The sequence below is a fragment of the Crassostrea angulata genome, chromosome 4 (assembly GCF_025612915.1).
Source record: "Crassostrea angulata isolate pt1a10 chromosome 4, ASM2561291v2, whole genome shotgun sequence".
Taxonomy (NCBI): Eukaryota; Metazoa; Mollusca; class Bivalvia; order Ostreida; family Ostreidae; genus Magallana; species Magallana angulata.
The window spans coordinates 40581120-40725298 of record NC_069114.1 but is presented as its reverse complement, the minus strand read 5'-3'; the positions used below and the strand labels follow the sequence as shown (position 1 = coordinate 40725298).

The window sequence follows — 144179 nt, the reverse complement described above, 5'->3', positions numbered from 1 at the left end:
CATTCAGTATTATTGAAGTACATCATGAAATAAATCAAAAAATTAATTTCAAAACTCGGTTAAAACTGTGACACATAATGCCATATATAAGTAAATATATGATGGAAACTTATTGAGTAAAACCTCTTACGGTCGTCCTTGCATTCCCTTATATAGTAAAGACAAGTGATAGACAACTTAACGACACTATGCATGTAAGTATCATAGTGGTCTTTGTCACGAGTTACAATTTAAACAATGCCATGAAAGCGTGAACTACACACAGCATAAATGAAACTCATGGAATACATCTTTTGAAATGTACAATTAAAGTTTCTTTTTTATTATTAGAATTCTTTTGATCGAAAATGCGTTGATACTTTGTACTTAACGTTACAGTCGGCGATTTTATTCTTTATTTAAAACACGAAAAACAAGTTTTTATAGCAGAAAAATGTGTTTTTCTATAAAGATTCAAAGCGCATGATGAGACAGGCTTCACGCATGACGAGGTGAAGTAAAATAATAATTTATATATAAATTATGAATGAAGAAAAAATAGATAAAAGCATTCTTGTCTTCATTTTATAAGAAGACGCCTTTTTAATTCATTTCACATTTGACGATCTAAAATTATCAACATTACCTATTTTACTTGAGAGCAAACGTTTTAAAAAGAAAACAATTATAACTATAAACTAGAGCAAAGCTCGTTGCAAAGCAACGAGTGGGTCTTCCGGTTATGTCGAAAGTAAAGCTAGAAGTTCCTGTAAGAAGCAGGGTTCTTAAACCAACAATCTTTATCGATTTCAAGAACGACTTAGCAAATACAAATTCGAATCTGTAAAAGTACGATTTAACAATTTTCGAATAATTTTAGGTACAAGTTATTTTAACTCTGAACATAAAACTATTTTCTTAACCAAGAATGTGGAATCAAAATTTCCGGAAAAATCAATTTTTAAACCCCTATATCTTTGTATTGCATCGTCCGATTTTAGAACGGATTTCAGTTTTGAATTATGAGTAATAAGCTCTTATTTTCTGTTTTATGATTAATTACTTATTATCACTTAAAGATAAGTTATTATGAAAAGACTTTGTAGCCCTTTTGGCCCCTTATTTTAGGGGCTGGCCCCTTTTTCTTGATACCAAATGATAGGTCTTGTAAATATAAACACATTTTGCTCAACAAGTGTTCAGAAACTGTTGACCGTTCTAAAGATATCTGAACAATTGTGTTTGAGGGACCGACCCTTAAAATCCTTACCAGGGCCACCAAAAAAATATTTTTAGATCCCATATCGTTAAGAACATTATTTTGAGCAACTTTTTCTTCTACAAGGCTTTTCAAAATATCTCCTTTTCTAGATATTAATGACCAAATTTTTAGACATCTGGCCCCTTGAAACCCCTAATTACGTATCATATGTCTTAGGTATGGTACCGTATAGATAAACAGATGTACAATGAACATTTTTGGTTCTAAAATTGATAACAAATAATTTTTCAGTAAAGAGTTATTATAAAAAGATTTTAGAGCCCTCTTGGCCCCTTATTTGAGGGGCCAGCCCTTATTCCTTGATATTAAATAAAAGGTCTTGTAAATATAAACACATTTTGCTCAACAAGTGTTCAGAAACTGTTGACCGTTCTAAAGATATCTGAACAATTGTGTTTTAGGGGCCGACCCTTAAAATCCTTACTTGGGCCACCAACAAAAATTATTAAGGTAGCATATTGTTAAGAACATTATTCTAAGCATTTTTTGTTCTATAATGCTTATCAAAATATTTCTCCTTTTCTAGATACTAAAAATCAAAGTTTTGAGCTTCTGGCCCCTTGAAACCCCTAATTACGTAACATATGACTTAGGCATGGTACAGTATAAATAAACAGATATACAATGAAAATTTTTGGTTCTATAATTGATAACAAATTATTTTTCAGTAAAGAGTTATTGCAAAAAGACTTAAGAGCCATTTTGGCCCCTTATTTGAGGGGCCAGCCCCTTTTTCTTGAAATCTAACGCATCTCCTAATTAATCTGAACAACTTTTGCATTACATGTCTTAACAAAATATTTACACATTAAAAGCTAGGGCCGAAAATGTGCGAAAATTTCGTGAAGAAAATCGGTGCCTATTTTTGAGCTCGGGCGAGCTTGGCCGCCTTTCGCATTTTTCAAAATATCAAATAAATAGGATCATCTACAGACATTCATCTACTATCCCTGAAAGTTTCACGCTTCTATCGCAATTATTTTATGAGAAGTTTCGTGGACAAAATGGTCCTTAAAAATTCACTAAATCCTCAAAATCTCAAACCGGAAGTGACGTCATCAGCCAGAAATTTTATTATATCAAGTATAGTTGATACTCAATGTGTCCTGTAAATTTAATGCAAATCGGTCATGTAGTTCACGAAAAATAGCGTTCGAAAAAAGTCAGAAAAAAAATAAATAAAACTAGAGCAAAGCTCGTTGCAAAGCAACGAGTGGGTCTTCCGTTAATGTCGGAAGTAAAGCTGGAAGTTCCTGTAAGAAGTAGAGCTCTTAAACCAATAACAAGAGTAATGATAATAAAAAGATGAAAAAAATCGAATTATTCCTGGTACTACTTAACAAAATCCAAATGATTTTAAGTACGAATTAACAAAAACCTTTCTGATTTCAAGAACGACTTAACAAAAAAATCCGAATGTGTTCAAGTACGACTTAACAATTATTTTTGGTACGAGTTAATTTTACTTTGAACATAACGCTCTTTTCTTAACCAAGAACGTGGAATCAAAATTTCCGGAAAACTCAATTTTTAAATCCCAATATTTATGTAATGCATCGTCCGATTTTAAAACGGATTTCAGTTTAAAATTAAGCATAAAAAAAGCTTCTTTGTTGCTTTATGATTAATATCAAATTATTGGTGAGAAAAAAGTTATTATAAAAAGTCTTAATAGCCCTTCTGGCCCCTTATTTGAGGGGTCAGCCCCTTTTTCTTGATATCAAATAAAAGGTCTCGCTAATTTAAACATATTTTGTTCTACAAGTGTACACAAATTGTAAAACATTATCGAGATATCTAAACAACTGTGTTTTAGGGGCTGACCCTTTAACCCCTTATCGGGGCCACTAACAACAACATTTTTGGTATCATTTTGTTAAGAACAATATTTTGAACAACTTTTGTTCTACATTGCTTTTCAAAATATTTCTCCTTTTTCTGATATTAATGATCAAAGTTTTCAACTTCTGGCCCCTTGAAACCCCTAATTACGTAACAAATGACTTAAGTATGATACTGTATAGATAAACAGCTGTACAATGAGCATTTTTGCTTCTATAATTAATAACAAAATATTGTTCAGTAAAGAGTTATTATAAAAAGACTTTAGAGCCCCCTTGGCCCCTAATATGAGGGGCCAGCCCCTTTTTCTTGATATCAAATTAAAGGTCTTGCAAATATAAACATATTTTGTTCAACAAGTGTTCACAAATTGTTAACCTTTCTCAAGATATCTGTATAAATGTGTTTTAGGGGCCGACCCTTAAACTCCTTACCGGGGCCACCAACAACAAAATTTTAGTTTTCGTATTGTTGAGAACATTATTTCAAACAACTTTTGTTCTACAGTGCTATTCAAAATATTTCTCCTTTTTCTGATATTAATGATCAAAGTTTTCAACTTCTGGCCCCTTGAAACCCCTAATTACGTAACATATGACTAAGGTATTGTACTGAATAGATAAACAGCTGTACAGTAAACATTTTTGCTTTTATAATTAATAACAAAATATTGTTCAGTAAAGAGTTATTGTAAGAAGACTTTAGAGCCATCTTGGCCCCTAATTTGAGGGGCCAGCCCCTTTTTCTTGATATCAAATTGAAGGTCTTGCAAAATTAAACAACTTTTGCTTTACATTTGTTTACAAAATATTTATACATCAAAAGATATTACAGAAAATGTGCGAAAATTTCGTGAACAAATTTGGTGCTAATTTTCAGGTTCAGGCGAGCTTCGAGGCCTTGAGCAATTTTCATAATTGGAAGCATGGGGGTACATCTACATACATTCATCTACAATCCCTGAAAATTTCAAGCTTCTATCTTGATTAGTTTTGGAGGAGATGCGTGGACAAAATGACCCTTAAAAATTTACAAAATCGTCAATATCTGAAACCGGAAGTGACGTCATCATTTGAAAATTTAATAATATGTAGCACCGATCATGCTTTATCAGTCCTGAAAATTTTGTGCATATCGGTTGTATAGTTTTTGAGAAATAGCGCTACAAAAAAGTCAGAAAAAGAAAGAAAAGAACTAGAGCAAAGTTCGTTGCAAAGCAACGAGTGGGTCTTCCGTTAATGTCGGAAGTAAAGCTGAAAGTTCCTGTAAGAAGCAGAGCTCTTAAACCAATAACAAAAATAACTAAAATAAAAAGATGAAAAAATCGAATTATTCCCGGTACGACTTAACAAAATCCGAATAATTTTAAGTACGACTTAACAAAAACCTTTCCGATTTCAAGAACGACTAAACAAAAAAAATCCGAATGTGTTCAAGTACGACTTAACAATTATTTTTGGTACGAGTTAACTTTACTTTAAACATTACGCTATTTTTTAAACCAAGGACGCGGAAAAAAAAATTCCGGAAAAATCAATTCTTAAACCCCGATATCTCTTTAATGCATTGTCTGATTTTAAAAGGGATTTCAGTGTTAGATTCAGCTTGATAAGCTCTATAAAACACATATTTATTTTTGATTTGATCAGAAAATTCATTTTTTCAAAAAATTTGTTTCACTTCCAGTTTCGACCGGAAGTGACGGATTTTTATTTCCAGCCTTATTGCACATGTAAATAGCCAAATTCATAACCACCGAAAATTTCAAGCCTCTATCTTAAAGCGTTTTTGAGAAACGTCGCGGACAAAATGACTTTTTTTAAAGTTTAAAAATGACGTAACGTCAAAACGGAAGGGACTTTGTTATAGAAACTTTAACATCTTTGAGGCCATATAATTGCACATAATCCCTGAAAGTTTCCTTTAAATTAGTTGAAAACTTTTTGAGTTATGAAGCCGAAAAGGAGTCAGAAAAAAAAGAAAAGAAAAAAAATAATAATAACTAGAGCAAAGCTCGTTGCAAAGCAACGAGTGGGTCTTCCGTTAATGTCAGAAGTAAAGCTGGAAGTTCCTGTCAGAAGCAGAGCTCTTAAACTAACAACAAGAGTAACGAAAATAAAAAGATGAAAAAATCGAATTATTCCTGGTACGACTTAACAAAATACGAATGATTTTAAGTACGACTTAACAAAAACATTTCCGATTTCAAGAACGACTTAACAAAAAAAATCCGAATGTGTTCAAGTACGACTTAACAATTTTTTTTGGTACGAGTTAATTTTACTTTGAATATTACGCTATTTTTTAAACCAAGGAAGCGGAATCAAAATTTCCGGAAAAATCAATTTTTAAACTCCAATATCTCTGTTATGCATCGCCCGATTTTGAAACGGCTTTCAGTGTTAGATTCAGCTTAATAAGCTCTACAAAACACATATTCGTTTTTGATTTGATCAGAAAATTCATTTTTTCGAAAAATTTGTTTCACTTCCGGTTTCGACCGGAAGTGACAAAATAATTTTTTCTGTACATTTGCCATAAGTCAATCCGCAGATTTACAATCACAGAAAATTTCAAGTCTTTATAAACAACCGTTTACGAGAAAAGTGCTGGACAAAATCACTTTTTGAAAATTTTTAAAATGACGTAACTAGAAACCGGAAGTGACTTAATGTCTTAAAGTTTGAAGGCTTCAAGGGACAAGAAATTAAAATAATCCCTGAAAATTTCTTGCAAATTGGTTGAATAGTTTTTGAGATATAAAGCAAAAAAGAAGTCAGAAGGAAAAACAAGAAGAATAATAATAATAAAACTAGACACGATCTCGTTGCGAGCAACGAGGAGGTCTTCCGTCCGATTTTTAGAATAAGGTACGATCTTGCTCTTGATCTTCGTCAACGAGACATATCTTGAAATGGAGATGGGATCTAAGAGTAATGTGTGAAAGACTATCTACCACTTTGGTGTCCATTATTTGGGGGATAAGCTCCTTTTTCTTCATATTAGGTAAAAGGTATTTTTGTGTACCGCTAATAAGTTTTTTTTAATTGGTTACCGTTCTTGAGATATTTGGGGAATATCGTTTTGATATCCACTCATTTTAGAGTCCTGATAAAAAGCAATATATGGTTGTACATTGTTAACTACATTATTTGAGCATCTTCTGCTTAATTTTGCTTTTCAGAATTTTCCATCATTTCGAGATATTGAGGATCAAATTTTGGACTTCTGGCCCCTTAAAACCCTAATTACATTATATAGAAGTAAATGATTGCCATGTATAGGTAAATAACCTTAGAATGAACTTAATTGCCTCTATAACGTATCACAAAATATTTGACAGTAAAAAGTTATCATTACAAGACTTTAGAACCCCCATCAGCCTCTTATTTGAAGGGCCAGTCCCTTTTTCTTGATGCCATAAGAATGTTCTTGTCAATTCAAACACATTATGTTCAACAAGTGTTTAGAAATTCCGTACCGTTTTCGAGATTTTTCAAGAGGGTCGTTTTAGGGGCCGATCCTATAACTCCTTTTAGGGACAGCATAACAAAAAAATTATAGTTGCAGATTGTTAAGCTCAATATTTTGAGCATCTTTTGTTCAATATTGCTTTTCAAAATTTTCCTCCATTTTGAGATATTGAGCATCAAAGTTTTGGACTTCTGGCCCCTTAAAACCCCTAATTACGTAACATAAGAGTAAATGATTGCCATGTATAGGTAAATAACGTTAGAATGAACATAATTGCTTCTATAACGTATCACAAAATATTTCACGGTAACAAGTTATCATTAAAAGACTTTAGAGCCCCCTCAGCCCCTTATTTGAAGGGCCAGTCCCTAGTTCTTGATTTCAAATGAAAGCTCTAATCAATTCAAACACATTTTGTTCAACAAGTGTTTACAAATTTTGTACCGTTCTCGAGATATCTTGAAAGGGTCATTTTAGGGGCCGACCCTGTAACTCCTTTTAGGGACAGCATAACAAAGAAATTATGGTTGCAGATTGTTAAGCTCAATATTTTGAGCATTTTCTGTTCAATATTGCTTTTCAAAATTATCCTCCATTTTGAGATATTGAGCATCAAAGTTTTGGACTTCTGGCCCTTTAAAATCCCTAATTACGTAACATAGGAGTAAATGATTGCCATGTATAGTTAAATAACGTTAGAATGAACATAATTTCTTCTATAACGTATCACAAAATATTTCACGGTAAAAAGTTATCATTTAAAGACTTTAGAGCCCCCTCAGCCCCTTATTTGAAGGGCCAGTCCCTAGATCTTGATTTCAAATGAAAGCTCTTATCAATTCAAACACATTTTGTTCAACAAGTGTTTACAAATTTTGTACCGTTCTCGAGATATCTTGAAAGGGTCGTTTTAGAGGCCAACCCTTTAACTCCTTTTAGGGACCGCATAACAAAGAAATTATGGTTGCAGATTGTTAAGCTCAATATTTTGAGCATTTTCTGTTCAATATTGCTTATCAACATTATCCTCCATTTTGAGATATTGAGCATCAAAGTTTTGGACTTCTTGCCCCTTCAAATCCCTAATTATGTAACATATGAGTAAATGATTGCCATGTGTAGGTAGATAACGTTAGAATGAACATAATTTCTTCTATAACGTATCACAAAATATTTCACAGTAAAAAGTTATCATTAAAAGACTTTAGAGCCCCATCAGCCCCTTATTTGAAGGGTCAGCCCCTTTTTCTTGATGTCATATGAAAGCTCTTGACTTTATAAAGATTTTTTGTTCTACATATTATAACAAAATACAATCGAGAAAAGAGATATTAAAAGAAAACCACGAAAAATCACGACGCTTTTTTAACTGTAATTTTCGAGCTCGGGCGAGCTTCGGTGCTTTTGGTCACAGGAAAATATAAATACCACATGTCAGATCTACAACCTTTTGTCTATAATCCCTGAAATTTTGAACTCAATATCTTAAATCGTTTCTGAGTTTACCCCTGGACAAGCCGACCCTCTGAAAATCGTTAAATTGTTAATAACTCAAAACCGGAAGTGACGTCATCATTAAAAAAAATTTCCAATAAGGTTCAGATCATTATCCATCAGACCTGAAAGTTTCATGTAAATCGGTGGAGTAGTTTTAGAGAAATCGCGTACACAAAATTGGTTGGAAAAAAAAAGAAAAAAAATAATAATAATAGGGAAAAAGAAACCGAACGAAAACAATAAGGTCTTCCGTTGGAAACGGAAGACCTTAAAAAAACAATAGAATAACAAGAGGGTCTTCCGTTGAAAACGGAAGACCCTAAAAAGAAACCGAAGAATAACAAGAGGGTCTTCCGTTGGAAACGGAAGACCCTAAAAATAATAATAAGGAAAAGAAACAATAGAATAACAAGAGGGTCTTCCGTCGGAAACGGAAGACCCTAAATATAACTAATTGAAAGCTTTAAAAGATTTAATGATTAACAGCAGCAATAAGGGACAGCTGAATATGACCGGATTTACATAGAACAGGCCTACCTTAAATTAAATATACATGTATAACTCACATTGTTTTTAATACAAATTAAAAAAAAAATCCAGAAAATCTATCATTAAATCTTTATTCTAATGCGTTTCACATAAAAATATAATCCATCCCAATCCATTAACATGTTTGTTATAAAATCTGCTTTACAAATTAATTATGAACACTCATGATCAGCATCCTTTTTTCCCAGATATGATTACTTAAAGCAATATGAGCTACAATTTCATGCTGAAATTTGAAAAAAGGAAAATGTTATTTTCTACTAAAATGACAAAAAATATCATGGTTTTAATATTTCTGTTAGCCATATAAATTTATGTGGGAAAAGCTGTTAAGAAGTCTTAATTGAAGCAAAATTGAATTATTGTCGTCCTGTACAAAAATTGATCTGCAATGTTTTCCTTGGAAGAGAAATCTTTCTTCTGACAAATATTAATGATTTTTCAAATCTTATTTATCATTAAAGTTTAGTTACATGCATACTTATCATACTACCAGGTTTTTGCAGCAAAATACAATTCTAAAAAGTACAGCTCATATTGCTTTATTCTATGTAACGACATCTTTAATTTTTAATATTTCCAATGGCCATGGAATCATTGAGTTTATGTCATAACTACATCGAATAAGATTTTTTAACAACAACAAAAATATACGTATACGTATCATTTATTCGCGTATGTGAACATTAATGAAAAATGTTTTGGATTTCTCTGTTGTTCCTATTTTATTCACCACACTTGTCTTATAACACTGCACATACTTCATCTTTATATGAAAAGAATCTAAAGTAATTAGGTTTATCATGTATATTTAACAAAAACAATATACGTATTCATTCATTTTTTGGGGGGGGGGGGTGCAGGGCAAGATCATAATAATTAGAAACGAATTTCATAATTACAAAATACATTGTTATTGATAGCTTCATAGTGAAGAAAATGCAAGAAGTTTTGGAGAAGATCGCGTGTTTCTGGAAAAGACATTAAGGAGTTTGGAAGTGTGTGTGTGGTTCCCATTTATTTTCACCTCCTCACAGAAGAGTTCTGTTAACGTGGAATAACTCTCAGCATGGCGCCGTATTGAGGGACGGACTGCATGCCAGGCTAAATGACATTTATATGAGATTAACAAATTCTGTATGAAAAAAGAAATTTACTTCAAACAGATCCCCTTTGCCAAATTGTGAATGAACTCAAACAAAATATTCTAATAAATTTATAATTGGAATAAATAGCAATTGCAGATTCAATTGCTTTGGATATCAACAGAATTGTATAAAATGTATACATAATTGAAAGGAAATATGATGAAATGAACGGCGAAGCATAGAATTTATAAAAAAGCACATCATCAATTGAATGAGAATGTAAAAGTGAACTTAACATGACATCAGAAAAATACCCCACTCTTTCATAAAGAATTGAGGTACGCACTTTGTAAAAGAATTATAGTTTTTGAGTATGCTGGTTTCAAATTTGATATCCAGTGACGTTACAAGATCGGGAATAATGACGAGCCAGATAGCATTTATTCCACTATTGTAGTGCTGAAAATAAAAAAAAACTAGACTCTTGTTGCTATAGCAACAAAAAGGTCTTCCGTTCCTCATGTATTAATATGCACAGGAAATCCAGTTATCTTGTTAACAGAAAAAGAATATAATATATATAAGTTTTGTGTCTTGATCTATCATAGTTTCTGAGATCTTATTATACCCGCACTTTCTAAAGAAAGTTCGGGTATATTGTTGTTACCCTGTTCCGTCCGTCCGTCCGTCTGTCCGTCCGTCCGTCCGTCCGTCCGTCCGTCCGTCTGTCACGTTTTACTTTCTCAAACTGCTCTTACATCTTATAAACCAGCAAACTGAACTCTTGGAGTTTGATTTGGGGTATCATGTTGTTTTGTAAAAAAGTTTCAAAAATTCTCTGTTAGTCCTGGGGGTCAAATAATTGGTAAAAAATGACGTTTTTTCACAAAAAACCTTCTTCCTCGAACTCCTCCTACATTTTCAAAAGTAGACAAATCATGTTTTGGAATATGTTTTAGGGTATCCTATAGATGCGCAATAAGGTTTCGGAATTTTCAATTTTGTCCTGGGGGTCATTTAATGGCTAAAAAATGACGTTTTTTTACAAAAAAACTGGTTTAAAAAACGTCATTTTTTTTAAGCAGTAGCCAAATGATCTTCTAGAATATGATTGGGGGTGTCATATTGAGGCATGATCAGGTTCCAGAATTTTTTTTTTAATTAAGGGGATCAGTGGGCAACAAAAAATGACGTTTTTTGGCAAAAAAAATATGGTTCCCAGAACTCCTCTTACAACTTTTGGAGTAGCTACATCATCTATTGGGATATAATTGGGGCTGTCCTATAGATGTGCAATAAGGTTTTAAAATTTTAAATTTCATCCTGGGAGTCAAATAGTAGCAGAAAATTGACGTTTATCACTAAAAAATCAAAAATTGATCCAAGAGCTCCTCTTATGATTTAATGGATAGACAATCATATCTTGGGATATGATAGGGACTGTTCTATAGATGTGCAGTAAGGTTTTCAAAATTTAAATTTCATCCAGGGAGTCAAAATGTAGCAGAAAATTGACGTTTATCACTTAAAAAAAAACATAGATCCTAGAACTCCTTTTATGATTTAATGGATAGACACATCATATCTTGGGATATGAAAGGAACTGTTCCATAGATGTGCATTACGGTTTTGAAAAATTAAATTTAACCCTGAGGCCCATTACCTACCGGTACATACCTTTTGATGCCCTTTAAGGATCAAGAATATATATGGTTAAGGGGTGGGGATCTCAACCGTTTTCGAGATATTCGTGCACTTCCTGTTCAAGGGGGGTCATGACAACCCCCGGGGCCCATGACCTACATACCGTTTGATGCCCCTTGACACAAGGTACAAGAATATATATGGTTTAAGGGTGGGGATCTCAACTGTTTTGAAGATATTAAGGGACTTGCTGTTTGAGGGCGTCAGGACCACCCACAGGGCCCATGACCTACATGACATTTGATGCCCCTTGACATCAGAAACATGAATATATATGGTTTAGGGGTCATGATTATAACAGTTTCTGAGATATATGGTAATTTCAAATTCCTGGGGGGTGGGGATGACCCCAGGGGTCAGATCTAATAAACCCTATATATTGCCAGTAACAGCCAATATATGATTATGAAAACCCTATATTATTATCTTTGTCCGTTTTCAAGTTACCATTTACAATAGAGTCTATGATTCTTTTTACAAGGTTCAATGTTAGACCCCACACCCTTTTGACACCCCCCTCCCCCCCCCCCCCCCCCCCCCGAAAAGTGGTTGTCTAACCCAAAATGAGAAAAATCAAACCAGGGTGCACAACTAGATTTGCAGGCCTATCATATTCTAGAGTTTTGTACAATTATGTTCAGCCACCTCTGAGAAACAAGTTCAGAGCGGGAAAGAAGAAAAAGAAGATGAAGAATATATACATGTATTAAGAACCGTACAAAAACAATAAGTCTCCAAACTTCATTCAGGAGACTTAATAATTAATAAAGATTAAATAGAGATAGGATCATCAAACATCAATAATTTAAAAATAATTGACAATTTCTGATTCTAAGGGGGTCAGGATGACCCCTTAGGGTCATGACTTACATGCCATAATGATCTGATGCGCCTGCATGACCTAAGGAGGAATAATATCTTTGGATTAAGGTGGGGATCTCAATGGTTTTTATGATATTTGATAATTTCAGGAAGAGCACTTGGGATCATGACCTACATACCATCTTAAATGCCTTGAACCAAGAAACAATAATATAATATGTACATGATATATGATTCAATTTAAGAACCCAGATATAGATCAATCATCTGTTTTGTAATACTTCCTATGTATATATACATGTACATGTATTAGTTTGTGTTTTGTTCTATACTATTCATGTTCATGACTGTAGTATGGCTTAGTCTTATTTAAATTACATTAAAAAATTGTCAAATATATGACTTGGAACCCCCACTCCCAAACAAACTCAAATATAAACTGTTCTCTCTCTCCCCCCCCCTTCCTTGTCAAATAATCTATTAAAATTAAAATATAATTTGGGTGTCTAAAAACTTTTATAAACTGGTAAAAAATGTTATTCTTAAAAAAAATTACATTACACCTTGCATAATTGACAAATGATCTATTGAGATACGATCAGAGGTCATATTTCTACCTTGGGATCAATAAGTAGTATTCATTGACAAGTTAAAATTAATTAATAACAATAAATGATTCAAATTATAAATGTTTATACTCCACATTCATCCCCCCCCCCCCCAATCTAACCTGCTTATAAAGATTCAGTCTTCTTAATACATTCTTACATGTGTACAGTAGCAAATTTTAAATCATTTCTTGATTGCTTTTTCTCTCGTGATTCACATTAACATTTTGGAAATTGCTTAATTCAATTTTTAAGATTTATAAACAAAATGTTATATGCATCACTGCCATGTGTATTCACCTATTTGGGGCAATTGTAAAGTCTCCTAAACAAAGCAGTGACATCATTAGGCTAGGAATTACCCACATGGATCAAACACTACTGTATAACATATGAATAAGATAAAATACATTATTATTTCTAGTTCTAAAATGTCAGGGTGTCTCCAAGGGGGCATAATCTTACAATACAATTTTACGCGCAATGACACAAAGAGCAAAAATAAATTAAACGGTTTAGGGATGAGGATCTCAGATCTCAGAAGTTAGCAAAATATACAGTGTATCATATCATTTCCTATTTCATAAAGGCGGGGGGGGGGGGGGGGGGGGGGGGTTAAAGACAACACCTGGGGGTCATTAATGTACTTTACACCAGTTGATGCATCATAATGACTTTAGAAGATATTTTGTATTTTCCTGTTTCGTGGGGTCAGAACAGTCCCATAAGGTCATGACCTACATTGTATTTGATGCATTATAATACATTAAGAAAGAAATACTCCTTCCTTCCTATTATTACTCATATAAAAAATATAAGTGTCTACACTTACTTACATATGAAATACACAAATTTAATAAGAAATTGTTTATACAGGGTCAATATGGGGTCAACTCAACAGTGCATGCAGTCTGACAAATGAAAAAAATAACTTTTGCAACTAAAATGACAGAAACTTTACAAATGCGATAGGATAGGTAACGATGATAAGCTTATTTAAATATTAAAAGATGATGATACAGTATGCTGTCAAAGGGAGATTACATTTAGAAAGTGAAAGTAGAACTTATATACATGTGTATGTATGCTGGCAGGAATCCCATGCTGGCATCTTATTATATTGTGCTACTGCTACTACATGTATTATGCTTACCTATATTGGTCAACATCATAATGATAATCCAATTAAAACACAATAATGAATTCCTTTAGCTGATCTTAACTACTGTAATCCTTTTCTGCATACGGAAAACACAGACATGTATGTATGGGTGTTGCTAAAACGCGGAACGGAAAACGGAACGGAATGGAAAATATCATCACGTTTATCCCTTAAAAAGGGTATAGACTGGCCAGAAACGATTTACTTTGTATCTTTTATTTATATCTAATGAATGATTATCAACATGTTGCTATCTTATTAATATTCATATGAATGTCTATCAATTATAGTAGCATTGTATTCATTCGGCTTTAGTTGAGTACGAAACGGAAAAATCAAATGTATACGAATTGTGAAACATTAACATGATTAAACGAGCAAATTAGCTATAACTTTTTACTTATTTCTCTTATATGGTATTGCTGGCATATTAGCGTAACGTACGCAGTTAGTGAAAGCGTTTTATGCGCGTTTTGAGTATTTTTATATTATTTTCAAATATGATGTACATGTATATACTTACATCAAAATTGAATTTTCGGTGTTCTAGACGATCTTTTATCATACAGACGATACAGTATCATTGAGATGGAAGAAAAAAACTGTAGGACTGACGACATTAAAAAATTAAAATACAGTAAACATTAAAATACCCGGTAATTTGTGAAACTAGTAATTTGTGAAACTAGTATTTTTAGCAATGCAATTTTGTTTACGTTTGCATTACAAAGCATGCAGTTGTTTATTCCAGCAGCTATATACATATGATCCGAATAGAGAGCTCTAGACGTTGCCTGGTTTGATTTTCCGATTATATATTGGGACTATAGTCTGTCGATCCCAAAATATTCATGCAGCACATTTGGACGATTTATAATGGAAAATGTTGACATCTTTTCTCCATTTGGAAGTCACTCAGAAGACCTTGCATAATTTTTCAACACCATCATCCGGGTCTCTTAAAATGCAAAACCCCGTAGACTTCTTTATTTTTAGCCGTGTATTTATACCAGCTGATAAGCTAGAGAGGACGTTTTAAAGAAAGAATAATGAGAATGTTTAATGCTTCTAAAAGAGAATCGCTTGAACCCTGAGGTATATAAAAATATACAGCAAAAAGTGAATCGAGGATATTTTGGGACAGAATATAGTGGTCAATGCATGTACTGTTAATTTTGAGGAAATAAATATTCTTGAATAAATAATCTAATATTGCTAGTCTTTCAAAAAAAATTAAAAAGGTACATAAAGTATATCGTTTTAGCATACTTAACAAATCTATGAGGTAAATAACATTAGATAAGATTTTCCGTTTTCCTTCTGTTCCGTTTTCCGTTCCGCGTTTTAGCAACACCCATGTATGTATACACGTGAACCCATCTAATCGAAGAGCTGGGTAAAACTAGTACCCGCTAATGAGACATGCAAACCTGTGTTGTGTACGTAACTTCAGACAAAGATCAGTCATTTGTAACATGCATGTATTTTTATGACCTATTCTTCAAATCCACTTGCACTATTTTATTAGGTAAATAACAGCTTTAAGGTGGTGCAGGACACCTGCATATTGTGATGTACATGTATACTTCCTATTGAGATAAACAATAAAGTATGTTGACTATTGATTAAATATTTACCCCCCAAATAATGTTACCTAACATTGAAGCGCAATGGGTTAGAGCGTTTACATGTCTGTAAGAGCATTGGGGTCCAAGGTGTATTTTTGGTAATTTACGAATTTTCATGGGGAGGGGGGTCTGGACCCCTCACTCCCACCCCTTCTCTAAATCTGTGCACACGATGATGTTCATGTAGGCACACAGAAGCAAATCTAAAACCGGCAACCGCCACGGGGAGGGGGCATAATTTAATTTTGTTTGTAATAATTATATAGACCATTATACTTCCTATGACATAAAATGTTAAGATTATTGATTAACTGAAAATTCACTGCAAACAGTTCTACCCCAAATTGCACATAAAGTGCTGCTCATGTCACGATGTGTATTATCATATGGGCAGGGATCTCATCCTTCAGTTATGAAAATTATAATTTTTAAATGTATTACCGGAGTTTGCATTTAGCCTTCATTTTTAATTAAACTGGTATAAAACAGTGTTATTTAGGGGCAAACACATGGTGCGGGTATTACTGTCTAATGACAGCATCTAGTTTATTCTTTGTTTTTAAAAAAGAAGGCTATCTGAGATATATGAGATGTCTCACCGGAAGTAGAACATTTTTTTACCATGTGTAGATGACTTTTTGTATTTCTATAGATAAAATGTTACTTATACGCTAAATAACCAAAATATTTTTTAAAATATCAAAATTGGGTGTACTTCCTGTGAAGACCGGAAGTTACGCCGGATGAAATAAAATAGTGTTAACACGTGTCCATACACAGGTCTATAATCCTACAAAGTTTGGTTGTTGAAGTCGTTACCGTTTTTGAGATCTCGTCAATATAAGGTTTTTTGTCTCGGGACAGGAAACGGACAAACGGAAGTGCTTAATGAAATTAAAATTTTTTATATCTTGTTACTTTCCTCTTTTACATTATTGTTCATCAAAGTAGCTAAAACTATCAAATTAAAACAGTTTAACGGATAAACAGTTTGATTTGTTTGAACTCTTCCGCTGTGGACCGGAAGTGACGGAAGACAAAATGAAACTGTTTAAACACATCTTCAATCAAATGTCTATGTTTAGTAAAAGTTTCGTGTCTTGATCACGTACAGTACCTGAGAACTTGCGGGTACAAAATATGTTTTAAAAAAGCTTCCTGAGATAATCGAGATATCTCACCGGAAGTAGAATTTTTTTGTTTATTCAACATTGTTTAGATGGCATATGTAAGGATCTATACTAATATCTTTATTCTATGGAAAATAAATTAAATACGTAAAAACAAAAAAAATTGAAGAGCTTCCGGTGACGACCGGAAGTTACGCCGAACAAAACAAAAATGTTTAAACACATCTACAACTATAGGTCTATCATCACTCAAAGTTTGGGTGTTCAAATCTTTATCGTTTCTGAGATCTCGATGTGACAAGCTTTTTGTCGCGGGACAGGAAACGGACGACAGGAAATGAATTTTCAAAAAATGAAAAAATCGCCTAGAGATATGATCATTTTCTATCAATCCTGAAAATTTCAAGTAAATCTATCCCGCCATCTCTGAGATATCTTGTGGACAAAAACTGGGAAAAAAATAATAATAATAATAATAATAAAAAACATTACAATCACTAGAAGGTCTTCCGTTGTAACGGAAGACCTTAAATATAACTCAAAATCTAAATAATTTACACGGATTGTAATACAACACTGTCGGAGTTTATAGAATGAATTGGCACAATGTCTGTGGTACAATGGGTGTTTATGTAGAAGACAAGGTCTACAAAAGAAACTATCGGAGACTGTTATCACTCCTGTTTCATTTACATATGTGTTGTTTATAAGGCGATCTGCTCATTGTTATTTTTCGTTTAATAGCATCTCCTTTTCTTCAAATATGGCTTTGAAATTTGATAAGGACGATCTGGTATCGCTCCGATCCGAAACTCCAGTCATGTTTGATAAACATACAAAAAACAACTTTCAAAGATATCTGCTCCACATCTAGAATTCGTTAAGGTATTATTAATAACTTGAGAATGATAATAGACACCCATATGTTTTCGGACAATAGCGCGATGGCGAGCACATGTTGAACTGTAACCTTTGTCGTTTTACAATTCTAACCTTTGACCCTCAGTTGTCATCATTCTTCTTTGTAGGTTAAGTCAAACGAGCAGTTGCAAACTAAGAGGAATGAATTTTTAATACGAGCCATACCATTGTCCAAAAGAATTATAAATATCACATGTCGGTTTTGTTCTCATTTCTTTGCCGGTATTCTGGTTTCTGATTTAAAAAAAAAGAGTTTCTGAACGATGTTATAATATACTAGGCGAATCAGCAAAAAGTCGGTCAATTTACGTTACATTTTCTGTTGACGGGTTTTTCTTACATTGATATGCATTGTCCAATAAGGAAATTGATCATACAAATAAGGCAAATAGTAATCTAGTTTATTTGAAAGCTGGATAATAATTCCTTTTCTCGGGATCGGGATTCTGTTACGCCCCGTCGGATTTTTATGTGTAATCTCATTTCAATTCTCGCCTTTCATGGGACTATTTCACACCCAGTTTTTAAATTCCAATAACACTAGAGACATGCTGATTTGGATATAAACACACAAAAGAAACACTGCTTCTCATATATCAATATCTTTTCCCCTCGCCGTTGAAGGAATCTTAAAATTCGTTCACCCAGAACAATTTAAAACACCTCCACTATTGAAGAGCTGTGGTTTGAATGCGTCCGATGTATTCGGATACAGCGGGGTGCCTCTCTCCTCACAGTAATGAGATACGCTGGTCCCATAGAACTGCGAATAAGGAGATTATCAAGCATTGTACACGGAAATAATGTAATTCAAAGGAAAGTCACTCAGCGCTTTACTTCTTTATTATTATGGGTCATTTGCTATTCAATGGCACCGCTCTTTTCCATTGTGCTTCTATTATTATTTCCTTTTTTCTCTTGAACATTCGCTTTTCATATAATTAATAGAGGGGACACTTTGGAACAAAACCGTCTGTAAAACAGTGATGACTTGTATGGAAGGAACACAATAGCATTAGCACAATTAAAGCAACATGGGGAATTGTGTTTGCAATAAAGTTCAACTTGTGGGCAATTGAAATTGGTTTTCCTTTTTTCGAGAAGATTTATCCTCGTCAGAGCCTATTTGGTACCCGCTATAAAAGGAACCTTTGTAGGGTTATTGTAACAAAAATATTGAGGGTAAAAATGAAGAGTCTTACAACGTATTGTTTTCCTATATTGACGTTCGATGCTATCACTTGACGGGGGATTTAAACGCTTGACAATCATTTGTGGGTAACAAAGCTAAATCAACCTGCCTTTGTGTCTCATACAATATGATTTGCGGTAAATTACAATGATGAAAGCTACTCTGAGCAATTTTGGTAATTTGTTTTTTGAAAAGTTGTGTGCATTATCGGCTAATTGTGTTTAAGGCTACCGTGGAGTGAAAACTGTGATTATTCATCAAGTACTGTTTACCCTGCGATGAACATATCTGTAGAATTCCACATCCTTTTTATACCGCTGTACGAATTCTCAATTCTGGTTCATCCATTCAATTGAAAATTTGACACAGGTCTCCTAGAAAAACCAAGCTCTTTTTGATAGAGTCTGTGTGTGTCATCTCTAGACATGTAAAGTAAGGTTTCGTGATTTTCAAAGGCATGAATATTCTTATGCCTGAAAATGCTATTTTTCCTTAGAATCTATTGGCTTTCGTGTCTTCCTTGAAGAAAGTATTCAAAAATATTTTTGAAAGTTTGCAAAAGAGATTTTTGTCTGCAGATTTTACTAAACCAGGCGTTATTTTTGCTGAAGTTACATAGTTCACACAAAAGTAAACATAAGAAATGCTATTACACACAAGGATTGACTTAAAAAGATGCGAGTCACATCCCATCTTTACATACCTTTGCCTTATACATGTACTTTTGTTTCTGGTAGATTTGTGTGCCTTACAATTTCTCCGTCTTTGGAAATGGACGACAATTTGTTTTACCCATTAAAGTCACTAATGATATGACTGAGAGAAAATTTGAGATTTAAAAACATACAATTTATCAAACAGGCAATAGGCATGAATAGACAACACAACAATTATTCTTTGCAATAAAATCGACATACAATTTGGTTTTAATGAATGTACAAATAAATTCGAAATAAAGATATCATATTAATTTAAACCTTTCATCTATGTAATATTCTAGTTCTGCTTTTTGAGCTCCATAAGTTTTCAAAAGTCATGTCCCCGAACGAAGTCCTTTTTGAAAGTAAATGTTCGTTATTCATCGTGATATCTCTATTAAAAAATGATGTATGATGCAGTCTGAGATTGCTATCAACACCAACAAGAATTACTAATCGAACCCGACCGAAGGTAAATAGCCTCGTAACCCGGACTCCAATAATAACTTGAATTCATTGCTGCACGAGTACATGTTTTGAATAGAACGACTATGGTATTAATTATTGTGCATTAGCATTAGGCTTTTGTCACCAAAACAATTCTGATTTACATGAACGGATTTCTCTCTAAAACGGATAATGTGTTTTTGTTATTTATACCGATGCATGCTTTAGCACAAGCAAAGCATTACATAATCGGATTTAATATAAAAGTTTGTTTTTATTGTTGTGTTGTATAGTACCCAGCGTCTAAAAGTTAAGTGTTCTTATGGATAGTAAATGCGAGCAATGGCTTTTTAGTCACAAAATATTGATTCTTATCAATATAATAGCGGATAAAAACTGATGAAAAGCTGGAGTCATTTTTAAATTATTCCTCTTTTATATGCGGATGCTTTTAGAGTCATTTGCGGAAGAATTTGGATAAATGCATCGCTTTTCCCATTCGCGTATGCCATTGTTTCCTTTGTTAAAAATCAAAAGCGATGAAAACCCATCTATTGTTTGCCTTACCAATCTGATATCCCAGGTATTTAGTGTAGCCCTCTACGATCCATCAGTACCCCTTTGAACCCCGTCTTATGATCTGGTTTTTTAGACATTTGCTATTAGATTTCTAATAAAATGCAAAAAGGAGAATAAAATTAATCCAAGAGCTTACTTTAAAGGAAAATTACAAATCATTTCTCTAGACAAGCTGTGTTGTTAAACACTCTTTTAGAAAAGCATGAACTGATATCATTCAAAATAAAAACGGATTTAGTTTTACAGATTTGAGACTCTTTAATAGGCAAAACAATCATATGAAGATTTATTTAAATAAAATTTTGCATACTTAATTAATCGGTAAGCATGCAGTTATGACTTTAGTGTTCAATGTATGTTGAAATCAAAGTACTGAAGTTCTGACGGGAGTTGATTTTATTTTGATTTTATTGATTATTATTTATTTCAAAACCAACGATATTACATCGTAATTTCGCATGGCAGTATTATCTTAGCTTTATTTGCATTTTTTCAAATATGAGTTTTCGGTCTTTTCCGACATGAATTCCGGTAAACCCCATATGAATCGTTTTGTGTAAGATTTTAAATAGAATTAGGATAGGATTTGCACCTTCCGTTTATATTTAATTTTTAGGAATCGTACCAAAGTTACATACCAATTTGTTAACTTCTAAATTCTTTTCTCTTATAAAATTCAAATGATTTTGCCGGACCAGTATTATAAATACAAAAGGTTAAAGTTCATGATTTCATACATTCATTTTGATGAAATGTAAATAACTTCGTGTAAATATGTACATTTTATATGTGACTAATATGGGGTTATTCATGCTTAACATGTTTGAATATTATAACATTATTTATCATGATTCATTTCTTCTAATTGTTAATGAAATAAGTAAAAGTATAATAAAATGCAACTTAAGTCAAAATTTTGGACTTCTTTAAACGAAAACAACTTAATATTCAAAACTTTGCCAAGTCCACCGATTTAAGGGTAGTTAATGTAATTATAAGGTTTGTGTGATAGTCTGTGAGTTATATGTAACCGAGAACCCACCTTAACGTCATCAAACTCTGCCATGTAAAATGCAACAGTAATCGAAATATGTCTGGAAAATTGTATCCAAGCAACTTTTTACAAACAAATTGTAATAAAGTCTATTATACGTCAGTACTGGTTCTATCTTTAGATTGGATAGTCTGCCCTTGATTCCAAACGCTACCGCTGTATAAGTGACCGGCGTAGGAATACATAAGACTAAAAACGTATCTAAATTGTTCGTACCATTGAAAATCCGATTTTTTTTCTCGAGGTATTCATAAATAACTTTCCTTGAAAAGCAAAGTTTCTGAATAGATTACATCGAATTCATCATTTATCTTTCTGTACTAAGTCTTGTCAGCGGTGATTGGTTTTCCATTCATGATTCGTGTCCAAACACTGTTTTACCTTCATTTTGCCAGGCTAACTACCTAGTTAATTAAAATCAACTGCCAAAAATGGAGCTTTTTTGTGTTGGAGAGTCAAGATTATGAAATGTTAAGTCTCGATATTATACGGGATAACGTTCTTATCATAAAAAGTTTGCTGGACTTTGGTGACGTTTTTGAGTCCCTGACTCTCGAAGTCGAATCAGAGTTAAAAACTAAAAAGGTGTTGGTGGCATGTCTTCTTGATAGCAATGGACATTTCAAAATGATAACAGAACGAAATACTGACCCGACTTAACCTGATATGAAATAAAGGTAGAAAATGCAGTGATTTATTAATACCTAATCGCCGTGTGAATGCTGTAACTCTTTCTTTGGGTCTGTTAAGCTCCTATACCTACCAAACAAGGTCGACACAAATCGTCTGCCGAAACAATTGGCGGGAAGAGCAGAACAAACCACTCAAGAGAGAAGCACTTGAATGAGAGGGGAAAACGATTTATAAACTGAAGATGGTGGATTCAAAATGGTCGACTTTCCCTCAATAATTCACACAAAAATACAAAAGTGACAAGATCCAAGTAGCCGAAGTAGAAAAATGGTCGGCTGCTTGAAAAGAGCAAACAATGGCGTCTCCATTGAGGGCAAGGGGTCGCTTAAGTACTTAAAAAAGAAAAATAGCCGACTGAAGTACCCTATGTTACGACATGGGATGCCATTGTCTTACATTATTTATCTCTTGGGTATTTTAGACCCGCTTTCGTCGTTCAATACGAGTCATAAATTAAATTCGGCGTCCTTTTTGTCACATAAGGTGAACGGTAAAATCGACTTCTATCAAACGTTGTACCTGCACCCATAACATAGTTATCTTTTGATAAAGTCGTATGTCCGTTTAGACAATATGTAGCAAGACAACAAAAGGAAAATATGTAAATTGTATCGACTTCATCCATTTAAGAGAACAGATGTTCCGCGCTGAACTGTTTCTATTTCCGGTTAAGATAGAAATAGACAATTACAATTACCGCTATCTCGAATCAAATATGGTGTAGTTTTAGCACGTTGATTGATAAAACTACTGTATCAGACATCATTAATAATTGTAAAATGGCACTAAGAAACTTCAAGCTTAGAATTAAGTTTTCTGACTCTTGTTTCATTGTCATTAGGAAAAATAAATCTGAAGTTGACAACGATTCCACATCTTTACTCATATTTTGTTAAAATATGCTTACTATAAAAACTTTTGTACAACGTTATGAATTGTTGATGTATTTTTTAATTATTTCTCGATTTGTTAATGATCTTCATGTACTTAAATACTGAACACGTACAATTGCAAGTCATTTATTTTCGTGTTGGCGGACCTTTTAAATAGTTCTAATGAAATGAATAAATAATATCATTACCTGGATGAGTTTCAATTTTTAAGGAATTCGACCTTGCAAATGAAAATATACACTTCCTCTACTAATAAAATAACAAATTGTATAAGTAAATAAGAATAAAAGGCAGGAAAATGTAGATTTTCTAAAGATTTGTAATTCTATAAAGTTCATATGCATCAACAAAGAATACAAAACATACAAAATATCAGGTGTTATAAAAAATGCAATGAAAATTAAAATGCAAAAAATTTGTACATGAAAAATAAAATCACTGGATAACAATTTATTGTATTACACTTCCTTAATATTCATATATCTTTTTAGAAAAAGCACTCTTCCATTATCATATTATCAAAAGAATCATATGTTTATGAAAAGGAAAAAAATAAAAGGATATTTTTTCTATACCTTTCCTCATTATCTTGATAGAAAAAACAAGCTTGAGACTTAAAACAAGTCTTGGAAGTCTGAAATGTTTCGATATAGAGGAAACTGTATTAAAATTGAACGAAGTACATGTTATCTTAAATGCCATTTAAGAACAATTCAAAGAAAAATATACAGGTAAAAAAGCTCTATTGCAAAGTACATACAGAACATCATAAATACTTTCATTAAAAAGAATATAAACAATTAAACGTTGTATTTAATAAAGCACCAACAAACAAACAAAAAAGTTACGTCTAAGGGAGAAAATTTTGTTATTAAGTCTTCATTCTAGCACTTCTTGATAAAAAAAGTTATCCGTTTCTAACGGTAAACAGAGATCATTTTCGCAAATTATAACGAAAACATAAAATACGAAATGAGAAATTCATAAGTTCTCACTAGCACATTTTGAACACGCTTACATACTTTACTTCTTCATACGAATAACAACAAATCACCTGTTGTACAATAGTATCTCAGATCATGGCGGGATGACGGCTATAATGGTCTTCAGGTTTCACAAATACATACGCCACTGGACGATTAATGTCATTTTGCGAGGGCATATAACTGGGTGGGCAATAAGGAAGGAGGTACTGTCCCGGATGTGAATGTGCCGCCGGGGGCATCCCGCTCAAGGCAGCGGCTGCTGATGAGGAGTGGGCGTTTAACGCAGATAGATAGGGGGAGTACAGTCTATCGTGGGCACTGAGACCGCTAGAAATACCACTGTCCAATTTACCACTTCCGTCCATGTGACTAAAAGGAGAGTGAGCAGACGAAGATGGTGGGAGAAACGCTCTCATTTTTTCGTTTAACGACATAGCTTCTGACGTCGGGACTAGAGAACCAAAGCCCGGGGGCAGGCCGCCCAGTGGGCTAATACCGGGAATCATTGGCATAGCCATCGGGAAAGGATACTTATCTTTCTTGAGCAGAGATTTAGGTTTCCTTCTGGGCCGGTATTTGTAGTCCGGATGTTCCTTCATATGTAGCGCTCGGAGTCTCTTTGCTTCATCAATAAATGGTCTCTTGTCCTCTTCCGATAGCAATTTCCACTCGGCACCAAGCCTCTTACTTATTTCCGAGTTGTGCATTTTTGGATTGTCCTGGGCCATTTTTCTTCGTTGTCCTCGGGACCACACCATAAAAGCGTTCATGGGTCTTTTGACATGCTCGCCGCCTCCGCCACCGAGTTTGGAGGTGTCGCCATAATCACAAGGGTCTCCCCTAGAAGATAAATCCTGTGGGCTCATTTCGTCACAACTTGACATAGCTTTTTCTATGTTGTTAAAAATTGTTTTTTTCTGTTCAGATAATATCCTTCGATGCTTTAATATCACAGTCACGTGCAAAGAGTACAAGTGCACGTTTTATACGAGTATGATTGTAACAACTTTTTTTCCTACTGTCTTGCTTCCTACGATAAAAAGTAATTGCACCCGAACTATTGGAGATGACAAATAATTCTGAAGAGTATGAAGAGATCAAAAGTCTTTTTAATTCCTATTCCATCGATCAGCTACCTCTAATTGTCCGCTACAATTTAAACAAATTCTCCTCGAACCAATCATTTTATGTGATAACAAGATATCACGTTTTCTTTACATATATTATTTACTGTTTCCTATGTCGCTCAAACTTTGACGCCATGCCCATTCAAGAAAGTGTGAATGGGTTGCCACGCCCCCTTCTACCTTCAAACCCAGCCTCCAGGCGCAGGGATTTGAGTGACAGGCATTGTCGATTTTTATATCAGTCAATCGACAAGTAAGGGTTTAAATAAGTCCCTGATTTCACCGAAATTTGATACGTCTTTTTTAAACGTTAGAATAGCTACTTGTGTGAAATAAAATGGAAGTACACTAAAGTATAAAAGTGGACTCTGCTTCATGTACAATGATGATCCAGATCAAAAAACATTTTTCTTGCTGACATTATTTAACCATATCAAATGAACTGATCACGGATATTTTGTTGTTATTGCGATTTCACGCAGATAAACCTTATTGTTCAATAATACATATATCATATTAAGGGGAAAGAGCGAACAAAAAATCAAACAAAGAAGAAGCGATTTGAAATAGTGGAGGTGAATTACAACTATAAAACCTCACAACAACTTGTGAAAACACCTTTTGAGAAGTCTTTAATACATAAGGAAATTTGTTTTTATAAAAAATATTTCTTAAATGTTTCTTTTCTGTTCACAGACTTCGCAATGTATATACAACAACTTGGATCAGTTTGTTATTCTTTTTTTATCCGGTCAATTTTATGTACACATAGACCATTTAGATTTAACATAAAAAAAATAATGATAATAAATAAATAAATAGATAAATAAATACGTAAATTAATAAATAAAATAAAAATTAATACTTTCTATTTTTTGATATACAAGATGCCATGACCATCCCTGACGTCACATGCAAAAATATACAAATACGAGCGTATTTAATCAGAAATTTACCTGTCTGTGTAAATGTGCTATAAGAGAGTGCATGTAACTAAATATGTCCTTTAAAATACTAAAGATTTAAACATAAAGTTAATCATTGAAAAATGCAATTCTGTGGGTATATTTATCCATGAATATAGCAAACAGTTTTACAGGACGTCATAATGTACTTTATATTTACTGCTATAATACCCTCTGAATAGTATTTTATGCAAATCAGTTCGATTGTCCGATTTTTTAAGACTTAACTATTTGCCACTTTTGATTAAAAAAGAAATCCTCAAACAAAAACGCAGCTAATATAGCATAAAAAACGGTAAAGAAATTGATTTCAAAAGAGTGAATTAATTCATATTTTTCTGACACACAAATTTGCGGTAATTTCATCCATTTGATAAAGAGTAATTTGGAATTGTGATAGAAATTAAAAAGGAGGCATCTCTCTCTCTCTCTCTCTCTCTCTCTCTCTCTCTCTCTCTCTCTCTCTCAATTTATGAGTGAAATTATTTACCTAAGCAAAGAGCTTTGTTTTGCATATTTTATTTGTAAAATCCATTCTTTTTACCAAATAATTGTATTCTATTGAAATTGAAAAAAAGAGAAATAATTGAAACAAGATAATGATTGTGAAATTTCCAAAAGAAGGTTTCAAAAAGACGTCAGTTTAGCCAGGGAATATTCATCAATATTTAAGACTGATTTTGCACATAAATGGAAAACATGTATCATAGAATCTGATTCTGATCTCAAGTGTGCCATTTCCGATGAATAGTGGATAAGATACGACAACTTACATATTCTGTAACACATAATAAGACAATCAGTTACACGTATACTACTTCAAAAAAGTCAAAAACGCAACCTCCCGATTCAGGGGCCGTTGTTCAATTTCATCTCCAACGAGGCTCCTTGTGCTCATATTTTATTTGCTTTTATGAAATATAAATGATTACGAATGTAACGACACATTAAGGAGTTTTATTCAAAACCAAAGAGGATACTTTTGAATGGGAATAACTTTTAATTATTCAGACGACACTTTGCATGGCACATGCTTATTTAAATTTGAAGTTAAATAATCATGATGTTAATTAACATTACACTGACATTAATTGTTGACTTTAATCAAATTTTCATTTGTTTGAAATCGGTATACATGTACTTCCATTTGGAAAAAAACCCGATTCGATATATTCTGAAGTGCCATACCCGATATAATAATGAAAAGATATAATTCTTGTATTCCTCGTGCATCCTCATATTGATATATGATTAAAATGTTCTACGCCAGAGCTCTCTCTCTCTCTCTCTCTCTCTCTCTCTCTCTCTCTCTCTCTCTCTCTCTCTCTCTCTCTCTCTCTCTCTCATTACTGTTTTTTTAGGTGTAACGTGCCTTAAAAATGGCAACCAAAGAGAGATAATCTTTAACCGCATCGTTACTGTTATATATATCTTGTTTATGGTGTTATGGGGCACGTCCATAATGTGACTTAATTCCGACGAAATAAACAATAAAATCTGGTATAATTTTATAAATCTTTTCTTTCAAGAAATTGTTACCTAACAGCGTTGCGTAATTTGCGCAGCATTGGTTTGAACGTTAACTACGAATTTGTAAGTCGAATCACGCTGGGACTTTCATATTTTTTTACCTTAACAACATTGTTTAAAACTTATTACATTGGTCAAATATTGTGGAATTTGACAATTCTAAAACGATGAATGTATTTTGATTATTGTTTTCTTTTATCCACAATAATATCGACAAACGTCCCATATCACATTAAAAGTCAAAAGAACACCTCAAAGTTTTTTTTAGCCAGACTCGAATTTTTATTTATGTTATATTGTAGGAGAGCTTTTCTATCTTGGTTTTCTTAGACAATGTTTCAAATTGGCCTTCTATCATAAAAATTGGAATCGATATTTCACTCAAATATACCATCGTTTGACTCGTAAAAGACAAAGAGCCACGCAAACACTACCACAAGAAAGCCGGGTCTATTTATGACGAACTGACGAGAGACGGAACTGGCTTTACCTAACATCGACACAAGCTTTAAGGTACATATCTTTCATTTTCGCTTTAACTCATCTGGTTAGCGAGCCCAAGCAATCTCTTTCTTGCATTCGTCTGCCGTCCGACCACCTCAACACTTTTTTATTCTTTTGCCGTCTCTCCATAACCACTTAACTGATTTCAACAAAACTTTGCACAAAGTATCCTTGGCTGGTGTTTTTAAAGTTGATTCAAACACTGGATCGGTCCCTTTTAAAGGGGAGATAATTAGTAAATATTGCAAATAGATATGGCCATTTTAAATATCATATACATGTAGATATCCTTAATGAAAAAGATAGCCAGCGATATCAAAAATTGAAAACAACTTTTAACAGATGTATGTGAATCTAAAAAACACAAAGGTTATAATTTGACAAACTACATGTTATATAGCATGTATTAAACAAAAGGTTTTGTTTTTGTAATAGCATGACCCTCTGTTATTATAACTAAGGTTCAATGAGGAACGGGCGTTGGTTGGTCGCAAAAGAATCACATAAATTCATAACTTGAGATTTATATAAAAAAAATTTTTTGAAGCAAATTGATCTAAGCTTTCAATCGATATATCGAAGTAGCATATCATACATATAGGTACCGGGTATGATTTCCTCTATTTCTTACGGAAACTTATAGTTTATTCATAGCTCTATAGAACAGTTGTAGAAAATGACTGGAGTGAAATATACACGCCATTTTTTTTTATTGTTTGAAACCTACAGCGACACCCCCCCCCCCAAAAAAAAAGCACGGACTGCACGAAATAATCATCATAATGTCAGACTCAAATTCTCATAGAAGATTATTTGGTTGTTCTTTTAGCTAAAGTACTAATGTACGTTTACAATAATTTAGTGAATTATACTTTAACTTTTACTTCGTTAAAAGAAAGATGCATATATAAACATCAAAAAAGCTTTACTTGATGATTCATGCGGGTTGTGAAGGTAGCATAACACGCTAACGCAGGTTATGTATTTTTTCTGCAATGCCGCCACCTTCATATCCCGCATGAATCACCAAAGAAAGCATTTTATTGTTTAAATAATTAAATTTTACCAGAAGCCCAAATGCATTTGCACATTATTGGAATTAGATCAGACAATATTATGTTCTTTGACAATGCTCCTTTTCTGCTTCCAATTTCAATCATCGAAGACGTGGTTGGATGTGGTGTTTGATTCAGGCTTGGAGAAATTCCCTCGTGTTGCAATCATTTAACGGTAGCTGAATCATTTACAGGTTATAAGCCGTGTTCTCTGAATCAATTGTGAATGGCTGTGACAAACATAGGCATCCTAATTTACAGACACCTATTGTTTTAGGTGTATTTCTGTAAATAATGTACCCACAAAGTACGTCTTACTTGCATTAAAATATCTTTTTTAAGGCCACTGGATAGAGAATAACGTCATGAAAGTTAAAAATCTTCAGATGTTAACTGTCTAGTCAATGAAGCGAGCACCATCAGTTTTAAGGTACGAGTTTTGTTAATTGATATTTTTAAACGGTATTGCGCAATAAATAAAATTACAAATTCTAAACTTTATGCAATGCGTTTAATTGGCTTGTAATATTAATGAGGTTTCATCAACAGTTGAATAGTGCATTTTATGTAAAAAGTGAGGATCAAAAACACGAAAACAAACATATTCTGTACACGTTCAACGCTCGAGAACCACTGATCTTTCACACTTGGAACATGTAAATTAATTATTGAGAAAAGACCCATTAAAATGATTGTTTAACACTACGACCTTTGGAGTAATTTGACATTAAAGAAATATCTTTTTTTTTTATTGATGTTCACATTTTATGATGGACACGACACAGAAATACATGTACATGCACACTGACCATTGGAGACCGTCTATCATTCATTCATCATTGAATAAAGGAATGAATGAATGAGAAATAAAAAAGAAGGATGGAACAGAAGGACTGTTGTTACTTTTAGATGATATTTGGGTTTTGTTTATCTGTTCTTAACAACTTTTCTCGTACGTACACTTGGACTTTCACGTTATTTGACTTATCTTGATTTTTCCTTCTTTGACAGACACAACCCAGCGCTTACACTTATTATCTACATATCAAGAAAAATTAAACGATTGGTAGTCGGTGCTTTGAAAAAAACAAACAAAATAAATTTTATGTTATAAGTTCACCGCATTCCCTTCAAAGTTTAAAAGATAGAAATTTATGATACAAAGGCCCGACACACCCATTATGTTTTTGTCGGTCGTATCTGATGAAGACAACGGTACGTTATGTGTTAAATAACTCAAGCTCTGAAACGCTCTCTGTACTTTTGATCGTTGGTAAGAAAGAATGGAAAATGGAAAAAAAAATATAATATCAGTCTCTTATGCTTTTAATTAAGCAATTTCTCACACCGTCAATCCGTAAATTATGACAAATATTAATGGTAGTAATTATGAAACAATGCCAAACAATAAATGATACATAGATTAGACAATTTCACATATCAATAATCAGCACACATTCAGCATTTTGCGAAACAGACTTCAAATAAAAACCAATGTTTAGATGCCTAGTTAGGTATAAGTTATGTTTTGGGAGAAGTAGGGTGTCACTGTTGTGTTTTTTAAAGACGGGCAATAGTTTCGAATTTTATTTCTATTATCTCTTAATTGAAATTACAATTATTTCTAAATCAATGCAGAGCTATCGTTTACCAGTCTTTTTTATTTAAGTATGTAGACAAAACGAAACTAGATAATCCTGTAATTGCTGTAAACTGAGTTTGCAATTGGTCAGACTTTGGTAATATACACATATGTGTGTTCCAGTAAGAAACAGTTTTCCCCTGTGCCAGTAGAATGTCTAATCAAAGTACTGAAGTACTGACGGGAGTTGATTTTATCGATTATCGTATATTTTAAAATCAACTTATCTTGCATGGCAATAAGTTTCTAGTCTGTATTTGATTTACGCGTTTTATCATATGAATTTTTAGACATTTCCGACAAGAATTTCGAAAAACCCCATATGAACCATGTTGTGTAATATTTAAAGATAGATTCCAAACTATGTATTAGTAATCGAAACAATTCTAAAAATCGTATGGATCCAAGCACTATTGATATCGAACTCTAGTCTCGTTCAACCAGACGCTCGGCTGTCTCCGTTAATCTCCGACAAGCAGGAGAGCCTCTCTGCTTGTTGGAGATTTACGGAGATAGCCGAGCGTCTGGTTGAACGAGACTTTATTTAACTCTGGCGTAGGAACACATGAGACTACAAAAATATCTGAATTGTTCGTATAACATAAAATGACTATTTTCAAAGTGTTTATAGATAAGTTTCCTTGAAAAACAATGCTTCAGCATACATTTTATCGAATTTTTGTATTATTTACAAGAGCTAAGTCTTGTCAGCGGTGATGATTTGTGCTTAGGTTCAAACACTTTTTTACTTTCGGTTTGCCAGAGTAACTGCATAGGGGAGTTGATTAAAATCAACTCCCAAAAACTATATGTTGCAAATGTTAAATAGCTTGTGATACCAAACGCTGGACTTGCAAAAAACAAAGCTTAGAATGACCTTTCGCTTTGGTGAATGCCATTGCTCATCCTGCTGCAAATCTTCCAGGCAGAAGAGTGAAAGGGAAGAGGATGAACACACCAATTTTACTGGTATCGAGTACTTCAACGAAATGCAAATAAAACCATACAATTCAAATTATTAAATAAAATGGTTATTAGAAATTTCTTAATTTATATTAACACAATTTAAACCTTGTTATAAAGGCAATATATGAAGATAAAAAAATCATTCCTATGAAAATGCATATATAAGACAATATAATGTCTTAAGTGAAGAAAGGTCAATTAACTTGCAATCATAATATAATTTTACCAACGTTTTAATCTAATAACGTTCATCTACTCTTGTTTCAGAAACACAAAAGGTTAACTAAAAGAAACAGCCAAATCGTCTCCTGTGAGACTTTAAGTCTGACATCATCATGATTATTTCGTGCTGTCATTGGTTTTTCTTAGGTCATTGTAGCTTTTGACCAATTGATAAAGGGGTCTCTCTCTCTCTCTCTCTCTCTCTCTCTCTCTCTCTCTCTCTCTCTCTCTCTCTCTCTCTCTCTCTCTCTCTCTGAAAGTATTGAAAAGACTTATCAAACGTTTGAAATATCAATATAAGGCTATCAGAACGTATAAGATAGCGTGAGCTGTTTAACAGCTATCACTGTATAATATTCATATAGATAAGACAATGTACATGAATAAATAATACAGTATCTAGTGGACATAGGTGACTGATTTATAGAAAAGCGTTCACCGACTTAGACGTAATAAAACTTGTTAAAACACCTGTACCTTAGGTGTATCTACAAAGTATACAACAAAAATTTGAACAATAGATTTGAATACTGTAACATAGTTCCTAACCAATCCAAAGATGACAGCAGTGTGATTATTTCTCGTTGATAAAACCTACATCTGCGATAAAATTATAGCTGTTGTTTCATTTAAGGTAAACCTATTTCACATATAGTGATTAGGAAAATAATGTTTTATTTTGTAAGACATACCTCATGCTTTTTCAGTTTTTTTTAATTTATCAAACTTGCCATGTTCGGATGATTTAAATATTTTTAACAGAATATAAAATATAAAGAGATATTCAATTTTGACCTTCCAAAATAATAAAATTCAGAGTGCCAATTTTCTTTTATTTTTTTTTAAGCTAATAACTTTAAATTAATGCCTGTAATTTTTCATAATACATGTAGATACTTAGAGTAATTTTTAGTTTATCCTTCACATTTTATCCCTTTCCAAGTAAATTTGACGGAAGAGCGGGAAATCTGATACATGTACCTTTTACCTCTTTTTTTAATCTTTCAAAAGTTTGTTCATTATTCATTGTGTAGTTTAATTTTGTCCTGGATATTCTGACTTGATGCGTGCAGACAACATGCAGCGACAGAAACATGAAATTACTTATAATATAAGCACTTTATGGATAATCTCTGATCGCATCTCACAAGTCTATTTAGAACCGGAAGTTCATAGTCAGCGTATAAAAGCAAAACCGGGTTTCAAAAACATGGATTTGTCTGAAATTATAAACATCGTAATTTTTTTCTTTAAAAAATGTAAATAAGTGTATTACATATATATGAACTTTTCTAATCATAAACATAATGCAAACATGAAAAGAAACACTTAACATATATACATTGGTTGCAAGGCTACAAGGCTGATGCGATTTGCAGAAACAAGTTGAGCAAAGAAATATGAATGCGTTACTCTCGTGTTAAAACCGCAATTAAAACAATGAGTACTAAATGGAGCCCCGAAGACATAAAGCAGGCGACAAATCGATGTCGTCTGCTTCTGTACTTACGTCACGCCTATTACCCTCTTTCGCGGGAAGTGAAGCGTGGCACTCGATGTTGATTTAGTCCTTTGTGTTGTGTATTGTAGAGCTATCATTTCGTCTAATGGCGTGGAATTCTTTTGTAGTGATGAAAAACAATTATCAACAAGATCAACAGTTCTACAGTTTATGACAAAATTATTGTTTCCGAAACAATGAGTAAATAATAGATGCTTTATACTCCGCCTTTGTAACATAATTATTTCTCTGTTCTCATCAACTGTTGAAGATTATTCCCTTTAGAGAAAAAGCAATTTATATTTTTTCCGAAGAATTGAATTTATCTAAAGTGGTTCATGGATGAAGGAGGTCTTTGTTGCTGTGTGTTAACTTGTCGATAACAAGCATTCAATACCTGTTCCCAAGAGATTATCTTTGGATTAACTACTATAAAATGAAAGCCACGATAACAGGTTCAAAGCAAGGTATAATCACGCAGAATCATTTCAGGGGGTTTCTCTCTGTTCTGTTATTTTGCCAACCACAATTAGGATGTAATTTCCGATGAAGAAGATTATGGAAGAAATGCTACAGTGTGTTTATCAACGAATGACCAATAAGTAGTTACTGAAGATAAGTACACCATCACAGAGAGAGAGAGAGAGAGAGAGAGAGAGAGAGAGAGAGAGAGAGAGAGAGAGAGATTTCTAATGTACTATCACAATTTAATTCTATGTTTTTTTAGCTGACAATTTCTGTCTTCTTGAGATACATGACTGGATTCCATACTTAGATGCAGATAATTTTTCCAGGGGGGGGGGGGGGGGGGGAGGGGGCGGTCCGAGGCCTGCTATAGGTAATTTTACTCCGAGAATCTAAACTTCACAACATGTTTTACTTATGGCGCAAAATAACGTGCGCAATTTATTTGCATGTATATATGTATACTGGATACGGAAGAGAGCAAGACATATTCGAGAAAAAGGATATTCAATCTTCTTTAATTTTTATATTTATGCAAAAAATATTTCCGATCGGTCATCATTCTCTTCCAACTCTTTCCAGTAATAAATATCATGTGTTTTTATAACTGTCACAATATTTTCCCGACAATGACCATTGAAAGTAGTTTGTCTCTACACTAATAACCTAGACTATTTACTGACCTTGACCTACAGTGTTTGACCTCGATACTAGTTCACCTCATTGTAAATGTCTTGGAATGAAAATTTTACCCCTCCCCTTTAAATTCATGAGCATATGTGGATATAAGTTCCTTTATCTGAATTTAAGAAAGAAACAAAACATTCCTTTTTCTCAGGCAGATTTTACCCTAGAGTTTTATGTTAAACTAGATGGTAGTCCAATTAGCTTCTACATCTATGGTCTGGCAAACTAAACAAATGCATCAATTATTAGTCTGATTGGATTGTATAACAAAATAAAAGAACTTACAGAAATCGCTTAGGACTCCTGTGCAAATAATTTGGTATAAGGACAGATTGAAATAGTTTTAAACTTTTCGTTTTGAAGTTTAATGCTACAATATTTCTATTTCTATGGGAGTCACAAACAAGTTACCTAACTGATAGTTGATTGATTTTTTTTGTTTGACGGTTTTGTTTACAATTTCACCTTTAGTGAGTCAGACGAGTTCGTTAAGTTTCTGTAAAAAAATCAAAAACCCACCAAACCCATAACTACGATTTTATAGCACAACCATCAAGTATTATATGGGAGATAAAAATCGGGAAAATATGCTAAAATAGATGATGTTGATAATTTGTTTCCCGATATATAACTCATCGCCTAAAAATCAAAATTTAAGAAAGCAAATTCTTTTCATCTTTATAGAATAGTAATGAGAAGCGAAGCATGTTATGGTTTTGTTTTGAGTACATTTAGATTAGAATCTAAGAATTTGGTTGTATAGTACACTTTCTCCATCAGAGGTTGGAGATATCATCATCCTGTTGTCTATGTCAAATTGATATGTCTCCATAAACAAACACATTCTTGGCTGAATAACATTTTTGTAAGCTATGATCGTTTAAAAGGGAAATACATAGTGAAAATAAAATAAGAATTGGACACAGATATAGATCGGTGAAATAAATGTATTACGAGTCGTTAGTTTTTGGTAATCAAGCTAACATTAAGCATAAAAAATGATTTCGCATCGGTGAAGACACATGTACCTGAGTGTGATGCTCTTGATACATATGTAGTTTATAAACCATTTATCATCATTTTTTTTGTCCTTTCTTGTGTGTTCTGTCTTTCATCTTGAAATATTTTATCATGTAATAATATGAGTTTATATAATTTGAATCGTAATGTACGAAAGCCCATTGAACTCATTTTCGTAGGATAAAACTAAATTAAATAAAGTTTATGTATTTCGCAGTACAAAGCCAATCCTGTACAAATAAACGCATAACTTTCGCGATATATTGAAAGACATTAGCAAATAAACCAGAAACGTTCGTTAATAAATGCGATATCTTGGAAATAACATGCAACTTTCGCGAATACACGCAGAAGTTGTTATATTTTTCAAGAGCAATGAATGAAAACGTTTCCTTTTTCAAAAACTCTTGATTATTCTTTTCTTAATCCTTTCTTGGGTTTTGCTTTGTTTTAGTTTTAAAGTGTTTTTTTTGGTTGGATGCTGTACAAAATGTACACATTTATTTGAAAATATCTCGCCTTATTCGCAAAAGTCCCGCGCTACACCACTGAAGTAACACATTATTTCCCGCGAAAATTGTGCGCTTTATTATAGAGTTTGGCAGTTCCCCCAGAAAGTTTTGCGTTTATTCACGAAAAGTTTGGTTATTTCTTAAGGAAGGAGTCTTTTCTGGTTTTCGACTTGTCAAACGTAAATTTGATTAATTGTTCATTAAATCAAGATGAAAGGAAATTAAAATAGTATATTTTTCTTTCTTTTTTACTATTATACAACTTGGCATAGAAAAATGTAATCAATGTTTAGAATGGAACAAGGACTATATTTTTAGCGTAATATTGGCGTAGGAAAATATCACATGTTGCGCAATTCAGAATTGCTGCAGATTATATATATATATATATAATGAGTCTGTTTTAGCATTTTAAAAACAATAACAATAATGTTGGATTTTGTTTTTACTCATGTGAACTAATGATATGATACTTGGGTTTCAGAATATGTTTTTAAATTATGATTTGCCTATCAAATAACATTTTTATAAGCTTTTTAAAGCACCCATTCTATACATTGATTTTTGTGAAAAAAATCACTAAAATCAGTTTTTCTCTCTTATGAAACGGTCAATATATTAGCTTTTCTGTCAATTTATATCTTTATATAAAGTCTTCATAATACATAAAAATTAGAAATATTTTATTATTGGAAGCATAAAAAAATAATCAAAATTTCTTCAAAATTTAAGACAATTAGAGGAAATGCGGGCTAAGCAATATCAATTTTAGTATAAATATTTATTCCAATTTAGTAGTATAAGCTGATAGACACTTTCATGGTCTATGATTTCATTGAAGATTTGAATCTTCAAATCTTAAACAAATGTCTACAGAACTATACAGAGCTACACTTATTTTTATCACTCTTAACGTTGAGGAAAAAGGTAGTGACCTTGACCTGGCCTTTATCCGAAAACAAAAAGGTCAAATTTAATTAAACTGATAGAATCATTAAGTAATATAATCCGTTTGACTGTGTCAAAATTTCATGCATTTCTTATTATAAGAAGTATGTTTGATAATAAAAAGACTCCTTCCTTAAAAGCGCTTCAAAAATGAGAATTCAATCGCAACCTCTCAGTCCATTATGTATAACATTAATGTATAATAGCTTTTTCTGTGTTAAACTCTTTAGTGATTTTACCCCATGTTGAAACTTGTGCAAAATCGAAATAAGATCTTCAATATTGATAAACATTGTAAAGTTTTATTCATAAAATATATACTTTATTGTATCCTGTTTATGTTGAAGTCTGTTTCCATGATGTAAAAAACACCATTCTTTCTTTTTTTATTAATGATACCATACTAGCACAATCTCTTTAAGTTTTTGTTAACGATATATCAATCTTTATAAATATTTGTGTCGATCTAGTGATTTAAATATGTTTCCGACCTTTTATGTGGTGATCGAAACCAGAACCCATATGCTCTCTCTCTCTCTCTCTCTCTCTCTCTCTCTCTCTCTCTCTCTCTCTCTCTCTCTCTCTCTCTATATATATATAGTTAAATGCTCAACACGTTTAATTTGGTATTTGCTGAGTGTTCAACTTCTCTGCGGTATTTATTATTTTTTTGTAGCTTACTGTAATCAATAATTGTGTTAATTCTCATTTTCGCATGCATTTGATATGACTGTCCTGATTTTAATCAGTAACAAAAATCAAGCTGTGTTTATCTGCAATATTCAGGAATATGAACAGCATTTGACACGAATGGGTTTTCGTAGATTCGTGTTGTGGAAATGGTTGAAAACTCGTTATCAACAACGTTTCTGGCCTTGGATTTAAAAAAAAAATTGTTCAATTCGATTTCTGATATGTCAATGTAATTGTCGTTACATTAATTTTTATAACATTTGTTGAAAAAAAAAACAGAGTCCCTGAACGGCAAATTTACATACAGATAACTATACAAAGAAATGAGATGCTTTATTTGAATAAAAATCTAGGATATAAATTTCTGAAATAGTTTAATTTTTATAACATGGTATGCCTTAACGTCGTTGCTTTTTTGTCTTTCGTTGTTTATTAATATCTATACCTGCATCGCCTTTACACCGACAAACTGTACAGGTCGTGATTATTTCGGCAAATCAGCAAAATATTTCTCTTCTGTTACAAAAAATAATATAAAGCGATTGGTTTCATTTTCTCGCAAATGTTTTGTTTCATCGTCAAATAAATGTATCGTGCAACTGTTGCTACATTGTCTTTCCAAAAAAATGTATCATTCAATGTTTAAAGAATGGTTCAAAGACGGTCTCACATTATGCATTATGGCATAAATCTTTTTCCCGGCGGCCATTTTAAAATGGCAGCCAAAGTACGGTTACAGTCTTTAGTGCACACCCAGTCGCTACCTGTTTCAAGAGACCCCCATAAATAGCCTTCAAAGGGACAGCCCCCAGTGTCAAATATTTTGCCTTTGCCGTGAATGTAACTTATTATTTCAATGAAGATAAGCGTTCCAATCAAGGCTTTGGTAAATAATGGCTCTTGTTTGCTTTAAATCATAAAGAAGCAATAAATTATGACACAAGATGTAACACAAGAGTGGAATGCATATATATTACCGTCAAATTAATCTGCCATAAATTATGTTCAAGAGTCAAAGCAATTCAACAATTCTGAAGTGTATTTAAAACGTTTTTATTTTGTGTTATCTGTATTTCATTTCAAAACTAGGTCCCTGTATGTAAGCAGGCATTCAACACAAACACTATTGGTTAAGATTGTCTATTTGCTAAAGTAAGTACGTATTAAGTTAATTTTAACAAAACGAGGGAGTTTATTTTTCTACAGCTAAATATTGTGTTAGTTCATTTTACTCTTTTTGAAAGAGAGTGAAATATTTTAAGTGCAATTATTCACTGGAAGTTTATAATGAAAAAGCAAACATGCATACAGCCAAAATAATTTAATGATACTACATTTAAATACAAACATTGTGTAAACTTAAACTCTGCCTTCGCTCGTACCACATGTATGATTTGGGACTTGATCTTCAACCCAAAACGTCTTTAATTCCCGGTCCCAATACTGGAAAGGGCAAATATTACGATGTATGCCTATAATTATTATAATCAATTTCAATTAATTAATGTTACTTCATCCGATAATGTAGATTTCATTTAAGAACAAACTGATGATCATAGGTTGTATTATGGGCTGTATTATTCCAATTTGACCGACACATGATAGCCACACATTCTAAAGAAAACTTCCTATTGATGATTGTAAATTTCAAAAGAAAAAAAAATCAATTCGAATTGTATCACCTTTCCAGAAGGCAGGTGATTTCATTGAAGAAGACAAAAGACCACCAGTCCCTTTTGTATCTGAAAACGAAGATCCATTGAATTTGTCAGTCGCAGAATGGCAGAGGAGCAGTCTGGTTCTATACAAGGGGTATTAGGCAGATTGTCTATTCTGTATTGGGGTATTTTCTTTTTCTATTATCACCAACAAGGCACTGGACAATCCGATTACTTTCTCTGGAAATTATATACAGTAATAGGATTGCTCCGTCTCTGTGTATTGCAACAATGTAATATGGAATGTAATTAGATTAAAACTTTGTTTAAGTCAGCAGCATGCCTTAATTAATGTCTACTAATGGAATAGAAACTCATTCGCTATTGAGCTCTAGTCTTATAGATGAATTAGAAAAGCTTTGAAAGGTTTAATTATGGCGAAATCAAAGATTTGTCCATCTGAATTAATCTTACATATCATAGAGAAAAGTTTTTGTTCAACAACAGAAAATATCCAGCAACAGACTTTGTCCGATGGAGATTTATTTAAAAAATCTGAATAACTGATAAAGCAGGCTAAGAATGGATCAGATTAGTACAGTATCAAAGAGAAGGATATAGTTATTTGATGCATACATATTACATGAATCACCTAAACATATTCATATTTAATTTAAAAAAAGACAGGAAATTAAACATTAGAACACAATAAAGCGTTATTTTACAAAAGAAGAAAAACCCCTAATATAACTGTTGCTTAATTTTTCTACAGATCAGCTGGTATACTGGCCAAACTTAATCTTCTCCGACTATCTAGGATGATAGATACATGGATCAGGCCCCAGTCACGTATACAAAAGGCTCCCTAACCGGACCAAGCCATTGCTGTCAAGTCGGGAATGGACGAGGAAAACAAAGCCATTTCTTCGGCCGATTCTTCGCCATACAGACCGTCTACAAGACTTGGTCAATTCCTGCTTCCTAGCAAACAATTATCGCCAAAATGCAAATCAAGAGAAACAATTACCCGTCTTGAACAGCACTTCAAACACGTAGAATCGTTATCCAAGCCATAAAGAGCATCAGCGTGTCGACAGGAATATCTTTCGGGGATAATGATGGGATTTAATAAGCCCAATTGGGTTGTTCATATTTTTTTTGCTGCGCGACCTTCTGTAGGATGCGTTAAGCTCACTGTCATATTTGTTTGATGTCATAAAAGATAGTTTCTATTTAGTAATCGCCTGGGCTTGCGTGGTTGATTAATTAAATCGGATATTTTAATTGCGCTCTTGGAAGTATCATAGAGTAATTCGTTTATAAAGTGCTTTCTAGATATTCTTGAGTTATGTCTCCTGTTACGATTTCAATATTTAATTTTTTCAATTAAACAACTATATTTTTTATTCAAGTTTAACTAAAGTATATTGGGTGAATTCAGTGCATTAATGAAGTCAAGAATTACATGCAAGTACGCGACTTGACTTCCAGCAATATAACTCATTTTATTGAATACAAATCAAACTGCTTAAATCGTAAGAGATTTAAGATGCAGTTACATACATGTACATGTATAGGCAACATTACATCTTAAAAATCAAAATGTATGATTTTATTATGTGTCTATTTTTTTTTACTCTATGTATATTTTCTTTTTTGTTTCTTATTTTAGATCTATTATGGATTTAATTTTTTTTTCATTTGGTTTAAATAATTATCATTATTATAACTTGTTTTCACCAATTTCTAAGAAAAGCACTGTTTCGTGTGACTCTGATATCGGACCGCTGAGTACAGTTTGTGCTTGCTTGTTCAATTCTACATCCTTTCAATAATGAATTAAAGATTGTCGATGTATTATACTGTACGTATTCTGTTGGAAATTTCATTTTTTTTTAATTAATTGTGCTAAATATTGCAAATGTGATAATATTTTCGAAGTAAATATAGAATAAAACTACATATAATTCTACCTAAGGATTTTGGAATTGTCAGAAAATTTATGTATATGATCTCCATTTCATGTAATATGGAACTTTTGCCAGTTTGGGTTTTATAAATACATGGTTTCATTCGGAAAGGAACTTAATAAATAGTAAGTTGCCCGTAGTTGTTACCGATCCATTTGATTATTTTTAACAAAATAAGTTCACATCACAGATATAAAACATTTATAGATCTATAATATCCACAAAATGTGATTTCAGGAAATTTCTTTTGAATTACGGGTGTGGAGTACACCAAATGAGCCAAATATCTGGGGCATTGCCTGAGAAATAACTATCTGTTGCACCAATGCATTTGTCGTTTTCTGTCATCTCTCTGCATTTAAAATTTGTTTTTCTGTCAAAATGTAAATATATCTTCAGTTTTGTTCCATCTCGTTAAAATGTTCACAATCTAATATTTAAATTCATGACAGAAAACATAAATGCGATATTCATTATTAAAATTTTAATTCTAAAATTCCGACTGTCCCTTTGTAAATGATAAAAAAGCCTTTTAAATTGAGATGTCTTCTCTGTTTATCGTGTTAACTGTGTTGAATAAAATATAGGACAGAAACAAAGGACCCCATCTACCATCAGACAAATACGTTCTCACACGAGCAGTCAAGGTTTTAAAACTGTTAAAACTGAAGCTCTAATTAACATACACGTAAATGGTTTATAGACATATCCTCAGAAATGCTTCGATTTCCTATCGCACGATTTCAATAATTTTAATACTCAAATACAATTGTTTTAATGTACTAGGAGTTGTGTATACTTCCCTTATGTTTTATGCACTGTGCAGGTAAATATTCGTCCCCGTTTTATTTTACCTTCTTTCGCCCTTGTTGTAAGTGAGCGAATTTAGGACTGTGCGAATTCCAGTGTCTCAAATTTTCCCCGTTTTTAAAAAACCCAGTTAACTGTACAAGTTTGTTTGGGAGAATTCTAGACGGGGTGAAATCGTTTGTAAGTGTAGAAGGAGAATACAACACAGGCGAAAATAACAATGCATGTATGTACAGTTTATACGTACATGTATGCAGTTGCTTGCTATATTGTATGGTGGCATAGATCTGCCACCACTTGTCAGATAATTATATTAACTTCTCATATGATAATGTCGACTTGTCAAATATTTATGTCAACTTGTCAGATCTTTAAGTTGACTTGTCAGAAAATAACCATGATAGTGACTAGAAACTCAATATTTTGTTATCAAAGCGTGTTAGTGCCACAAACTGCCATTTACTTGTCATCAAAATATCATATAAGTCGACATAAATATCTGACAAGTTTACATAATCATCTGACAAGTCGACATACAGATCTGACAAGTTAACATAATCATCTGACAGAAAGAAAATAATATGGCCACTAGTTTAAAGAAAATTATCATTCATAGTGTAAGTCGACTTGTCCGATAGTGATGTTGTCTGGTCAGATGTTTTGTCGTCCTGTCAAATAATTATGTCTACTTGTCAGATAATTATGTCGACTTGTCAAATAATTATATCGACTTAAAAGATGATTATGTCGACTTGTCAGATCCTTATGTCGACTTGTCAGAAAATATTATTTCAAATGGATGACACAAATTGGGCGTGGAAAGGTTAAAGTGTTGAATTCTTAAACACGTTAATAAGTGACAAGTCGACTTAAAGAACTAACAAGTGAACATATTTATCTGACAAGTCGACATCAAGATCTGACAAGTCGACATAATTATCTGACAAGTGGTGGCAGATCTATGCCACCATAATATTGGCATACTTTTATCAAACATTCGAGACAAATATGTTGACATGCAAGATAATTATGTCAACATGCAACATAATTATGTTGACATGAAAGAAAATTGCCATCATAAAAACCCTCTGCCTTGCAGATACATGATTGTGTATATAAGAATCATTTCCTTTTATTTTTTTATGGGGCCCAAGGGGCGAAGCCCGGTCACAGAAGCTCAGGATTCTAGAGATTTTGTAGGGTGAAAATGAAGTCTTCAAATTTCGACTTTTGTACTTCTTGTGATAATACTTAAAAGTAATAAATTTTTTTGAATTTATAAAGGTTTTTAGATTTGAGACCTTCAGTAATACCATCAAAACCCTATACCTTGCAGAAATATCAAAAAGAACTATTTATTATATCTGTCATATTTGGCTGCCATGATTCGTAATTTTTTTTAAAGTGTTTCAGGTGCATGAAATTGTTATGCTATATTTTAAATTAAGAGTTGATATAACATATTTTTTACCTATTTATTTAATTTTTTTAACTCACTGGGAGTAAATGACGACAGAAGTCAATATGATTCAAAAATTGCATTTTCCTTATCTTTTTTCGGATGGAAAATATAAAGCGACACTTTGAACAAGGAAAATATTTTTCCCTTACAAGTCTTGGATACTCACACCTTTGATGAAAATGTTTTGTTTGTTCAAGCATGCAGGCGCTCAATATTTTCAGAAAGAAAAATTGTTAGAGAACAAGCCGTTTTGTGATAAAAATGGCGGGAAAAGGTTAATTTTGTGATGCCATATTTCTAAGTTGCGGGCATTTAGATTAAAAGGAAAATTATAAAATAACTTTAAATCTACATGTATATATGTACAAAGAAAACAAAGAACTACAGAAAAATATAAGTGATGGCAAAGGAACCAATTTAGGTCCATCTCATATATATAGTCCTTTTCTTACGAATCACTGTAAATTATAATCAGTTTGAAAAATCAATGGGAGGACGTAAATGAAGTTTGAAAAAAGATAACCATAATAACATGGAAGAGTCGTTAAAAACATAAGCTATATAGTATGACCAGCTGTTACTTAAATGTGGGTGACTGGTCACACTTGAAGGAGAGTAACTAAAACGGGCTTTCTACGAGGGTCAATCAAAAAATACGAAGACAATGCAGCTGTCTATCATATATTTTTCATGAAAGTCATACTTAACAGATTAATTTGTGCACCAACACTTATGTTATTGATATGCGAAGTTTTAGTCCATTTGATGAAACGGTATTTTTGTTACTTCTTTTTAAAAACAACATGTTTTGTCACCACGGCGCACGGTAACGCTCTAAACATGACGTCAAAATTAACACGCACAGTTTATAGATATACCCCATCTATATATCACGCTTAGTCTCTTGTGCCTTTCTTCTTACAATTTAAAATGGCACTGAACCACTTAACATCTTATTTGCACACATTTGCTCGAGAATCATAAGTTAGTTCTTCAAAGTTTTCATTTTCTAACCGTGTATATCTTAGTTTACAGTAAGGATAACCCTGAACGTTGGTTGACGTTACTTCCTTTAAGACGAAATATTTACAGATATTCTACTCTCTTTCGGCCTGTTTTATATTCAAAATACAATGACCACCACCCCCACAAAATTTATTACAGTTAAACACAAATTTGCAAATAAATGTTGACTTATTTTTTGCACCATTGAGCATTTTCACAGCCTGTATCGGCTTTTTCCTGAGTAAAATCCATTTTATTTGTACTTCTCGTTGCGCCGTGACGTCAGGCGACGTCGATGTTTTTAGTCAATTCTAAAGAGGACTATCTGACTTTAGTTACTAATATCTGTTCGCCAAAACAATATATCCCGTCATTATTTGGTACATAGAATAACATGAATATACTAAATTTGAAGTTTCAATATAATTTGGTTTTAAGCCATTTTTATAAAGATAATACTTTCAACATTATATGGTTTATTGTTGACATAACACAAGTTTTGACCGTGCGCCGTGACCTCATTTTTGCAGGATTAAATTCTAAATAATTCTTAGAAATAAAGAAATTTATTAACTTTTTTTTCTTGCAAATTGTCTGAAACTATTGCTAAATTATGTCTACCAAATTTAATAATGATATGACGTTAAGTTACATAGCAATGACAAAAGTCTTCGTATTTTTTGATTGACCCTCGTATGTACGGTACACCATTGAACACCGGCGGGTTTTGTTCATACTGCACCGTTAAAATAAGTCTAATGTAGAGAAATTTCTTACGTTTCCAAGAAGTTGGTAATTAAGACTCACAGACTGTACATTTTCTTCGGCAGAAGGCGTATGATTTAAGTTAAACTTGATTTTGGCAATTTCAGGGATGCGCCCCCCCCCCCCCTCCATTGAATCCGCCGATGGTTGACATACAACTTAATTTATTATTTATGACAAGATGCAACTTAGTTACGATGACATGTACATTTATGGCGCGCCAAATTCACAAAAATAGGCTAAACATAGTTTCACAGTTGATATTATATATAAGGAATAAGGAATCATTCTATGAGTATTATGAGGTGATAATTTTGGTTGGGGCGTGATCAAATCCAATAAAGCCCGAAGGGCTTTATGATAGATTTGATCACGTCCCGACCGAAATTATCACCTCATAATATTCAAAGAATGATTCCTTATTACTTATATTTATATAATTTTAAGCCATCGTACGATTAACTATCTAAATATAAATAAGCAAACCCCGCTGGCGCCTCAATTTGGCGTCATTTGTATTATGGGTTATATAGACAAAGTACAAAATCGATACGTAGTGTTATCACAGGCAAAGGCACTGGAAAATGTAAATATATAGTAATAAAAGTTAATTAGGTTTATCGACTGTTAACTATCATATGCATAAAATTATGAACCGTAAACTATAGTAACGATAGTTACTTACTATTATAATAGTTTTTTTATCTGTAAAACTATATTTAACAGTTGTAAACTACAGTACAAGGTTAATTATAGTTATGAGTTGTTAATTATAGCTTCATCAATCGTAATGGTGATCCCATGTTGAAAAAGGACTCTATTTGGCGAACGTAAAGGCTCTTTTTGAAGATAAAATTCTGTATTCGATTATCTTGGAGTTTCTAAATTATTTGGAATCATATTTAAACCTAATTTTAAAAGCTAATCAGCTCATCTTTTTCTTTACAATCCAAATATCACTGTTTACAACCATATTTCCGTCACATTCTTTAAAAATACAATTATAAGTAGTTTTGATTTTCGACAAATTAAGTATATATATAGTTATATATTTAAAAGTATTTGAAAAATAAAACCCGTGAATTGTATTTTATTATCATAATAAGATAAATACAGGTGTATATTTATCGTGGGTATAAGTTGATTAGTGAAGTCGTTAACAAATGTTTTGGTACATGTACAGTGAACCACATGCAGAGTTTGGGGTACGAGCGGACCATTTGATTACGAGTCTGTTTGAGTACGAGTCAGTTTGGTTACGAATTCACTTGATTCCCGGAATCGAAAGTGAAAATTGTGGAATTTCCCTAATTTAAAACAATAGTTTCTGATCCATCGTGGACATGATAATAGGTTTTGCATGAATGTGTTGTTAAGAATTCGACAAATACATAAAAGTTAGCTTTTGGTAAGTTTTTCCCCTTCGCAGTGTTAGTGTTTGACTTATTTTTTATTTTCAACGTTACATGCGAATTTTAGCCATTTTCTGGTTACAGGTGTGTAAAAATTTTATGCTAAATTGTCGAGTATTTAACGAAATCGGACTTATATGAATGATGCATAAATATAAATATAATATATAAATAAATAACTCCGGCTGCGATGCGTTATTCATTGTTTGAATGGTTGGTGATCATGCACGGTGCCTTCTTTTGGTTTACCATGCAGCAAGAGAGATAACTCTGTTTTGATGTAGCCACTCGATGACAGAGGATTAAAATAAGAAATGCTTGAACCGTAAAGTTACAATTATACAGAGATAAATTTGTCTTTCTTTGTTAAAATTGTATAAATTTTTTGTTAATTATTGAGACATAATTGAAAAATGAATTTCTTCCTTCTTTATATAATGGACAATCAGTAAAAAAGTGACATTCATCTTCTACACAATTTTGGTTACATACTAAACATGTCCTCTTGTTTCTTTCTAAAGGAATTCTTTGACAAGTATTATTTCTTACAAGTTCATATTTACTATATCTAACGTTACCTCTTTCAATTCATAATTCATGTGCAATTATTCTGAATCCACAAAGTATTTTCATTATTTCATGTGATTGAATAAACAGATGTGTTTCCATTGTGAAATTCCAATTGAATCTCCAATTGAATTTCTAATTGAAACCATAATGATAAATTATTTCTAAAATTTGCTGTTAATTATTTTATGATTTTAATAATGAATTATAATTACAGCCTTCTGGTGGCATCAAGGTACATAATGGCGGACGATGAAGGTACTGATGTTGACATCACCCATGACGTGTTTCTGATTCACGCCAATGAACCAAAGGAGGACAAAGTATTTGCACTGTTAAAACTTAAGCCATTACTTGAACGTCAAAACCTTAAAGTTCTGGTCGATGAAGACGATTTCCTAGGGGGTGAAACTGTTTTTACCAATATAGCCAGAGCTGTCAGACGATGCCGGAAATCCTTGATCGTACTAACAGAACACTCTCGGGAAAGTCCATGGTGTTCACTAGAACTACTGCTGGCTCTAGAGAAGTCTCACCGCCGTAACATCATGTCTGTTGTTGTTCTGCGAAAAGGAAATTCTGTTGAACAGCAGCTGGTAAATTTGAATTCCATTGTCAGCACTTTTTTATTTGTTTTATGTTTAAGGTCAGACGACACGTTCCTCAATTTTATATAACTTTTTCCAGGAATTTGTTTTTGATTTACTATACTAATTTGACACGCTTTCTTGCAAAAAATCGGGATACCTTACCAGGCATTTCTGCAAAATACTGGAGAATGCAATCTCCTATATAATCTTTTTGAAAATGCACTTGAATTGCTTATAAAGAAATAAAAGAAATATACGTCACAGGAAAATTCACTAAATTGGAGCTTCACCGGGGCTTGAACTCACTACCTATGAAACCTGAGCTCCTCGCAGGGAACGGCCAATGTTCTAACCACTTGGCCATTTAGGCATATATCTATGTAAAAAAATCAAATTTCTATCAAATTAAAAATGATTTTAAATAATAATAATTTTACTGGAACTCTTTATAAAGAGGAGATACAAAAAAGATGCTCGAGGAGTGTCGTCTGACCTTAAAAGGATTTATTTGCAATCATGTTGAAATGTGATAATTTTACATGATTCTGAATGCTACTCTAATTGTTTAAGGCATTGGACATGCTGAATGATGTTCCACACGTAGATATACTAAATGACGATGACATCGAGGGCAAACTAGACGATCTTGTCTCTAAAATCAAAGGTAAAATTCCTGGAGCAATGTGGATTGATGTTAATTTTATTTGTGTATAATTTGTGTAAATAACAAGTTTCTTTTAATTTGTAGAAAAGAAACAAACTGAAGAACTGTTGCCTGCTGGGAACATTGCGCATGCACAAGTTTGGTCTCATTACTTTGGACTGTTGCAGTATCTTCTTCCAGGTTTAGTTGAGACTGTTTTGCAGATAACATTTTTTTAGCTTACCTGAGCTGAAAGCTCAAGTGAGCTTTTCTGATCCTTTTTTGTCCGACGACTGTCTGTCTGTCCATCTGTCCGTAAACTATTTACAATTTCGATTTCTTCTCCAGAATCACAGGGTCGATTTCAACCAAACTTGGCCAAAATCATCCTTAGGTAAAGGGGATTTACATGTTAGTTAAAATGAAAGGCATGCCTTTTTTAAGGGGATCGAGATAATTGAAAATCATTGAAAATTTGTTGGCATTTAAAAAAAAAAATTCTTCTCAAAAACCATTTCGCCAGAAAAGCTGAAACTTGCGTGGAAGCATTCTCAGGTAGTGTAGATTTAAAATTGTTCAAATCATGATCGAGGCCACAAGGGGGTGGGGGGGGGGGGTTTACAGAAGAATACTTGTATATATAGAGAAAATCTTGAAAATCTTTTTTCTGAAACTGATCAGCCAGAAAAGCTGTAGCTTGTGTGGAAGCATCATCAGGTATTGTAGATTCAAGTTTGTTAAAATCATGATCCCAAGGGGTAGGATGGGGCCACAGTGAGGGGTTGAATTTTCATATTGGAATATATGGAGAAAAATCTTTAAAAATCTTTTTCTCAGAAATCCAAGAACATGAAAAGCTGCAACTTGTGTGGTAGCATCTTCAGGTAGGAGAGATTTAACTTTGTTCAAGTCATTATCTCCGGGGGTAGGTGGGGCCCTAATGGGGGGGGGGCAAATTTATATAGGTAAAAATCTTCAAAAATCATCTTCTAAAACACAATTTGCCTAGATAAGCTCTAACTTTAGTCAGTTCAGATAGTGTAAATTAAAAGTCAAAATAATAATTTTCAGGTTTTACTTAATATATGCAAGCATTTTGACAAATTGTTGATTCTTTAAATTGTTTAGACTCCGGCCCCTGGACAATTCATAGGCCTCACAAGGGGTGCCAAGTTTGATGTATGTCTATAATCCATAGAAGAACTGCAAATGCTCAATATTTGATATGACTTTAAAATCATTATGTTACAAATTGGCTCATATATAAACATGAGGATATGCAGGAGACTTGTTTTTATTCTGTTATACTACATTGTTCAGATATTTTGTATATGACTCCTTAATAAAGCTGTTTTTATTAAGGTCTTCCGTTTCCAACGGAAGACCTTATAGTTTTCGTACTGTTTCTTATTAAGGTCTTCCGTTTCCAACGGAAGACCTTATTGTTTTCGTACTGTTTCTTATTAAGGTCTTCCGTTTCCAACGGAAGACCTTATAGTTTTCGTACGATTTCTTATTATTAAGGTCTTCCGTTTCCAACGGAAGACCTTATAGTTTTCGTACTGTTTCTTATTATTATTATTTTTTTTTCCAAATTTTGTGCACGCGATTTCTCGAAAACTATTCGACCGATTTTCAACATTTTTTCACAGATGATGAGTCATCATCTGAATTTTATATGTTTTTGAAATTTTTGTTGTCGTCACTTCCGGTACCGATTTATCGACCATTTTGTAGTTTTTTACGACCTATTTTGTGCAGAGCTGATCTCAGAAACTATCAGAGATATGACTATGAAATTTTCAGGATAGGTAGTCTGTAGTCTGAAGTTGTGCACTATTATTTTGTTTTACGCAAGTGGCGTCATTTCTTGGAGCTCGCCTGGGCACGAAAATTGAGTATGAATTTTCATTCAAAAATTTCAAACGTTTTGATCTGTATCTTTTTATCACTTGATATTTTGTTAAGATATATATAACAAAAGTGGTAGATAATCATAAGTTCTTTCCAACGAAATCAAGAAAAAGGGGCTGGCCCCTTTTTTTAGGGGCCAAGGCACTCGTAAACTCTATTACATATAACTTAAAAACAATAAAGATTTTGTAATGCATTATAGAAGTAAAGTTGTTGATCGTTCCAATATCTATTCGAAAAAATCATTGCCACGCCCATTTATTACGTAATTAGGGATTTTTAGGGGCCAAAGTACCTAAACTTTGACGAAAAATAACTAGAGAAGTATACATATTTTGTTAGACATCATAGAAGAGAAAATGTTTGAATAAATGATTTAAATTGATTCCACTGATCAAAACACGAATTTCTGTCCCCATTAAGGATCTAGAGGGCTGGCCCCTAAAATATTCAATCATTTGTATCTCAAAAATGTTCAACAATTTTACATGGGTGTAAGAACAAAAATTGTTTGTATTCTTAAGACCTTTTCAAAGAAATCAAGAAAAAGGGGCTGGCCCCTTTTTTTAGGGGCCAAGGCACTCGTTAACTCTATTACAAATAACTTAAAAACGATAAAGATTTTGTAATGCATTATAGAAGCAAAGTTGTTGATCGTACCAATATCTATTCGAAAAAATCATTGCCACGCCCATTTATTACGTAATTAGGGATTTTTAAGGGCCAAAGTACTAAAATTTTGACGAAAAATAACTAGAGAAGTATACATATTTTGTTAGACATCAAAGAAGAGAAAATAATTGATTAAATGATTTAAATTGATTCTACTTATCAAAATACGAATTTCTGTCCCCATTAAGGATCTAGAGGGCTGGCCCCTAAAATATTCGATCATTTGTATCTCAAAAGTAAACATCAATTTCAGATGGATTTAAGAACCAAAAATGTTAGTATTCATGAGACCTTTCGTATAAAATCAAGAAAAAGGGGCTGGCCCCTAAAATTAGGGGCCAATAGACTCCTAAACTCTATTACTCATACGTTAAAAATGATCAAGATTTTGTAATGCATTATAAAAACAAAGTTGTTGATCGCAGCAATATCAGTTTGTAAAACTCATTTCCAAACCCATTGATGACGTATTTAGAGATTTTAGGAGACTAAAATCTTAAATCTTTAATGTGCTGTATGTTAAAAAGCAAAACTCTTTGTTAAGCATTTTAAAGGATATTGACAATCGTATACATTATCTAAAAATAAGTGGTTGAGGGAGAATTTTGAAATTTCATTGATATTTTAATAGAATCGTTTAAAAAATTGAACGGAAGACCTACTCGTTACTCGTAACGAGATCGTATCTAGTTATTATTATTTTTTTCCACAAATTTTGTGCACGCGATTTCTCGAAAACTATTCGACTGATTTCAATCATTTTTTCACAGAGGATGGGACTTGATGTAAACTTCATACGTTTTTGAGATTTTTTCTGTCGTCACTTCCGGTACCGATTTATCGGCCATTTTGCACATTTTCACGACCTTTTTTGTGCAGAGCTGATCTCAGAAACTATCAGAGATATGACTATGAAATTTTCAGGATAGGTAGTCTATAGTTTATAGTTGTGCACTATTATGTTGTTTTAAGCCAGTGGCGCCATTTCTTGGAGCTCGCCTGGGCTCGAAAATTGAGTACGAATTTTCATTCAAAATTTTCATACGTTTTGATCTGTATCTTTTTTACAGTTGTTATTTTGTTAAAACATCTATTACAAAAGTAGTAGATAATTAAACGTTCTTTCCAACAAAATCAAGAAAAAGGGGCTGGCCCCTTAAATTAGGGGCCAAGACACTCGTAAACTCTATTACAAATAACTTTAAAACGATAAAGATTTTGTAATGCATTATAGAAGCAAAGTTGTTGATCGTACCAATATCTATTTGAAAAAATCATTGCCACGCCCATTTATTACGTAATTAGGGATTTTAAGGGGCCAAAGTACTTAAACTTTGACGAAAAATAACTAGAGAAGTATACATTTTTTGTTAGACATCGAAGAAGAGAAAATGTTTGATTAAATGATTTAAATTGATTCTACTTATCAAAATACGAATTTCTGTCCCCATTAAGGATCTAGAGGGCTGGCCCCTAATATATTCAATCATTTGTATCTCAAAAGTGATCAACAATTTCAGATGGATGTAAGAACAAAAAATGTTAGTATTCATGAGACCTTTCGTATAAAATCAAGAAAAAGGGGCTGGCCCCTTAAATTAGGGGCCTATAGACTTCTAAACTCTATTACTCATACGTTAAAAATGATCAAGATTTTGTAATGCATTATAGAAGCAAAGTTGTTGATCGCAGCAATATTAGTTTGTTAAACTCATTTCCAAACCCATTGATGACGTATTTAGAGATTTTAGGGGACTAAAATCTTAAATCTTTAATGTGTTGTATGTTAAAAAGCAAAACTCTTTGTTAAACATTTTAAAGGATATTGACAATCGTATACATTATCTAAAAGGAAGTGGTTGAGGGATAATTCTGAAATTTCATTGATATTTTAATCGAATCGTTTAAAAAATTGAACGGAAGACCTACTCGTTACTCGTAACGAGATCGTATCTAGTTATTATTATTATTATTTTTTTCCAAATTTTGTGCACGCGATTTCTCAAAAACCATTCAACTGATTTCAATCATTTTTTCACAGATGATGGAACGTGACTTGAATTTTATATGTTTTTAAAATTTCTGACGTCGTCACTTCCGGTACCGATTTACGGCCGATTTTGTAATTTTTACGACCTATTTTGTGCAGAGATGATCTCAGAAACTATCAGAGATATGAGTTTGAAACTTTCAGGATAGGTAGAGTATAGCTTGAAGTTAGGCCCTATTAAATTTTATGCCAGTGGCTGTATTTCTTGGAGCTCACAGAGGCACGAAATTTGGGTTCGAATTTTCATTCAAAATTTTTATACGTTTTGATCTGTATCTTTTTATCAGTTCATATTTTGTTAAAACATATATAACAAAAGTAGTAGATAATTAAAAGTTCTTTCCAACAAAATCAAGAAAAAGGGGCTGGCCCCTTAATTTAGGGGCCAAGACACTCGTAAACTCTATTACAAATAACTTAAAAATGATAAAGATTTTGTAATGCATAATAGAAGCAAAGTTGTTGATCGTACCAATATCTATTAGAAAAAATTATGGCCACGCCCATTTATTACGTAATTAGGGATTTTTAGGGGCCAAAGTACTTAAACTTTCACGCAATATAGCTAGAGAAGGAGACATATTTTGTTAGACATCATAGAAGAGAAAATGTTTGAATTAATGATTTAAATTGATTCCACATATCAAAACACGAACTTCTGTCCCCATTAAGGATCAAGAGGGCTAGCCCCTAAAATATTCAATCATTTGTATCTCAAAAATGATCAACAATTTCAGATTGGTGTAAGAAAAAAAAATGTTGGTATTCTTAAGACCTTTTCAAAGAAATCAAGAAAAAGGGGCTGGCCCTTTAAATTAGGGGCCAAGGCACTCGTAAATTCTATTACAAATAACTTAAAAACGATAAAGAATTTGTAATGCATTATACAAACAGAGTTGTTGATCGTAACAATGTCAGTTTGTGAAACTCATTGCAACACCCATTTATTACGTTATTAGGGATTTTAGGGGACCAAAACCTTAAATCTTCAAGGTTCTGTATGTGAAAAAGCAAAACACTTTGTTGGGTTTTTTAAAGGATTTTGACAATCGTATACATTATCAGGGAGTGGATGGGGGGGGGGGGGGGGGGTTCTGAAAATTCCATTGATATTTTAATCGTATCGTTTAAAAATTGAACGGAAGACCTACTCGTTACTCGTAACGAGATCGTATCTAGTTATTATTATTTTTTTCCCAAAATTTTGTGCACGCGATATCTCGAAAACTATTCGGCCGATTTCGACCATTTTTTCACAAATGATTGCCAGTGGTCATAATTCTAGAAGTTTTTTGAAATTTTGAAATCGGCACTTCCGGTTCCGATTTACGGCCGATTTTGTCAGTTTTTATGACCCATTTTGTGCAGACATAAACTCAGAGACTATCAGAGATAGGAATATGAAATTTTCAGGATAGGTAGACCATAAATTAAAGTTGTACACAATGTAGTTTTTTAGCGCCAGTGGCGCCATTTCTATGAGCTCGCCTAGGCTCGAAAATTGGGTACGAATTTCGAATCAAATTTTTCATACGTTTTGATCTGTATCTTTTTATGAGTTGATATTTTGTTAAAACATATATAACAAAAGTGGTAGATAATCAAACGTCCTTTCCAACAAAATCAAGAAATAGGGGCTGGCCCCTTAAATTAGGGGCCAAGACACTCATAAACTCTATTACAAATAACTTCAAAACGATAAAGATTTTGTAATGCATTACAGAAGCAAAGTTGTTGACCGTAACAATATCTATCAGGCAAGATCGTTGCTACGCCCATTTATTACGTAATTAGAGATTTTTAGGGGCCAAAGTGCTAAAACTTTGACACAATTTATCTAGAAAAATAGACATATTTTGTGAAGCATTGTTGAAGAGAAAATGCTTGCATTGATGACTTTAATCGATTCCATTAATCAAAACACCAATGGCTGTCCCCATTAAGGATCTAGAGGGCTGGCCCCTAAAATATTCAATCATTTGTATCTAAAAAATGAACAACAATTCTAGATAAGTGTAAGAACAAAAAATGTTAGTATTCGTGAAACCGTTCAAATGAAGTCAAGAAAATAGGACTGGCCCCTTAAATTAGGGGCCAAGATACTCGTAAAGTCTATTACAAATAACTTCAAAACGATAAAGATTTTGTAATGCATTATAGAAACAAAGTTGTTGGTCGTAACAATATCACTTTGTAAAACGAATTTCTAAACCAATTAATAACGTAATTAGGGATTTTAGGGGACTAAAATCTTAAACCTTAAATGTGCTGTATGTGAAAAAGCAATTCTCTTTGTTAAGCATTTCAAGGGATATTGACAATCGTATGCATTATCTGAAAGGGAGTGGTTGAGGGGGAAATTTGAAATTTCATTGATATTTAAATCGTATCGTTTAAAATTGAACGGAAGACCTACTCGTTACTCGTAACGAGATCGTATCTAGTTATGTCTATTGTTGCTCAGGTGAGCGATGTGGCCCTTTGTTTTTCAATGATTTTTTATTAAGGTCTTCCGTTGGAAACGGAAGACCTTTCTATTATTGTGCGGGTTAAGATTTTTCTTATTTTTCTTTTTTTTTTTTGTTTCCTAGACGCGAACTTTGAGGCTTCATATCTTGCTCATTTCTGAACGGTTTTTGCTCAAATTTGCAGGGCTAATGTACTTTACAAAACACTATCTTAAGTAATTCATAAAATTTAGAATTCCCTTTTCGTTAAAGAGTTATTCCCCTTTTAAAATTTTTTAGGGCCTTTTGTTTCCAGACAAAGGCTCCGAGACTATGATAGCAGGGAATGGGAATCCAACGAATTTGAATAGCAGAGACATTGTAGTGGTGCACATCGGTTTTTGTTTTTCGATTACTTTCCTTATTTAGAAAAAGGTAGGGGGTCAAAAAACAGGATTCAAAAAATTGCAAAAATTTAGACATATTTTCCTTTATATCTTTTAAACGAAAAATAATTTGTTGAAACATGTAGAATAAAAGTTGTGCAGAATACCAAGGGCTTTTATTTGACACCAATAAAAAAGGGCTGGACCCTTAAATTAAGGGCCAATAGCCCCTAAAATGTTTGCTTTATAACTCAAAAACGGTTAGGATTTTGATATGGTTGTCGCTGGAAAAGTTGTTTGTTGGGATCTCATAAAGGTCGTAACAATATTATTTTGTAAGTGATTTGTGTAGTATGAGTGTAAAAAGCTTTACATGTTGACATGTACCTGTTTTCATTTGACAAGTAAACGAAAGTCTTTGTGCGTACAACTGGCATAAAGTTGCCGCAGAAAGTATGCTGGTTTATACAGGAGGCAATAATTTATTAGAATATTTTTTTGTTGTTGGAGTACATGCCTTTTCTTTAGGAGTTTAAGTCATTGTTGCTAAGTTCTTATAGTGCACATTCATTAAAAACGGCAATTGGAAAACAAAACATTCTTTTTCTTTTCTAGTAAACCACAAAATATGGAATTAAAAAACTCTATGCATTACATTTTATTTATGAACTCCATGCATTTAAAATCTACCTTGAATCAGAGCTCTGTGTATGTGTACCATTACGTAAGTTCTCCCTCGCCCGCGGCCGAGAATATCGGTCACCATGCTCGCGGCTGGACTACCTAGCGTTCAGCGGTTATCTAATACACGAGAGCTGTGTCTCTCATATACATGTATGAGTTTATTTAGCCGCGAACTCAAGAATTGGTTTCGTCTTGATTACACATAATTTTTTATGGATTAAACGAATGGGTGTCAATTAAGAAATCGTTCAGTTAATTAATAAAGGCAATGTCATTCTCAATCTAAAGCAATAATAGACACAGATCAATTGTGGGTTTTAAGTTTAAAATAAATAACTTCTATTTGATAGAGTATGTTCATTATACTGCAAACTTTTCAAATCTTCCTGGGTTCTGAGCTGTGCCTGTCTGTGCGTTGTACATGTACCTTTACGTAATATATCCTTCGCCCACGGCCGATGAGATCAGCCACGGCTGCACTACCTAGCGGTAATTAAGCGGTTATTTAATAGACAAGATTCTCACACCGCGACGCACACTTACATGCATATGAACGTGTTTGAGTTAATATAGCCGTAAAAACGGGAACTCCATCTTGTATTTATTCAATTGAACATTTGAGTGTAAATGAATATTAATGAGCGATATTACTCCAAATCGTACACATCGTAAGTCATAAATTAATGGTTAGTTAAATTTGTTAATGTAAAATATTTTAAACACTGTACAAATAATGTTTTAAATCACCCCCCCCCCACCACACACACACACAAATAGTAAAGCTTTAAATGGTGATCATCCCTCGCACATGGCTGAGGAGAACCGGCGCGAGTGGACAAGTAATCCGCGGTCGGTTCGTGTTCTTCTACATGTACCTTATCACGCGTTCATGTTTCATATTTTGCACGGACACAACTACATTTTATTATGTTTTCAACTAGTATATTCGTTTAGGATGAAAAGAAAGATGAAAAGATAAATTCATTAAACCTGTACAGTTGATTAAGCATTGATTTATAGATAGCGTACAAGGTAGTTTAAAAATCAAATTATAATCAAAGTTCCATGTAACATGTTTGCGGTAGGTGCTAGCACGATAAAAAAAAAATGTCCTGAATTGAGGCATTCGATGATTTTTTTTAAAAAAAATTTCACATGAATTTTAAACAACTTTAGATTAGATTCTATCGGTCACATATTAATCACTTCTGTAGTTTTTCTACATGGTCGTTCGTTTCTTTGTAGAAGCGAACTCATTGCTGCCCCCCCCCCCCCCCTCCCGTCCCGCTGACAGGAGTTCGCGCTGGATTTTTTGAATTGTCAAGATCTATCGAAAATCATTTTTGGTGGCTTCTTTTTTAATGTGTAACATTTTGTTTCACTTTCCTACCCGTTTGTTTATTAGGTCAGTCTGTGTAAATTCAATCGCCACGTGCGACCGAGAATCTTGTGTCGCTTCAGCGCACACAGCTCTGAACATATATAGCCCCAGGTCATCAATTGTTATATAATTGAGTAACAGTTGACATTGTGCTTTTACATAAAATAATAAATAATAAAATCATCCAGAAAAAAAGTTACCGTAACTCAATAGTCAATACCAATAATAAAATCCGTATGATTGCAAACTGAAATCGGTTTTTCAGTATTCGGCGGGATTTGATTTTTCTGCTAACATTAGTATTTTTATTGGTTTCAGAGATTACGATGTAAAAACACAAACAGTAAATACACCTGATATTATTTACATTGATAATGTTAAAAAATATTTAAAATTAAATTAGTCACATTCGTAAGATAAAAATGTTCTACGAACAACCGATTATTTTTTTCCTATGTCGTATCATTCGTAAATAAGTATGTTCTGTACATATATATACATGTACCTCAGAAAAAAATCAAATGATTACACAAAAAAGAAAGTTGTAATTAGTATTTCGGAATTTTTTTCTGAAAGTAATTTCACATTGTATTGAAAAGAACAAGAAATAAAAATGATTTAATTTTTTGACTCAATATTCGTATATATTACCGGCGCTTCGTACATGTGTAACGGCGTACAGTGTATAGATTATTATAATCTGTTCGAATTAAATACCATGCGTAAAGATTCCCATAATAATTACTAGTAATTGCATGACTGTGTACATTGTAGGCAAATCCCTGTGTGTTAATTACTTCTAAGACTCTTTGTTTTCCGTTAACAGTGGTTTAAATAATTTTCAGATCATTAATAAATATTTTGTAATTTAAATTGTATGCTTCATCAAATACTGATTCCGATTACCTTGAAGTCATTAATTTTCCATTGGCTATTGACAAAAAAAAAGAGACGCTTGACAATCCATTGAAAACAAATACACAGAGTTTGATTGACAGGTTCAGCCAGGTGCAGAAGACACCCGATGTCCGAGGTTATGTGTCCTGCTTGTACACAGTCAAATGGTCTCAGTAAGAGTTATCGATGTAAATAAATAAAAAAATATATATGCTTATAAAAACATGATCGTTTAAGTTACAGCGAAGTACATTGAAGCGTTTTTAGGGGTTTACTCCAGAAAAGTTTATACCTAATGTTTTGACTGACCTTTGTCCAATCAGATCGTAGCTGGGCGGAGTTAAGACATTGCCGCTCGTGACTTGAATGAGAGAAAGAAAAGAGAGAGAGATTATAAGTGGTGCCGATAAAGGAATAATCATTAGTTATAAACTTTCAAACAAATTAATTAAAGTCTGTATATAAAAATTACATGTATATCCTATATTGTATAACTTTAAAGCGTTTTAAAAACGATTGTGAAAATTTCTTCGGCCGCGCGCCGTCGACAACATGCACATGGATAAGAATGACGTAGCTTATATCCAACTAAATTTCCGAGCATGGAGTCCGAGAATACGGACATTAAATATTTTGAAATGCGAACGAATGATCACTTATGAACATGATGAATTTAGATGTAGTGTGAAGGAAAGGCAACGAAGGCGGATGCTTAGTGGAAAAGTAAAACGTCTAAGGTAAAGAATGTTTCACACTGAGTAACCATGAAGAAAGTTTTTATACAAAGTGAATTTACAACCTATGTTTAATTCCAGAAAGATTCGTCAAACTTTGATTTGATTATTAACGGTAACACTTGTAATAAAAACAGTTTCTTAAATATTCGTACAGTCTTCGATGTTTGACATTACCTTATCCTATTACTGATCTATATCTAGATATCGTTGTTCCCTGGTTAAAGAATTTCAAAACACTTCAAAGTTTCATAAATTTATAAGATATACTATACTATGTCCCGAGTTTTTTCTTCCACCACTTTTTGCTTGATATATTCAATATATGATTCAATAATAGTAAATACCTTAGTGCTCAAACTACGTTCATCCACTTACATGTATATGAAAAATGTCCAGATTATGTGTTGAAACGCCCCCTATACCGCTTCAGGTTTCAATACACATCCCAATATTGAAAGTCTAAGGGGATTTTGCATTGCATCAGCCATTGATAAGCCCGGATGATAACGTTAAAAAATTGCGCGAGGTATCCCGATTACTTCCGAATGAAGAAAAGATGTAAACATTTCCCATTATAAATATCCGTAAGAAAATTGTTTTCGTTCCTGTGAAATTTTATGAGTGAAAATTGTTCAATAAAGATATCTTGATATATTCCCTTTCATCAATTTCAGTTGTGTTTCTTTCACAGGTATGTGTATTTTTATTAAAAATCATCAAAAATTGATGGAAACAATAACTTGGGACATACTATGGACCGTGATTTGTCACTTTATACGATAACTATTGTTGATAGATAGTTCACTCATCTGCGTCATCTATAATTTACTCCATTAACCAGTCAACTCTCTCTCTCTCTCTCTCTCTCTCTCTCTCTCAAATTAAGTCACGACCAGTATTGTCTCAACTCCGCCTTCTACAATCTGAATGGACAAAAGTCAGTCAAAACACTACGTAACAACCTTTCTGGAGGAAATGCCTATTAAAAGCTTCATCATTTCTTGTAGAATTTTTTTCATTAAAATATCTACATGTACAAAAGAGTTTTGCCAATCACAAACAGTTTAAAGTAATGTAAAACACGGGCGCCATTTTGAAACAATTAAATTGTCAGAGAGTTCCAAATGAAATCTGATGAATGTTTCACGCGGTTCTAGCACGCTTTGCCCGAAACGGTTTACACGCTTTGCCCGAAACAGTAAACGGTTTACACGAAACGCTTCACAATCACACGAAACGCTAAACGGTCTACACGAAACGTTTCTCGCACGTAAGTCGCACGTTTTTGGTGTAGTAGTACGTTTCAGGGTCTGTAAATTTTGTCATCACGCAACAATTCTAAACTTGCACATAGTTTTAAAAAATTTAGAAATATTTTTAAATAAAGAAGTTATCTTACAGAAAAGGTTACGTGTTTTGTAGGCGGGTTCGGTTTTTAAATCAAAGTACTGATGTACTGACGGGAGTTGATTTTATCGAATATTATTTATTTTAAAATCAACGATATGCTAGTTTGCTTGGCAAGTAGTTTGTAATCTGCATTTAAATTATGCACATTTTTATAATATGATTTCTCTGACTTTTCCGACAAGAATTTCGAGAAAACCTCTAATGAATCATGTTGTGTTATATTTTGAAATAGAATTGATTTCATCAAACTGTGTTTTGGTATTCCAAATATTTCAAAAATTGTTTGGATCCAACCAATAATGAACTCTAGTCTCGTTCAACCAGATCTTCGGCTGTCTCCGTTAATCTCCGACAAGTAAGAGATACCAGGTCACGTGATAGCTTGATGATGCGACCTCTAAATATAGACTGACTCTCTACTTGCCGGAGATGTAAGGAGACAGCCGATGGTTGAACGAAACTATATATTGAACTCTGGCGTAGGAATACACACGACTACAAAAAACTTCTTATTGTTCGTACCATTAAAAATCTGACTATTTCCAAGGTATTTATAAATAAGTTTCCTTTAAAAATGCTTCAGCGTATATAACATCGAATTTATCGATTATTTTCAAGAACGAAGTCTTGGCAGCGGCGATGATTTGTGCTTAGGTGCAAACACAGTTTCAGTTTCGGTTTGCTAGAGTAACTGCATAGGAGAGATGATTAAAATCAACTCCCCAAAAACACAATTCCTGACATGAATCATGAGTACATGTAACAATGCTTGCTGCCCTCTGAAAATTTAACTCCCCATTAAACATCTCATTTTTAAAAAAATGTTTGAAACGATTACATAAACTGTGTTCGACAGATAGTTTTCCTTAAACATTTTCTTTCTTTCTTTTTCAAAACACGTTTTATATACAGGCTTTCAATCACAACACATTTTTATAACAAAAGCAGAACTGAAAGTTTAGTCATTATAATTTATTGACACCATATCACATACATTTTCAACTCGCAGCAACAACGGAAGACCTACTCGTGGCTTTGCCACGAGCTCTGCTCTAGTTTCTACTATATTTGATCTCTTTTGCTTCAATATACATGTACATCTCATTTTTACAGAGTATATTACCAAGTCTTTTCCTTTTTTTCATTTTACAGAAATGACAGCTCTTGTAGAGAAAACAGAAACCTACAAGAAATATCCAACCAGATTTTCTACAAAATTGTATGAGTTGGTTCCAGAAAACTGCCAGTGTCCTAGAGTTATTGAAGACATACCCAAAGATAGCCCTGAACAGAGAATCATTGTTATGGAAGAAAAATTACCAAATTTAAGCTACACACGGTCAGGAAACAAACGAGATGTGCAGATGACAATCTATGGCGTCAAAGACAGAGATGGAACAGTATGTATATATGCATTTTTGTGTTTCGAATAGCAATGGCAGTCTATTGTTTTGGTGATAAACAACACTAGGGCCATCATCATTTACCACCCTTGTTGGAGAAAGTTATGATTGTTTATAGGGAGCTCATCTTGAACAGCCAGTGTCCCGTTTTGGAATACCTACTTAATAGATGAATTTTTATTGTCCGAGAAGATAGATGAAGAATGAAGATAGTCACAAATTAAATGCTTTGATGTATCTGCATGACTTTAACTTTGGCATCTTTAGCTTCATGACAAACCTTTACTCCAAATTTTTCTCTGTAGGAGTACTACTGTGTAGCAGAATATCCTTCAGTTATAGCCGGAATCCAAAAAATGATAGAAGAAACGTCCTCCAAGTTACGGGAGTGTGATAGGCGGACTCAGGTGGGGCGTTTCTACTACACACTCAGTGCCTTACTGCAGCACGAAAGTTTGGAAGGCACTCTCAACAAAGCCAACATAATTATGTACAATGGTAAGAAAAAAAACAATATGATTTGAAAAATATATTCTAGTTTTGAAGAATATTTAGGCATGGGCAACATTACAATCACTCATTCATTTATCATGATGCTCTCTTAAGAAAACAGACCTGGATTTGTGCTGGCCGACGTTTTGGTGAAGGCTATTAAAGAAGACTTGCATGTGGGATCAATGAAAGAAGGAAGGGTGTGTGTCATTTTAACCTCATCCCCCTAGCAATGTCTTTACTATGTGAAAAACTCATAGTACACTGTACTATTAAAATGTAAAATTCAGAGAAAAGTTGAATTTTTACATTATTTTGCTACATTTTAAATTAGCACAGTATTTTAGCTAAAGTTTTTGGGTAAATGGAGAAAATCAAAAAACAGACTTTCTACATGCATTTCAATGCTGCAAAAACTTAAGAAATAAGGATCAACTTTTTGCTTTCACTTCCTTTTTCAGATAGAGAGACCATTGGACAGGCTAAGCTCACGAGAGCCAGCGGATTTTGAGCATGATGCTTTTTTGTTTTATGACGACGAAAGCCATGAGATAGGAAATGAAATATGCAACTATTTAGAGAGTAAAGGCACTAAGCTTTTTATTGAAGACCAGAGAACAGGACAAAGGTCGATTTCAAATCTTGATTATGTCATTGGGAACTGCTACTGGACTATTGTGATATTAACAAGAAAGGCTTTGAAGGATAGAAAATTCACTTTACAATTAATTAGCCTTTTACAGTCATTTTTAGTGGACAAAAAGATTCGCCTGATTCCTGTACTTCTTGATACAAGATATGGCGACATTCCAGATGCCATCCGATTTGTGACTTATGTAGGTGTTGATGAAAACAAAAGATACTTGGAACGACTCCATTGCACTTTAAAAGGTACACTCTTTAATTTAAGGTTTTGTGTAATCGTTGGTCATTTGAATTACAGTAACTATAGAATTATTAGATCATGGGAAACTTACATAAAATGCTCCGTTTAAACCATTTTAAAATAAGTTGCAAAATCATTTAGGATAACATTTATTTCTTACAAAAGAAAAATGTCATTAAAGTTTTGACGCTTTAATTTGTGAAAATTTACTTAATTGTAAATTTTTGTAGATGTTAGAGAGTGCAGTAATATAAATAATAATAGATTACATAATGTACATGCAAATGAATTTCTTTTGAAGTGTGACCAAATGTTAAATATATTATACATTTTTAAACGACTTTAATAGCTACATTTTGATGTTAATGCATGCATTTAATGAATATTAATGTTGTGTTTTTTTTCAACTTTCTTGTACAAAGGAAAGGAAATCCCTTTTGACAGAGATACCTTGATACCTGCAGGAAATGTTGCATATGGATTGGCATGGACTTACGTTCTGAACTATCTAGCATTTATTCTGCAAGGTACACAATAAATCTCAGTTATTTATTTTTAATTAAATATAAACATTGTGGAGTACGCGGCTCAGTGGTCATGGGTGTTAGGCCAGTAACCAAAAGGTAGCTGGTTCAAACCCCGCTGTAGTCACTTGATGTTGTGTGTTGTGCACTTGGACAAGGCACTTTATCTACATTGTCTCAGTCCACCCAGCTGAAATTGGGTACCGGCTTATGATGGGGGTTAACCTGCAATGGACTAGGGTCCCATCCAGGGGAAGTCAATGACTCTCATCCGCTTAGCACCATGGAAACCGGGGAAAAGCACCTGCCCTATGCACCTTAATTGCACGGAGAAGGATTAAACTTAACTTAATATGAACATAACTAGGGTAGATAAATGATCACATTTGCATATTTCCTCTGCATTGTTTATCGAGAAGTTTTCTTGATCATTTTACTCATGAATTTTGTAGGATTGGGTAATTCTATCATCAAAACTTTAGAGAAGCACAACAAAAGTTCTTCCATCTACAAGGAAAAAGTGTACATTTTGGTTCCTTTTTCTTGTGATTGTAAAGCCAAACTGAGTGATGCTGATGATAGTATATCATATTTGGACACCATCCATCCAGTTTATGTTAATCACAGTGGCAACAGCCGAAAGTACAGTTTCGACATGTACACATTTTTTGACAAAGATGAAGTTGAAGTAAGTACATGTTTTATTTATTGGTGTATAAAATGAATGCAGCAGTTTACTGAAGCCTAAATTTTAATCGCAACCAAAACCAAATTTTAATTGTGACAACTTTATTTTGCAATTTACCAGAGATAAACTGGTTCCAAATGACAATTTTTCACGACCACACTTTATCCACACTAGTTGTGATATAACACCTATACTTCAACGACTAGTTCGCATCGAGAAATTTTCACGACAAAAAGCCTCTTGCAAATCTTGCAAATACTGACCTATTACCCACATGCGAAATAAAAGTTGGTTAACAGTATGTGTTATAACATTGAAAGTCGCTGTACGTGGTTTGGATCTGACCTCTAGATTGTGAAAGTAACCACCTTGTTATTTTCAATACATACATGTAACTTTTTAGAATTTAAATCTTAGTTTTTTTGGTCTTTTTAAAATTGCCTCATTTAGCTCACCTAGACTGTGAATGAGGTTTAATGCTCTCATTGCAGGAGTTTGTATTTGTCGGCCAGTATGCAGCAGCCGTTACATGTCTGGACGACATGTGGAGGGTGAGGATTGCTGGACTCAGTGAAGCAGACAAGATCATACAGGCCAAGATATTCTGTCATGAGATTCAGAATGTCCTGGACCAGAAGTTGATAGAATATACTCATTTGTGCGAGATTGTCTCTTATGATGGTGGGTTTTGAAGATATTTTGACTGGCTACACTTCATTTCATTGTAAATCTATAAATGATTAAACGTTTGAATTAAAGTTTGATGATCCTCAGCCTCAAAATATTTTTTTCATCATGAAAACGTTATTTTTCCTTCAAACTTTATAAATCAAATGAAATAAAAAAAATTTATTGATGGTAACCATGCACTTTACAAAGTTATTACAAATTTGCCTTTTATGGATAAAATTTAATAAATATCAATAAAAAAATATATCAATGTAATGTGGTAGCTCGAAACCCTTTACTAAACATGTAATTAGTGGATCTCCTTGGTACCGCTATGCCATGCAACTTGTTGAATAACTCAATGTACTTTAAACACTAGAAGACTAATTATAAATACAAAATAAAATAATGCAAATATAAAAAATTCCGGATAATTTAGAGTTATCGAATATTGCTGAGGATTGGAGATCGTTAAACTGATTTCTTTTCTTTTCATACCTGTAGCACATGGAGAGAGAGAGAGAGAGAGAGAGAGAGAGAGAGAGAGAGAGAGAGGTGCCACAACACATTGCGTTAAATATGGAAGAATCGGTGCTTCAGTGTAAGTATAATTTTCATGTTTTATGTAATTCATGTATTTAACAGATAGAAAGTACTCACTTTCCGATGAGATGAAGAGGAGACTGAAACATTCACCTTGAGAGGAATCAAATAAGTACAGAAAAAGGACAATGAGAAGTACAATGTTGTAATACATGTATACAGTCATAAATATAGAACATGACATAAATTTACCTATAACTGCATGTCATTCCATATTCCAGTACAATGCTTTTCTGGATTTACTAGACCTTGAGTTATATTATTTTTGAATGTACTGTATATATGGTGTCATATACATTAATGTCTGTACACATTCATTATTGGTTCTCTGTATTTTTATGTATATGTATATTTTACCAGATGTGTATGTTCATGTACATGTGCTCTTTATAAATATATTTGTTACAGTAAATTACAGATTACAGATTTATAAACATAGGGCTCATGTTAAAAAAACCCACAATTTTGTACTCCACAATTTTAATCTCATAATCACTTTACCACAGCATAATATATTTTTCTGATGAGGAAAGACGTGATTTTGAGTATAGGGGGAATAAGAGAAAATCAAAATGGAACAATCAAATAGATAATGCTTTAGATTTAAGCCCAAGATGTAAGAATGTTTATACATGTGTTTTGTTAAAATGTGATCCAATCAAAGGTTACACAAGGGTTTGTAAAGTGTGATTATTTTTTTTTTTTTTTTGCTGCTGAAACATGAACTTTGTTTTCATTGTTGTACGATCTTTGTTATTGTAACTTCATCTGGTTGCTAGTGGGACCACTTAAGTACAACCTGTTGTTGTTATTGCTTTGTTTTATGTGCATATATTGGATTATATTTGCATGTATATTTTTAGCTATATACTTTGATGACATTCCAGTTACCTACATATAATTTAATAACTTTATCCCCAATCATGACCATTTTACAAGAGCTGTCATGACAGAAATATTATTACAGTATATATTTTATTGTTTATTTTGGAAAACGGTGTACCTTTTATACACTTTGTTGAGTGCAATTTGCATTATGAAATAGTTTTTGTAGATGGTTTGAAGGCATTACAAAATGAAAAAAATCTTGTAAAGTCTTATATAAGTCTTTTTTAAAAGTAATGCATGAATTGCTATTCATGCTCAAACAATCAATTTGTGCAATTATTTTACATTTATGCAGAAAAATATCAAAATGGGAGTTGTAATTTATTAGTATTTTAAATTATTGTATAGAAGCTTTAATATATTAAGTACACCAAAGCAAGATTGACATTTTTATGATATAATGCTCCATTGTTTTTATCTTTAATTTAGATCTCTCACCAATATTTTATCTTTATATCTTTTACAGTGTGTACATTTATTGCAAAAGGTTTCAACTGTGTGCTTGTAAGGTTAGATTAAAACGTTTACATTTTGAGTGCATTTTGTTGTCTTGATTTATTTTTTGCTTGGACATTTTTTTTTTTTGTTATTACTACTTCAATTTTCATTTGGAAATTATTGATCTATGGGAGTGAGTTTTCAACCACTCCTCATGAAATCAGTCGCTATGGAAGTGAAGTGGACCTAGGCCTGTGCACTCATTTGATTAATTAAAAATGAGGAATTCACTGTTGCTGATTGTTGTGTTTTGAAAACGTACATGTAATTATGGGTATTCAGGAGTTTCCTACATTGAATAAAAACGAATTATTTACAACTTTAATTCAAAACAAGGCTCGTAGACACTTGAAAATAAAAAAAAAAACCTTATTAAACCTTTCAAAATCTTCGAGTAATGATACAATATGACATATGCATCAGATACAATCATGGTTTGCATAGGGGCTCGGTTTACCAAAGTTAAAACAGAGCAGGGTACGTACGTACTACGTACTTGACAATGTATTCCCGATTGGATGGAGGGGGTATCTGGATAAGCCAATATTTCTGTGTGGGTGGCAACCATTCAATCCGGCATATTACTTACCAATAATTGAATCGATCAGCAATTACTTGGTTTTGCTGTAATATTTGCTTTTTGCTTTAAAAGGGCAACACATAGACATTCAAAGACTAAAATAGAAGATTTTTTTGTTGAGAATTTCCTTAAGATTTCCTCTTCAGAGAAGCTTTTTTTTTAACTGTTTCACTACTTTGCTCATTAAATGACATTATTCATTTAATTTTTTTAATTTAATTATTATCATTAAGGTGGTATGGGACACCGGTCGATATTAATGGGGATTAAAGTACATTATGAATTAAAATACTTTTACCGGTTGAGAATTTTCATTTTACAATATTTAACCAAAAATACGTTTTTAAACTTCTTGGAAAGGTAAACATTATAAAATCCCCAGCGGATTTGAACTCGTGACTTACAAACCCGTAAGAAACCCTCTGACTCACAGCTCTACGCTGTTAGGTAGCAATTTTAGGAAAGAAACTATTTATAAAATTATGCTTGATTTTATTGTTTATTTCGATAATAATGCGTCAAAACATGGAGGTGGTCCATACCACATTAAGTTAAATGCAGTGTGGCTGTTTTTAACGGGTGTTGCTAAAACGCGGAACGGAAAACGGAACGGAAAGCGGAACGGAATGGAAAATATCATCACGTTTATCGCTTAATAAGGATATAGACTGGCCAGAAACGATTTATTTTGTATGGTATTGCTGGCATATCAGCGTAACGTACGCAGTTAGTGAAAGCGTTTTATGCGTGTTTTGAGTATTTTTATATTTCAAATATGATGTACATGTATATACTTACATCAAAATTGAATTTTCGGTGTTCTAGACGATCTTTTATCATACAGACGATACAGTATCATTGAGATGGAAGGAAAAAAACCCCGTAGGACTGACGACATTAAAAATTAAAATACAGTAAACATTAAAATACCCGGTAATTTGTGAAACTAGTAATTTGTGAAACTAGTATTTTTAGCAATGCAATTTTGTTTACGTTTGCATTACTATAAGCAGTTGTTTATTCCAGCAGCTATATACATATGATCCGAAAAGAGAGCTCTAGACGTTGCCTGGTTTGCTTTTCCGATTATATATTGGGACTATAGTCTGTCGATCCTAAAATATTCATGCAGCACATTTGGACGATTTATAATGGAAAATGTTGACATCTTTTCTCCATTTGGAAGTCACTCAGAAGACCTTGCACAATTTTTCAACACTATCATCCGGGTCTGTTGAAATGCAAAACCCCGTAGACTTCTTTATTTTTAGCCGTGTATTTATACCAGCTGATAAGCTAGAGAGGACGTTTTAAAGAAAGACTAATGAGAATGTTTAATGCTTCTAAAAGTGAATCGCTTGAACCCTGAGGTATATATAAATATACAGCAAAAAGTGAATCGAGGATATTTTGGGACAGAATATAGTGGTCAATGCATGTACTGTTAATTTTGAGGAAATAAATATTCTTGAATAAATAATCTAATATTGCTAATCTTTCAAACAAAATTAAAAAGGTACATAAAGTATATCGTTTTAGCATGATTAACAAATCTATGAGGTAAATAACATTAGATAAAGATTTTCCGTTTTCCCTTCCGTTCCGTTTTCCGTTCCGCGTTTTAGCAACACCCGTTTTTAACCGGAGAGAATATTCAAAATAAACGCATTTCTCTATAAAATATACAACACTTTTACTATCAAATTTGTATTTAAAATTTCCATTCATATCAATGGTACAATGTGTTAATTTCAATTTCCAAATTTATAGGAAGAAGGCTATGGTTTTTTAACCCAAAGAATGTAGAGGGTGCCCACTTACAAAATGTAACAGAAGATAAAAGATCAGTATAAATATTCTGTCTTTATGCCTGCAGTCTAAATTCTTCTTTATTTAAAGAGACTTGATGACGTACACGCCCATGATTAATCAAATATCGATTTTTTATACGATTTTCACATATTTTATATATCATATGAAAATAAGAACTTTTGAAAAATTAGAATGTTCAAAATAAATAAATGCAATTTAAAAAAACACAGAATCAGTAGTTTAGCCAACACAAAAATGCATGTATTAATAAGTGTCCCTTCAGTTTCATAACCACGGAATCGCAGAGGAATGTACGGCCATCTTCTACATTTGAGGAGCAAAATACAAACATGTTTCTGCCCAAAACTGTTGTCAAAAGATTAAAAAAAAGCAACAAATATGAGTTCTCACTATTTTACTTGTGGTTTAAAATGCAAATTACTCGTATAAAAATAGGACAATGCAATTTTAATCACCATAAGAACCGCGTTGCTATTGACTTATCTTGAAGGTATAACAATAAAGAAATATGAAAGGAGGTCTTTAGTGTCAAATCTACAACCATTTGTAGAGGAAATGTCAATGCTCGCCCATTGAAGTTGTAACTTTGTCTCAAAATAGATTCTTATTCTTAAAATTGGTCATAGAAATTATCAGTCGGCATAAGATTACGTATTGACGTAATTTATATAGTATGTAGAACTAAAAAGAACTTGGGACTGGTACAGAGATGTCTGTCACATTCAACAGAGAATGTTCGGAATTGACTTTTATTATTTTTTTTTATGTAATTATAAGGCAATGTCCCTCCATTGACATATGAGTTTAAAGTATAGACTGAATTTTTTCTCAAATTTGTTATTATAATAGATCCCATGACGACTGATAAAAATAGGGTACCCTGTTTCGAGACAAAGCTACAAAGCTATAAGCTATAAATATTCAATATTTAACATTTTTCTCTACATATTGTTGTAGAATGGACACCTATAAACCCATTACATATTTTTTCAGATTTTTAAATCTTCAAGATAAGTATGCAGCTGCTAAATGCTACAGTAGATCTACGTGATTAAAAATAAACATTCTTTTGCACTTGTGTGCGAAATTTGCACGCAAAACAACACGTAAAACCTCATTTATTGTTTTTAAAAAATATTTTAACGACAATTTTGGACAGTTTTTGGTACAACAAAGTCAGTTCAAGAAATGTTTACATTTTTGGTCTACATTTGTACAAGATGGCAGTACACCCCCTCCCCCTTCATCACTTAGAACACCTGTCGAACTACACAGCTGCATACTTAAAGGGACATGGTCACGATTTTGGTCAAATTTTATTTCTCTTTTTGTATCATTTGTAATGCTTTAAGAATGCATTTCTAATGATCAAATGAAATTTGGGTGCCAGTCGTTAAGTTTTAAGCAAGATTCAGGGCTCACAATTCTTCGTCATGTAAAGAAGGCTCGTGCCCTGTTTTTGTTTACATGTGTTCAATATACCAGTAAAAATCTTTTTAAAGCTTGTTTGTCTATCTTATGATTCATTTTAAGCATTAATAAACAGTTCCTAACGATTAACACATTTATTTAAGGTCTAAAACTGGAATTTTCACTTCAATATTTGATATGTAAACAAACGCTTTGATTACATAGCGAAGAATTGTAAGCTCCAAAACTTGCTTATATCTCATCAAATGACACTCACATTTTGGTTGCCTATTAAAAATTATAAAGCAACTTCTTTTAAGAAGTGCGGGGATAAAAAAATTAATTGACTGAAGTAAAAAAAGATTCAGGTATATATTTTTCAATAAAAATATAACTTCAATGTACCTCCGAAGTCAAAGACAATTATATTACGTGCCGATTGATAATTTTAACACCGATTTTAAGCATAGTATGCCCTATGACAAAGCTTCAACTTAAATGTGCAAAATTCAACCTTTTTCTCAACAAATGTTTGATGAGTGGACACCAATGACTTCCTTCGATATCTTTAAAGATTTTTAATTAAAGTCTGGAGCTGTTACTAATATGGCAGTGCTAGAACTTACGACAAAGTCGAAAATATTTCAGTCTCAAGGAACGGTCTTTGATGTACAAAATTTATATCAAACCATTTATTTACAACTATTTTGATTTCCATAATTATATTTTACAGATATTACACTAAAACATTGATTAGTTTGTGATTAATAAACATTCATTAATTTGGTCGTAAGTTCTTTTGTAAAACGCAGCCCTGAACATTTTGTAAAACCTTATATTTATTGCTATTGTATCTTGTACATCTTGTGCTATTGTATATTGCTACAGTTTTGGTCAGTTTTTGGCATGAACAAGTCGGTTAGAGATATGTTTACATTTTTGGTCCACATATGACAAATTGACTAGGCATCCCTCTTTTAAGGGGGATGTGGGCCATCTTGTACATTTTAGGATAAGAATGTAAACATTTTTTGAACTGGCTTGTTTCTGAAACTGGCCAAAAATGTTTTCAAAATATGAAGTCCTACATATCATTTTGTTAAAAAAGTATACATACAAGAACAGGACATTTCCTTTTTAATCACTCAGAACTGCTGTCGAACTGCGCAGCTACAGACTTATTTTAAAGATTTAAAAATCTGAAAAAATATGAAGGGGGTTCATTGGTGTACTCAGGCACTTTCTCCCCTTTCCACACAGCTGTGGATATTGGCAGCATGATGGTGGCTGCTAAACAAAATACAGGATTAAAGAGTTTTGACCCAATCTAAGCAACATTTAAGGTGGGGTGAATAGTAATTTACTATCATTATACTCTCTTTTCTGTTCCCCAGATTATGTTAAAACCATGCTATAGAATCAGTTTTACAATACTTGGAGTATATCTGAAATTTTTGGTTGAATATGTATTTTTGAGAAACTTTATTTTAAGTTGCACTGTTTCAAATATGTTGATTCTTTTTAACAGTTTTCTTTCATTATATTTCTGATGATATCATAAATGATTAATATTAATTCATTCATATTGTGTTGAATGTATGATTTCAATTTTGTTTGAAAGTGTTTGTTTGCTTGGTACCAAAGAATATAAAGCACTCTAATATTTATTTAAAACGAATTGCCACACATCACCAACTAAATTACAAGTTGTACGTCGCACAATTATAAATATTGTAATGTCATATCTCTTGTCAATGTCTGAGGCTATCTTATCAATTCTGTTCTAAATCAGGTGGATGAAGTGATTTTTAAAGTTGATAAGATAGCATTTTTCGTATGTCAACAAATACCTCCCAGTTCGAGGGCTTTGTGTTCGTCCTTTTTAAGACCAAAACAAATAAAGATAATTTTGTATCATACAACTGCGACATGGATCCTATTTGCTTTAAATATTTCTAATTATGTGCATATAACAACATCAATTTCTTCCACTGGTATAAAAAATTAGAGGCCTACATGTATCATTTTGGATAAAGATTTGAATTTGAAATATCTCTTATGTTGCGCATATTACTACATCATTTTCTTCCATTACAAAAAAAGGCAAGACTGCCATTATGTCTCATATTTTGTCTTCCGATAACCTTTAGTGTGGAATGTTTTACGGGGTAATGCCGCATGCGCATACACATTCATCTTTTAACTGATTGTTGTATTGGATAGACTAAAATGGAGATCTATCCTTCAGAATATGGTAAAAATGGGTAAGCTTATATTTTACATTTCATCACTGATAACCTTAAAAAATTAATCGGTTTAATTTGTCATATTAATATTTTTTATTTTTCCCATGAATTCGAAATTTTAAAGAAAGGACCAGGTGCACGACAGGTATTGCAGTACACCTTTAAACGAGTTTACAAATGGAACAAAAGTACAAGAATTGAGAAAAAATCAAGAATCAACGCCAGGATGGATTAACACAGCCACGAGCGAAGATTTTCGACGGGGGTTAATTGGTCGTCCAAAGACCGTAAATATTTATTTTAAATACTTTTGTTTTAAAAGGCAAGAAAATATTTCCATGTAAATATGAGAGACATACTTTAATAGTATAATATTTTACTTTATCTTAGGTTTCACTGTTAACAATTTAGTGTGTTCTGTACATATTTAAGAAGAAAATCAACAAAGAAACAGAACTGATTTTGTAAAATTTCGTATTCATTTCTGCAAAACCTAATTTCAGCCCACGCGATTATTTGTAAAATATATGATAGAAATTCTATAAGTATATGCATCAAATGATATGTTGTTGCTATGATTAGATTTGTATATTCTTTTCTGTCAAACCTAAATCCCACACGATTATTTGTAAAATCTATAATAATGATCAAAATTATATAAAAAGTATATGAATCAAATAATATATTGTGCTATAACTTGATTTGTATATGATAGATGGTGACCAGTGTAGAGGATAATTCATATAACATATCCAGGAGTCAGTCTCGTCAGGATGATTATATAGATGCACTGTCAGAACAAAACGGATCGAAAGATGGTAGTCTGAACAGGCGTACCAAATGCAGAACAACTATCATCATAGTTCTCGTATCTAGCTGCTTGGTGGCTCTTGTGGTTGCTCTAACTGTTATTTTTGTTCGTTCAAAGTCACGGAACGAAACACAAGGTATGGAATTCGAACATGCTGAAAAAATGAAATCGACCAAAAGCTAGGCCCTAACGCCCATATCAAATTAAGTAAACTCTATTACCGCCCGTTGAAATGTTAGTTATATGTTATATAAGTCTCAAATACCTGCTTTATTGCAGAGCTATTATAAACAAGTCTCGATTAACAAGACGCTTTGTACATATATACTTAACGATTCGACGCTATGTGCATAGAGGTCAATATTAACTATGAACTTCTTTTTAAAATAAATAATTATTAAAATAAAATTAATTGTATTAGGATTTCTAAGGTATCGCCAAACATTTACAAAAATATATAGAATCTAACAAAGAAGATTTTTTTTTAACAAGCATGCGCTATTTTTGTATGTTTAAATTTGTGATAAATTCCCTGGAATTTACCTTTCTTTTATCCTTCCAAACTTATGTTTTATTCAAATAGCCATGCCAACAAAAATAAAAGGTGTTTTACTTGATGCAATGCATGTTCCCATCACATAAAAATGTTAATACGCTTGTCATAAGAGTTGATCGAGGGGTTTTCAACCCTTTATTTGTTCAAAATGTATTATATCAGTTTAAGATGTATTGAGATGTTATGAAGCATATATAATTCTATTTAACAAACAATCAACTTTGCCAGAAGCCGCCTACGACACAAGATATAAAGACACTTTATGCCTTTTGTATTTGCCCTTTTTAAAAGAATTCTAAATGTAATTCATTCCGAGTTTAGGAAAGTAGCTTATTTTTCTTTAAAATACACATATAGATGACAAAAATGGTTATACATGACCTGTTTTTTATATATTGCAATAACTTCATTGTTTAAGCTTAATCAAAGCATTTATAACATGCTATAATAAACTATTATTATGCTTATCTTTTTTTCTTTTTAGAATCACCTAATATATTTGGTAAGGTTTTTTTTACATTCAGTTTTTAATTGATAGATATTTGAAAGCAATTAACATAATCAAAACGCTTTGCACAAACGATGTTTTACTAAAAATAAATTTCAGCTTTGCTTCCTAAGTAAGATGGTGTTGTTGCATGTAATGAGTTCTAAATTTGCATAAACTGCATTTTGGTACACAAGAACCAAACCTTACAATTAATCGAACATGCATATATATCCACAAGCAATTAGGACATAATTTGCAATGCGATTGATAATTGCGACAAAACATCACCACAGCCCAGTTTAAAGAAAAAAAGAATTATATTATCAATTTATGCCACAAAATAGAAAGAATAACAGTTTACAAACAAAACGAGGTTAGAAGTAAATCGCATTATTTCTAAAATGATGTTACTACGTAAATGAAATACATGATAGACTTGCTACAGCTTTATAGATAACTAAGGTTTATATTCACAGAATATTTTTCCAAATTAGTTATAAATTAGTTTAATAAGTCCAACACCGTTTGCAACGTTTTGTGCGCAATAAATAGTCAGTTTTAGTATGGCTAGACTGTAGCTCCAAGCTCCGTCAACCCTAATATCCCGTTGATTTACAGTTCTGCAGTCATAAATTTTCAATAAAATTGAGTAACGATATTGTTAACATACGCAATATACATTCTTAACGTTTACGACAAAGTTACGACTACCCTTGGCCAGCTGTGCAAGTTCTGTTCTTCCATGTCCCATGGTCAGCCGTTAAAAATGGTCCTTGAAGTCCCCCATCATATTCGATCCACTAAGGATAAATATCAATACGTGTATTAAGCATTATTTGATAAGGTGTTATGGGACACCTGTCGATATTAACGTTGATAAGAGTAAATTATTAACAAAAAAAACTTTCACTAGTTTAGAGATTTAAAAACAGTTGACCATAAAATAATTTTAACATTTTTATAAATCCCAAAGACTTTTTGAATATTTTCCGTAAGAAAACTTCATCTGTGCAACATCTATTTCAACATCAGAGTGCACATACCGGTACATTGATTCACGTCCTGCCAATCTTTATTTACCATTGTTGAGCGTTTTAGTTTTGATAAGAATGATTTGCATTATTTCTAGCCTTAAATTACAAGTTTCCAGCAATGAGAACGCTCGTCTGTGCTTAAAAGAATTGGTCACATAAGAAAACCCCCAAAAAGTATTCCGACAATTTTCTAGAACCTATTTAATAATGAAATTTTGGATTTTTTTTTATCTCTTTAAAGTTTCAATAATTCTGAAGCTATACCATTTTTCGATTATGATGGTCTGTTAATTGACCTGTTAAATAAAGGTCTAAATGATCGGATATGACAACAATGGGGATAATGCATCAGCTAAATAGATGAAGGATGTGTAATACAGCTTGCACAAGCAAATGCACTCCACAGGATGCTGATGTCTCTAAAATAGGTGCATTTTATCATTCGGCACTAGTATAAATGCAAGACCATATTCAGGAAAGTTTTTAAAAAAATGTACATTTTCATTATGGTTTACATGTAAACCATTTCACGGTATGCTTGTAACTAAAGTTCGATTCTTGGAAACATTTAAACAATAAAATGTTGTTTTGTGTGTGTGGGTTTCACGCGAGTATGAAGATAGATTGCCGAACTATTTTGTTTTTTAGTAATGCTGCCATGTACCTTCATAGTCCGTTTGAAAAACCAAAAAAGAGCATTTTATGGTTTACTTTTACACCTCCCTCTGAATGATTTAGCAAGTTCGTGATCTTAATGCAGCTCTAGTTTGATCGATAAAGAAATAATCCATGCAAAAGCACACAAAAATGCAAAGACTACATCATACGAAGTGAAAATAATCTATAGTAGCTACATAGATTATAGCTGACATTTAATAAGCTAAACACGGAAGCGTACTGCTTCCAGTTTAAATCAATATTAATCAAGTCGTACGTACGAGATATTCAAAAGTCGTTATAACGAATAATATGTCGTATGAACGAGATGATATGTCAAATTTACGAGATAATAAGTCGTACAAACAACATAAACTAAATCATAAAAACGACATAATGTGAGTCGTACGTACGAGATACTTAGCGTCATAACGAGATAATATGTCATACGTACGAGATATTTACGGTAACGTATAACCGTCTTGAACCGAAACGTTTAACCACCTCTCGTTGTTGCGTTTGAACGCGATATATTCACATAAATATATTGTCATATATGATTGTTTCAAAGTCTAGCAATTTAATTATGACAACAAACTTTATTTAGTGCGCCATTTCGACATGTTTTTGATGTCCTAAGCACTTTAACCTGTTAAAGTCGAATTTTGCAATGTCGCAATGCTTATAAACTATGCCGCCAAATTTAAATGTCGCAGAATTTATTGGAACATAATTGCGTTTGGCGAATTCACCTAGGTGATTTATCTAAGTCAGAAAGGAATTTTCACTAAAATTTGTGATTTCTTATATCCTTTTTGTTACCATCAAATAATCTAAGTTATTATGGTTCCCAATCCAAAGGTTTAGTCTTTTTTTTTAATCTTTAATTGAAGTTTAAGAAATATTCAAACTTAAAAAAGCATTCGGAAATGTACATTTCTGTCAGTAATTCTATAATTGATCTTTCAAAAGCACTTAGAATGTAGAATCAAAAACTTATCATGCTTACATTCATACATGTATTATTTGGAACTTAATGATATCAACAAATACTAAAATCGTTTTGTATTACAAATTTAGTTGAACTAAAATCATATATTAATTAAAGTATTTACGGAAATAATAAAAAAAAACCTGTTTAAATCTTGGTTTTATCATATCTGTTTTATATTTACATGTGTTTATTTACACTTTAAAGATGTTGGTTTTTTTATTACTAAAGAATGTGTTACGATCCTGTCGCTCACCCTTATGGAGCTTGGCAGTTAGCTATCATGTACGGAAGCATATCGGGACATACACTTATTGTGTTTTAACTTAAACATTGTCGTTCTTTTCTTACCAACATATAATCTATTATATCGTTTTGATTATGCAAATATTTTGCATTGTTATGAGATAAGTTAACATAATTTAAATTTCCTTATTGTAATTTATCAGTTTTCTTGCTATCTGCACTATCCATCTAAGAGTCCATTCCTTGGAAACATATGGCAAAAAAATATTGTTATAGAATGAATTTCGCGGGGGCCGGAAGTTCTGATGGTGCGTCACCTCACTATGAATCTAGCTCTAGGATACATATGTAGACTGACATTTGTGGAATCTTTGTAGTTCGTGTATGCTAAATTTTCATGGATTTCGTTAATGCTAATTTTCGTCATCCATGAATTTAAATCCACAACGAATTATGAGTAATACACTGTAATACTAAAATATCTATTATTTATAATGCAAGTAATTCCACGAAAAGTTACCATTAACCTTTAATATAAAAATAGCAATCTACGAATATTGGCTCCAAATTCAATCCACAATAATGGAATTTAAAGTCTAAAATTCAGATATTTCTTTAAATGTCAAACATTCAAATATCTACATTTCAAATCATAGTTAGGGGTGGTAGACATGAGCAGTCCTACCCCCAAATTTTGATCATGATTCAATAATCACGGTACAACGGTCTCCCATCGATAAGGCTTAAATGAAATGTTTCACCTATATGTCTTCGTCTTCAAATTGATATTACACGATCTCGAAGCAATGTTTTGGGATGAACACCCACCCTCTCAACTACAATGTAATCTAAATGTAAGTACGATACCAAATATTATCATGCATGAACTACATGTAACTGCATTGCAATATTCTCATTACCATGATTTTATGCGAGTGTTTTCTTTATTCGATTGGTAATAAATCCATATTTTGATGACTTTTTGTCTGTTTACAAGGAATGTCAACTTAAGTTTGTCGTCTTACGTTTGAGAAACAATTTAACCAAATTAATGTCAATTATAAATACAATCATGTAAAGCATTTTTTCTTTAATTAATAAGTTAATTTCAATCTGTTTAGTCGGCCTTGATCAGAACTTTGATGTGTCCATTCATTCTAAAGTGTCTACACAGACAAATCGCGTAAACCCCAAAGCATCTGGGGAGCTTTCTATCTCCTCTCAATATCAAAGCAATATATAAGTAAACTAAGTTATCAAGTCGTTAAAATTTTAGGGAAAATCATCTCTGACTTAGATAAGTCGCCTAGATGAATTCGCCATACACAATATGTTGCAATACATCCTGCGACAATTGATTTTGACGACATGTTTTATACGCACTATTTCTATTTCATTGCAATTTTGCAGAACTCGACTTTAGATTAGAGTGCTTAAGTCGTCAAAAACATGTCGGAATAGTGTTACAAAATAAATTTGTTGTCATAATAAAATTGCTAAACTTTGAAACAATCATATATGACAACATATTTAGGTGTATATATCGCGTTCTAACGCAACAATACCAGGCGATTATCCGTTTCCGTAAATAATAATAGAAAAATCACCTCGAAAGTGGCATATTTTTGCGCCTAAAAATACCATAGTCCACACTTTTTTTTTACCTTTTTAATGTGAATTATAATGATATACGTCTACAAAGCATAATGACGACATTTGTCATTTCAGTTGTAGCTGAAGGAGAATTAACTGTACTTCAGAATTTTACGGAAGATTTGAATGATAAAAGTTCTGACGTATACAAGAAGTTTACAGCAGACTTTTCCATAGTGGTATTTACTTCATGTTCATAACTTACTGATATTTTTTGTTTTTTAAAGATAATTATTCTTACATATTTAAAAATTCATTTGCTGACTTATCAACATAAGTTGATGTAAATAAGAATTATTTTTATTTTTTGAATACTTAACACCTTTTCAAATTTTTCTTTGAAGATGGAAAACCGTATTCGAACAGAGTTCCCATTGCGACGGAAGTGTTATGTAACAGATCTTCGGTAAATCCAAAAAAAAATGAAACATCTTTATTACATGAAAACCATTGATATTACAGAGAACTAATTATAATTTGTTTTTATTTGTTACTTACAGGAAAGGAAGCATAGTAGTCAGATTTCTTTTATTCTTAGAAACTGGAAACAGGGAAGTCTTTAACCAGTTTTTGAATAAAGTCGTGGTGAAAGCAATGCAAAATATTGATGGAATTCCCTATTTTGGAAATTTTCCCGTGAATGCATTGACTTTTTCATTTTCAAAGATCAACATTTTAAAAATACCATCGACCATAACAGAATTAGCGACTACACCAAATATGATGTTTCCAAAGCTCACTGAAAAACCAACAACTAAAACACCAATAACAACTACAACATCAACAACTATAATAACATCAACAACCAACACAACACCTAAAACAACAACAAAACCAACCACCACTACAAAACCAACAACCATAAAAACACCAACAACCACAAAAAAACTAACAACCACTACAACACCAACAAAAACAAAAACTCCAACTACCACTCCAACATTAACAACCATAACAATATCATCAACAACAACAACAACAGCTATAAAACCATCGACCACAAAAGCACCAACAACTACAAAATCACCAAAAACCACTACAGCAGCAACAATCACAACAGAACCAGAAACTACAACAACTTTAAGAGCAACAAACACTACAACAGCAACAACCACTACAACACCAACAAACACTACAATACAAACAAGTGCAACACAAATAACAACATCACCAACAAATACATCAACATCAACAACCACTACGACATCAACATCTACTACAATACCAAGAGCCACTATAAAACCTACCACCACAACAACAGCAAAAACTAATACAACATAAAAAAACCCACTAAAACACCAACAAACACTACAACATCAACAGACACTACAACATCAACAACCACTACAATACCAAGAGCCACTATAAAACCAACCGTCACTACAACAACAACAACAACAACAACCACTAAAACACCAACAAACACAACAACATCAACAAACACTACAACATCAACAACCACTACAATATCAAGAGCCACTATAGAACCAACCACCACTACAACTGCAACAAATACAACAACAACAACATCACCGCAAACAACCCCTACAACACCATCAACTATTACAACACCAAAAACAACTACAACACGAACAACCACTACGACATCATGAACCACTGCAAACCAACAACCACTTAAACACCAACAAACACCACAACACGAAAATTACATTATCAACAAAATTACAAAAACAACAACAATCCAAAAAAATCAAACACTCAAAACCACCAATCATTACAACACAATCAACCAGTCCAAAATAACAAACAATACAAAACCAAAAACCATATCAATCACTATTAAACAAAAAAAAGTCTCAAAACCAGCATACATTACAAAATCATAATCCACCACTAATCGTACAACCACTAGTAAGCCGATACGATATTTGCAAAACGAGCTGGATACTACAGTCAAGTTTCTAGCAAATTGCAACAAATATTATTCAATGTTGTCAATGTTCACTGATGGAGCGAATTATGTTTGAAGGGTGTTGTTCATGCAAAGTTTCAGAGAGATGTCGTAACAAATATTTTTTTTCTATTTGCCTTATAATTTGATCGCTCAAAAATTTTGTAACAATCTTAACGTCTGATATTGTGTTTATTTTGTACTGGCATTGAAGCCACCAGTAAAGCAAAGTGTTTTAAACTTTGACTAAGATATTACTTTTGTAGTTAATACATGTGTTCAACTTCATACTATATTAAAATCATGATTAAATAATAGCTAGAACTATTATAAATATTTTGTTTGATTACTTCATATAATCAATTCATTGAAAATTATTTTGTTAAAAACCATTCTGATTGCACACACAAGTACTCTGAAGTTGACATTAAAAAGATGCTTAAGTTTCTGATAGACAACATCTATGTAATTTTTGGATATCAAGTCTTCCAACGTTCTGTTGGAATTCCCATGGGTACCAATTGTGCCCCATTGTTAGCAGATCTATTTTTGTATTCTTATGAAGCAGAAATTATTCAAAAGCTTGTACGTGAAAAAAATAAATTACTCGCTGTGACCTTCAACACAACATTTAGATATATCGAAGACGTATTAACAATAAACAGTTATTTCCATACTTACGTTGACTCAATATATCCCAATGAACTTGAAATAAAAGATATCACGGAGTCTGCGTCATCTGTTTCATATTTGGATATTTTACTGGAAATGGACATTGATGGTAACCTAACAGCAAAACGTTATGGTAAACGCGATGAATTTAATCTTTCTATAGTCAACTTTCCTTACTTTTATAGCAATATACCTTCATCACCTGCATATGGTGTTTTTTCCTCTCAATTGATTCGATACGCAAGGGCATGTTCTTCGTAAGAACAGTTTCTAAGGCGAAGCAAGCTACTGACAAACAAGTTGATAAAACAGGACTATCAACATACTCGCTTGAAGTCATTTTTCGTAAGTTCTATGGTCGGTACAACGACCTTGTCAGCGAATACAATCTTCCACTGGGTCGCATGCTGACTCGTTTTTCATACTAATTGTTAGACCATATTTAATCACCTAATTGTCTACGGACTTTTCCGATTTTTTTACCGATAACGACAAAGAGCACACGGCGGGTGTGACAGTAGAGGATGCTCACTCCTCCTAGGCACCTGATTGTACCTGATTTTTGAAATAAGAATGTAATAATTTTAGTAAAATGTTTGAAATAAATTTTAAGCAAGTTGAATTTTTAAAAGGTAAAATTTGTTTATTTTCTTTTATTAAATTACTCATCTGATCCCTTAAAAAACAATCTCAAAAGAAAAGTTTTTAGGATTTATGGTTTTAAAATGTCAAACCTTACTGAGAGTAACTTTTCACTCGGCTGTTTCCGCCGTTATCAGCTGCGTGACGTCACAAATGTGTCCAACTGCAGAGGCAGTCTGTGTTGCTTTAAAAACGTGGTATTGTCATTTGTACTTTACGTTTTCCAGTTTAGTTGTTAGAGAGAGAGAGAGAGAGAGAGAGAGAGAGAGAGAGAGAGAGAGAGAGAGAGAGAGAGAGAGAGAGAGAGAGAGAGATAGAGAGAGAGAGAGAGTGCACCTATTGAATATATCTTGTACATGTATTTGTATATTTTTTTACTTACTTGCAAAACTGATCTGTGCTTCACAGGGGGTGTCACGTGTTTAATTACAAATGTTTATAACTACATGCATTATAAAAATAGCAATGTGAATCCTGGAAAAGGCGTTCAGACTGCTTTTCGTACCTACCCACACAATAAAGAGAGACACACAGATTTAAGTATGTTATTGTATTCCTATATTGCGTGGACCCTGAGGTCCACGCAGAAAATATATACATTGTAAGCGAGGTTAAACCGGATGCTATGGGGGAAATTCAGCCTGCGCATGAGCTAGCCTGGTTCCTGTGGTAGCTCAGGGAACCAGGCTAGCACACGTTTATCTGAATCGGGATCGGGATTCCGTGCCATATGCACACACAAGTTCAAAGGCGATGTAAATTGTAAAGTTGTTGGTAAACAGTACAGGAACAAAATATTCCTTTTAAAAAAATGATTGGCATGTAATATGAACTATCAGTATTATGAAATAAGTTAATGTTATGCCGAAACTAAAATATGCATCAAATAGCACAATTTGCAATGTTTTGTTGTTTCCCGAATACACATGTAACTTACATGTAACTTTACTTTTATAGTAGGCGAGGCTAGAGAACTTCCCGATAAAAATTGTTTAAGCATTTAAGTATGCATCAAAATATGAAATTTTTAATTTGCACAAAGCTGTCACTGCATAGTTAACAAAGTAGTGCGAATCGTAATGTGTGCGCAAATAGTAGAATTCACCGAATGCCTGATACTACATGTATACATGCAAGCTTCATTCATAGATAGATCATTATTATTTTAGAAGTATGAATCCTTTAAATTCTGAGATAAAAAGTCAGGGCTATACATACATGTATACGTAAAACAACGTACAAATTTAGTGGTTAAAAGCAGAGGGCTAGAGTCGGTGGAATCTCTGATAATTTTAAGGCTTTCACGTTTCGCTGGAAACACATGCAAATGGTCCACGTATTGTAGTCCTTTTTTAAAGGACAGCAACTTGTTAAAGACATGAATGATCTAATCACATTAAATTATGAGCGAGTGAATACTACATGTGTAATATTAAATCAAATCTGATGAGGCAGACATTGGTGAATATTTTACTAAATTAAGACATTCAAATACCTCTGATACTCTCTGGCCATAGAGAGTCTAAGACATCTAAGCCATTTTCGTTTTTGGCATAGAACATTAATGAGAGTTTAGAGTCCCAATGAATTGTTACATATGTAGGGACAGGATGCTACTATCATCGTTATTTGCATCCTATATGTTAATTGTATATCTTCACTAAAATCATCTTTAATAATTTGTAAAATCTTCCTTCTCATTAAAAAAATTAAACATCATTTTCTCTTTAAACACTTTACTTTTACTTGACTGTGAAGCAACGATGCTGGTGGACACGTTTGTTACGTAGCACATTCCACAAATGATAAGCGACCTTTTTAGATTTAACGCTCGTGCGTTTCCATGAGAAGGGAGAAAATGTCACATTGAATTGTTTATATCTGCTAAACCAGTGCAGATATCAAGGTGCGGATTTTAGGAGCTTTCTAAGATAGATCAATTCTATTGATCCGTGAAAAAAAAATTGACGAAAGGTACCTTTATTGCCAGAAAACAGCACTTTATTGGTGCAAAATGGTCAAAATATTAAATCGGTAATGGAATATAGGGAACTTTTTCTTTATTTATAATTATGATTATTTTAACCTTTGTAGAACGCATCAACTGCCTTATGTGGATGATTTTCATTACATGATGATACTTTAACAAAACATGTTGATACTTCAGCATTACATGCTGATACTTTAACATTACATGCTGATACTTCAACGTTACATGCTAATACTTTAGATAAGGAATGTAATTAAATCTACTTCAAACTTTTAAACCTGTATAGAAAAACATCAACCTGGATATGCTTACTCATAGACCTATCTTCTGTATTCAAGCCTTTTGGTAGGCAATATGATTTTTCAGACTGCAAATATGTAAATCTACGATACATTCTACACCGTGTATTTCTTCTATAGGAATCTTGAAGACAAAACCTTTCGTAAACCATGTTATCAAACAGTTTTAAAAAGGAATTTGATGTTGATTCTATGGAATGGAAATACATAAACAGAAGTAATCTTTTAGACATGTCTAACTCTCTGCTTTTGAACAATATTTTTGCAATATTCTTTATTTGAGTAATTGAAAAAATATACGCATGCCCTCAGAAAAATATGCCATGTAAATGAAACATCAAAGCACTTAATTTTTCAATGTGATAATATAGTCCAAATGTGGAATGCATTAAATTTTATTTCAAAATAGATATAAAATGTAAACGTAATTATTTTGATTTTTTATAAACATAATAGAAAAGTTATATCATTAAATATGCTTATTTCATATTCATAAATATGAAATGTGCTATTATCGGCTGAGGTCCTAAATGAAACAAACTACAATGTACTTGGTCATGTCAAATCCTCAATTCTATTTTATTTGTCTAATTTGTAAAAACTTAATGAATACATAGTTTAAGCTTGTCCAAAAGTTCATGAATTTATTATTTGGTATATTATTGTACTTTGGGACTTTGACTGTGTTAATATATGTTTGTTGTCTGGATTATAGATTTGTGATGTAAATAGAATAAATTTTTTTTTTTAGAAAAGTAGTTTATACACAGATAGGAGTTCTGTTAAAGGCGGGGTTATGATTTATTTGTCTGATCTTAATGGCAAATCGCCGATATCAATTTTACCCCGAACCCTTTATCGAGTGCAGTTGAATCGAAATAGATAAACTTACTTGTAATTACTTTACTCTAAGAATAAGCAAATATATTACAATTGTAGGTGATCTCAACATAGATATTTTTTATATATCATATCATTCAACCCAAGATATACTATCCAGTAATATTCGTGTAAACTAAATATGCGAGTCCACGAGAGTTTCGAACTCCACGCATACACTCATTGATCCCATTTTAACAACAAGCGTGAACTACATGTACGTGTCGCTGAATCAGATTTTCTCGACGTTGCATCTTTAGTCAATGATTACAAAGCCACATATGTCTCAATCTCACTAAATTATAATTTAAAGCGTGCTTACGAACCTGGGTGCATAAGAAAGCCGATATGGATATACATGTACTTAATGCATTGACAAAAGAATATAATTGTAAGTTAATAACCAACGATGCACTCCAAATAAATCTTGCTACCAAAAAAATCAGATCAGTTACTTTGTGCAAGAATGTATTCCTATTCCTGAAAAAGTTGTAATAATTGTTTTCGAGTGCATGTTTACATGCAGGGGTATCTCAAGGCTCTGTTCTTGGACTTAAATTTCTTTTAACCATGTTAATGATGTTTCCGAAAACATAATGTTTTTCTATAGATGATAACTCAATGCATAGTGCATCTTGGAAAAATTTGAAAGGAATTTGAATTTACTTTGAATCATGGCCTCAATGTTTTAGATAAATGGTAAAAGAATTTGGTTTGATTCCTTTAAAACTAAAGCTTTATTTTTTTGTGGTTTCAATAAATAAGAAAAATGATTCTTCTACATTAATTCTGTAACATTGTCAGTTCAAGTACATGTATAAATGTCAGTGCGCATGGTTTTAGATTGCTTGTTTCGAGCGATTTATGATGGTCCCAATATTTAAACAAAATAACTTGTACGACTTATGAACAAATAGGACTTCTAAAAAAAAATAGATAAATACATTTAACAAACATTGGCCGTTATCGTGTTACTTTTAAGGCAAGTCAACAGAGCTTTATTCGACAGGCACCTGACGTTGTATATTTTTTAAAATTCTAATAATTGATAATGAATATCTCTATACTGCTTTATTAGGCAATAGGTGTATTTATTTCTATTAAGACAAAAATATATAACGTCAGGTACCTGTGCTTAATTTGAAGAAGTCAGAATATTTCCATGACAAAATTATAAATAAATGATTGTTATATTTTTATCACACAAGTCGTCAACAGTTTTTTTTTTTAATTTTTGAATAATTTTTTATACACTTGGCATAAAAACTGTTTTTGAAGCACCAGCCAACTTTCTGCATGTATATAGTTGAAGTTCTTTTTTAAAAATACAATTAATCACTATTATTTTGATTTTTCAATTTCATTATTTACCTGTAAATTAGAAACACAGGCAACCGACGGTTTATATATATTCTAATAAATAAAAACATATACCCTCTACAGTAAACAAACAATTTTAAAAAAAATAAGGCTTGCATCTTCATGTACAGTCGTAGGATGGTTGATCTAAACATATTAGTGGTATACAGTATATGTAAAGACATGCAAAAAGTTGAATATATTAAGATTACTCAAGCATACAATTGATAGAGAAACAAAATAAAATTCGGCTTTTATCAGACGTAGATTGAAATATGGTGATGTTGTGGGGGGCAACTATATCAAAGGAAACTCCGAATAGCTGAAAACATGTACAAATTGAAGCAACCAGGACAGTAACAGGGAAAAAAGTTAATTCTTCTAAAATCTTTTTACGTATATAGTGAACTTGGTTTGAAATCTTTCAATCTCGAAAGGATAAACATAAACTAATTCTATTCTACAAGGTTATTTAGATTTAATTCAATCATATTTTCCAACTGAACATGCATATATTCTTAGGTCGAATGACCCTTTTTACTGTCTACCACTATATCTGACTACTCATAACAAAAGCCTTGTTCCGTCAACATGTAAATTATGGAATCTTCATGCAGAAACGAAAATGTCATCACCTTTATCCATCTATATTTACTTATTTTATAGTTCTCTTTTATTTACTGTTCTTTTCAAATTAACTGGATCATGAAAATCTCATTCTTATGTTTGTATCTCTGCAAGTATAAATGAAGGTGACAGGTGTGTTAATGTAAGTGTCAGTGAACATGTCTTCCAACAATATGTCTTACAGTCATATATGGTAAATGTTCAGAAAATTATTTAATGTTCATGTATCTATAGCGAGACTAGTGCAGGAGCGGATCAAACTTGCACTGCGTGAAAAGTAAGCTGTGTAGGTCTTGTCTTATATACTCACAATATCAATAATATTCTGTAAACTATTTATACTATATTCTTATGACCATAGATTATCCTATTACACCACTTCTTGACTTTGTATGTTAGAAAGGGTTTACAGAGGTTGTGTCTGTTACCCAATCCATTTGAATTTCAACGGAAAACGTTTAAATTAAATTAATAATGTAGGTGCCTGTATTAGGAAGGTCAACCTTCTACTCCAAGGCTGTTGTATGATCTACTACATATTTCTATTCAAAAAATGCAATTTACCAATTTATTAAAGAAAACAATTAGTGTTAGTAAATTTATGTTAAATTTTTGTGATCAAAGCAATTTAGAAACTATTAAAACTGTTTAAAAATTACATTGCTAACTTTTTACGGATTTCATCAAGAAGAATTGTTTATGCCTAGAAAAATTAGCGATTTGATTATATTTAGTTACATTCGAAGTTATCCTAACGGCACAAATAAAACACTTAAAATATCAGCTTTCAAGATACAGCATTTTCATAAAAGAGGATATGTCAGCGTATAATTATTTTGTAAACTGTTAATGCCTGGATGGGTATGAATACAAAATTCAGATAATCAGGGTTTTAACAAACTGAGTGGAAGCAAACACAAAAATCACAATATGACACGCTGTAAATTTTGTATTTACACCCACCCAGTAAATTTACAATGAAAAATATCAAAGTTTCAATTTACTTGGTAAATGTAAAACCAAAACTAAACAAAATGAAATATTGTATTTTTTAATATTTAATTATTAATATTTAAATAGTTTAACGTGTCATCATGTTTACAAATATTCTTAAAAACATATTTCTTTTTAAAATATAGTTATCACACAAAACAGAGATTATATGCGAAAAGTTTATTATGAATAAAGTAATTATTCCTCATTAAAGGGGATAAAATGTAACTTAGAAAATAATCATTTAAGTCTCATCCCCCCGTTAAAACATGTAAATCTATAGAATATATAAACAACAAATATGTAAAAACTGATAATCTTTAATAAACCAAAGCTATAAATATTGGTTCGTTAATTTGTGCTTCTTTGCTGTTGAATTTTGAACCGATTTCATAGTCAAAATTCCAATGCGGGTCAATTTCAACGGATCAGGGTCTTCATTCAACACCTGTCGTCTCAATATTTTGAATCACGTGTGTACGTTATGTGTAGCCAATTAGATGAACACTTTAAGTGTTTAATTTTTAAAAGAAATTGTGTACATGCAGAGCAATGCAATGCTAGGACAATTAAATTCCAACAATGTATATGGTGAGGCCGGTGTAACGAAGAATTTTGACCCGGGTTGAAAATTGACCCGGGGGTCATTTTTCAACGTTGAATATTGATTTTCAACCTGGGTCAAAATTCGTCGTTACACCGGATCAAATTATTGTATATTCTATAGGTATATAATAAGGTATATTAATATCATTAATTCAATTCACACACAGTTCATCTTTCATGTACTTGTTGTTTATAATAGATACACAAGAATGGAGATATATCCCTCAAAATATGATAGACATGGGTAAGCGTATATCTTATTATAAACATTATATATAATCATATCAAACGTTTTGCTAATCATATTTTATTCACATAAAATGTTAGCAAAATATCAGTGTTTATCTTTATTTAGATCATTTTTCTCTTTATAAATGCAATTCAAAAAGTCCAAATAGCACGACAGAAACCACAGTATATTTTTGAACGATTTTAGTATTCAAACAAAAGTACAGGGACGGAAAAAAGTACAAGAAACACCCCAAAAGTGGATTACCACAGCCACGAGTGAAGACTTTCGACGGGAGTTTATCGGTCGTCCAAGGACGGTAAATATGTATTATAAAAAATCGGCTTTTTATATGTATCAAAGCAGTTTGTCAACAAAAAAAAACGTAATCGGTATTCCTTTGATGTGATAGATGCATTCATACTACGTCATTAAATCAGTGCACCATGAATATTTGCAATATCATCATAAGACTTTAAAATATTTTTAACATCAAAATGCATACGTGCGAAAACATAATATGATATTTGTTATTTCAGAAAATGTATCCTCGGTAAAATTAATGTGAACCAATTTATTTAAAGCGTAAGATCAATTATTCGTTGTTTTACCTTATGAAAAAAGTGACTAAAGTATTGCTTATTTGGGAAGGTATTAATCATTCAAAGGACGTGTCATAAAATGTTAACATAAATTTTCAAACTTATGTCGTGGGGTGTCTACATCACGATCTCTATTTCATTCTGAAAGCATTCTGTTCCAGTGTTTGGCAACAAAAAAATTATTGTCAACAAATATAACCTTAAGACAAAAACTCTAACAATGATCAATTCTAGTCCAATACAAAGTATTATACAATCTTGGTCCTTTTGCATCCTGTGATTTAGTCATGATATGAGTTACATTTGACCCCCATAATTCGCCATTTAAAGTGTTGCTGGTACAATAAAATGTTATGCTATATTTTAGAAGAGTTGATGTAAAATATATTTTTCACACAAAAATTGACATTTTCATATATTTTTATGAATGGGAAAATATAGAGCTCATGCTTGAACAAGGACAATTTTTTTTTTCACTTATTATCCTTGGCTAGATAAATCTCTGATTAATATATTTTGTTTGTTCAAGCATGTGCTTTATGTTTTCTGAATGAAAAACTGCTTGAAAACAAGCTGTTTTATTGTAAAAATGCAAAAATGGCGGAAAAAGGTTGTCTTTACGATGTCATATTTCTAAATTGTGGGCAGTTGAATCAAAAAGAACATTATGTAAAAACATCACATATATATATATCTGTACAAAAAACCCAAAGAATTACAGTAAAATGATGATGTCCATTTTAGGGGGCCATTTTATGCCCATATCATATTTAGTCCTTTACTACACTTTTATTAATGAATTTGTAGAAGAAAATATTGTATTGTCAATTCAATCCCTTTTTAAGCATTGCCATACATTTTCTTGAGATTGTAACTCATTTGATAAAAAGTACCCCTAAGTAAAAGTAACCCTTGTAAAGATGCGGCATGGATTTTTAAAAATTAAAGTACTGAAGTCCTGACTAGGGTTTAATTTATTGATTTTTATTTATTAGAATTAACTATATGTAATTTCGTATTGCAAGATTTTTTTGCTGTATTTAATAATTACGTACATTTTTGCCTTACATGAATTCTCGACCTTTCTGACAGAAATTCCGAGTCAATGACGGAAAATTCCATGTTAATCATGATGTGTAATATATAAAATAGAATTAACGCCATTAAACTTTTCCATGCTCTATTTTAACAAACAAACAAACATAAAGTCTAGATTGTAGAAATGATGCTGAGGTAATCAATGATAGCGTACCGGTCTAACTGAACTCGTCGTAGGAATACATACGACTTCAGGTAATGCATGTATCCAAATTGTTCGTATAATTTACATGTAAAATATATTTTCAAGGTAGCGATAAATAAGTTTCCTTAAAAAACAATGCTTTTGAATACTTTACATCGAACTTATGGATTATTTTCAAGTACTACGTCATCCAGCGGTGACGGTTTTCCATTTATGATTTGTGATTAGCTCCAAACATGTCTGTTTTACTTCCATTTTACCAGAGTAACTGATTAAAATCAACTCCCCCAAACATCTAAAAAATAAAAAAAACAAACCTCAAGTTTGTCCACATTTCAAATACGCCTGGAGCATGACTTGCAAAACTTTAATCCTAAAAGTGTATATCTCTTTTTTGTTTTGAAATATAGTTATATGCAATTAAATTAGATGATGACCATGGTAGGAGATGAGACACATGAAATAGCATCAGAACAAAACGGATCGACTGATGATAGTCTGAAAAACCGAACCAAATACAGAACAACCGTCATCATAGTTCTCGTGTCAAGTTGTTTGGTGGCTCTTGCTGTTGCTCTTACTGTTGTGTTTGTCCTTGCAAAACCACAAAACGAAAAGCTAAGTACGAATACATTTGATCATAAACTAAGAACAAGAACAAGAACACGTTTTAACTAACAGTAGTATAAACTCGTAATTGTATTCATAATAATTTTTCAACAATCGTTAAAATGTTCTTAAGTTTTAATTCTGTCTCCAAATTAGTTCATTTTACTTTGAAGGATGACTGTATACGCTTATAATATACATGCAAAGAGCCTAAAGAGATTACTACCTATGAATTTATTACCAGTAAACTACAGACCCTGAAACGTACTACTACACCACACGCTCGCTGCACGCTCGCTACCCGCTCGCTAAACGGTTCACACGAAACGCTGAACGGTTTACACGAAACGCTGCACGCTTTGCCCGAAACGCTAAACGATTTACACGAAACGCTGAACGGTTTACACGAAACGATTCTCGCACGAAACGATTTGCTCGCTTTTTACACTCTTTGGACACGCTTTTATCCTGATCGATTCGGTTCCTCTCGGATTTTTACCCTGACTGACTCTGTTAGTGAGAATTAATTTTAAGAAAACACGAAATAATAAAAATACCGATATTAGAAACATATATGTACATAAGTGTTGAATTGATTAATTAAATTAATATGGTACTTTTATTTAAAGCAAAAAACTATTTATTCACAGAATTAGCCAAAAATATTACTTCTATAAATATATTTATTGCTCAAAAGAAATATCCATGATTCTTATCAGTGCCGTAAATAATAAAAATTCCAGAGAAAAAAGTTACTGTAACATAATATTTAATACCAAAAATAAAATCCGTATGATTACAAACTGAAATCGGTTTTTCAGTATTCGGCGGGATTTTTTTGTTCTTCTCACATTAATATTTTTATTAGTTTCAGAGAATACGATGTAAAAATACTACATGTAATAGTAAATAAACCTGTAATTATTTACATTGATAATTTTGAAAGTTATGTAAAATAAAATTAGTCACATAAGTTAGAAAAATGCTATAAAACAACCGAATAATTTTTTTTATGCCGAATCATTCGCGTAAATAAATGTTCCGTACATAATATCACAGAAAAAAAATCAATCGATTAAACAAAGAAAGTTGTCATTACTATTTCGGATAGAACAAAAAATAAAAAATGATTTAAATTTGTGTCTCAATATTCGTATACATAACCGGCGCCCCGCATAACGGCATACAATATATCTATCATAATCTATTTGAATTTAGTACAGTGCATATAGATTCACATAATAATTAATTGCATGTGTACATTTTAAGAAAATTTCAGTGTGTTGATTACTTGTTGTTTTCCGTTATCAGTGTTTAAATAATTAAAATAATAACTTGTAGAAATATTTTTAATCGGGATTCAGAAGAATTTACTTCCTGCATTTCATAGAAATGAACAGAATATTTCTTTTCTATGTTTACATTTAATTTTGTACAAATTAATGTTGAATAATCTATCATTGAAATTGTGTGCATCATCAAATACTGATTCCGTCTACCTTCAAGTCATTAAATTTCTATTGGCTATTGACAAAACAAGAGACGAGTGATCATGCAATGAAAACGAATACACAGAGTTTGATTGACAGGTTCAGCCAGGTGCAGGTCTTCCCGATGTCCGAGGTTATGTGTACTGGTTGTACACAGCCGAATAGTCTCAGTAACTAGTCTTCTTTCAATACGCGTACTTTTCTTTTGTTTGTTAAAAATTAATTCAATTTTGTAAAAAGATAAGTATATCATTTCTTATAGATTTTTTTCACGAGAATATCTCATAGGAGTTTTGCCGATCACAAACAGTTTAAAGTAATGTTTAACACGAGCGCTATTTTGAAACAATTAAACTGTCAGAGAGTTCCGAATGAAATCTGATGAACGTTTCACACGGTTCTCGCACGCTTTGCCCGAAACGATTTACACGCTTTGCCAGAAACGCTGCACGCTTTGCCCGAAACGCTAAACGGTTTACACGAAACGCTTCACGATTCACACGAAACGCTAAACGGTTTACACGAAACGCTAAACGGTTTACACGAAACGTTTCTCGCACGAAAGTCGCACGCTTTTTTGGTGTAGTAGTACGTTTCAGGGTCTGTATAACAAATGTACATTTCTTTTCTAGAATCACTTATTATAATATATTATGTAAGTATTTTTTCACAATCAGCTTTAATGAATAATTTAAACGCAGTAAACATAAAACGAAAGAAATTTGTTTCAACAGCTTTTTTTCATAATGCTTTATCATCCAATCATTTTTCACCGTTAAAATTATATTCACATATAAAACAACGAGATGTTGCTGATATCGAATGAGTTGGTATACAATATATAAGCTTTATAATCAGTTGACTTTTAACTTGTATCTTGAATCTTTTTTATCAAAGTTTACTAGGCGATTGATAATCGACAAATTATAATCACAACCTGGTTTAAAAATAATATTTGTTTATTTATTTGACGATGTAAAAGATCAACTAATATGGAATTAAAAACATTTTTCACACAGCACGATTGTCAGAATTTAAGGTGGCTCTATACACCACTTTTTGATGACGCAGTACGCAAAAAAGTAAATCGGAAGCATGCAATTCCGGTACTGGTTGATTTAGACTGAGGCGAATTGTATGGGGACCGCTCTTTTGAAAAATTTGTTAAATGAATAGATTTAATTTGATAATTGGAAAATTCATTACTTATAAGTAATGTGGTATGTGACACCTTCACGTTCACCCCTGTGGTGTGCAATACAATGTTTTTAAAAAAATAATGGGTGAATGTTTTGCATAAAAACTTAATATATCGAGCCTTTTTCAAGGAACATTCTGCATAAAATAGTATAGTCTCTTTCACTATTGATGTTATTACTATGTCAGCCGCGGATCGAAAATTAATTCCTGGGGAGGGGGGGGGGTCTCTTCTACGCATGTTAATTGTTGCAACAGCAGGAAAAAAAACTATTTTTTGTATTGTCACATTTATTTCTAGAACACATTTTATCCACCAATTAATGAAAATAAACTTTAAAATCAATATACGTCTAGAATTTATATTATATTTGACAAGTACCTAGATTCTATAAAATAGACTATAAACAAGAGGCACGATTTTTACTGCGAAACTAAAAGGGTAAAATAAAACCACGTGGTCTAAAATTTAAATGACAATAACATTCGCAGGGGTGACGTTGTGTGGTATTATTTATCGAAATAATTAATAAAATCAGGTATAATTTTTTAATAGTTTCTTTCCCATCATTAATATGTTACGCCGTAGCGCAGTGGATTAGTGGGTTCACTACAAACCTGTAGGTCATGAGTTCGAATTCCCTCGAGAACAATAATTTTTTTTAACTTTCCAAAATTTTCTAAAACGTATTTTTAGTTGAATACTGTGAAAGAAAATTGTAAACCGGTGAAAATATTTTAATTATAATATACTTTGATGCACATTAATATCGACACCTTAAGGGGATGGGAGGGTTGCTTTGAATTTTTCTCAGGTTGGGATACATAAATCCTATTAGCCTAGTAAATTTTCCCCTCTATTTATTTGACTTAGTTTTGCATTAAAGCAAATATATTCACTTATACAGGCCTATAATGAAATATGTATGTATTTATCATTCCAACATTATATTTAGGAAATTTTCTTCAACTCAGAATTGAAAAGTCCCCAAGGTGTTTGGGCCTTGAGACTTAGGAACGACAACCTTTACCTGAGGAACTTTCATACCAAATAAAATTTTAAATATTTTTTGTGTTTATTTGCAATGATTTTCATTCAATTTTTTATGTCATATTGATTAAAATACATTTTCTTATAACATCAAGCAACTTGTTCAGATGAATTGTCAACAGAGTAAGAAAATATAAAAAACTATGTTTTTTTGGGAAATACTAAAACAATTGTAATAAGAACATTTTTGAATGTTAAGAAGTGTTATATTTTTTTTATGTGTCCGAAGGAAATATCCATCGTATGACAAAAATATTTCTCTCAATTTGTTAATAGCTGTCTTTTTAAAAAATATTATACAAAAACACGAAAAAACATTTAATAAATTCTTAAAAAATACCTATAGTATCCCTATCATCATTTTAATATTTGATAAGTATATGTTTTGTGGTCTTCTATTGAAAATTGGAATAAACTGTGGGTGTATAGAGCCACCTTAATAGTAATTATATATAAATGATTTATAAAACCATAATACTACGTTTATGAGATTCGGGATACGACTTACATGTTATATAAGATTGAGCCCTGCATATCATATTAAAATCTTAGGTTTTCCTACCCTCAGCCTCAAAGCCTTTTTATCATAAAAATGTTTATATTCTTTCCAACGTTATAAATGGAATGATATAAAAAAAATGATGATGGTATGATGCATTTTACGTAGTTATTGATTATACATTTCTGCCTCGAGAACAGCAATTGTGACAATTGATAAGGAATTATTATTGTTTGTGTAGAAGTTCTCATAGAGAACTACTAATTTCTACACCATGTATGACAAACACAAACACTAGTGTACTAATCTTGCTAAGTGTCTTGAATCTCTGTTGTCGTCTTGAATTTTTGTTGTGTGTTGATTTGTCTATAATAATACGTAAACATACATTTTGATGTGAAAAGAAATCGTATTTTTGAACTACAAAAAACGGTTAATTTATGAATATCAACCCACTGTAATTTAAAAGAATAGATAAAAGCATGCACAAGAAAACCAATATCATGAACTTCAATAATAAGGGACCAACGTATTTATTTTTGTATATACTCAGTAAATTACCGTTAACTGGCCAGTATGGTGCTAACAGCCTCTAACAGCAGCCACTATGCCCTTAGAAGCTAGCAGCCAATAAGGGAATTCATCAAAGTACTGAAAGTACCTGAACAGAAAATTATATTTTACTTTATTATCGGCATATTTTAATTAATATCAAGAATATTTATGCATGAATAATTTCTCTGAGCATTGACAACTTCGGAAGCAGTAAAGCTCGCCTGAATAAACTTAGCAATGCATTTGTGTCTAATGAATTCAATTGAATATTGGTATTTGTCTATACGTATGCTTAACAACTTAACCCCTAAGTCTGTTTACGTTTTTGCAAAAATAACATGCATCGAAAATCATAAAAATCCCCGCATTATTAGAAAAAATGGGACGGTCAGACATCTTACATTGTGATTTAATTCTCATAAAAAAAAAAATCAGCCTCAATCGCAAACCAAAGACGTTAGAAATCCAAAGATGAATTTGTGATTATTTTGTGTCAGCCATGTTTTGACGTGAACCTTCGAAAAAAATTAACAACTTCATAGCTCACCCGACCTATTGGCATCAAACGAATACCAGGGCAGTGTAGGGGACCTATGGGGCTATTATTTTCTTTTTTCAAACGTTCGAATTCAATTGACAACATTTAGGTGTGTTTTAGTTATAATAGGATTTCACAATTTAAGGTTAAATCCATTTATCAAAGTGAACGGACAATATTTTTCCTTTTTTTTTTTTTTTTTTTTTTTTTTATAAAATTTCGTAATTTGAGCTTCAATGACTTTGCGCGCGAAAATTAGCGAGAACATCATGAATTGCTGACGTCATTATAGTACGCATTTACATCATCAGTCAAAGCAGAAGGTTTTAACGAAATGCCGAAGAGAAAAACACAGAGCAGCGAGAGCCAACCCTATCAACCTCGGAAACGAGCAGGGAAGCACCCGCCTCTCCTAGAGCCACCTTCAGCCCCTTCGACTACGGATTATCCTGAAGTTCAGATGAATCTGGCACCTGAACTGCCCCAGTCCATCCCTGGTCCTTCTTACACACTTGGTGCACAGGAAACTCCCCCTGTGGAGCCGCTACCTCCTCACCAACTGCAAGACCTGGCGGAGCGGATATCCACCATCTTAAATGACAGAGGGAGTCCTCAGTCACAGGAAGAAGGTACATCTCAGTCTGGTTCTGAACTTTTGAATGCACGTGTAGCCAGGAACGATAATGAGTTGGGACAAAATGTACCCAATAATGTCAAAATTAAAATTGCTAATGGGGAATATGTTAATTTGGCATCTTTGATTAACAATAGAACCGAAACTGACCCAAATGATGATACAAAGTATTTCTCACTTCAAAATGGCAGCTTAGCTCTATCTGCTAAATCCAAATTAAGACCCATCACTGATATTCAGGTCTGGACGGATGCTTTCCTTGTTTATGCATCCATCTTTGCTTTGGCTCATCCCACAGAAACTTCAGGCCTGTTTAAATATAATCACACAATACGGCTTGGGGCAAATCGGGTCAATGGTTTGGGGTGGCGCGATTATGACATCCAATTCAGACTTGATAAAGAGTGCAATCCTTCAATGTCATTTGCCATAGTGGATCAGGAGCTATGGCTGCTTTACATGTACAACAGCGCACCTTCCCCACAGCATTTGGTAAACCAACCCCAGCCTCTGAAATGCTATAATTTTAATTACAGGGGCGCATGTTCAAGGCAAAACTGTCTTTATAGCCATTTGTGTATATTATGCTGACAGTCCCACCCATACACAATGTGTAGAAACACTACTCGAAATTCCTTGAATTTTAGATCTTGAAACTTCCAATCAACCTGGCGTCCTCAGTCAACAGTCAAACCAGCCACAAACAGTAACAGAACCCCCTTCCCTTGCATGCTAGACGTCAGTAACGTTGCTTGCACTCCCATTAAAGTCCCAGCATTATCCAAATATTTGGCAAAATACCCTAATAGGGAAAATGCCATCGAATTACTAGAGGGGTTTCAATTTGGTTTTAAATTATGGTAAGAAGGTCCTAGACGGCCATACAACTGTAACAACCTTAAGTCTCTAAAGTTACTTACCACAGAAGCCATACAATTGGTTAACAAAGAAATAAATATGGGCAGGGTTGCTGGACCTTTCCCTTACTCCCCACTTCATAACCTTAGACTTTCCCCGATAGGTATGGTGCCAAAAAGGATGGTACTTTCCGCCTAATTCATCATTTGTCTCACCGAGCTGGTGATAGTGTGAATGATTATATTGATCACAAGTATTGTTCAGTTAGATATACCCCATTTTAAGAAGCTCTTGAAATGTTAGAAAAGTTAGGTTCAGGTGCGTTAATGGCTCGTTTGGACGTTAAGAGCGCTTTTCGCTTACTTCCGGTTCATCCATCTGATTTTCAGCTGCTGGGTTTCAAGATAAATGATTACATTTATATTGACAAGTGTATGCCATTTGGGTGTTCAGTAAGTTGTGCTAAATTTGAAAAGTTTGCTTCCTTTTTGGAATGGGTATTAAAAACTCTGTGTCAATCTTATAATGTAGTGCACTACCTTGATTATTTTCTACTAGCTGGTTTTTCTGGACTCAAGAATGCTATTATCTAGTGTCAAAATTTACCAGTCTTTGTGATGAATTAGGGGTTCCACTAGCCCATGACAAAACCTTGGGTCCTACAAAAAAATTAGTGTTTTTAGGACTCGAAATCGATACAGTTGCAGAGACGGTTAGTATTCCCTTAGACAAATTGGGTCAATTACGTCATCAACTTAGCTATTTTCTTTACCGTAAAAAGGTGACCCTTAGTGAAATCCAATCACTAACTGGCCTACTTAATTTCTGCATTAGAGCTATTCCAGCAGGCCGAGCATTCGTAAGGCGCTTGTATGATGCCACAGCTGGGCTTAGCAAGCCTTATCACAAACGTAGAGTTTCTTTGGAAATGAAGCAAGATATACAAATGTGGCTTGTATTCCTGGAGTCATTTAATGGTATAAATTCTTATAAGCAGGTAGACTGGGCCAGTGACTTTCAGTTAGAATTATTCACAGACAGTGCTGGTTTTGAAAACCTAGGTTGTGGGGCTATTTTTGGAACTCATTGGGCCTTTTTAACATGGCCTGAATCCTGGAAAGGGGCATGCATATTTAGGGACATCACATTTTTAGAATTGGTTCCCATAGCAATGGCATTCTCTATTTGGGGTAAGGAGTTGGTGGGAAAGAGAGTAATTCTTCACACAGATAATAAAGCACTTGTTACCATTTTAAATACTAAAACATCCAGATCACCCAGAATCATGATTCTCTTAATATTGTTAGTCCTGAAGGGACTTGTGCATAATATTCAATTTAAAGGACAGCATATTATAGGAGTTCAAAACGTTAAAGCTGATTCTCTCTCTCGTCTGCAGTGGAACAGATTCAGACATGTCTTTCCAGAAGCCGACCAGCTCCCAACGACTGTTCCAGACTCATTCCTCAGACTCATCTACAATATCGAGCACAAGAATTGCTCGTTAACAAGTTGTTCCTTGTCTGAAAACACAAAGAAATTATACATGACAGCAGTTCATCAGTTTAATTTATTTTGCCATGCTTATGAACGTAATCAAACTTGGCCACCAAACCCTAATGACTTGATCCATTTTGTATCGTATCTCTCATTTAAACAATTCTCATCAAGCACGGTCAAAGCATATATTGCAGGAATATCATATTATTGCAGAATCCGGGGTTTTCTGGATACAACAAAATCATTTATATTACAAAAGGTATTGGTCGGATTTAGTCGTATGAACACAAGAGTTGAAAATCGCAAACCCATAACCATCAGCATCCGTCAAGGTCTAATTTCTATTCTTCCTCAGGTTTGCCTATCAAACTATGAATCAATTTTATTCAGTGCACTTTTTTGCACAGCATTTTTTGGATATTTTAGAATAGGGGAGCTAGTACAGGATTCAAAAGTAAAACCAGGTCATGCAATACAAGAAGGTGATGTTCGGTTATCAACCAGCAATTCAGTCATTATAACCCTAAGACAATCCAAAACTGATCAAGAGGGAAAGGGTGCCACAATCACTTTAGTGCCCTCTAGCCCAATCTGCCCTATCCAACAGCTAAATAAATATGCAACTTTAAGACCAAATTCCCCATCAGCTTTTTTTATTCATTTGTCTGGCTATCCAGTGACCAGATATCAAGCAAAATCGGTATTTAACAAGGCTATTAGAATGCTAGGCTTGGACACCAAAATGTATTAGACTCATTCTTTCGCATTGGAGCAGCTTCCAACGCATGGGCTAGTGGAATGAGTCAAAAGGATATTTCGGGCAATGGGCGTTGGAAATCTCGTTGCATGTATAGGTACATCAGAAGTTAAGCATTTTGCTAGCATTTATATTGTGCATTTAAGGTGTTATACAATTTAGTTTGTTATTGTCACGCTGCCCTGTTTTTATTTATTTCCCAACAGGGTTACAATGGTAGCTGCAGTATGTCATATCTAGACATAAACTAACATACTATTGTGGAATACGTAATATGCGTGTATATATTTCTCGTTCAATTAATTTTGTATTTGTAGATACTAGAATTTGGATTGTGGGTTCGTCCATTATTAAGAGAGCCTTTTGTCAGACAAGGCATTCAATATTTCAAACTCACCTCGAGCTAGAAAGGCATCGGGCAACAATTTTCTGGCAGGGTAAGGGTGGAATGAAATGGGGGGAAATCATGCCGAAAATCAAGTGTTTACTAAAAGTAGAGGACCCACCCAATTTTCTCGTATTGCACTGTGGGGGCAATAACATACCGGGTGATAAAGGTGAGAAGTCTGTTGATTTAAGACTAAAAATCAACAACACCTTGGTCAGTCTGGCCAAGCTGTTGCCCGACACTGTTTTGGTTTGGTCACAGATACTCCCCCGCCAGCACTGGCGAGGCGGTGTTGACCAAGAAGCAATGGATATGGTCAGAAAACGGTTAAACAGTTTTGTTGCAACCGCCTTAATCCGCACAGGGGGGAAATATATTCGATATCCAGAAATTCAGATTGATTGTCCGCACTTGTTTGCCCCTGACGGAGTTCATCTCTCTGAACTTGGTAACCAATTTTTCTTGTACCGCCTCCAACAAGGTTTGCAGACCTTCATTACAAAACCCACTGAAAAAGTGTCACCAAAATTGGGAGAGTTTGGGCCATGGCTGTGCTATGACTAGTTAACGGGTCATAGTCTCAGTCACAAATTTGTAGTGGCTGCATTGATTATATTATTGCTCCTTACTTATTTGCACTTACATGTATATACCCAGTCATTTTGATATTGCCAGACAATTATCTTGCCTATGATGCACATCTGTTATGTATCTGACAGGGATCAATATTTGATCATTCGTTAACCTTTTGCTGATTATCTTTTTATATCTTTTTATTTTTATCTAAAGTTCATTTTTCTGTGGAGATGGGGGCGCTTATTTATTTATTTATTTTTTACTACTGGTGGCGCAGACTATGCCATAGCATTTGGCATAGTCTCGTGGCGGCTTTAAGGCTTACCAGTAGTATCATTAGACTTGGTTATAACTAATATGTGCTTATCTTGACAGTATGTAATTGTGAACATCTGTTCCCAGGGTTCACCATTTTTGCAATTTTAGGGATGCCATACAAGGCTATATATTGATGCCTCGGCTCCCTCACTTAAACGGCCATGGCCCATTCAGCCAATAAAAAGAATTCAGTATGAACTAGCTATTTCTTCTTTTTTATTATTTATTGGGTATAATGGCACTCCCTTATTTTAACTTTCATCTTTGATAATGTACAGCGAATGCCATTGTACTCCTAAAATTTACTTTAATTTAACATGTCTTATATATCATAATACGTTTGCATATCACTTTATACGATGCATTTAGTTTTTTCCATTTTTATTAACAATACCCCACACTTAGGATAACATTATTTTCATAACTCATGACCCGAGTAGACAAATGTCAATATTGATTTAATTTCTATTCAGCAAAGACGCATTATCTTATCCAGGCGAGCTTTACTGCTTCCGAAGTCTTCAATGCTCGTACAAATTAATGAGCATTAATCATTTTGATATTAATTAAAATATGTCGATAATAAAGTAAAATATAATTTTCTGTTCGAGTTCTCTCAGTACTTTGATGAATTTCCTTAGCTAGCTTCTACGGGCTTAGTGCCTGCTGTTAGTGGCTGCTAGCTTCAGCCTGGTAGTCACCTGTTACAAATTTCGGCGTTTTACTAGTTTTATGTGACGAAAAAAAATTAATCTTATTTCAGTTGTAACTAAGGGACAAATTACTGTTCTTCAAAACTTTACCAAAGATTTCCATAATAAAGATTCAAACACATACAAGAACTTTACAGCAGACTATTCTACAGAGGTAAATAATTCATATTTATTATTTAGAAATTTTTCATAACTCCACATTTGTTAATTGAATGAAATAACTTATGAATAAAATTTACTGTAAATAATAAAACATTTATATTGATTTTGTTTTAATTTTATTCTGCGTAGATGGAAAATGGTATTCGAACGGAGTTCCTATTTCGACGAAAGTGTTATGTAACCGATCTCCGGTAATAAACATGTTAAATACAGATAATTCAAAGTTAAATAAAAAATTAAAATCACAGTGAACTAATTTGCTTTGATTTGTTATTTGCAGAAAAGGAAGCATAAAAGTCAGTTTTCTTCTATTCTTGGAGACTGGAAACAGGGAAATAACCAACAATTCTTTGAAGACAGTCGTTGAAAAAGCAATTCGGAATAGCAATGGAATTAGCTATTTTGGAAGCTATCCTGTGAATGCATCGACCTTGTCGTTTTCAAAATTAAACATTTTAAAAAAACCTTCGACCAATACAAATTTAGCGACAACTTCAATTTGGCTTCAAACAACAACTACAAAAGCAACAATCACTTCAACACGAATAACCACTACATCGCCAACAAACGGAAAAACAACAACTACAACCACTGCGACACCAACAAACATTACATTTACTAAAATACAAACAAACACAACAACGCAAACAAACACAACAAACACTACAAGACCAACAAACACTACAAGACCAACAAACACAACAACACAAACAAACACAACACTAACGACTACTGAAACAACAACAAACCCAAGAACAACAACAAACAAAACAACCACTCAAATACTAACAAACGTAACAATGCAAACAAACATATCAACTGGATCAACACCAACAAACACTACACTGAAGAAAATACCAACAAACATCACATCGCAGGCAATTACAGCAACCACTGCAACACCAACAAATACACCAACACCAACAAACACAACAACGCTATTGACTAGTAAAACAGCAACAAATACTAAAACACCAACACCATTCCCTACATACGTAACAAACACAGCACCAACAACTACAACGATCATTACAATACCAACAACCACTGCAACAACAAACAGTCCAATACCAACAACATCCAATACAATATCAACAACCAGTTAATTAAAAAAATCTTTTCATCACCAACAACCATCATAACCCAAATAACCTCTTATTTACAACAATGATTTTGATTCCGGTACAAAACCAACAATAACCAAAAAAAAAAATAAACCCCACAAAACTAACAACCACTACACAACCCCCACTAAAAAGACTACTACCATACAAAACCATTAACCCTTGCAAACTACCATAAATCCATTACTAAAATCAACATTGGCTACGATACTAACATCTATTAAACAAAACAACTACAACGACCACTGGAACCGAATAGATAACTACTAAATCATAACAAACTCAAAACAATACCACGACAACCACTTCATCATCAACAACAATTATAATTACAAATTAATAAACGTCTTTAAAACAAACAGTCGTAATAACACAACCAACCTTATGAAAACAGCCAGACTACCCGCTGATGACATCAAGTACCAAATCAAACACGCCAGGTAAATACCATGAAAAACACCAGCAACATCATAAATATGAATAACCACAACACAAAAAACAAGTTTAAAACTTAGTCAAAATTTGATTGTAAAACCAAAGAAAGCAACGTGCAACGCAAAGTACAACAACAGATACAAAACCAATGGCAACAGTTACATTGCAAACAATAACACGCCTCAGGATCATGAAGCAATTTCAGACTTAACAAGGCTGGGTCTAATTTGTTCTGTCCTTGATTTTTTTATGAAGTTTTTAAATGAACTTATATTGATACAATTATTATTTCATGATAAAAAAAATCAAACATTTACCACATCGTTTTTTTTAGGAGGTCATCTCAAAATTTATTAATGGTTAACTTAGGATCCTATCGGATTTTGCTTGAAATTATCAATTTTGCACATTTTTTACATTTTTTTTTAACTTCTAACCTAGGGATTTCTTTTTCTGTTCTACATATGAAAGTAATTGCTAAAAGGCACCAAACGATTAAATAAAGAAAAACCTTTTACCTCCTGGTTTATCCAGGGGTCTTATCAAAGTTGTTTTTTGTATGCACAATTTCCACGATTTGTCAGATAATAACTATTTTGTATTTGACAAAGGCGAAAATAGTGATATATATATATATATATATATATATATATATATATATATATATATATATATATATATATATATATATATATATATATATATATATATATCTATATCTATATCTATATATATATATATATATATATATATATAGTATTATTAAAACATTCAGACATATTTAAATAATAAATACATACAATACATCACATATTAAGGGCCATTAATATAAAATACATGGTTACTGTCTTGAAATACATGTAATAAGCTATATTTAGGCGGGGTAAGAAAACGTGACAGAGGTTTAGGCTTGCTTAGCCCTCTTCACGTTTTCGACCCGAGCCCAAATATAGCTTATATTTCAAGACATTTATGTTTATTCTACAGTATAATATCAAATTCACGCCTTAACCTAGCTATTTTCGACATATTACGTTGAATATCTGCAGTTGAAATCATAATGCCATGGCGTCAACCAAGCAAAACGTTGACGTCACAATGCAAATGAAACGCTGCGCGAATGCGTGCGTACTCGAACTCTACTCGGCCTCATTAAGTCAAAATTTCAACCAGTCATAAAATAATGGTTTATCATAAAATGACCATGGAAATTTGTAATTGACAACATAATATCAAGACACTTTTAATAGCATTTCAATTTTGTCAGTGTTTTCAATAAAGAGACATCAAGAAAGTTTACAATTTTTGATTTAAGTCTAATTTTGCTTCATGATCCTGGGGCCAGGTCTTAGACAGTTTTAAAACTTATTACAAAGTCTAACACCTATATCGATCAAACACTACAACACGATGTACAATACCAACACAATTGCCAACTCATTTAAATATTGAATTAATAATTCGCCTAAAAATGCCTTACTTAGATAATTATCCCCATTTATAGTGACACTACTTTTATAAGTGCTCAGGCTCAATGTACCTAGCACTGGTAAACGGAGCCTAGTGCAAACCATTCTACGTTATTCAGTACTTATGTTATGTCAATGATTTTTGATGCAAAAATAAGTCATATCAATGCAATGTCCAAACATACTCCTTCTTTAGTGTTGTTTTGACAGTTTTAATTATAAAAAATCGAATTATATATAATATTGTCTTTGTATTCAATGCTTCTCAGGCTTGGGGTAATGCTAAATGTAATGGTGTTGCATTGCAATGCATTACATGTTTTCAGTAATGAATTATGCCATTAATTTAGCATTATAAGTAATGGTAATATAATACATTCCTTAAAAAAATCTAGTGTAATGGAGGCATTACATTGCATTACTTTGCATTACTATGCTTATTTATGCATGTTCATTTTTAAAATTTTGATGAACTTTATGACTGGAATTGTATTTGATTAAACATTATTTGAAATAAAAATGAAATAATTCTTGAGATGAAATTAATTTAGTTGTATTAGCTAAAACAACAACATTTAATAAAAGTTTGAAATCATTTGTAACTTTAACTCCAGTCAGCTGTGGATTCAATTAATTCTTTACTGTGAAGAATGTGTCATCAACACACACAATGCCCTTAGGATAAACAAAGTATCCAAGCAGTATATTGTTTTAAGAAGTGCTCAACACACCAGATCCCCTTCTCTTGGCTGTGACTAAATAGAATAAAGGACAGACATGCACCAATGAATGCACTATCCAACTTTGATTTCTGGAAGCTTAAAATCTCTTTCAATGTTATTTAAGTATTGAATCCTTATTTTTTGAAAGATATAGTCTCATAACTGCAACGGTGTGTGCATACAAATTGAATAACGCGCGTTAGCGCGTTATGAAAATTTGTTTGCACACACCGTTGCAGTTATGAGACTATATCTTTCAAAAAATAAGGATTTAATGCTTATATTTACATTTTTTTTACCTTCTTGCCTTGTATGCAAATGCGAATTATACCTCAAAATTACTGTACTATCCTATGGGTAAGTTTAAATTAATGGAAGAGCCACTGTAACAGCCACAAGCGTGATCTTTGATTTTCGCTTGTGACGTTGTATTTATCAGCGTTCAACGTTTGTGACGTCACAATTAAAACTCGTCTTTAAGGACGTTGTTTACTCAGGGTTTGAGTTCTCAAATCCGGATTGTTAAAAAGTTCCATTCCATTGGTAAAATTTGTTTTAAATACTTAAAGTATTTATGAAATGAATTATTATTGACATAGCAGCCGATATTTTTACTATATTATGGAATTGGGCTCTGACAAAGTTTGACTTTTAGCAAAACAGAGGAAATTCGGACTAAATTTTTCAGATTTTGTTTTCCACTGAAATATTTTTGGTAGTACCATAATATTTGAAGTTAAGATTTTATATGTTAGTCAACATAATTTTGCATATTTTCTGTCGGTTTTATCTTGCTTTTTCGTTTAGATAATCGTATGGCACACACTACAAAAATATTAAAAAATGCCTAAAAATGATAAAAGACAACATATCTCAAAATTTTGATCATTGACCTCATATAAATTTTATGCCAGCTGAGAAAGGTCAATATACTTAGTTTAATACTATAAATGTTTAAGCATTATCATCATTCAATTTTTTGTAATATTAAATCAAAAATGGGTAGTAATTTGAAAACTGATAGAGGAAATTCGGACTAGAATATCTATAAAAATTGTGAATGAAAACTTAATACTTTGTATCTATTTAATGTCACTACCATTCATAAACTGTATTTCATTTGCCTTAGAGTTAAGCAATTTGTATTATTTTCACAATAAAGAAAATCTCAATCATAGTGTAAAATTTTTATGGTGTTTTCTTAAATTTTCAAAAAATATTCAATGGCCATTAACTCAAAAAGTAGGTCATTGACCTACTTTTTTGAAAGTTAAGAATAACACTACCATGTAAGGTCTACAACACATAATAGTTGGTTTTTCATAATCATCAGTGGAATTTTTTTTCATTCTGAGTAAACGTCATCCTTAAACCTTTTAGTACCATGTCTGTGTTATGGTGCTATATCTGCAGTAGCTTTACATGCAAAATATACGTGGAATGTAAATATAACCATTTGAAAATAATGACTCTCTCTCTCTCTCTCTCTCTCTCTCTCTCTCTCTCAATATTTGTGGTGTATATTGAGTACAATAGTTTGGACTGGTAGAAAATACATATAACATGTACAAGATTCCTGTATTGTTTTAGCATTGCCTGAACACTTAACATATCCTAAGATAAAGATTGCCAAACAGTCCCAGCTTCCACTACTCCTGTAAAATGTTTATTCAATATAACTGGTAGCTCAGGGAATATTTTCAAACCCAATAGGATGCAGTTTAAAGATGAAACCATTGAAACTCTGATGATCATAAAGTCCAACAGCAATCTTGTATATTTAAGTCATAGAATTGAACCTGATAGTGAACAAGAACCTGTAGATATATGAAAGTGTGTTTGATATTTGAAACATTTGCAAAAACTTTTTATTCAGCTTTACTTTTTAAAACTTATTATTGACTTTTCACAAAGTAATGGTAATGGTAATGCATTACTTTACTCATGTAATGGTAATCAACAAAATTTATTAATGATAATGGTAATTTTATGCCCAAATTCATGAAGTAATGGTAATGTAATGCATTACTTTAAAATGTAATTTGCCCCAAGTCTGATGCTACTACATTCCAAAATATCGATTATCTTTAAGTGAATTACACATATTCATTGATTAAAAGTAATTAACCAATTACGTAACATCGATTGGGGAGGGGAAGAGGTGTGAGCATGTAAATAAAATGAAGGAAAAGGGAAAAAAAAATGAACAGTGAAATTGAAGTTATAGGTATATTACACTTCGCTACAACATCCCCACCCAAACGGGATTAGAATTTTCATGATTTTGGGAATTTTATATTTTTGCTTTTCAAGGTTTTTTTTTAATGAGCCGCCCCCCCCCCTTCCTCTCCACTTTTAAATTCAAAGCCACGTCCCTGCTTTCAGCTAATTTGAGACAAAAATTACCTTTTTTCCACTCTGTAGATGTCACTGATACACAATTGTATCAGCAAATAAAATAACGAAAAAAATGACAGCTGCAGTTAAATTGTTTGAACTAAAAAGTACGGGAAATCAACCGAATATTAAACTTTCTGTAATTTGAATCTAAAATAAAGATATTTATTTTAGAAACCTCGAGGGATAGAAAAAGAAGTGTTAATAAAGAATTTATCACTGTTTGGATTTTTTTTTTTATCTTTTTAACTGAATATAAAACATTTGAAACCTAGCAAGCAGAAATCTTCAGGACAGACTGGCAACAATCTAAAAGCACTCGAAATGACCATTTGGGCCATTAATGCACCCCCCCCCATCTCCTGAATCAGTGACAAGGCTTGATCAAATGTATGGTAAGACACTGAACAATATTGCTGATCAATGTGATCATTGATACTATTACCCACTGGGTGTGATAAATTAGAAATCATACGCCACCCACTTTGCTTTTTCGGGAGGATACCAATAGAATTACACCGCAAATTTGAAAAAGATGGACAGGGAAAGGGGCTAAAATTGTACCCAATTTTATTTCGTTATTTATTTTTTCATGTAATTCAAAAGCATGTTCCTCTGCGGATATCATGTTTTTAAATTCAACCTTTTTTCTAATGCCTGTATATTGAAGCGAACCCCCATTTTGATACCCATTAAGTAGAACTGTTGCTATTTTTTGTTTGGGTAATTTACCAGTAAAGAATCGTAGTTGATGTATTGATTGGAGTGCTGCAATATCCCATAATTTATGTAACAAGTTAGATGTAGCTTTGCTATCCTGTGGTTTGTTGTCGATTCCTGAAAAATTTGTTGTTGGAATTAAAATTTTCCAAACGAGCAGGTGCATTTTTGGGAATTTGATTAGATTGATTATTCTTGAAGCAGTTAATGGAGGGATGATATGCATTACATGTGATGCAAATACTTGCAATATTGTTTCTGACAAACACCTTCATAATTGTAGGCATAACATTTCAAATACCTAGGAGTTGTCTGATTTGACAATTGGGTTTTATTAACTGTTTGCATGTAAAACAACCACAGTTCAGCATCAATAGATCCCCAGCTTAAAGAGGAGTCTTCATACTTCTTTAAGCGAAATTGCACAACACAATCAAACCAACCTGAATTGTTACTAGCTGCCCCCTTTTAATTGTTGACATACATCTCAAGAGCGAAATGGCTTGTGGTGGATGTTTTTCCAAGTATAAAGAGGCATATATGAACAAGAGTCCCATGGGCCACATTGCTCAGCTGAGGAACAATAGGTATTATAAAATCAGCTTAATGGAGTCATAATACAAACTATCTGGACAATTTACAATAATACATGTAGATCCTGTATAAATAAAATCCATTTTCCGGGATATTCTTATGTTTATAATCATTAGTCCCTTTTCTAACAGGATGATTTTGTAGTCATATCACATGGTGATTATTGCAGTTCACAAAAAGATCCTGAACAAGTGTTTACTTATAGGATATAAACATACATCAAACTCTGAACCTTCTTGTGAGGCAGAAGAATTGTCCTTGGGCCAAAGTCTTAACAATTATAAAGAATCATCTGGCTGATAAGTTTCTGAGAAGATTTTTAAAGATTTACTCTACATATTCCTATGTAAAACTTTAACCCCCCCCCCCCAATCCATTGTGGCCCCACCCTTCATTATTTCCACAACTTGGAATCTACACTACCTGAGGATGCTTCCACACACGTTTCAGCTTTCCTTGCTGATTAGCTTCTGAGAAGAAGATTTTTAAAGATTTACTCTATATATTCCTTTGTTAAACTTGACCCTCCATTGTGGCCCCATCCTACCCCCGGGGGTCATGATGGTCACAACTTGGAATGTACACTACCTGAGGATGCTTCCACACGTTTCAGTTTTCCTGGCTGATTAGCTTCTGAGAAGAAGATTTTTAAAGATTTACTCTATATATTACTTTGTTTAACATTGTCAGTTTGACCTGTTTGTCATGCGTCAACATTCAAACATGGCTGCTTCAAACCAAAGAACTTTCGTTTTCGATATGGAATACCGAACCCAAAGTTATATACTGATTGACAGCGATTATCTCTTTATTTTTATTTTCGTAAATTACTCAAATTTGAAACAGAATTAGCCCATAATTTTTGCATTTTATATTTTCCCTTCCATAAGGATTATGTATGTTAAATTACATTGAATTTGACTAAGTAGTTCTTGAGAAGAAGATTTTTTCAAATGCACCCCCCTTTTTCTACAGTTTCGAGGTTTCCTCCGTTTTAAATAAAGATCAGTCTTTCATTTCTGTTATTTATAATTACCTTTCCATAGGGATGCTGTGTGCCAAATTTATTTGAAATTGGCCGAGTGGTTTTAGAAAAGAAGTTTAAAATGTGCTCAGGGGAGCTAAAAAAAAAGTCCATCCATTGCGAGAAGTTTGTTATTTTTGTTTCTTTATTTTTTGGTTTAACCTGGAAAACAACCCCCTTCGAAAACAATTTGATTTCGCATATCTGTGCAAGGCTATTGAAGCAACATTTTATTTAAATGAACATGTTCACCATTCCAGATTTTGTCTTTGAGAGCTTGGGACACATGGGATCTCAGCATAGAAGTAACACTGTTAAATGGGTTTGGCGTGTCAATAATATATTTTCTAAACAATTTTCTGTATCTTGATTCATGTTGGTCTGTTGGTGGGAACATGTGACGACAACACACTTGGTGCGTCCGGGATGGGTTAACTTTGGGCGGCATGTTGTGAGAAATCATCTCAATCATCCGCTCCCTGACATTCCCTGGCCTGCTTGACAGTCGACGCTTGTGTCACTGGCGTCGGATGAGCCGCTTGTGTCGTCGGAGCATTAATATTTGAGCTGTCTGCAACGGGCGGTCTCACTTGACCTCCTTGACGATTTCCTCGACGACCTCGTGCCAATACACTATTCGAGGCAACTGTGTTTGTTTAATTCATTTGACATGGCTGCGTATGGGATTCTCGCCTACGGTGCCCTTTGGTTTCTTACTCTCAACATGTTATAATATTAAGATGACAGTATAGAATAATAAAACTCGCCGATTATAAAGATAAGACTTGATATTTCCTTTGTTGATTTTCTGTGATTAACTCAGGAAACAGTTGCAATTAAAAGGAAGAGCTTAACGCGCACGCTCCAAGACCAAGAAGTGTGGAGTTATTGCCCTTGAATTAACATTACCTGAGTTATAGTTCTTGTCCCAAACAATATGCTTAATTGCATGAAGTTACAGGGTTTATCGATATTTGTTAAACCTAATTATGTTATATGTAACATGTTTAGTTATGGTTCTCCTATCACCCTTAATTTGGCATTAGATGCCATTTGGTACAAATGTAATTAAACATATCTGGAAAAGTTTACTTTGGGTTTTACTAATAAAGTATTACGCAATAAATATTTCAATTATAAAGAATCAAACTGATTTTAATTGATCCGAAATGAAATCACTATCAATATTTTTTTTTTCGGTAAACTAATACTTAAAATTGAAACAGTGGAAGCAGAACTGATTTTGATATTGAATTTTAGGACATTTGTTATATTTTGTCATCGAAAATAAACAAAATCTTTTCATTCTAATTCATTGCTTTTTAAGTACATTATGCAATAAAATTACATGTATCATATAGTATACAATTATTTAATGCTTGAGCAGTCAATAGACCCGAATATTTTTCCCTTGGTGCAGGGAACAGCTCAGTGTGATCTATTGCCCGAGGCCAACGGCCAACGGCCGAGGGCAATAGATCATACTGAGCTGTTCCCTGCACCAAGGGAAAAAATTCTGGTCTATTGACTGTTCAAGCATTAAATTATTGTTTTATTACCTAATTCCTTTTTTAGTTTTCGGGGTTTACAATGTGCATATTGCAGATGGTTTTCATGCCATTATGCAATATACTAAGATTTTTTTCCATCTTTTACATGTACCAAACCTGTTGCATGCATTAAAACATCTCCACTTAATATTAGATTTGAAATAGTCTTTTACCTTATATGAGGCTTTAAAACTGTTGATTATTTGATACTCCGTATTGATAACATTGAATTTGGTTTCACCAAGTACTGAGAACAGCGTCTATGTAAAGTAAAACATGTATACATTCCCTGAGAACTATCGAAAGGGTTAAACATTAACATACCCGCGTTTTGAAATACGTTGCCGGTCAAATAGATCGCAGTCTATTGACCGGCGGTCCAATAGATCGAAGTCTATTGAACGGTAGTTCAAAATAGACGCATATTTAATTTGTGATAAAACAACAAAATCCCGTTGATTAGGTAATAACTACAGATATGTTGAATGGTATGCATATTCGTTTTCTGTCAACAAATAAAGCTGTTAAAATCAATAAAAAATAAACAAACCACTTTTTTCTCAAGAAACTGGCAGTAGTCGGTCAATTTATTAAATGTTTGTTTTTCCTTCAACAGCAGGTTTGCTAAGGTTATGTGCATACTATAATTGAGTAAATATAAAAAAAAAATATATATATATATATTTCTGTGCATGGGTGTTGAAACCAACTTGAATCCTAGGTAAGAAATACAAAGACGCCATGTGTTGAGGTGAAAAGAGAATTATTCCATGGAGATGGTAAAGGTGGGAGATGAAAGGAGGAAGTTTATACCAAGCAAATGAAAGACATATTCGTCTAAGAGAGCAAATAATAAAACAATTAAATATAATCCGCCTATTTCTAGATTAATCGAATTACTTAAACTGAAAAGAATTATATACTGGATGTACATGTAAGGCTATGACAATTATTTTGAGGTTATCTCGATCGCAAAAACATCCATGGCAGATATTTGTTAAAAGTAACCCTTGTTTTTTGGGAGTTGATTTTAATCAACTCTCCTATGCAGTTACTCTGACAAACCGAAAGTGAAACAGTGTTTGGACCAAAGCACAAATCATCGCCACTGACAAAAATTGTTGATAAATTCGAAATAATGTATGGTAAAGCATTGTTTTTCAAGGAAACATATTTATAAATACCTTGAAAATAGTCAGATTTTATATGGTACGAACACTTTAGATATTTTTTGTAGTTGTATGTATTCTTACGCCATAGTTCAATATAGTCTCGTTCAACTTGACGCTCGGCTGTCTCCGTAAATCTCCGACAAGCAGAGAGTCTCTCTTGCTTGTTGGTGATTAACGGCGACAGCCGAGCGTCGAGTTGAACGAGACGAGAGTTCAATATTGCTTGGATCCATAAATTTTCCAGAAATATTTCTATCACTGATACATAGTTTGATTGAATTTATTCTATCAATAGATATTACTACACATGATTTAAATGGGGTTTTATCAACATTCTTGCGCGTCGAAAAAGTCCGATAAAAATGTGCGTAATTCAAATACAGATTAGAAACTACCTGTACTTGTCATGCAAAATAACATATCATTGATTTTAAAATAAATAAACATCGATAAAATCAACTCCCGTCAGTTCTTCGGTACTTTGATTAAAACTTAATTTCAAAAACCAAAATACAATTCATCGTAAAATGTACTTTATTGCAGTTGAAACACGAATGTTTGTTATCGTAGAAAATAAAGTATTTTACAAGTACAAAATCTTGATTTAGAGATTCAGGTAACTAAATTAGAAAAATTCCAAAAAAATTGTTTGGTTGAAATTGGCCCAGTAGTTCTTGAGAGATGTCGAAAATGTGAAATTTTTACGGACAGACAGACGGACAGACGACAGACAAATTGTGATCAGAAAAGCTCACTTGAGATTTCAGCTCAGGTGAGCTAAACACCATGAATCAAAACATTTGCTTTTTGTAAATCATTTAAACAATTTAAAAAACAAAATGTAAAGGTGACACTCAATGACTCGAACTTCGACCCTCAAAAATAAATAAAAGTGTGTGTGTGTGTGTGTGTGTGTGTATGTGTGTGTGTGTGTGTGATCAAATTACCTGATTAAAAAAAAATCAACATAGCTATCAAGAAAACTATCTTTTAGATCCTATTATTGAGTAATATAGCAAATTTAAATTCATCAATATATCAACATATCAACATATTTAATATTGATAAGATTGAAAGAAGAAAAAAACCTTTCTTTGGCTATTTTCGAAGACAAAACTTCTTTTATATATTAAACATGACGTCACAAAGTATACAAGCTGAGTACATGACGTCCAACTTTTTTTAACTTTGGCTTATGATTTGAGAAGGCATGCAAATTCAATTATGTGCGTTCCGATTGGATTTTTTTATAACTATTATCATTTTTACAAAATTAAACTCTCTCGATTCTGTTTTTAACAACACCCCCCCCCTTGAAAAATATGCTCTTGGCCTAACGGTCACACCTGTTTCATACAATTTTAAATAGTAAATACATGTACGACACAGGATATTTTCTCACAATTTTTAAATGATTAATGTTGTTTCTTTATTCTTTACAGTTCAATTAAAACGTTTATGTCATCTACCTAAAGAGTATAACAATGTCTCTCTATGATTGACAAGATTTTAAGAGATCGGGATCGAAATGCTGCGTAAAACGAAAATTAAAATTATGGAATTTCCTTAATTTCAAAACAATAGACTAATTTTCTTTCCCATTGTAGACAGAGTAATACGTTTTGCATGTTTCATTAAGACTTCGACGCACACATCAATAAACCATCGGTAAGTTTTTCCCTACGTACCGTTACTTTAATGCGTGTCTTTTTTTGTTTTTTGTTTACATGGTACATGTTACCATGGTTATCGGATAATCTGTAACATGGTTAGGGTGCACGTGAACTCTCTCAATAATCCCCATATTCCAACAAGTCTTATAAGACATCAGAGTCCTTCTAGCTGCACAGACGGATGACAGATTAATTGATTTAATGTTCCAGCTCGACATTTAACGGAAAATTCGGACTAACAAGATATCTGATAACATAAACATACATGTGACAATTAATTTATCCCAATATGAAGGATTGCAAGTCATAAATATGCTTAAATATAAAGTTTAATCAACGTCTTAAACTGCGATGGTTTCGGTTACTACATGTATATAGCTTGATGACGGTAACTACTGATTGTTTATCAATTTTAAGCTACTGCTTAAACATTGCATTTTATTATCATTGTATAAGAATATTTTCTATTGGGAATAACGTTAAGCATTTGATGAATACATTGAATCATGTACATCATCAATTATTGCTGGCATTCATTTGACTTCAAAGAGCATTTAAGCCACATAAGTAAAAGGAATTTTTTTCACATCGCATAAAATAGATTATCATATAAAGGAACAATTATAGATGTTTAAGTCTTATTCAAAAATGTTTCATAGGAGTTTACTATTTCTTTTAGCAGATATGTTTGAACCCCCTCCCTAACAACAACACACAAACAAAATGCATATGTATTGAAATTTTGTAAATATACGCATATGAATGTTTGTTTTATATCAGTTGTTCGACATAGATTTCCATTTTTCTGCAGAGAGGGTAGAAGAGGTCAACAAACTTTAATATAATTCTAAATTCAGTACAAATAAATCAGATACCGCCTTTAAACCTGAATCATTTATAACTTTATATTTAAGTTATGTAATGAAAATAGTATATACATGGTTAGCTGCAAGTCTGAGTTATTTTTCGTCAATTTCTTATAATAAATATTTATATTAATAGCTTTTCCAAACTAATTTAAATAGCTTAATAAAGCTAGATACCTTTTTCATGCTATACACTTAAAGCAAAAGATTGTGCCGGTCCCGATAAATCTTGTGGAACCAAAGTAATGGCGGGCGATGAAGGTACTGATGTTGACATTACCCATGATGTGTTTCTGATTCATACCAATGAACCGAGGGAGGACAAAGAATTTGCACTGTTAAAACTGAAGCCGTTGCTTGAAAGTCAAAATCTAAAAGTTTTGGTTGATGAAGAGGATTTCAAAGCTGGTGAACCCGTTTTTTTAAATATGGCTAGAGCTGTCATACAATCAAGGAAGTCTTTGATTGTATTGACGAAACACTCCAGGGAAAGTCAATGGTGTTCACTGGAACTGCTACTGGCTCTAGAGAAATCTCACCGACGTTCCTACATGTCGGTCGTTGTTTTGCGAAAAGGAAATTCTTCTGAACAGCAGCTGGTAAATTGATTTTCATTTGTCTACTTTGCCTTTTTTGAACTTTTGTAACTTTTGTATTCACACTGTCGTATGTCTATATAATTGGTTTAAACATATATTACGTTTTGAAGGGATTATTGGCACAGTGGCACTTTTCTGCAACTAAAATAAATTTTATAAAGGTTATATCAATTAAATCTCGTAAATTTTGCCTGTAATTTTCTCTTGATGGGCATAAACTACATGCTTAACGTTATTGTTCTCAGTCCGAAATAAATATACGGGCTTCTCTAAAACTTAGAGATTGTATTTCCTTGCATTTTCGTTTTTAACTAAATACTGTTTTATTTTTAAAAGTGTATAATTAGTTATAATAATAAAGGTATATGTGGCGTATTTGGAGTAAAATTTATGACACGAGTTTGAGTAAAAATATGCATCATGCTTCTTATAATTAGACGTTTAAATTTCACAAACTCTAGGCCCGTAAAACATGTTCTTTCTTTAATTATTTATCTCTAAACATTTCTACACGTCTGATGAATATTAATGTGATCCGCCATTTATAACATCACTGCCAATGAGTGCAGGAAAACCTAGCATTGAAAACACGATGGAAGAACAGTTTGTTTACAAATAGAATCACTTTTTCATCTCTTAAATGAGATAATTCTTATATCAGATGATACCCGAAGCAATATTATTCCGTTATTCATTAATGTAGTGCGATATAAATTGCTAATTATGTGTAATAAAAATGAGACCCGATTTTAGCATCAACGACACGGTAAAATTAGTTAATATACCCTCTCTCCCTGAGGGATGCATGTACTGAGAGTGTTTATTTATTCTTTATTCAAAAATTCCTCTAAACGAAAATCCACTTGTGGTTTATAACTTGTAAAATAAAGACATGAAACACATGGAGCACGTACAAACCTGACCAGCAAAACCACTAGAACTTCATGACAGGCCTGCTTCATGATAAAAACTTAAGTTTAATTCGGCTTTAATTCCTATTCCATCAATCTACATGGTCTCCGATGACAATCTTCCCTTTGTTCCTATCCTTGTTAGTCTGTCTCTTTTTTTCTTTGTTTCCCAAATCTGTCAAACTTAACGGTATACGTATTTTTCTCGTCGTCGCCATTGTTGTTGTGATAGACTCAGCGTGGTATCTCGTGACCGATTGAAGGCGGGGTTTATTCAAATGCTTTATTTATTGTGGACTCCACAATAATTATATAAATTATTTATTAATTTCCATATCTTTTTAACCTGACTGATATAAACTGCATAATTTATTGTGAAGATCTATCTTTACATTACATATTTAAAGAAATAAATCAATCAAATATTTCTTTGCATGAAAAAATACGCCACATATACCTTTAATTATTGAAAAATAAAAGTTTCACATAATTTGGATTTTGGGCTCCACCTCTTGTTATTTAAGGCTTTGGACATGTTGAATTATGTTCCACATGTGGATATACAAAATGACGATGACATCAAGGGAAAACTAGATGAACTTGTTTCTTTAATCAAAGGTAATGTTTTTCTGAAACAATGTGGACTGATGTAAATTTAAAGTGCGTATAATTTATGTAAATAGCAAATTTTCTTTGAAGAAAGGAAAAAAACTGAAGAACTGTTGCCTGCTGGAAACATTGCGCATGCACAAGTTTGGTCTCATTACTTTGGACTGTTGCAGTATCTTCTTCCGGGTTTAGTTTAGACTTTTCTGTCGACTTAATTTTTAATTTTGAAAGACTTTTTGAATGTCTTTTGCAAATTATATTTTATTCATGATAGACATAAATGTTACTAAATGATTTTCATTTTTTCATTCCAAAGTATTGGAAGCTCTTGTAAAGAAAACAGAAATCTACAAGAAATATCCAACCAGATTTTCAAAAAAATTGTACGAGTTAGTACCAGAAAACTGCAAATGTCCAAGAGTAATTGAAGATGTACCCATCTCAGAACAAAGAATCAGTGTTATGGCAGAAAAATTACCAAACCTATGCTACATGCGGTCCGGAAACAAACGAGATGTTCAGATGACCATCTATTGTGTCAGAGACACAGATGGCACTGTATGTTAAACACAATATACAAGATTCACGAAGAGTGTTGAGATAATTTTTTGGACTTATTTGTTTTTGATAATCTAATGGAACTTTGTCACTTGGACTTGGCACACTTATTGCTAAACATTTTCGCTTTGCATACGAAAATTTTATAGCTTGCAATAATAATGAAGGCTTCTAGGTTTGATTTATATGCTGGTATTGAAGTTATCATTAACTAGCATTCTAATTGGAAAAGCTTCAGATGAATTAGGAGGAAAGACCTTCAGCAGCCCGTTTACATTCTTGACGTTTCTACTCAAAAATGCATTGTTCTTTTTTGCAAATGGGTGGATTTTAGTAAATTTTAACATGGTTTGTATGAAAATATAATGCATAATTATTTAGTCACAAAACGCAGGTTTACATAAATATGGTTTTTGGGAGTTGATTTTAACCAACTCTCCTATGCAGTTACTCGGACAAACCGAAAGTGAAACAGTGTTTGGACCTCAGCACAAATCATGGCTGCTGACAAGAGCTAGTTCTTAAAAATAATTGATAAATTCGATGTAATATATGCTAAAGCATTGTTTTTCAAAGAAACGTATTTATGAATACCTTGAAAATAGTCAGATTTAAATGGTACGAACAATTTAGATATTTTTGTAGTCGTATGTATTCCTACGCCAGAGTTCAATATAGTCTCGTTCAACTCGACGCTCGGCTGTCTCCGTAGTCTCTCTTGCTTGTCGGAGATTTACGGTGTCAGCCGAGCGTTTGGTTGAACGAGAATAGAGTTCAATATTGCTTGGATCCATACAATTTTCGAGAAATATTTCTATTTCTGATACATAGTTTGATTGAATTAATTTTATCTTTAAATATTATTTAACATGATTCATAGGGGGGTTTCTCGACATTCTTGTCGAAAAGGTCCAAAAATTCATATTATAAAAATGTGCGTAATTCAAATACAAATTAGAAACTACATGTACTTGTCATGCAAAATAACATACCATTGATTTTAAAATAAACAAGAGATGTTTGTGAAACACTTATGCCCCCTCCCTTGGAAACATCCACAAAGAAATGAACGTAAACTGCAAATATTTGGAATTTTTCTAGGTCCAAGGGGCATAACTCTGTTGGAAATTGCTCTATCATACCCAAAATCAAACTTGACCTAGATATTAATTAGATAAACCTGCATACAAAATTTCATATTAATATGTGCATCCTCTGCGAAGAAAATGAGCGGAAACTGCAAATAACTGGAATTTCCCTACGTCCAAGGGCCATAACTCTGTCGAAAATAGCTCGATCGTACCCAATATCAAACTTGACCTAGATATTATCATGATAAAACTGTATACCAAATTTCATTTCAATATGTTCATCCTCTGTGAAAAAAAATGAGCGGAAACTGCAAATAACTCGAATGTTTCTAAGTCCAAACGCCATAACTCTGTCGAAAATTGCTCGATCGTACCCAATATTGAACTTGACCTAGATATTATGATAAACATGTATACCAAATTTCATTTCAATATGTTTATCCTTCGCAAAGATAATGAACGGAAACCATTGGTTGACCGACCGACCGACCGACAGACATCAGCAAAGCAATATGCCCTGCCTCCTTCGAAGGAGGGCATAATAAACATCGACAAAATCAACTCCCGTCAGTTCTTCAGAACTTTGATTTACTTTTATACCTTTAACTTGTAGTTAAACTTTCAATTACCTACAGTTTACTCAGGTGACCTATTGCTATCCGTTTTCATCCGTCGTCGTGCGTCGTGCGACCTGTGTCGTGTGTTAACAATTTACATTTTTAACTTCTTCTTATAAAACTACAAGGCTGATTGTTACCATTTTTGGTGTGAGGCATTTCCATGGTAAGAGGAATGTAAATTGTGAAACTCATGACTCTACCACCCCCGGTGCGCCACATGTGGGGCCAAATATGCAAAAAAAAAGCCAAATTTTCAAAAATCTTCTTCTCTACTCCCACACATGTGAGGAAAATTATAATGTCCATGAAGCCCTCTACCAAAATTGTGAAATTCATGGCCCCTCGGTCAGGGCTTCTGGCTCTTGGGTGGGGCCAATATGGCCATATAGTAAAAATGTATTAAATCTTAGAAAAACCTCCTTCTTTACTCCCATTGCTTTATTTGTTAAAAACTAAATACATGATTATGATGTCCATGAGGACCTCTACCCAAATTGTAAAATTCATGGCCCCTGGGTCAGGGGTTCTAACTCTAGGGTGGGGCCAATATGGCCATATAGTTAAAATGTTTTAAATCTTAGAAAATCTTCTTCTCTACTCCCATATATATTTGTTAAAAACTAAATGCATGATTAGGATGTTCATGAGGCCCTCCACCAAAATTGTGAAATTCATGACCCCTGGGGTCAGGGGTTTAGGCTCTAGGGTGGGATCAATATGGCCATATAGTAAAAATGTATTAAAAACCTAGAAAATCTTCTTCTCTACTCACACACATGTGGGCAAAAAACTGAATAAATGGTTATGATGTCCACTAACTCCTCTACCTAAATTGTGAAAGTCATTGCCCCTGGGTCAGGGGTTCAGGACATGAGGGGGGGGGGGCAATATGGCAATATAGTGTTAATGCATAAAAATTTTCTTCTCTATTCTTTCACATCTGTATAAAGGTGGAATGTCCCTCTGGTAAGAGAGATAACTTCTGTAGAAAATAATATCACTTTGTTTCTGTTAACTCACAATTATTAATGCATGTAACAACAAGGGAGGTGGTGCTGGGTCCCAATTTATGTTGGAAGGCGATACACTTATTTGAATCCAAAGATAGAAAAAGAAAATTAGAACTGAACCCCATGGCTCTTTTGAAGCAGGGGAGCAAAAAAGTAAAGAAAACTTTTACAAAATATTACAAAAATGTATCATAATGATAAAGTATTTATGAGGCAATATCTACATGACTATTCCTCCCCTTCTCCCCTCCCCCCTTCCGATGGATTTATTCTTTTTTTAAAAATATAACTAAATTTTATGTACTTGTTCAGTACATGTACGGTACATGTTTGATGTTTTAGGCCAGAGAATATTTGGATTGAATATTTTTATTTCTCTATCTATAGCTCGTTCACAGAGCTGAATGAATTATAATTGGGAAAAATCTGACCAAGACAATTACAAATTCTAGACTTAGTTGAAATCGTTTAATTAAAACTTATAACATTTCAAATGTTTAAAATTGAATAAAACTTTTCTATTCTGAGGGAGCAGATATGGGAAAACAAATGGAAAAAAAAACCCCTAATATCTCAGCTTATTTGATTCAAGACAGTATATTCCTGTATTGATATCATACCAATTACTGGAAGATTATTCACTTGATCCCCTTTTTGTGTTACATAAAAAAATGCTCTGGTTTACATTTTTAGGATTTCTTAAATATATATCCATTTTCTATTATCTTATCCAAATTTAAAAAAGATAACCTTTTCTGAAATTTAAGAAACTGTGGCAATTTTTCTTGCACTGTATGTAAAACATATATATAAAACCTTCAATAGTCTATGATAAAGAAAGATAACTCTTGCTGATTGAAGCAATTTTTGTTGCAAACTTATACAACAAAGTGCTATTCTGAACTAAAATGCAGCGCTTTAATATGTTTTGTAATATGAATTGAAAATGTATATAACTATATATTATTTTCATATACATTTTGGATTTTTAATTTCATGATGCGATGGTAAAATTTTGTTTTTTTTTCTAATCACTATGTCTAGTTTTCTTCATATCATGATTAGACATTTTATCAATTTTTGAAAAATCTAGCAGCGCTTCATCACTTAAAATTTGTTTCATATGAATCGATTGATATTGTATTTGATGAAAATCAATATGAAATTTTTTAAAAGTTTATGGCAAAATTAATAGCAGAGGGATATTACACCTTAAAAACTGACTTATAATTATATTTACCAGGAAGTCTTCAACTGAAATTTTAATTTTCATGTCCCCTGTAGTATGGGTTTCGACTCTAGGGCAGGGCCAAAATGGATGCATAGGTTTTAATGCATATAATATTAAAAAATTATCTCCTTTTCTCCCACACACCTGAAAGGAAAACTGAATTCATGATTGATTTTGTAGACCAGAACTTTAAGTTTATCGCCAAATATTATAGGTTTCATAGTTCTTTTTGAAAGATTTCAGGCAGGGAGGTGGTCGTCATTACAAATTTATAATTTTTCTACTCCAGAATGAAACCCAATTAATTAAATATATATGAGATCCTCGACAAGTTTGTGTATGGGTTATATGCTACTCAGGTGACCATTAAGGCCAATTGGCCTCTTGTTTAAACTTATAATTACTTCTTAGCTCACCTGAGCTTAACGCTCAAATGAGCTATTACGATTACTTCTTTCGGCGTTCGTATGTCTGTCTGTCCGCCTGTTTGTATACTTTCAGCATTTTGCACTTCTTCTACAGAACCTCTGGGCCATTATCAGGTTTTTTGCCTTTCCCGCACCCTCTCCCGATGCTGCATGCTTCAGTTGTACGTGTTTAAGCATGAACAGGAATGAATGACTTACATTGGACAACATCTTTCTCAGGCAAATTGACATACTAATTAACACTTATGCAAGATAGGCACGTAGCATCGGGGGGGGGGGGGGGGGGGCGGGGTCTCTCCCCCCCCCCCTCCTTTTTCTCGCAGCAGCTACTTTTTTTAAATTCACATATAAAAATTGAATTAACATGGATTTGCCCCCCCCCCCCCCCACTTTTTGGGAAGTATGTTAAAATTGGTATGAAAATAAGGAAATTAGGAGTAAAATTGAAGTCTATGATATACTCCTAACCCACCCCCCCGGATTAGGATTTTTTGGATGAGTCCCCCCCCCCCCCCTCGCCCCACCCAAACTTTCAAAAACGATGCTACGTGCCTGCAAAAGGTAGTTATTTCGTCTGTAAGATTCAGTTTTCTTTAGTCACCTGTCAAACCAAACGACATTATATTTAAAATCATTCATATACCGGTATTAGATTTTTTAAAAATAAGGTTTACTCTGTTAATTTAAAGAACTCTTAAACTGACATTTCAATCTTTAGAATAGAAATACTGATTTTTGAAATATATAATTATAAAGTTACCCCATCTCTAATCTATTTTTTGGAAGCTAGATAATCCTAATCTAACCAGCACATTTTAGCGAATTAATTTGTATTTTTGATACATGTAACTACATTGTAAATGCATAAATATAAAATAATTCAACTACATCTTATTTCAAAATTGTGAAATAGTTCAAACAGTGTCTCGGGTACCTATTACACAAGATGTAACAACATATTGTGTTAAAATCATTGATATTGTTTTCTACATGTACTTTTTTTGTTTTTCTACAATGAAATCTCTACATGGAAGATTTTTTTCTGTTGAAGCAAGTCGCGACAATTTCACAAGTGTAATGTAGTTTTAATAGGTAATATTCAGCGTTTAAAAACAAAAGTACATACATATGGAAGTTCTATTCTAATAGTCGTTGTTCAATTCAGATATTTTTTTCAATAACAAATCCCTTATGTTGTTTTTTTTTGTAAAAGAAATCTTTGTTGTAGTAGTTTCAACAGAAAAGCGATTTATTTAAAAATAAAACCTCAATATGATCAGAATATGATATAATCTTCTTCATATCCGACCATGTTTTTTTTCTTATACAAAGACTTTATTGCACTATAAAAGGTACACTCTTTAAAAGCTTCTGTGTAACCATTGGTCATTTGAATTACCATAGAATTGTTATATCTTAAAGCTGCTTGGTCCGATATTTTTGTAATTACAGTATCAAATTTTTTTCATACAAATCATTTAGAAAGTTATGGACTTTCTCCTATTTACACCAGCAGAAACAGTCTCCTTTCAAAGTTAGAAATATTCAAAGTAAATAAAAATAATTTCTCTTTGGGCAAACGAAAAAACAAACCAAAATGCATCACGGGAATGTTTAGAAAAGGAAACCGCTTGGTTTCGTCCCCCGAATGATTGGGGTTATTCAACCCGCATGCTATGCATCGATTATAAAGAAAGCAGACTTTGGAAATATTAGCGAACAAAACGTACACATGTTTATTTATTTGTCTGATCATTTTATTTAAAGCAATGTCAAATTCGTAATACAACCATACCCGTCTCATCGTCAGGGGTGAAATTTAACATGAGGCGAAATAACGCGGTACCTTTTAATGTCGTTTGTTCTGTTAGCAAATTTTGTACGTATTTTTCTTCATTGAAATTTGGCATAACTGACGTGTAAAACTACTGCAATGTCTATTATTATACATATGCTTAGCATAGCCATCGTTTAAAAGCGTGCATAAAATTTGATATAAAATCGGACCAAGCAGCTTTAAGAAAAATAGAGAAAATGAACCTTAAACGTTGTAAAATGAGCTGCAGAATCAATAAGAATCATTTCTTACAAAGAAAAAAAAATCACCAAAATTTATAAATACACTATTTCATAAAAATTGTATTATTATACCCGCACTTTCTAAAGAAAGTTCGGGTATATTGTTGTTACCCTGTTCCGTCCGTCCGTCCGTCCGTCCGTCTGTCCGTCCGTCCGTCCGTCCGTCCGTCCGTCTGTCACGTTTTACTTTCTCAAACTGCTCTTACATCTTATAAACCAGCAAACTGAACTCTTGGAGTTTGATTTAAGGTATCATGTTGTTTTGTAAAAAGGTTTCAAAAATTCTCTGTTAGTCCTGGGGGTCAAATAATTGGTAAAAAATGACGTTTTTTCACAAAAAACCTTCTTCCTCGAACTCCTCCTGCATTTTCAACAGTAGACAAATCATCTTTTGACGTTTTGTTTTTTTTTTTTACAAAAAAACTGGTTTCAAAAACGTCACTTTTTTTTAGCAGTAGCCAAATGATCTTCTAGAATATGATTGGGGGTGTCATATTGAGGCGTGATCAGGTTCCAGAATTTTTTTTTTTATTAAGGGGATCAGTGGGCAACAAAAAATGACGTTTTTTGGCCAAAAAAATATGGTTCCCAGAACTCCTCTTACAACTTTTGAAGTAGCTACGTCATCTCTTGGGATATAATTGGGGCTGTCCTATAGATGTGCAATAAGGTTTTAAAAATTTAAATTTCATCCAGGGAGTCAAATAGTAGCAGAAAATTGACGTTTATTACTAAAAAACAAAACATTGATCCAAGAGCTCCTCTTATGATTTAATGGATAGACAATCATATCTTTGGATATGATAGGGACTGTTATATAGATGTGCAGTAAGGTTTTAAAAATTTAAATTTCATCCAGGGAGTCAAAAAGTAGCAGAAAATTGACGTTTATCACTTAAAAAAAACAAAGATCCTAGAAATCCTTTTATGATTTAATGGATAGACACATCATATCTTGGGATATGAAAGGAACTGTTCCATATGTGCATTACGGTTTTGAAAAATTAAATTTAACCCTGAGGCCCATTACTTACCGGTACATACCTTTTGATGCCCTTTATGGATCAAGAATATATATGGTTTAGGGGTGGGGATCTCAACCGTTTTCGAGATATTCGTGCACTTCCTGTTCAAGGGGGGTCATGACCACCCCCAGGGCCCATGACCTACATACCGTTTGATGCCCCTTGACACAAGGAACAAGAATATATGGTTTAAGGGTGGGGATCTCAACTGTTTTGAAGATATTAAGGGACTTGCTGTTTGAGGGGGTCAGGACCACCCACAGGGCCCATGACCTACATAACATTTGATGCCCCTTGACAACAGAAACATGAATATATATGGTTTAGGGGTCATGATTATAACAGTTTCTGAGATATATAATAATTTCAAATTTCGGGGGGGGGGGGGTGGGGATGACCCCAGGGGTCAGATCTAATAAACCCTATATATTGCCAGTAACAGCCAATATATGATTATGAAAACCCTATATTATTATCTTTGTCCGTTTTCAAGTTACCATTTACAATAGAGTCTACGATTCTTCCTACAAGGTTCAATGTTAGACCCCACACCCTTTTAACACCCCCCTCCCCCGAAAAGTGGTTGTCTAACCCAAAATGAGAAAAATCAAACCAGGGTGCACAACTAGATATGCAGGCCTATCGAATCCTAGAGTTTTGTACAATTCTGTTCAGCCATCTCTAAGAAACAAGTTCAGAGCGGGAAAGAAGAAAAAGAAGATGAAGAATAATAATACATGTATTAAGAACCGTACAAAAACAATAAGTCTTCAAATTTCATTCGGGAGACTTAAGGTAGCTCGCGGGTTTACCTGCTTGTGAGAAAACCTACCTTGAAAATTTGTCCACGTGATCCATAGGTTTCATAGTTTTATTTCTGAAATTTATTTAAGATTCGTCTGGGCGGTAATAATGTTATCGTGTTTCAAATACAGTGTCATTAATAAAATCAAGCAACGCTATTTCAATGAAATATATAGTAAAATGCACATTTTAACCGAGAAACGCATTACAAAACTATGCTCCAAACTTTTAAACGATTCAGACGAAATTAATCATACTCTACACAAAAACAGAGGAGATAATTATGAATCAATTCATAAAAAAATATCAGTATGTGTTCTCGGCCAATTTTTGGCAAAAAAACTTTCAAGATTTAAAAGATTTCTCAAAACCTTATATTTTCATTACGACATTAGCCTGACGTCATCATTTCCTTTCTTCTTAGAACACCAAAATTGAAATGCATTTATTGACAAGACTAGCTGTTTAACACATTTTAGAACATGTTAATGCTTATTAGGCATTATTGTGAATGTTATTTAAAAATGCAATTAATGTAAGGCTGTAAAGATACAGAAAATTGCTATTTTTGTTTTTATGAAACTCTGAGTCAATCAATGCAAAAATAAAATGCCAGGCAACTACTGACATTATAAGTAAGTAATCGAATAAAACAGGTATCTCAAGCCAAAAGAAATTTAAGAATTTAATCGGTAGTACAGATTACGGAAGTTATAATTGTAAAAAAAAAAAGCGAAGTTAATGCATACATTCTATTTTAAAACATGGCTTTAAATGGAAGAGTTCTAACGCACACTCATTCTTTATCTTAATAGAACAAAATGTGAAAATGTATGTGACATCTTTAAATTTTCAGCACTTGATATCATAAATCTTTGTATAAACAGTCATAAACCGAATATAAGCTTTTTAAAATATTTTCTTTTATACTTCTAAATATCTCATTTGTCATTTTAAAATAAAATTATGAGTTTACTATGACGGTCAACTCTTTACGTCGATTCCTATTGTGACGTCAGCAAACCCGCGAGCTACGTTAATAATAAAGAGTAAATAGAGATAGGATCATCAAACATCAATAATTTAAAGATAATTGACAATTTCTGATTCTAAGGGGGTCAGGATGACCCCTTAGGGTCATGACTTACATGCCATAATGATCTGATGCGCCTGCATGACCTAAGGAGGAATAGTATCTTTGGATTAAGGTGGGGATGGTTTTTATGATATTTAATAATTTCAGGAAGAGCATTTGGGATCATGACCTACATACCATCTTAAATGCCTTGAACAAAGAAACAATAATATAATATGTACATGATATATGATCGATCAATTTAAGAACACAGATATAGATCAATCATCTGTTTTGTAATACTTCCTATGTATATATACATATATTTACATTCTACTGTGCTTTTCCATTAAATTCCGTGATGTTTAAATGCCTCTAAATGCAACACCTATTCACTGCGTATGAATTTACAAGTAATTTACATAAGTAGTTCTCAAACAGTGATTTCTATGTTACCGGTTAAAAAATGTATGTCATAAATGTTGTCAAAACACCATGTTTTATAATTATTCAATAAAACAGTTGACTTTATTGTTGAAAGCAACATTTCGATAGTTATTTTTCATGTATTATATTTTCATGCTCGTCGATCTCATCTCAATAGTCTCTGTGATAACCAGTTTAAACCGGTTTTACAAATCAGCTGTTCTTGCTGTTACTAATTCACTCCCTCCGTGATCTGCACTTTATATCAATTTATTTAAGTAAACAATTGATTTCTTCAGTAAGGGAATGTAAATATAAGCATTAAATGATTACGCGCGTTATTCAATTTGTCTGCTCACCTGACGGCAGTTATTGACACGACGACGTCAAAATTAAATCATTCAATGCTATAGTATATGTATTAGTTTTTGTTTTGTTCTATACTATTCATGTTCATGACTGTAGTATGGCTTAGTCTTATTTTAAATTACATTAAAAAATTGTCAAATATATGACTTGGAACCCCCACTCCCAAACAAACTCAAATATAAACTGTTCCCCCCCCTCCCTTGTCGAATGATCTATCAAAATCAAAATATAATTTGGGTGTCTAAAAACTTACATAAACTGGTAAAAAATGTTATTCTTAAAAAAATTATATTACACCTTGCATAATTGACAAATGATCTATTGAGATATGATCAGAGGTCATATTTCTACCTTGGGATCAATAAGTAGTATTCATTGACAAGTTAAAATTAATAACAATAAATTATTCAAATTATAAATGTTTATATCCACATTCACCCCCCCCCCCCCCAATCTAATCTTACATGTGTACAGAAGCACATTTTAAATCATTTCTTGATTGCTTTTTCTCTTGTGATTAACATTTTGGATTAACAAAATGTTATATGCATCACTTCCATGTGTATTAATCGCCTATTTGGGGCAATTGTAAAGTTTCCTAAACAAAGCAGTGACATATCATTAGGCTAGGAATTACCCGGCACATGGATCAAACACTACTGCATAACATATGAATAAGATAAAATACATTATTTTGGGGGTTGGGGGGGGGGTTAAAGACAACACCTGGGGTCATTAATGTACTTTACACCATTTGATGCATCATGCATGCATAATGACATTAGAAGATATTTTGTATTTTCCTGTTTCGTGGGGTCAGAACAGTCCCATAAGGTCATGACCTACATTGTATTTGATACATTAAAATACATTAGGAAAGAAATACTCCTTCCTTCCTATTATAACTCATATAAAAATGATAAGTGTCTACACTTACTTACATGTAATACACAAATTTAATAAGAAATTGTTCATACAGGGTCAATATGGGGTCAACTCAATAGTGCATGATCATGCAGTCTGACAAATGAAAAAAATAACTTTTGCAACTAAAATGACAGAAACTTTACAAATGCGATAGGATAGGTAACGATGATAAGCTTATTTAAATATTAAAAGATGATGATACAGTATGCTGTCAAAGGGAGATCACATTTAGAAAGTGAGAGTAGAACTTATATATGCATGCTGGCATCTCATTATATTGCTCTACTGCTACTACATGTATTATGCTTACCTAAATTGGTCAACATCATAATGATAATCCAATTAAAACACAATAATGAATTCCTTTAGCTGATCTTAACTAGGGGCCTAATCCTTTTCTGCATACGGAAAACACAGACATGTATGTATGGGTGTTGCTAAAACGCGGAACGAAAAGCCGAACGGAAAGCGGAACGGAATGGAAAATAGCATCACGTTTATCGCTTAAAAAGGGTACTGGCGTGCGACCAGTTCTCGCCGAGTACCATTTCTCGCCAGTACATTGTGACGTCATTTTATTAACACATAAAATAATATACGAAAAATGACGTCACAATGTACTGGCGAGAAATGGTACTCGGCGAGAACTGGTCGCACGCCAGTATAGACTGGCCAGAAACGATTTACTTTGTATCTTTTATTTATATCTAATGAATGATTATCAACATGTTGTTATCTTATTAATATTCATATGAATGTCTATCAATTATAGCATTGTATTCATTCGGCTTTAGTTGAGGACGAAATGGAAAAATCAAATGTATACATTTTTATATTTCAAATATGATGATGTACATGTATATACTTACATCAAAATTGAATTGTCGGTGTTCTAGACGATCTTTTATCATACAGACGATACAGTATCATTGAGATGGAAGAAAAAAAACCGTAGGACTGACGACAATAAAAATTAAAATATAGAAAACATTAAAATATACCCGGTAATTTGTGAAACGAGTAATTTGTGAAACTAGTATTTTTAGCAATGCAATTTTGTTTACGTTTGCATTACTAAGCAGTTATAAACATATGATCCGAATAGAGAGCTCTAGACGTTGCCTAATTTGATTTTAAGATTATATATTGGGACTATAGTATGTCGATCCCAAAACATTCATGCAGCACATTTGGACTATTTATAATGGAAAATGTTGACATCTATTCTCCATTTGGAAGTCACTCAGAAGACCTTGCACAGTTTTTCAACACTATAATCCGGGTCTGTTGAAATGCAAAACCCCGTAGACTTCTTTGTTTTTAGCCGTGTATTTATACCAGCTGATAAGCTAGAGAGGACGTTTTAAAGAAAGAATAATGAGAATGTGTAATGCTTCTAAAAGAGAATCGCTTAAACCCTGAGGTATATAAAAATATACAGCAAAAAGTGAATCGAAGATATTTTGGGACAGAATATAGTGGTCAATGCATGTACTGTTAATTTTGAGGTAATAAATATTCTTGAATAAATAATCTAATATTGCTAATCTTTCAAAAAAAAAAAAAGGTACATAAAGTATATCGTTTTAGCATGATTAACAAATCTATGAGGTAAATAACATTAGATAAGATTTTCCGTTTTCCCTTCCGTTCCGCTTTCCGTTCCGTTTTCCGTTCGCGTTTTAGCAACACCCATGTATGTATACACGTGAACCCATCTAATCGAAGAGCTGGGTAAAACTAGTACCCGCTAATGAGACATGCAGACCTGTGTTGTGTACGTAACTTCAGACAAAGATCATTCATTTGTAACATGCATGTATTTTTATGACCTATTCTTCAAATCCACTTGCACTATTTTATTAGGTAAATAACAGCTTTAAGGTGGTGCAGGACACCTGCATATTGTGATGTACATGTATACTTTCTATTGAGATAAACAATAAAGTATATCATAATATTGATTAAATATTTACCCCCCAAATAATGTTACCTAACATTGAAGCGCAATGGGTTTGAGCGTTTACATGTCTGTAAGAGCATTGGGGTCCAAGGTGTATTTTTGGTACTTTTACAATTGATATAAATGAATTTTCATGGGAAGGGGGGGGGGGTCTGGACCCCTCACTCCCACCCCTTCTCTAAATCTGTGCACACGATGATGTTCATGTAGGCACAAAGAAGCAAATCTAAAACCGGCAACCGCCACGGGGAGGGGGCATAATTTAATTTTCAATTTTGTTTGTAATAATTATATACACCATTATACTTTCTATGACATAAAATGTTAAGATTATTGATTAACTGAAAATTCAATGCAAACAGTTCTACCCCATATTGCACATAAAGTGCTGCTCATGTCACGATGTGTATTATCATATGAAAATTATAAATTTTAATTGTATTACCGGAGCTTGCATATAGCCTTCATTTTTAATTAAACTGGTACAAAACAGTGTTATTTAGGGGCAAACACATGATGCGGGTATTCCTGTCTAATGACAGCATCTAGTTAAAATTTGTAAGTGTTAAAGAATGAAATACATAACATATTCTATATATACCGGAATACTATGCATGTCTTTTTAGTTGTGACTGAATGATTCTTATATGCATTTTCAAAGTACTTAGCCACAGTTCGATGTTTATCAAAGTACTTAGCCACATTTCGATGTCTGTATACGACTTACGAGGGTTGTTCGGAAATTATTGAGACAACACGGATATTTCCATTTCTAAGTGACGAATTATGGTGAAAATTGGCATGAACATTGAAGAAACCTTAACAAATAATTAAAGAAAGTAATATTTAAAAAATGTTTCATATTTTGTTTACAACGGTAGATAAACAAATCGGTGGTCGGGGTACCCGGCGCAAGCACAAACTCGGAGAATAAGAAAACTAAAACATCGTCTATCTAAGTGTCTGCAAACTTACAGCTTATACTAAAAGAAATCAGATTATATATGTTCATTTTGCTATTTATTGTGACTACCTTTTGATCAAGTTTCACGAGTGTTTGAGTTGAAATACGGATATGGTACAGATATATTTACCAAGCAATAGGAATTTGAAAACGACGGTAAATAGAAATTTAACATCAAGGTGGCGCAGCGAATATACATCAAATTGATAAAAATTTCGGAAAAAGACCTTTAAGTCACCCAATTGCTTTAAGAAAAACTATACGATGGCAAGGAATAAAAAATTTCAGTTTATCGTCTTTTTTCACTAATTGTTTAGCTAGAATTCAGACAAAGTGACTAAATATCAAGTATTTTTATACACTAACTGATGTAAATAGTTCTAAAATATGTACACAGAATCACTGTAGGAGACATTTCACAGTAATTTGACTTTCGGTTAGAAATGACCCGATTTTTATTCACAAAATTCAAGAATGGAGGGAATATGCGAATGTTGACATCTTGAAATGTAAACAAAAGATGAGAAATGAAGAATTTATTCTAATTTCCGTTTGTTTGTTAGGTTTTTAAAACATAAGATCAATAAGAAGCGTTAAAATGACGTTGCAGTAAGTTTGCGGTTGTGCCGGGTCACTGGGCGATGGCAAGTTGGTCAGCTTACCAGGCATGATCTTATCATGCTATGGACAATAAATTTTTTACATTGATAAACTCTATCCTGGTGTATGTTTTGGTGAAATTTCAAGGATTTATCTGTTCCCCCAAGGAAATAAGAGTAAATGTCCCAATAATTTCCGAACAACCCTCGTACATTAATATTGAAGTTTGTATACCCGCATTTTCTAAAGAAAGCTCGGGTATATTGTCGTTGTTACCCTGTTCCGTTCGTTCGTCCGTCTGTCACGTGTTACTTTCTCAACTTTCTCAAACTGCTATTACATCTTATAAACCAGCAAACTCTACTCTTGGAGTTTGATTTGGGGTATCATTTTGTTTTGTAAAAAAGTTTCAAAATTCCCTGGTAGGCCTGGGGATAAAAATGACGTTTTGTCACGAAAAACCTTCTTTCTCGAACTCCTCCTCCATTTTGAAGAATAGAAAAATCGTCTCTCGAAATATGTTTGGAGTGTCCTAAAGAGCGCAATAAGGTTTCGGAAATTTCAATTTTGCCCTGGGGGTCATTTAGTGGCTGAAAAATGAGGGTTTTTTTTAAAATGGTTTTAAAAACGTCAATATTTTTGCAGCAGCCAAATGGTTTCAGATTTTTTTGATCACAGGGTCGGCTGGTAACAATAAATGACGTTTTTTGCCAAAAAAAAGTATGGTTTCCAGAACTTGACCCTCTTACAACTTTTGAAGTAGCTACATCATCTCTTGGGATATGATAGGGGCTGTACTATAGATTTGCAATAAGGTTTCAAAAACTTAAATTTCATCTAGGGAGTCAAAAGGTAGAAGAAAATTCACGTTTATCAGGTGCTCCTAAAAACCCTAGATCTCAGAACTCCTCTTATGATTTAATGAATAGACACATCATATCTTGTATATGATAGGGCTGTCCTGCAGATGTGAAAAAGGTTGTTTTTTTAAATTCAAATTTCATCCAGAGAGTTCAATTGTAGCAGAACATTGACATTTATCACTCCTAAAAAACCTATATTCCTGAATTCCTCTATGATTTAATGAATAGATGGACACATTATATCTTGGGATATTATAGGACATATATCTCTATGGATATGCAATAAGATTTTTAAAGTTTAAAGAATATGGGGGAACAAGATAGCGCAAATGCCCATTTGGTTTTGTCGTAAAAAACAATTCCAAATTATTTTTTTTCCAACCAATTATACTAGATGATGTCATATTACAAGTTTACAAAAGCACAATTTCTAACTATATTCAGTCTTGAAGATTTTTTTGTTGATTGAAATCGGTTTGATTTCCTTTAAACCTTATATGGACTATGACAAAAATATGGAGCCCAGACCCACTCTATAAAAGAAAAGGCAATCGAGTTCTAAAAATTACACTATTTCGAGGTTTTGACACGCATACGCCAGTTTAAATCAACCTATTCTAAAAATGTAACATATTTAAAGGTCATAAATCGATATAATCTAAATATACTTTGTTTTCAACTATTTAAAAAGAAATTATGAGTTTTGTTCATATTTTAATTTTATAGTATCTTATCTATCCATATGTAGGCAGTTAACACGCCTTATTCACCCATCTTCTTTATCCTGGCAGTCAAATAGTAACAGTAATTAATACGTGGATCTATCCCTCCTTAAGCTGTTAATTAAATGACGTTTTTTTATTCTTAAAATAAAAAAAAAACTCACATTTATTTTTGCTTAAAATTAAAACCAAACTTTTACACCCTTCTTAATTGCCAAATGGTCTATTAAAATTAAAATATAATTTTGGGACTAAAGAGTTTAATATACTGGTATAAAATGGTTTTTTTTAAATATTTGTTTTTTTAAAAAACCACATTACATTTTAAATAATTGACAAATGATCTTTTGAGATATGATCATAAGGCTTATATTCTACCTGGATATCAATGACGTATATTCAAAATTGGTAATTTTCTCTAGATGCACATTCATATTTTGGGATTTGCTTTTTTAATTTGTAGGATAAACAGAATTGAATATGTATTCAGGGCAATAGTAAAGTCTCCTAAACAAAAACAGGGTCATCATAAGGCAAAAAATTACTCACATTGGTAAAACACTAATTAGGAATAAGATAAAATACTTCTTTATTTCCAGTTCTGGTAAGTCAGGGTGTCTCCAACGGGGCATAACCAATACACCATTTGATGCGCAAAGACACAAAGATCAAGAATAAAATATGATTTAGGGATGGGGATCTCAAAAGTTATCAAATTATGTAACCATTTCCTATTTTAGCGAAGGGAGGGGGGGGGGGTGTTAAAGACAACTACTAGGTGTCATGCACTTTACACCATTTGATGCATCATAATGACATTTAATAGAGACCAGAATATATATCGTTTAGTGGTGGGGATCTCAACATTTTTCAATATATTTGGTATTTTCCTCTCTCATGGGGTCAGAAAAATCCCATAGGGTTACATTATATATGATGCAACATAATATATTAGAAAAAATGACCCCTTTTGCCCTATTAAAACTCATTATTCATATAAAAATGGTAGGTCTTTACACTTATTTACATGTAATACACACATTTAATACAAAATGACACAGGGTCAATATGGAGTTTACTAAATAGCGTAAGTCTAACAAATGAAAAAAATAACCTTTGCAATTTAAATTCAAATTCGATAGGAAACCCAACGATAATCAGCTTATTTGAATATTAAACGATGATGATACATTATGCTGGCAAAGGGAGATCACTTATTTAGAAAGTGAAAGTAATATTTATACATACCGATCTCTCATGATATTGTGCTACTACATGTACTCTGCTTACCTGTATTGTTACCTGTATTACTTACGTAAGAATAATAATCCAATTAGAGCACACGGTGGATTCCTTAAGCTTATAACCACAAAAGAAAGGTTATGCATGTAAATTAATCACTTTTCATATCGAAAACACATATGTACATGTACACCACGTTAGACCAATCTAGTCTAAGAGCTGGATAAAACTAGTACCTAATGATGCTGATGTGCAAAAGCAAATCGAGCGCTAAGTTTGTAATAATTATGAAGATCATACTTTCTGTGACATGAAATGTGAAGATAATTGATAAATTCAAAAAGTCAAATGCAAGCGATTCAACTCCAAATTGAGCGTAAAAGACCGATAAAGTGTATCTCATCCTTCATGAAAATCATAATTATTTAACAAAACTGCTGCATGATAGTGTTATTTAGAGACAAAAGCTTGATGCTGGTAGTGCTTTTGAATGACAACATCTAGTTTATTAATTTTTTTGCGAAGGAAAGGAAATCCCTTTCGACAGAGATACCTTGATACCTGCAGGGAATGTTGCATATGGACTGGCATGGACTTATGTTCTGAACTATCTAACATTCGTTCTGAAAGGTACATAATAAATCTCAATTATTTAGTTTTAATTAATATGTGTGGGCATTAGGCCAGTAATTAAAAGGTCACAGGTTCAAACCCTGCTGCTCACTTGATGATGTGTGTTATGCACTTAGACAAGGCACTTTATCTACATTGTCTCAGTCCACCCAGCTGCAATTGGGTACCGGCTTATGATGGGGGTTAACCTGCAATGGACTGGTGTCCCATCCAGGGGGAGTCAATGACTCTCATACGCTTAGCACCACGGAAACTGGGGATAAGCACCGGTCTTATGCACTTTAATGGCACGGAGAAGGATTTAAATTAACTTATAATATGATAAATAATCACATTTGCATATTTCCTCCACATTGTCTATTGAGAAGTATTCTTGATTATTTTACTCATGAATTTTGTAGGATTGGGTGATTCTATCATCAGAGCTGTAGAGAAGCACAACAAAAGCTCTTCCATCTACAAAGAAAAAGTGTACATTTTGGTTCCTTTTTCTTGTGATTGTAAAGCCAAACTGAGTGATGCTGATGACAGTATATCATATTTGGACACCATCCATCCAGTTTATGTTGATCACAGTGGCAACAGTCGAAAATATAGTTTTGACATGTACAAATTTGTTGACAATAATGAAGTAAGTACATGTTTTACTTTACTTATTGGTGTATAAAATGAATGCAGCAGCATACTGAAACCCAAATTTTAATTGCGACAACTTTATTTTGCAATTTACCAGAGATAATCTGGTTACAAATGACATTTTTTTACGACCACACTTTATCCACACTAGTTGTGATATTTTAAAGACGAAAAGTCTCTTGTGAATCTTGCAAAACTGACCTATTACTCACACGCGAATAAAAGTTGGTTAACAGTATGTGTTATTACACTGAAAGTTGCTGTATGTGGTTTGGATCTGACCTCTAGATAGTGAAAGTAACCACCTTGTTATTTTCAATACATACATGTAACTTTTTAGAATTTAAATCTTAGATTTTTTTGTCATTATAAAATTTGCCTCATTTAGCTCACCTAGACTGTGAATGAGGTTTAATGCTCTCATTGCAGGAGTTTGTATTTGTCGGCCAGTATGCAGCAGCCGTTACATGCCTGGACGACATGTGGAGGGTGAGGATTGCAGGACTGAGTGAAGCAGATAAGATCAAACAGGCCAAGATATTCTGTGAAGAGGTTCAGACCACCCTGGCACAGAAGTTGATAGAATATGCTCATTTCTGTGAGATTGTCTCTTATGATGGTGGGTTTTGAAGATATTTTGACTGGCTACACTTCATTTCATTGTTAAGCTATAAATGATTAAACTTTTGAATTAAAGTTTGATGATCCTCATGCAGCCTCAAAATATTTTTTTCATCATAAAAACGTTATTTGTCCTTCAAACTTTATAAATCAAATGAAATAAAAAGAAATTTATTGATGGTAACCATGCACTTTACAAAGTTATTGCAAATTTGCCTTTTATGGATAAAATTTAATAAATATCAATAAAAAAAATATATCAATGTAATGTGGTCGCTCTAAACCCTTTACTAAACATGTAATGAGTGGATCTCCTTGGTACCGCTATGCCATGCAACTTGTTGAAAAACTCAATGTACTTTAAACACTAGAAGACTAATTAAATACAAAAAGAGAGGTGCCACAACACATTGAGTTAAATATGGAGGAATCGGTGCTTCAGCGTAACTATAAATTTCATGTTTTATGTAATTCATTTATTTAACAGATAGAAATTACTCACTTTCCGAGGAAATGAAGAGGAGACTGAAACATACACCTTGTGACGAATCAGATTAGTACAGAAAAAGGACAATGAGAAGTACAATGTTGAAGTACATGTATACAGTCATATAGAACATGACATAAATTTACCTATAACTGGATGTCATTCCATATTCCAGTACAATGCTTTTCTGGATTTACTAGACCTTGAGTTATATTTTTTGAATGTACTGTTACAGTTAGCTGCAGGACTGTAGCTCCCGGTCTGAAAAAATTCGGATGAACGACCTGGGAGCTACAGTGCCTCCCATAGTAAAAAACTGCAATTTACGGCGCACAAAAAAATGCGCTAGGTTTTGACTGATTAATCTCATTTACGATCATATTCAGTACAAATAATTAATCCCAAAAAATTCCTCGGACATTTTACTACAGATATTGTCACTTCACTTGCCTCTGATATTCTTTTAAACACCATCCCCAGCCCTGTCAATTAAAGTGGTGCAAGTTTGTTTACATTTAAAAATGGCGACTCTCGATCTCGACGTAAATTAACATACGTCATTTTCCGAGGTCGGTTATCATGTTTACGAGAAAGTCTGAGGCAAGTAAAGTGATGATATCAGTAGTAAATTTGCTGAAGAATTTTATGGTTCTAATTATTTTTACAGAATTTGTGTGAAAATAAGGTTAATAAGTCCAAACTTAGCGCAATTTTTTGTGCGCCGTAAATTGCAGTTTTTTTACTATGGGAGGCACTGTAGCTCCCAGGTCGTCCATCCGAATTTTTTCAGACCGGGAGCTACAGTCCTGCAGCTATGTTACAGTATATACGGTGTCATATACATTATTGTTTTCCCTTGGACTGAAATGTCACATTTTCATTGGTTTAAACATAACACGTGATTGCCTCATATATCTCTATATTTGTTCTGTGAGAAATAATATTAAGCAATATGGCCATCATTGGTCGACGCTTCGCTTACTCATTTCGACATTTCATAGTATTTTATACATAAACTGCATGCCGTAAGTTCTTAAAGTATTTGGAGTTGTTGCCCTTTGAAATTCTTTAAAATTAGAGTAGTTACCCTTAGAATATTGACGTCACATTGTTTTGTTTGGAGCAGAACAAAATGGCAGCGTCGAAATTTGCTCAAATCTCCGCAGAAAGGGAGAAAACATTTGAAATTGAATAGCAACAAAACATTGTAAGTAAACATGGGTGAAGCAAAGATTTTGGAAGAGTATTTGAAAGGTGAGATTGAAAATCCTCGCCATCTATGAGATTGATCAACCCAATATATTTCCGTAGTGAGTCAGTAACTAACCTAATAAGTAATAATGTCTGTACACATACATTATGGTTCTCTGTATTTGTATGTATATGTATATTTTACCAGATGTGTATGTTCATGTACATGTGCTCTTTATAAATATATTTGTTACAGTAAATTACAGATTACAGATTTATAAACATAGTGCTCATGTTAAAAAAACCCACAATTTTGTACTCCACAATTTTAATCTCGTAATCACTCCACCACAGCATAATATTTTTTTCTGATGAGGAAAGATGTGATTTTGAGTATAGGGGGAATAAGAGAAAATCAAAATGGAACAATCAAATAGATAATGCTTTAGATTTAAGCCCAAGATGTAAGAATGTTTATACATGTGTTTTGTTAAAATGTGATCCAATCAAAGATTACACAAGGGTTTGTAAAGTGTGATTATTTTGTTTTTTTAATTTTTTGCTGCTGAAACATGAACTTTGTTTTCATTGTTGTACAATCTTTGTTATTGTACCTTCATCTGGTTGCTAGTGGGACCACTTAAGTACAACCTGTTGTAGTTATTGCTTTGTTTTATGTGCATATATTGGATTATATTTGCATGTATATTTTAAGCTATATACTTTGTTGACATTCCAGTTACCTACATATATTTTAATAACTTTATCCCCAATCATGACCATTTTACAAGAGCTGGCATGACAGAAATATTATTACAGTATATATATTTTATTGTTTATTTTGGAAAACGGTGTACTTTTTATACACTTTGTTGAGTGCAATTCGCATTATGAAATAGTTTTTGTAGATGGTTTGAAGGCATTACAAAATGAAAAAATCTTGTAAAGTCTTATATAAGTCTTTTTTAAAAGTAATTTACGAATTGCTATTCATGCTCTTGTAACAACATTCAAACAATCAATTTGTGCAATTATTTTACATTTATGCAGAAAAATATCAAAATGGGAGTTGTAATTTATTAGCATTTTAAATTATTGTATAGAAGCTTTAATAGATTAAGTACACCAAAGAAAGATTGACATTTTTATGATATAATGCTCCATTGTTTTTATCTTTAAGTTAGATCTCTCACCAATATTTTATCTTTATATCTTTTACAGTGTGTACATTTATTGCAAAATGTTTCAACTGTGTGCTTGTAAGGTTAGATTAAAACGTTTACCTTTTGAATTGCTGTTTAAGGCATTTTGTTGTCTTGATTTATTTTTTGCTTGGAAATTTTTATTTTGTTATTACTACTTCAATTGGTAATTATTGATTTATGGGAGTGAGTTTTTCATCCACTCCTTATGAAATCAGTCGCTATGGAAGTGAAGTGGACCTGTGCACTCATTTGATTAATTAATCCGCAGCATAAAATAGTTCTTTGACGAAATGAGGAATTCACTGTTGCTGATTGTTGTGTTTTGAAAACATACATGTAATTATGGGTGTTCAGGAGTTTCCTACATTGAATGAAATCGAATTATTTACAGCTTTAATTCAAAACAAGGCTCATAGACACTTGAAAATTAAAAAAAAACCTTATTAAACCTTTCAAAATTTTCGAGTAATGATACAATATGACATATGCATCCGATAAAATCATGGTTTGCATAGGGGCTCGGTTTACCAAAGTTAAAACAGAGTAGGTTACGAGCTACTACGTACTTGACAATGTATTCCTGATTGGATGGAGGGGTATATAAACAATATTTCTGTGTGTGTGTGGCAACCATTCAATCTGGCATATTACTTACCAATAATTGAATCGGTCAGCAATTACTTGGTTTTGTTGAAATTTTTGCTTTAATTAAAAGGGCAACACTTAATTACATTCAAAGGCTAAAATAGAAGATATTTTTTTTCGAGAATTTCCGTAAGATTTCATATTCAGAGAAGCTTTTTTTTTTAACTGTTTCACTACTTTGATTATTAAATGACATTATTCATTTAATTTTTAGACGGTGGCTATAAATAGCCACGGTCTATTGCTACGGTCCTGACCGGAAAAGTATTTCTCACGGGGACCCTAGCGGATAAGGGACGATAACTCTGTTAGGTATGC

The 144179-nt window shown here is 32.9% G+C and overlaps 5 protein-coding genes and 2 pseudogenes across 6 annotated transcripts; 5 read left to right on the top strand and 2 right to left on the bottom strand.

Annotated features, from left to right (window-relative positions):
* Window positions 1-23547: 23547 nt before the first annotated feature.
* Window positions 23548-25403, bottom strand: LOC128181861 (transcription factor SOX-14-like). The gene has a single exon (XM_052850408.1). The coding sequence runs from the start codon at window positions 25110-25112 to the stop codon at window positions 24315-24317; it is 798 nt and encodes a 265-aa protein (XP_052706368.1). The 5' UTR covers window positions 25113-25403; the 3' UTR covers window positions 23548-24314.
* A 21608-nt stretch (window positions 25404-47011) lies between these two features.
* On the top strand, window positions 47012-68379 carry LOC128179558 (uncharacterized). Of its 2 annotated transcripts, none has more exons than XM_052847000.1 (12): window positions 47012-47143; window positions 47932-48310; window positions 48875-48968; window positions 49053-49148; window positions 62678-62925; window positions 63234-63426; window positions 63535-63620; window positions 63882-64311; window positions 64729-64833; window positions 65283-65512; window positions 66010-66199; window positions 66833-68379. In XM_052847000.1, the coding sequence occupies exons 2-12, from the start codon at window positions 47957-47959 to the stop codon at window positions 66886-66888; spliced, it is 2082 nt and encodes a 693-aa protein (XP_052702960.1). In that variant the 5' UTR covers window positions 47012-47143; window positions 47932-47956; the 3' UTR covers window positions 66889-68379. The 2 variants fall into 2 exon arrangements, with proteins under 2 accessions (XP_052702960.1, XP_052702959.1); XM_052846999.1 differs by having other exon boundaries at window positions 65283-65518.
* A 5995-nt stretch (window positions 68380-74374) lies between these two features.
* LOC128179559 (uncharacterized) lies at window positions 74375-82244 on the top strand. The gene is made up of 6 exons (XM_052847001.1): window positions 74375-74532; window positions 74961-75192; window positions 76097-76114; window positions 80759-80862; window positions 81028-81089; window positions 81184-82244. Exons 2-6 carry the CDS (start codon window positions 74961-74963, stop codon window positions 81962-81964), a joined length of 1197 nt encoding a protein of 398 aa, XP_052702961.1. The 5' UTR covers window positions 74375-74532; the 3' UTR covers window positions 81965-82244.
* Window positions 82245-99009: 16765 nt separating this feature from the next.
* Window positions 99010-100055, top strand: LOC128179561 (uncharacterized; annotated as a pseudogene).
* A 1474-nt stretch (window positions 100056-101529) lies between these two features.
* Window positions 101530-113792, bottom strand: LOC128182268 (uncharacterized; annotated as a pseudogene).
* Window positions 113793-117322: 3530 nt separating this feature from the next.
* Window positions 117323-125614, top strand: LOC128179562 (stimulator of interferon genes protein-like). The gene is made up of 5 exons (XM_052847002.1): window positions 117323-117456; window positions 118529-118926; window positions 120362-120455; window positions 120537-120632; window positions 120763-125614. The coding sequence occupies exons 2-5, from the start codon at window positions 118573-118575 to the stop codon at window positions 121011-121013; spliced, it is 795 nt and encodes a 264-aa protein (XP_052702962.1). The 5' UTR covers window positions 117323-117456; window positions 118529-118572; the 3' UTR covers window positions 121014-125614.
* LOC128182267 (stimulator of interferon genes protein-like) lies at window positions 122529-141074 on the top strand. The gene is made up of 6 exons (XM_052850858.1): window positions 122529-122661; window positions 126665-126736; window positions 138969-139073; window positions 139478-139707; window positions 140142-140331; window positions 140821-141074. Exons 1-6 carry the CDS (start codon window positions 122529-122531, stop codon window positions 140889-140891), a joined length of 801 nt encoding a protein of 266 aa, XP_052706818.1. The 3' UTR covers window positions 140892-141074.
* The last annotated feature ends 3105 nt before the right edge of the window (window positions 141075-144179 follow it).

Excerpts from the sequence above, each read along its gene's own strand:
- LOC128179562 (XM_052847002.1), top strand. The coding sequence starts at position 118,573 with ATGGCGGGCGATGAAGGTACTGATGTTGACATTACCCATGATGTGTTT. Across the intron at positions 118,927-120,361 it reads ATTCTTCTGAACAGCAGCTG|GCTTTGGACATGTTGAATTA; the intron begins GTAAATTGATTT and ends TTGTTATTTAAG. Across the intron at positions 120,456-120,536 it reads ACTTGTTTCTTTAATCAAAG|AAAGGAAAAAAACTGAAGAA; the intron begins GTAATGTTTTTC and ends TTTTCTTTGAAG.
- LOC128181861 (XM_052850408.1), bottom strand. The coding sequence starts at position 25,112 with ATGTCAAGTTGTGACGAAATGAGCCCACAGGATTTATCTTCTAGGGGA.
- LOC128182267 (XM_052850858.1), top strand. The coding sequence starts at position 122,529 with ATGTTTATCCTTCGCAAAGATAATGAACGGAAACCATTGGTTGACCGA. Across the intron at positions 122,662-126,664 it reads CATCGACAAAATCAACTCCC|AATATGATATAATCTTCTTC; the intron begins GTCAGTTCTTCA and ends CAATATGATCAG. Across the intron at positions 140,332-140,820 it reads TGAGATTGTCTCTTATGATG|ATAGAAATTACTCACTTTCC; the intron begins GTGGGTTTTGAA and ends TTTATTTAACAG.
- LOC128179558 (XM_052846999.1), top strand. The coding sequence starts at position 47,957 with ATGGCGGACGATGAAGGTACTGATGTTGACATCACCCATGACGTGTTT. Across the intron at positions 65,519-66,009 it reads TTGACAAAGATGAAGTTGAA|GAGTTTGTATTTGTCGGCCA; the intron begins GTAAGTACATGT and ends CTCTCATTGCAG. Across the intron at positions 66,200-66,832 it reads CGAGATTGTCTCTTATGATG|ATAGAAAGTACTCACTTTCC; the intron begins GTGGGTTTTGAA and ends TGTATTTAACAG.
- LOC128179559 (XM_052847001.1), top strand. The coding sequence starts at position 74,961 with ATGGTGACCAGTGTAGAGGATAATTCATATAACATATCCAGGAGTCAG. Across the intron at positions 80,863-81,027 it reads CAGCAGACTTTTCCATAGTG|ATGGAAAACCGTATTCGAAC; the intron begins GTATTTACTTCA and ends TTTTCTTTGAAG. Across the intron at positions 81,090-81,183 it reads TGTTATGTAACAGATCTTCG|GAAAGGAAGCATAGTAGTCA; the intron begins GTAAATCCAAAA and ends TGTTACTTACAG.